This window comes from Balaenoptera acutorostrata, chromosome 15 (assembly GCF_949987535.1).
Source record: "Balaenoptera acutorostrata chromosome 15, mBalAcu1.1, whole genome shotgun sequence".
NCBI classification, from domain to species: Eukaryota; Metazoa; Chordata; class Mammalia; order Artiodactyla; family Balaenopteridae; genus Balaenoptera; species Balaenoptera acutorostrata.
In genome coordinates, this window is record NC_080078.1 from 4,671,086 (window position 1) to 4,812,151 (window position 141,066).

Here is a 141,066-nt window from a genome sequence, read left to right on the forward strand (position 1 = left end):
GCCATGTTAAAATCCAGGGGTGCTGTTCTCTCCAACCCAACCTCCAGGCTGGTAACCCCATGCCTTCCTCGTCATAGGAAGCCAAATGGGTGCTTCGATGGGAGCTTTTACAGATGGGGAAACAGGGCTTGAGAGACTCTGGCAAATCAAGGACTAGAATCTGGCGTCTCCTGACTCCTGATCCAGTGATCTTTCATCCCTTGCTACTACCTCTCTGGCCTTTCCATCCCAGCCTGGCCCAAGCTTCCAGGCAGGCCATGTTGGATTTGTCACCATCACCCTCTCCCCCTTTTCAGTCCCAGGAAAAAAGACTCCCCCTGGCCCCCTCTCTCAGGAAGTCTTCCCTGATCATTCCCCTTCCTCTCCTGACAATCCCCACCTCAAGAGAGAGCCAACTACTCACAGTCTGAGAGTATATTTAGGCATCTATCATTTCCCCCGACTTGCTTCCACATCAAATTTAGAGTGATGAACAATGAAAGAGGCAGAAAGAAAAAAAAATCTGTATCCACAGGAGCAAACTTAGCAGCTCCCCCTTCTCCAGGTATCAGGTACTGGGTTAGGGCTGACCTGCAGGGCCATGAAGGCAAAGAGTGAGAATTAGCTGCTCCCATGTGCTGAAAATGTAGGTTTTATTATTCAGACATGGTGAGGCCAACGGGTCAGGAGATGACTTCCATTAAAAAGATGGTGTGTTACTCGCAGCTCCCAAGAGGAAGGGGCACGGCACGCCATGCCACAAAGGGCCACACAGGGAAGCACCAGGACTGGGCAGGAGGCGGAGGGAGCAAGAGAAAACATGGGCAAGAGCCCTTTTCGTGTGTGTGTGTGTGAAGAAATGGGTGAGGCAGGGTAAGCCAGCTAAGCAGGTTTACGATCAACTAGTTTGAATAAGTTCAGAGGACTCTGAGGCATAAGGGCTGTCCCTAGTTGTCTGGCACCCGGCCATGGGGTGGTGAGGGCAGGGGGATAGTGGCCCGGACGGTGCGAGTCCCATAGAGGAAGGATTGGTTGGTGTGCACGGGAAAGATGCACTTGCAGACCAGTTGTGTACCATCTCTAGGGATTGGCTAGCCCTAGAGGGACAGTCCCTCCACTGTCAGCAAGGTCCCAAGATGTCGAAACATGATTAATTCTTCATGTTTCCCAGCCTGAGGGAGGAACCTCCCTCTAGACACATCTTCTCCTAGTGACAAAGGCACAGAGGAATTTATGATGTGGACCTTTGTACGAGGGGTCAAGAATAGAGTATAGAGTATAGCGTCCTCTGCGGGTGTGCACACCTTCCTTTTCTGCTCTCCTCCCCCAGCTCAGGGCTGACCAGTGGTCCACGCCGGGTCCTGAGCACTCGCACCCTCGCCAGGCGATCGCTCCCTGCTTCAAGCAGCTGGGAGCAGAGGGGCGCCGGCTGTAATGTGGGGCTGCTGGCCTGAATTTGGCTCTCCTCTGCCACGCATCCCACTTCTCGCCTGTAAAACAGGAGGACGACACAGGGACCCCGAGTGGGTCACTGCTCAGCTGACCGCACCCTCTCTCCTTGCTTCCAGGGAGCCCGGCTGACAACGCTTCCCTCAAATCGGGCGACCGGATCCTCTTCCTCAACGGACTAGACATGAGGTCAGAGGCTACTGGGGTCACCGGAGCTTGGTGGCAAACAGTCCCCAGGACTCCTGACTCTTGGGATACCCCGGCCATGGGCCTCTGACCAGTTGGTCCCCAGTTTGTCCCTCTTCTCACAGGAAGTGTTGAATCCACCCTCCCACCCTCTCCAGGATGTCAAATGGTCCTTCCAACCAGGAAACACCCCAGTTCCATGCAGGGGGCACAGAGTTGAATGGATTATGTGTGTCTTACCCTTAAGAGGGGACCCTGCCCAGGGGTGGCGTGGGCATGACCCCTTCTGTACCCAGAAGTGTCCAGCTGGCCCTGGGCCTGGAGCTTCTCCTGCAGAGGAGATTAACGAGCAGGAGCGGCAGGGCCGTGGCTTCTGGTCCTGGCCCAGCTGTGGGCTTGCTGTGTGGCCTCCACCGGCAGGACAGGGAGGTCTGGCAGGTGGCTTTGGGTGGGGCTCATCCTGGGCAGGCCCTCCTGGGCCATCTCTGCTCGGCAGGAACTGCTCCCACGACAAGGTGGTGTCCATGCTGCAGGGCAGTGGTGCAATGCCCACGCTGGTGGTGGAGGAGGGGCTCGTCCCGTTCGCCAGTGGTGAGACCCCCCACTGGCCCTTGGCCGCCTTGGCCCACATACCCTGCTGGGGTCGCCATGGGTGGGATTTACGAGTCTACAGGGGACTCTGCTTGTCCCCCATCTCTGCAGCTTCCCTCTCCAGGTGGTGCTGTAAAACCCAGTGGGGTGGCCTCAGGGGCTCTCCCTCCTCCCTCCGTGGGGTACATCCCCAGGTGTGCCTCCCAATGCATAGCGCTCACCCCAGTTCGGGAGGTCCCCTGGCCCCAGCTGCCAGGAAAACCGCGCCTGGCCTGGGGACACTGGGTCACCCAGGCCTCTCCTTCCCGTGGCCCCTGCAGACTCCGACTCGATGGATTCTCCCAACCCGTCATCGGCGCTCACCTCCCTGCAGTGGGTGGCGGAGATCCTGCCGTCCAGCATCCGGGTGCAGGGGAGGACCTTCAGCCAGCAGCTGGAGCACCTGCTCACGCCCCCCGAGCGCTATGGGGTCTGCCGGGCCCTTGAGAGCTTCTTCCAGCACAGGTGGCTGGGCCAGGGTGGTGGTGGGGACCTGCCCTGGGTAGACCCCGATTCCTGCCCGGACTCACCATCGGGGTCTCCCTGCCTGAGCTTCCTAAGCCCCCTTCTCCTGAGGGAGGCTCAAAGGACCCGAGTAGGGGTAGGGGCCATCGGGGCTGCCCTAGAACAAACCCTGACTCTGAAACCTCCTAGCCACGTGCCCTGGGCAAGTCACAGCCTTCCCTGTAAAGTGAGGCAGGCAGCGACCCCCTGCAAGGTTGTTGGCAGGACCCTCACAACACCCCGCTGTGGGCACTTGCCACCAGCCCCGCCCTGTTAGGCTTGGTTTAGCATCTTTCTTTTCGCACCTCAGCAGCAGCGGGAGTGTTTATCACACGCCTCAGCCCAGAGGGTCATTTCATGGTCCCTGCAAAGCCAATCACTTGTTCATTCCCTTTTTTTGTTTAAACAAAAATGTATATTTGTTGAAATATAATCCACATATCATACAATTCATCCATTTGAATGTACAATGCACTGGTTCTTAGTATATTCACAAATATGTGTAACCATCATCATACTCAATTTTAGAACACTTTCATCAACAAGAAAGCCCCAACCCTTTCACTATTGATTGCTCTCACCTCCTGCCACTCCTCCTTCACCTTAAATAACCACTAATCTACTTTCTGTCTCTGTAGATTTCCCTGTTCTGGACATTTCATATGATGGAATCATACAATATGGGGACTTTCACGTCTGGCTTCTTTCATTTAGCATGTTTTCAACATTCATCCAAGTTATAACACCCACAGTCGCTCCTTATATCCATGGGTTCGGCATCCATAGATTCAACCAACCACTGAACAAATATATTTGGAAAAAATTCCAGAAAGTTCCAAACAGCAGAACTTAAACTTGCCAGAGTTCCCTGTTTGTTTTATTTTTTATTTATTTTTTTATAAATTTATTTATTTTACTTATTTATTTTTGGCTGCATTGGGTCTTCGTTGTTGCACGTGGGCTTTCTCTAGTTGTGGCGAGCGGGGGCTACTCTTCATTGCGGCGTGCGGGCTTCTCATTGCAGTGGCTTCTGTTGTTGCGGAGCATGGGCTCTAGGCACGTGGGCTTCCGTAGTTGTGGCTCACGGGCTTAGTTGCTCCGCAGCATGTGGGATCTTCCTGGACCAGGGTTCGAACCTGTGTCCCTTGCATTGGCAGGCGGATTCTTAACCACTGAGCCACCAGGGAAGTTCCTCTCTGTGAGTCTTAGATACCAATTCCTTGTTGATTTTAGACATTGTAAATATCTTCTCCCATTTGTTACTCTATTGTTACTTCCATTATATCTAATATTAACAGCTCCAAGTTGTGCTTCTTTGAACAAGTATTCTTGATTTTGTATCATCACATTCAATACATTTGGGGCCTTATGCTTTGGCTTTTTTTTTTTTTTTAATATTTTATTTATTTATTTATTTATTTATGGCTGTGTTGGGTCTTCATTTCTGTGCGAGGGCTTTCTCTAGTTGTGGCAAGCGGGGGCCACTCTTCATCGCGGTGCGCGGACCTCTCACTATCGCGGCCTCTCCTGTTGCAGAGCACAGGCTCCAGACGCGCAGGCTCAGCAGTTGTGGCTCACGGGCCCAGTTGCTCCGCGGCATGCGGGATCCTCCCAGACCAGGGCTCGAACCCATGTCCCCTGCATTGGCAAGCAGATTCTCAACCACCGCGCCACCAGGGAAGCCCTATGCTTTGGCTTTTGAATTTTTGTTTAAGAAGTCCTTCCCTGCCCCTTGGTCAAAAGATATCTCCTGCGTTATCTTCTATTAATCTTATAATTATACCTTCCACACTTTGGTCTTTTATCCACCTGGAGTTCACCTTTATGTGTGGTGTTATGTGAGGATCAGTTTTATTTTTTCCATACAATGTAGCGATCAGCAAACTATTTCTAGAAAGGTCCAGATAACAAATATTTTAGGCTTTGCAGGCCATATAGTCTCCATTGAAACCATTCATCTCTTTTGTTGTAACCTGAGAACAGCCATAGACAAAATATAAACCATAGGCTTATATAAACCGTGTTCCAATAAAACTTGCTTTACAAAAACAGGTGGCAGGCCAAATTTTGGGCCTTGGGCCATCATTTGCCAGTCCCTGATATAGTGAGTCAGCTTTCCTAATACATTCTACACGTTTTAATCTTCACAACAGCTCTGTGCGGTAGATGCTTCTTTTTTTGGCCGTGCAGCACACCTTGTGGGATCTCCATTCCCCAACCAGGGATTGAACTCAGGCCACAGCAGTGAGTCCAGAATCCTAACCACTAGGCCACCAGGGAACTCCCCAGTAGATGCTATTTTTATCTCCCATTTTACAGAGGAGGAAACTGAGACAGAGAAATTAGTAGCGAGAAAGGTCACTTGGCTGGTAAGTGGCAGAGCTGGGATTTGAATCTGGGCAGCCTGTCCTCAGAGCCTACCTTCCTGCCCACTTCTCTGTCTTGGGGAGGAAGGGAAGGGCATGAGGCTGAATCCTGTGGCCTGGAAGTGCCCCCTTGTCCCCCACCCTGCCCCCTCTGTTGAGCCCCTGCGTCATGAACCCCTTGCTCCTGCACCCCACCCCCAGGAACATCGACACCCTGATCGTCGATGTCTACCCGGTGCTGGACACACCCGCCAAGCAGGTCCTCTGGCAGTTCATCTACCAGCTGCTCACTTACGAGGAGCAGGAGCTCTGCCAGGAGAAAATCGCATGCTTTCTGGGCTACACGGCCATGACAGGTAAGCAGCCCCTCCCCCTGCCCAGCCCGCCAGGTAAAGGCCAGACACCTGCTGTTCTCACCTGTGAGGTATTACAGCCAACCCAGGCTCCTCCCACACACAGATGCACCCACTTGTCCTGGAGATACACACCCAGCAAACGGAGCTGGTCCTACGCTTTGCCCCACGGATGTGCTTTCCCAACTTGACCCTTAAAGCAGCATAACCTTAGACTTTAGACACCCCACCTAACGCCTGGGGTCTCAGGTTTCTCACCCACAAAATGAGGGTGACCACAGTGGCTGTGCTTTGCACGCTGGGAAGTGTGGCACAGATCAAGACGTTCACGTGGACACTGTTTACAGACCTGGATCGTGAGCACACGGCCAGGTCACACCTGCCTAGTGGGCTCTGGAGCCCACAGACTCACACAAGGGCCTATGGGGCCCCGTGCAGCCTCAGCTCCCCGCTGCTGCCCCGTCACCGGGTGCCCCCGTGCCCACACCACGCATGCACTTCATCACTCGGCCGCGGGCATCAAAAGTGGGCTATACCCCGGGCACCTGCTGCTCGCCTGCACGTCTCCTATGTGCTGGCCCTTGTGCGCCCACTAACCCTAGTCCTGGGGACCCAGAGTTTGTTGGGGGGTTGAGGGTTTGAGCTCAGGTGCAGGCTGGGCAGCAGACGTCCCACACATCTGCCCTGACCTGGAACCTTCCATTTCACTCTGCAAGCCCCTAGGGGCAGCAGCGCCTGCGTGTTGAGACCTGGGAATCAGGGGGTGCTAGGCTCTCGGCATGAGAAGGGGCCCTGAGGGTGGGCGTGGCCACCTCCGCCCAGCCTCTGTCCTCAGGCTGGCACTACCCCCATGTACCTCCTGTGCCCAGCGCCCCGCCTCTCACCCTAGGGTTCCCAGCTGCCCTAGAGCCGAGCAGGCCCGGGCTCACAGGTGGGTGCCCTCACACTCCCTGTGTTTGGAGGCTCCTTGTCAGGCTGAGAGGACAAGGGGCCTGTCTCCCCTTTGGTCCCACAGCAGAGCCAGAGTCCACACTGGACCTGGAGCCCGAGCCCGAGCCGGAGCCGGAACCAGAGCCCGAGCCCCAGCCGCGGAGCTCCCTGAGGGCCTCCTCCGTGTGCCGCCGCAGCCTCCGGTCCCAAGGCCTGGAGGCCAGCCTCAGCTGTGGTGAGGCCCCGGACCAAAAGTCTGGAGTGGGTGAGAGGGCGCGTCAGGGCTCGGTTTTCCCACCTGCAAAATGGGCTTGGCGAGATGAGACATCCCTGGGAATGGGCTGAGCAGTGGCGCCTCTGGGCCCGCAGGGCTTGGCGGTTCTTTCTCCAGAGGCCCTCGCTGGGTCTGGGCTGGGGCCTGAGTCTTAGAGCTCAGAGGTGGTCACTAGACCCCCGTGTTGTGGACTCGGCCCCCCTGATTCCCCGGCAGGGCCCAGCGACTGCCCGGAGATGCCCCTTCCTCTGATCCCAGGCGAGCGCCAGGCGGGCGACGGCACATCCCTCCCCGAGACCCCCAACCCCAAGATGGTGAGCCCTCTCTCTGCCCTGCTGTTGGTGTCAGTGGGGAGCTGGGAATGGGTGGCCCACGGAGCTGGGGCAGACCCTGGCCTCCCACACCACCCAGGCCTGGCCTCTGAGGCCATGTTAGGGCCACGTGGGGGAGGTAAGGGCAGGCTGGACCCATCCCCCCTCCTCTCCCCGAAGATGTCGGCTGTCTACGCAGAGCTTGAGTCCCGGCTGAGCAGCAGCTTCAAAGGGAAGATGGGGACCACCTCCAGATCCCGTGCCTCCCCACCAGTGCCCAGCACGGCAGGCACGGCAGGTAGGGGCTCGCCAGCCCCGGCTCCCGAGGGCAGCTCTGGCCTCCGGCCTCCTGGCTGGCGGGCTGGGTGCTACCCCCACCTCCAGGCATGTCCCTGGACCTCCCTCTTTGCTCCATGGCTATGGGACTGAATGCTGGGGAACCCGGGCAACCTCCATAGCTAGGGGCCATCAAGGTCCGGGTTGTCCTGGCCCCTCCCATGTCCCCTCTGATCCTCACCTCCGCTATGGATCTAGAAAAGCAGAGGGCTGCCTCCATAGGAGTCCCCAAGTTCGCATGTGACTGTCGGATAGACTGTGAAGTGCACGCATTTTGCTCTGTGAGTGGCACAGCTGGGAAGATGGTTGTTCACAGACACACATGATGGTTTCTCGGCAGTTCAGAAGGCAGGACCCCCGGGTGATGTTTCTGTGAGCCAAGGGCTTGCTGGGTGCGGGAGGTGCCCCATGACCTTTGGTCTGGAGACCCCCTCACCCTTGACTTGTGTTCAGTGGGTTCCAGGTGGGACCCTGGGATCCTGTGCAAGATGAGCTGGGGTCCGCCTGTCCTGGGGCCAAGCAGCGCTCCCCCTGCCCACTCCGGCCTTTGATCACCCTAAGGGAAGCCTGGGGACACAGCGTCATCCAGGGTCTTCCTGCACTGTGTCCAGAGGGGGAAAGGAAGGCGCCCAGGGACACAGAGCCAACCCGCCCTGGGGCCCCTCCCCTCCAGCCCGCACCTGGAACCCAGGTACTGACCCAAGAGGGGTCCTCACGTTCCATCCCCCACCCTAGGGCCCAGGACCCTGTCCAGCGTCTCGTGGCCCAGCGAGCGGCTCCTGCCCTCCCCCTGCTACTACCCGCTGTGCTCAGAGGGCCTGGCCTCCCCCAGCAGCTGTGAGTCCCACCCCTACGCCAGCTTGGACAGCAGCAGGGCGCCCTCCCCACAGCTGGGCCCCGGGCCCCTCCGCTCCAGCAGCACCCCCAGCCCGGACCCCGGCCGCCCGCCCAGCCGCAGGAAGCTCTTCACCTTCGCCCGCCCTGTGCCAAGCCGGGATACTGACCGCTTCCTGGATGCACTGAGTGAGCAGCTGGGGCCCCGGGTCACCATCGTGGATGATTTCCTGAGCCCTGAGAATGACTACGAAGAGGTGAGCACGCGGGCAGACGTGCAGGGTACGGGGGCCTATACGGGGACAGCGTCCACAGGCTCCTGCGAGAGGCCTGCTGCCCTGGGGATCTCCCCCTCTCCCTGCCCCAGTCCATCCTAGAATCTGTCCCAGGACACCCCACTCCCTGGATGGAGCTATCCCACCCTTGGCTCAAGCTAGGACACTCTTTGTCCAAGGCCACCCCATATACCCTGTCTCAGGTTCCCTACACTCCGTCAGGCTGTCCCACCACAGCCTCAGGCTAACCCCCCAGACTCTCCTGTCCCATCCCCGGGCCATGCCACCCCCTGCCCCAGACTACTCCACTCTCCCTCACGTTGGCCCAGGCTCCAGTCTCCCTGGGCCCAGCCTGACCCTCCCCTTGCCTTGCTCTGTCCCCTCCAGATGAGCTTCCACGACGACCAAGGCAGCTTCGTCACCAATGAGAGGAGCAGTGCCAGCGAGTGCGTCAGCAGCAGTGAGGAGGGCAGCTCCCTGACCTACTCCTCCATCTCCGACCACATCCCCCCGCCCCCAATCAGCCCCCCGCCACCACCACCCCTGCCCTTCCATGACCCCAAGCCCAGCTCCCGCACCCCTGATGGCCCCTGGGGCCCCGCTCCGACGCTGGCCAAGCCCCTCACCCAACTCAGCCACCCAGCCCCTCCACCACCCCCGCCACCCCTGCCCCCCCCTGTGCCCTGTGCGCCCCCCATGCTGTCCCGGGGCCTGGGCCACCGCCGCAGTGAGACCAGCCACATGAGCGTCAAGCGCCTGCGGTGGGAGCAGGTGGAGAACTCAGAAGGCACCATCTGGGGACAGGTAGGCGACCTGGGGACCAGGAGTGCTCTGCACCAGGGGAGGTGGTCTGGGCAGCAGCAGTGAAGGCGAGACCCATCTCCAGGCCTCTTCCAGCATCAGCTGAACATCCTCTGGTCGTCCCCATCCTGAGCATCCTGAGCATCCTGAAGGCCCAGCCCATGAACACGCCCACCCGTGGTGGTTGACACAGGCACCGAAGCTCAATCTGCGTCCCTAAGCCAATGACCCACTGGGGACATCCAGAAATGGATGCACCACATTCACCCTTGAAACCTATCACTTGAGATTTGAATAGTTCCCTTAGGCTCTTAGAGCCAAGAGAAGGTCATCTGGTTAGAGAGTCACAGAGCTTCGAACCGTCTGCCAGTCTACGATCAGTAGTTTATTCACAGGAGCCAAGACTGAAGGATTCTTAAAAGGGCAGCTGTTCCAAACCCCTGCACACCAGCCTCCACCCTTTCACTCTGATGCTTGAATTTCCTCCCAAACAACGCTGCCAATATATGCTTGAACACCTTTAGTGATGGGGAACTCACTACCTGTCAAGGCATCCCTTTCCTCGCTGGACAGTTTTCACCATCCATCCTTGTATTGCTCTGAAATTTTGTCTCACCAAGATTCCCATGTCCTGCTTTCTGTCCTGCCCTTTGAAATCAGGCAGAGCAAGTATATTTCCTTATCCACAGACCAACCAGCCTTTCCCATGAGCAAGGCTCACCCCATCCCTGTTCTTTAGGTCATTCCCCTAGAATGTGGTTTCTAGCCCCATAGTCTGTCAAAGGGCAGGTCCCAGATGGAACTCCTAATGGGGCTTCACCAGTTCAGAGGAGAAAACAGTGCTCTCATCTCCTCTGACCTGGACATCGTACTCCTTGTAACATGGCCTGGGAACCCTCCAGCTTCTGGGGCTGCCCCATCGCCGTGCTCATTCCCACCATCATCCTCAACCCTAGTCCCTTCCTCTTCTTGGGACCAACAGCATGTCCTTCGCCACACTCCATTGGGGCATGCTTGTCATTTCTTCCCATTGCCACTTCCTGGGTCCCAGTTCTGTCTCCTGCCTTCCCAGCCAAGCTGGCATCAGCCCACACATCCAGGGAAGCTTTCCATGTTGCTGATAAGGATGCTCGGCAGGACAAAGTCACAAACTGGGACCTACTGGGTCCCCTGGAGACCTCACTCCTACCAGCCTCAGATGGTCCTTGAAGCCTTGCTCTGAAGAGTGGTCTTTCCACTGGATGCTGAAGGTGGACACAGGGACAGAGGTCATGCACATGGCCAAGTCCAAATCCACGCCAGCTGTCCCTGGCCTGCAGCCATGGCCCTTCTAGACTGTCACCTCTCACCCAGGTCATTTGTTACAACCACCTGTCCAGTTCGTAGCTCCTGGCATTTCCCTGCTTCAGTTTCCCCAGAATCGGGAACCCAGAGCAGCTCTGGTGAACTCACTCAAATCAGACCCAGACCCCTTAAGCCTCCTTGGTCGGCTCCAGCCCCTTTAGAGCCCCTCTACCCCCTGCTCCAGCGCAACTTGCTGGCTTCTGCCTGGAGAGTGCCCCAGGTGTGAGTGTTGTTGACCGCAAGAGGAGCCGGCTCACCGCCTGATAACTTGGATGATTTAGCTTCTCCTGCAGTCTCCTCCTGCCACCGGGTTTGTCCCAGGGCTTGATGGAGGCTCTCCCTCCGGGAGCTCACAAGGCAGTCCTTAGAGGGTGGGGGCGGTGGAGGGCGGCCGTTCTTCCTCGCTCTGAACCTCCCCCTCCCTCGCAGCTCGGGGAAGACTCTGACTATGATAAGCTGAGCGACATGGTGAAGTACCTCGACCTGGAGCTCCACTTTGGCACCCAGAAACCTGCTAGTGAGTGGCCTGAGGGCCCTAGGGGAACCCAGATACCAGGTCCTCTGTGGCAGCCCACCCACTACCTTCTGTGGCGTCCCAGGGCTTAGAGTCCCCAAGGTCTGCACGGACCGCCATTTATTTACTGTGTCCCTGAGTTATTGAACTTCTCAGAGCCTCAGGTTTTCTGCCTCAAAATGGAGATAATAAGAGCTGACATGTATTGCATGCTTACACAATGTCAGACACCCTTGTTTCTAAATTAATCCTGTGACAATTCTGTAAGGTAGGGACTGTGCTCGCCCCAACCTCCTGATGAGGAAGCACAAAGAGGCTAGGTAATTTGCTCAAAGTCACACAGCCACAATAAGGTAGACAGATATCCCTTCCAAGTCTCTCTCTCCCCTTACCCCTCTCAGGGTATCTCCCTGTAGTTGTTGGGTGGGGCTCCAGGCAGCCAGGGATACTGTGTGTGGAAAGTGGTCCCGGGATTGCAGAGAAAGGCTGTTGTCCGTCCAGGAAGCATCTGCAAGATCGAGAGGTGATTGGTTCTCCTTATGGGGCCAGCTCAGTCCCAAGGGCCCAGGGGAGAGAGGATGGGGGGCGGGGGGCGGACACACGCCACATCACGCACACTGTGTTAGACTGGACCCCAGAGTCCATGAGTGAGGGGAGTGTGGACACCTGGAGCTGATTCAGTCAAGTCCATGGTCGGGGGCGTCTGGGCTGTGGGGTGTGGCCACACCCCTCCTGGGCCCTCGCACAGCAGCCTCAGCCTAGCGTCCCCTCATTAAACCATCAGTTTCCCTTCCAGAGCCGGTGCCCGGGCCTGAGCCCTTCAGGAAGAAGGAGGTGGTGGAGATCCTGTCCCACAAGAAGGCCTACAACACCTGTGAGGGGCTGGGGGTGCCGGGTGGTTGTGGGGGGCAGGACGCGACCCCCCTCCGGGCCACAGAGCCTTGGATCCACCCCGGTGGATGATCGAGATTAGGCCGTGGCGGCCCCAACACCTGCCTCCCGCGCGGTGAAGACCCTCTCCCAGGTCCCACCGCCAGCCCGATCCCACCGCGCGCAGGTACCGGCCTTGGCTCCACCCCCGTCGGCCCCGCCCTCATCCTGTAATCGGCTCCCCAGTTCCGGCCCCGCCTCCAGCGGCATACCTTACTCTCCCCGTCTCAGGACCCTCCCTAGTTCCCTGGCCCCAACTCCGCAGGCCCCGCTCAATTCCAGGTCTATCTTTTCGAGAACCCCGCCCTCGCCCCTCAGTCGGTCGCGGGAAGGACCCTCCCCTCCTCTGGGCAGGCTCCTGCTCCGCCCCGGTTCCTTGTCCCCCGTCCCCCGACACACCCAGGAGCCACGGTGGATCTTGAAGCCCCGCCCACTCCCCGCCCGGGCCCCGCCCCGGCTCACCCTCGCGGCCCCGCCCGCAGCCATCCTGCTGGCGCACCTGAAGCTGAGCCCGGCCGAGCTGCGGCAGGTGCTAATGAGCATGGAGCCCCGGCGCCTGGAGCCCGCGCACCTGGCGCAACTGCTGCTCTTCGCGCCCGACGCCGACGAGGAGCAGCGCTACCAGGCCTTCCGCGAGGCGCCAGGCCGCCTCAGCGAGCCCGACCAGTTCGTCCTGCAGGTGCTGTGGCCGTGACCCCCGCCCGGGGTCAGGGGCGGCTGCCCAGCGGCCTCGGCCTCCTCTATCGCGGCTCTCGCTTTGTGCCTTTGTGCGTGCGTCTCGCTCCCCTCCCGCCACCGCGTTCACGCCTCTGAGTCCCGGTTTTACACCTGTGGCAGCCAGTTCTCACTCAGGGTCCAAGGTGGATGGGATGAGGGTGCCCCCTAGAGATTGTGCTTGTTTTCCTAAGGGAATACCGGGCAGCCCTCTGACCCCCACCCCAGGCTGCCCCGGGGCAGCGGGTCTCCCGGCGGGATGGATGAATCCTGGCCCTGCCTTCCTGTCAGATGCTGTCGGTTCCCGAGTACAAGACCCGCCTGCGCAGCCTCCACTTCCAGGCCACCCTACAGGAGAAGACAGAAGAGATCCGGGGAAGCCTGGAGTGCTTGCGCCAGGCCTCCCTCGAGCTCAAGAACAGCCGGAAGCTCGCCAAGATCCTGGAGGTCAGAACCTCCCCTTCTCAGATCACTCTACCTGCCCCTCTGTCCCCTGGGGCTTCCAGCCTGGAGGTTCATCCTGAGAGGGGCCAGGGCGTGGGGTAGGACCTGCCCACCTTTCTCTCCACAGTTTGTGTTGGCCATGGGCAACTATCTCAACGATGGACAGCCCCAAACCAACAAGACCACGGGCTTCAAGATCAACTTCCTGACGGAGGTGAGGGGGCCTGTCAGACAGTCACTGATTTGTTTGCTCTACCATTGAGGCCCTTCCCCACCCCCATCACCCCCGGAGGAAGAGCTGGCTGCCCGCAGGCCAGGATGTAACAGAAGCACAGTTTGGGGGTTGAGGGGAGGGGGGAACAAGGTGGCGTCTCCAAGCCAAGCCTCAAGATCTGGAAAAATGGAGTGGTGGGAGAGGAGAAGGGCAGGGAGGGAAGGCTCCAGGAGGAAGGGGAGAGTCCCACCTGGTGGATTCTGTGCCCTCAACACCACCACCACCATCAGGCCAGTCCTACCCCAGAAAGATCTAGGATCAGAGAAGGGACAGCTGAAATATCCAGCCTTTCCCCTGTGTTTCTGGGACTTTTCCCCATGATGCCTTTGGTTGTTTTCAAAAAAGAGGAAGAAAAACTCCCTTTATAGATAGGAATGGTTTAGGGTGTCTGAGGCTCAGATGGGCCACAGATGGTTCCAGAAAACCACAAAAGGGAAGAACTGTGAGTGATGCTCCCCGCTTTCCCTGGGGTTAGAGAATCTTGGGCTCTATCTTTTGACAAGGGCAAACTCACAAGGACAGAAAAACCCAGGGTCCTCCCCTAGCTGGGGGCTGGGGGCCTGGTTCCTGGGGGTCTCAAAGATCTGGGCCAGGAAACAGGCCTGTGGCATCCCAGCAGATGTGAGCTTCAGAGTTAAGGATTACTAGCCATCAGCTTATGACCTTTGGAGTTGGAGAGTGTCGGGGGCCGGGAACTGACGCCACAGCCCAGGGGAAGCAGGGAGGAGAGCACTTGAGCCCGTGCGATCAGGAATCTGATGGGGTCCTTGAGGAAGATATATGTTGGGGTCACTTGCAGCTGAACTCCACCAAGACGGTGGATGGGAAGTCCACCTTCCTGCACATCCTTGCCAAATCGCTGAGCCAGCACTTCCCCGAACTCCTGGGCTTTGCTCAGGACCTGCCCACCGTGCCCCTGGCTGCCAAAGGTAGGCTGGGTGGATGGGTGGGGAGGCAGAGGCACTGCTGTCCTGGGCTGGGAGGGCAGCCCCACGAGGCTCTGTTGCCTTCCCTACAGTGAACCAACGGGCCCTGACCGGTGACCTGGCTGACCTCCATGGCACTATCAGCGAGATACAGGCCGCCTGCCAGAGCGTGTCCCCCGCCAGCGAGGACAAGTTTGCCGTGGTCATGGCGGTATCCTGTCCCAGTGCCACAGTGGACCCTGGTGGGGGTGGGGTGTGGTCAGATAGAGCTGGCTGTAGCTCCAGTGGCCAGCAGAGATTCTGGGCAGAGGCTGCTGTGGGTCCAGGGGTTCTGGAAGGGGGTCCATCTTAGGTCATTTAGAATCTAAGTGCTTATGTCAAGTCTGTGTGTAACTGAGAAGGAGCTCTTTTGATTGGCTACATTGCCCCTCTGTCCTCGGGGGTGGCAGAGTCCAGGCTTAAGTCACAAGATACAGGGAGAGGCTTTTCAGACTTGTCAGGCCTGGCCAGCCAAAGGCAGTCAGGAGAGGGGAATATTCTGACTGAGCACAGACAGCGACAAATGCTATAGAAAAAGAGAGAGACAGAGAAAGGGGGCCACTCTAAGTGGATGGTTGGGGAAGAGAGGGTGGTAGCATCTGAGCAGAGCCAGGAGGGAATAGAGAGCTGCCCCACAGAGAGAGGAGCAAGTGAAAGGCCTAAGGCTGGACTGGATGTGGCAGGTGTCAGGACGAGCTTGGAGGGCAGGGGGCAAAGGGACTGGAGCCTCTGACCAGGGCATGGTGCCCAGGTGAGCAAAGGGCCTGGGGTAGACTGGAGCGGTCGCTGTTTGGGTCACTGCCCGGGGACCTGCCCCAGGGACCTGGGGCAGTTTCCTTAACAGAGGCCCATCAGTCCTTCCTGGAGACAGCCCAGCCGGTGCTGCGGGCGCTGGACGGGCTGCAGCGGGAGGCCATGGATGAGCTGGGCAAGGCGCTGGCTTTCTTCGGTGAAGATTCCAAAGCCACCACTTCCGAGGCTTTTTTCGGCATCTTTGCGGAGTTCATGAGCAAGTTCGAGGTGAGCCACGGTGGGAGGCCCTGAGGAGAGGGCAGGGCCATAGGTCCAGCGAGGGGGTTCCTCTGTGAAGCCCGGGGTGGGAAAGGGCCCCTGGCGAGTGACACGCTACCCCAGTGGGGCGGAGCCAGTAGGTCTCTGCCCCGGCGAGGGAGGGGGTGGGGGGAGAGGACGCAGGGAGGGGGGTGTCCCGGGACCACTGACCAACCCCGTCCCCACGTGCTCCTCCCTCCCCAGCGAGCGCTCGGCGACCTGCAGGCTGGGGAGGGCACGCGCGGCTCTGGGATGGTTTCGCCCCTCTCCTGGTGACGGCGGCGGCCTCGCGTCCTCGGCGGCCCGAGCGCGGAGCGGACGCCGCCGGCGTGGCTCGGAGCGGCCCGGGTACGGGAGTGGGGCCCAGCCACGCGCGCATCTCCCGCTAGCTCAGCCGTCGAGCTCCGGCCGCCCTCGAAGGTGCGGGGACCCCTTCTCGGGGCCGAGCCCGGGGCTCCGAGGGTTGGGAGCGCGGGGCCGGAGCCGGCACGCCGACTCCCCGGGACGCGTGAACCACCCGCCGCCAGGTCCCGCCGGCTTCCCGCGCCTTGTCCGCCCCCCCTTCTCCGCCCCACTCCCGCCCCCGCCCCGCTCCCGGGCCTTCCAGCAAGGGCTGGCTGTGCACGCCTTCAGGACATCGGGGTCCCGGGGAGGGGCCGCTGCCACCAGCCGGTGGATTCCGAACTGGCTGCGGCACTAGGGCGGCGTCTTGGCCAGAGGGTGCCCGGCCCCAAGGAAGGCCGTCTGAACCTCTCCTGAGCCTGCTCCGAGTGGGCCCAGGGGACGCCCTCGCGGAGCACGGACCCCGCAGACCTTAGACTGTGGAGAAGGAGGCAGACGCCCTTGAACATGCCGCACCAGTGAGCACGATAAGGCCTGGAGGTCTCTCACCCAGCCCAGGGCCTCCTGCGCTGCTTGGACGAAGGCAGGCAGGCTGGAAGGAGAGCCCCAAGTACAGGGACCTGGGGGAGGGGGGTGGGTGCACACCTAGCCTGGGTCTTGGAAGCCAGAAGAAACCTCAGCTGGCTGCAGAGGAGGCAGGCAGGAGAGAAGCTGGGCAGAGATACAGGAAAGCATTAGGAAGACTATGTCAGACTGCAGAATTGAAGTTTTCACCCAGCAGACAAACTTAAATCCAGTTTAGAAGTGGTCACTTGGAAGTGAGGAGTCTGGGAGTGAGAGGGGGGATGTCGCGGTGGGGCAGAGAGAACAGAGAGATGTTCAGGTGATGGATGAGCAGGACTTGGTGGCCGGCTGCCGGGTTTCTCACCTGGGTGGGTGGCAATGATGATGTTCCCTGGAACAGGCCATGTGAGCAGAGCAGGCTTAGAGGCAGTAACACCACCTGGGACATATTTGGGATCCCAGAGTCTGTTTTACGTGTGTGTCTGGAGCCCCCGGTGAGGACTGGGGATAGAGGAGGGAGCTACCTGGATGCTGGGAGCAGGGGGACGCTGGGGGCATCCTTTCCTTTCTTTGTTTCATCCTTTCCATTCTCCAATCGACAAATCCTGCATCAGGCAGCTTCCCGTTACCTCTTCCCTTAACTTTCTTCCAGAGAAGTCTGAAATGGGCTTTAGAAACCATCTTTTGGATTTTTTCCCCCCACTATGATTGAATAGCTGGTGTTCTCCTGGACAGTATTTGGGACCCATCCAGTTCTACCCAGTCTCCCACAGGCCCCTCGTTGAGGCCATGTATGTTCTTCCTTTGTTCCCCACTCACAGCCACCATATAAAAATATCTAAATCAAATTGTGTAATTCAGGTGGGGGAAATGAACCCAAATTTGGCTAGTGGAGGGCATTTCTCCCCAGCAGCTCAAGCTGGATAATTTCCATAACTTCCCAAAGCCTTTGTCTATGAGAAACATGTCAGAAGGTCCATTAAAATCCTGGTATGAGATCCGTAGCGACTGTAGACTCCACCAGGCTATGAATAGGCACGACCCTCCAGGCCCAGGTGTCCTGTATGGCATTTTCCCGCAAATTAGAAACACACACCCTCTCCAGGTAGATCCAGCCCCACGCCAGGGGACTCAGGTTGGCAAGCCAATCGCTAGCTGGGTTTTCTCCCTATAATGCCTTGTAACTGTTACCTGTTTCCCACACAGTGCTGTGTAACAAACTGTCCCAAAACTCAGTGACTTAAAACGGCAGCCACTACTGCTCTTGAGTCCATGGGTCCTGCTGGGCAGTTCTGATCCGAGCTGGGTTCAGTGGACTCACCTGTGTGACTATAGTCTTCTGTGGGTCAGCTGGGCAGCTTTGCTAGTCATGCAGGGCTCTTTCCATGCCTGGGGCCTTGGCTGGGACAGTTGAGATGGCTTCATGTGGTCTCTCATCCTCCAGCCAAATAGCCAGGACAGTTCACATGGTAAGGTCAGGGGCCTAAGAGAACAAGCAAAGACACAGAAGACCCCTGGAAGCCTAACCTCAGAACTGTCACACCATCCCTTCCGCAACATTATATTGTCAAAGCAAGTGACAAGTCCAGCCCAGATTCTAGGAGAGGGGAAATAGGCTCCCCTCTTGATGAGAGATGCTGCAAAACTACATGGCAGAGGGTGTGGATTCAGGGTCAGGTAGAGAGTCAGGCCATTGTTGCCATCAGTGTACCACGTACTTCCGTGGCCAGGCACCCTGGTGCATATCCCAGCCTCCTTAAAATCCTCAGTGGCCCCGGTCCTCCCTGGACCCAGCACAGCTCTGATTACTCATCTTCATGTGTCCTGCAGGTGCCATGCTTTTCATTCTCTCTTACCTAGTCACCCATGAGTTACCTGACTTCTCTCCAGATACGCTAAGTCCATGGGCAGCAGTGGTCTGTGCCTGTGCCTGCCTAGCAACCAGTCTCCCTTCTGCTGGGGAAAGCTCCCTGTTTTTCCTTTGGGAAATTATCCCTCCTCTGCTCCCAGGCCTTGGAGTGTTGCTGATTGGATTAAGGATGATCTTGTGACTCTGGTTGGGTGGCTCAGAGTCAATTCAAGACTCAAGTTTGAAGTGTTTGGAAAAGGAGGCTCCTTACTTCTGGATGAATTGTTGGGTGTAAAGAGGGTGGAATCCTGGAAGGAACTGCCAGGACTACCACGTGGAGGGCACCTGCCTGGGTGTAAAACCAATACAGAAGAAAAGGAGAGAAGACCACTCCATCCATCTCTTTGTCCCTGGATCCAACTGTGCCTGAAGCAGACATCCCAACTTTTCAGTTTCCAAGCCAACAAATTCCGCCACCACTTGTGAATTTTTTAAATTTCTTTTAATTTTTTGGCTTAGGCTGGTTTGAATGGGTTTCTGTCACTTGCAACATGAAGAGGGTTGACTAACACACTCATCAACAGATCGTTATAGATGTTCAGTCTTTTAACATTCTCAGTGCATTCTCTTCATTCATAAATGCATTCGCCAATACTATTTGACCGCCTACCATGTGCCAGGCACGGTGCTGGGTGCAGATAATCTTATGGGTCAGCCTCTCTGAGTTTGGTTTCCCAGGGTTCTATTTCATGGTGATTCTACACCCAAGTCAGTACGAAACCCTATATGTGAGCCAATATGTGCGCCATACCCTCCGCCCCCATTCCTCACCAAATGACAGGGTGTGACAAGCAGGAATGTATTTCTCTCTCAATGATACTAATAAAATAGCATAGCCCAATTACACACCGCCTTTCCTAACAATCAGTTAATGTTTACTAGGTAGTGTGCTCCTTGTTTTTACATATTTCATTTTACTTTCACAGTGACCCTCTGAGGTGGGTTTTGTTATCTCCTTTTTACAAATAAAAAGTCTAAAACTCAGGAAGGTTATGTGACTTGCTTGATAGAAAATCAAGTGTGTCTAAATCCAAAGCCCATCCTCTTAGTGGAAATATCTTCTTTGTTTTGCTTAACATGATTTTTAAAAACGTCTATCAGCATTCCAAGGGCCACAGATGCTGGTGACTTCGACATAAAGAAAGCCGTTACCTCTTTTCTCACCCCCTTCTATTCCTCCCTGTGTTAGTCTGCTTAGGCTACCATAACAAAATACCATAGACTAAGTGGCTTAAACAACAGGAATTTATCCCCTCACAGCCCTGGAGGCTGGAAGTCCAAGATCAATGTGTCAGCAGGTTGGGTTCCTCCTGAGGCTGCTCTCCTTGGCTTGCAGACGGCCGCTTCTCGCTGTGTCCTCACGTGGCCTTTTCTCTGTGCATCACTGGCGTCTCTTCTCGTAATGACACCAGTCCTAGTGGATTAGAGCCCCATCCTTATGACATCATTTAACCTTAAATACCTCCTCAAAGACCCCATCTCCAAATGCAGTCACCTTCTGAGGTACTGAGGGCTGGGACTTCTGCATATGAATTTGGGGAGGGGGACACAATTCAGCTCATACCACCTTCTTACCAGGTGCCAAGGATATAATAGTGCTAGTTCCAAGGAGGCCTCAGAGATCTCTGGATTCAGCTGATGTTCCAAAGAGAAAGGCTTCAATCAAGCAGGATTTACTCACCTTCTCCCCCACATCTGCAAACTTCTATGTACCTGCCCTCATCTTCATCCCATGATGTTCAAGCATTGCTCTCAACTGCAATTCGGAGCTAATTCTTTGTCCCATATCCCCGCCTCCCCAAGCTCCCAGGGGGGCCCCAATGCACCTGTGACCACAAATCATTTTCCACTGGCTCTTTCCCCTTCACCAATAAACATCCCTCTACCTGCAACCCTCAAAGAACAGTCTAGACCCCAGTGGCTCGTGCCATCTCTCTCCCTCCTTTAGACCAAATTTTTCAGAGCTGTTGTCTACACTTGCTGCCTCTGCATGCTCACCATCCACTCACCTCTCAGCACACAGCAGCCTGGCTTTCTCTCCTGTCACTCCCCTGAACCTGCTATCGCCCCGACAGGAAACCACAGGAAGCTCTAGTTGTCCTTATCTTCATTGACCTTTATTTAAGCAGCGCTGGGCACTGTTTGCCCTCCCTTGGCAAATTCTCACACACCCAGGCTTCAGCTAGTAGGTGTCTACTCACTGATAACCCATCCATCAGCCTGATTTCCCATTGACCCATCTGCTTCTAGCCTTTGCATACAGCAAGGTTCAATAATTGCCTATTAAATCAAACAAATAACACAAAGGTGAGGGCGACCAAGTTGCTCAAGAAAATGAATGGCTCCTTTCTATGAAACAGTTTGGCCACGTGTATCCAAAGCCCTAAGGCAAGGGTTGCAGGTGGAATGTCCACAGAGGCTGGACAAGGAATGCAGACTTATGAAGAGGGTGGTGTAAGAAAACAACTACACGGGACCAAGGATGACAGGTAACTGACATGGAGGGACAGGGAGAGACAATAGGGAGGGCTGGAGAGCGGATGCCGTGCCTGCGGGGGCCCCGCTGCACCCTCTAGTCAGTGGACCTCCATGTGAGAAGGCACACCTTGGGATGCCTGATCTTCAGGCTTTCGCAAAGGAAGCTAGAAATCCAGATTTCTATTTCAAATGTCCTAATGAAATGTCGGCAACCAATTCAAAACTTCAAGGAAGATGATCAATTATGAGCCAAAGAAAACATTTCTGTGAGCCAGATGGAGCCCAGCTGTGAGTTTGCAGCCCCTGAAATGAAACATTTCTGCCAGTTGACTCATTCAGACTACCCTGGGGTATAGTTGGGTACCCCCTAAAAGGGGACTTGATTCACTTTTAGATGTTAGCAAGGGAGCTGTGTTTGAAGCTAGTTGGCCGTTCTGGTTTCTGGATGGAAAGATGCTGATTGTGAAGATGCTCTTTGTTTTAGGAAATTCACCCAGATGATGGGCCGTTTAGTCACAGGCAGGCAGGACCCACGCAGTGTTCTGCGGGGAAACTGTGACGTCACCAGGAAACCAAGTGCTATGGCATAGACCATTGGCTTAAGGGTCTGTTGGTTGTGCAAATTAGCAAAATCTTTATCTTGATAGTGCCCTAAAAGGGAGGGAAAATATTTTCTCTAGAGAGATGTTAACTGGATTCCTGATGTCCCCAGCACTGAATAAAAGCACTGATGGTGTGTTCTTGGACCATGTGGGGTTAGTGGGGGGTTTCCGCAGAAGGAAATGGATGACCCCAAAGTCCAACATCTAGGAACTGGAAGGATTGGAGGTTGAAGAAGAGGAGAGCCCTCGAGGGAGGAGCTGGGAACTCCCCCAGTAGCGGGAGGTAAGCTGGGCCCTGCGGGGAGAGGCCCTGACGTGGGATTAGAGCGTCAACCTGGAAGCACTGCCCTCCCCCTCTGAGCTTTAGGCAGACACCACCATCAGGTGACCTTATTTGTGTTGGCAAGACTTGTATGTGTCAGGAGGGAATTGATTCAGAGAACACAAATAGCCTGGGCAGAAGTAATGAAAGCTGGGCCAAGGTGTCAGGCCGCTACCAGAACAGATTTCCAGCACATGGCCACATCCTTCAGGGATTCCCACAGAAGCTCCTTGAGGAGGGGAACCCAGGAGAAAGACCAGACTTCCTGCCACTTTGAGCCATTTCATCTGTTTGGCCGTTTCTAAGTGTCTGTTATCAGGCATTGAATCTACTTTATGAGAAAGTTATCCTCAGGTGGTCAGGGTCTTTAAGCAATCATTAATCCTGACTGGTGAAGGCATTTGCAGAAAGTTGTTCTCTTCAAATAATTTCATATTATTCAAAAGTGTATATGTGCATGTGTGTATATATACACACATAGTCCTTCTGAGAAATCATGGACTCAGACACGTAATGCACAGAAATAAATCTCAGATCTAACCTCATACCCATTCAGAGATTTACATTTTCACAACAAACTTACATGCAAAAAGAAACAAGAAGAGAAAAAGGAGTACAATTTCATGTCATTATATTATACAGCAAACTGAAATGTGTACAGAAGGTTTGGATGATGCTTACTTAGAACTGAAACTCTATCTCATAAGCTCAAGAAAAGAGTGAAAAGAAATTACAAATCTCTTAGGTATGACTATGTCATTATGAGCCAACAAGCCATGATTTTTTAACCAAAAAAAAAATAGTTCACAAAGCCTAGCCTGTGTGTACCAATAAAGATACACACATACTATACCCAAAATGAAGGGAGAGATGAAAAGAGGACAGCTTTCTCAAAGTATTTGGGTACTTCCAGTGTTTAACTTTCTACTGCTCTGATAAAAGATCGTTTTATGCATTTGTTTCTAAGAATGAAAAGTGGTCGTGTGCTCTGAATCTTTTTCACTTACGGAAGAAAAAAAGGAAGTGATGGGACCCCAGTCATTGCTAAAATACACAGGTATATGCTGTATGTAAATATTTACACAATTTGGCAACATCTCACTATACAAATCAATTTGTTTTGCGACAGTTGCCAATAAGTGGTCCCAAATATTGAGTAGTCTGATATTTTTACACTCATCAGTAGGTTGAAGTGTTTGAAATACAAAATACTTGCAGTTTTCATAAGTTACATATTAGTTACCCAAAACTATCTAAGAATCTCAAAAATAAATTGGAAGATTTACACCTGTATCAAGAATATAGAGCCATTTCTCATTTGCTCAAGAAATTCATCGCAAAAAAAATGAAATTCATCACAAAATCTTGATTAGCCTTTCCTTACACTAAGCACCAAGTGCTATTTCTGAAAAATGCTGTGTAAATGGACACTAATAATGCTGGTTCAGGAGATGAATTACTGTGTCGTAAGGGATCGCCGGTATAGGAGACATTTTTTTGTCAGTTTCTTTTCATGCTTCGTGGAAAACTCCATCCTGGGAAACAATCAGGCCCATTGTCCCCTTGCTGTAGAGCTTCTGCCTACTGAAAGGCTGGCAGCTGAGTTCTTGTGTTTCCCTGGGGCTCCCAAAGTTTCCACCCCTGCAGAATTCTTATCCTCACATCCTGAATTGTGATTCTGTCTTGCTTCTTGCACCTTCTTTTTGGGATCATTTTCATCCTTCCTCAAGTACATTTTTTACTTTAGAATTTTTTTTGTAGTGAGGGTCTGTTGGTAGTAAATTCTTTCAGTTTTTGCATCTGAAAATATCTTTGTAACTACCCACGTTCTTGAAAGGCAGTTTTAGTGAATATACAGTTCTGGGCTGACAGTTATATTTTCTCATCAATTTGAAGATGTTATTCCACTGGTTTCTGACTTCCATTTTTTATATTGAGAAGTCAGCAGTAAGTCTAATAAGCATTCTGTTGTAAAAGGTAGGTGTATTCATTTACTAGGACTGCTGTAACAAACTACCACAAACTGGGTGCCTTAAAATAACAGAAGTGTACTCTCCCACAGTTTGGAAGAGCAGAGGTCCAAACTCACATCAGCAGCATTGACTCCCTTCTAGCCTCTGGTGGTCATTAAGTTACCAGCAATCCTTGGCATTCCCTGGCTTATAGATGCCCCACTCTATCCTCCACCATCATGTAGTGTTTTCCCTGCCTGTCAGTGTCTTCACATGATAGGGTGTGTGTGTGTGTCTGCATCTCTGTGTTCTCTTATAAGAACACCAGTCATTGGATTAGGACCCACCCTAATCCAATATGACCTCACCTTAACTAATTACATCTGCAAAGATCTTATTTACAAATAATGTCACACTCTGTGGTTCCAGGTGGACAAGAATTTGCAGTAGGGGAGGGAGAATTATTTGACCCAGTACAGTAGGTTATGTCTCCACCATGAATATATCAGATACACAGAAAAATCTCTGTGCTTGATTTCAAAGCTTTCTCATTGCTCTTGACATTCTTCTGTGTCTAGAAAGATATTTCATTCTCTTTTATTTATATATTTGTTTTTAATTTAAAAATTTTTATACAGTGTTTAAAGTTTACTTTCCATTTACAGTTATTACAAAATATTGGCTATATTCCCCATGTTGTTCAATAGATCCCTGAGCCTATCTTACACCCAATAATTTGGACCTCCCACTCCCCTACCTCTATATTGTCCCTCACCTCCTCTCCCCACTGGTAACCACTAGTTTGTTCTCTATATCTGTGAGTCTGCTTCTTTTTTTGTTATATTCACTAGTTTCTTGGGGTTTTTAGATTCCATATATAAGTGATATCATACAGTATTTGTCTTTATCTGTCTGGCTTTTTTTTTTTTTTGCCATGCCACACAGTTTGTGGGATCTTAGTTCTTCGACCAGGGATTGAACCTGGACGCTGGCAGTGAAAGTGCTGAGTCCTAACCACTGGACCACCAGGGAATTCCCTGTCTGACTTATTTCACTTAGCATAATGTCCTCCAAGTCCATCCATGTTGCTGCAAATGGCAAAATTTCATTCTTTTTTATGGCTGAATAGTATTCCATTGTGTATATACGACACATCTTCTTTGTTCATTTGTTTGTTGATGGACACAGGTTGCTTCCATATCTTGGCAATTGTACATAATGCTTCTGTGAACACTGAGGTGCATGTATCTTTTGGAATTAGTGTTGTTGTTTTTTTTTCTGATATATACCCAGGAGTGGAATTGCTGGGTCATATGGTAGTTATATTTTTAGTTTCTTGAGAAACCTCCATACTGTTTTCCACAGTGGCTGCACCAATTTACATACCCACAAACAGTGTTAGAGAGTTCCCGTTTCTCCCCTTCCTCTCCAACATTTGTTATTTGTGTTTTGTTTGATGATAGCCATTCTGATATGTGTGAGGTGATATCTAACTGTGGTTTTGATTTGTATTTCCTTGATGATTAACAGTGTTGAACATCTTTTCATGTGACTGTTGGCCATCTGCATTTCCTCTTTGGGAAAATGTCTGTTCAGTTCTTCTGCCCATTTTTAAATTGGGTTGCTTCTTTGTTCATTTGTTTGTTTGTTTTTAAGATTTTTTTGACATGGACCATTTTTAAAGTCTTTATTGAATTTGTTACAGTATTGCTTCTATTTCACGTTTTTTGGGTTTTCTGGCCATGAGACATGTGGGATCTTAGCTCCCCGACCAGGGATCAAACCCACACTCCCTGCATTGGAAGGCAAAGTCTTAACCACTGGACCACCAGGGAAGTTCCTGGTTGCTTGTTTTTTTGATGTTGAGCTGTATGAGCTGTTTATGTATGTTGGATATTAATCCCTTATCAGTCATATCATTTGCAAATATTTTCTCCCATTCAGTAGGTTGTTTTCTTTGTTTTGTCAATGGTTTCCTTTGCTGTGTGAAAGATTTTAAGTTTAATTAGGTCCCACTTGCTTATTTGTTATTTATTTCCTTTACTTTTGGAGATGGATCTGGAAAAATATTGCTGTGATTTATGTCAAAGAATGTTCTGCCTATGTTTTCCTCTAGGAGTTTTATAGTAACCAGTCTTACATTTAGGTCTTTAATACATTTTGAGTTTAGTTTTGTATATGGTGTTAGAGAATGTTCTAATTTAATTCTTTCACATGTAGCTGTCCAGTTTTCCCAGCACTACTTACTGAAGAGACTGTCTTTTCTCCATTGTATATTCTTCCCTCCTTTGTCATAGATTAATTGGCCATAGGTGGTGGGTTTATTTCTGGGCTCTCTATCCTGTTCCGTTGATCTATTTTTCTATTTTTGTGCCACTACCATACTGTTTTGATTACTGTAGCTTTGTAGTATAGTGTGAAGCCAGCACAGCATCACTCTGCTTCATTCTATGGGTTAAGGTGAGTCACAGGCCCAGCCCAGACTCTGGGTAGGAGAGACTACACACACACATGCATACCAGGTGGCGTGGCTCATGGGGTTTACCACACATGGACACCATCCTTGGCAGGCTATTGTGAAGGAAAGAGGTGGAGAGCTTGTTTCTCTACCCCTTCCCCAGATTTTGCTCCTTCAATGCAACCTCAGAGCAAAATGTCTAGAACCCCAATTACAGACTCCAGTGGTCCAGCTGTCCCAGGCCCTCAACCTAGACCTTCCAACGTGATGAAGAGGCTGTTCCAGTACCAGCCAAATCCCACTCACTCTTCACATACAGGGAGTCCCCTCATGGGCTCACAGGATTTTCTGGAGCTGGGCTTCCATTGCTTCCCCTCCAGACTTCCCAGACAAGTCTATATTTACTGACACTGCAATTCAGACATTGTTCAAATCCTCCCCCATCTTGCGCCATAATCAGCAAGACTCTGCAACTCCAAATATCCCCTGGGAATTGGGGAATCATTGTGGGGAGGCCCCCCTACTCAATACCACATCTGCTCTGAGCTTCAGCTCTAGAGTTTGGACTTATGGGTGACTTCCCCCCCTTATTTTTACCTTTTTATGTTTTCAAATTTCCTATAATGAGCATGGACTCCTTTTTACTACAAAAAGGATATTAAAAAACATTTAAGAAGGGAATTCCCTGGCGGTCCACTGGTTGGGACTGCCAAGGCCATGGGTTTGGTCCCTGGTCAGGGAACTAGGATCCCACAAGCCTTGTGACACGGCCAAAAAAAAACAAAAGGAAAAATGTTTAAGAAGTACCATGGAAAGATGATGTTCAGAAAGAGTTAATGATGTGGAAGAATGGTTATAATTTTTAATTATTCAAAAACAAGGTGCAATTTTACTATATATACATATATATAGTACATTTTTAAAAATAAATTTATTTATTTTATTTATTTATTTTTGGCTGTGTTGGGTCTTCGTTGCTGCACACAAGCTTTCTCTAGTTGCATCAAGCGGGGGCTGCTCTTCATTGCGGTGGGCTTCTCATTGCGCTGGCTTCTCTTGTTGCGGAGCACGGGCTCTAGGCCCGTGGGCTTCAGTAGTTGTGGCTCGCGGGCTCTAGAGCACAGGCTCAGCAGTTGTGATGCACATACCCAGTTGCTCCGCGGCATGTGGGATCCTCCCGGACCAGGGCTCAAACCCGTGTCCCCTGCATTGGCAGGCAGATTCTTAACCACTGCACCACCAGGGAAGCCCCTAGTACATATTTTTTAAATGACAGGACAAAATACACGTTGGCAGGCTACTTACCATGAAGTGAATGAAGCTTAAGCTCCAGGGCCCCTCACTTGCACAGGCTACTTTGAAGGCCCCGGGAGAGGCTCTAACTATGCATTCCCAGGGTCATGTGTTTTTGCAAGTTTTGCAAAAGTGAGATACTTGAACCACAATTGGTTAAGATCACTGACTCCACTCTACCCGCCCCCGCACATTCTAAGTGTTCATGGAGAGACCCCAGGCATTTTTGTGGTCTGGCTAAGGGGAAGTTGCATTGGGGACATATTTGGTTTAGGTTTAGTGGGACACATTTAGAGGACCCACAATCCTGTACACATCCAGTTACGTGACTGCTAGCTGTCCCGGTGTCTGAATGGCTTCCAGGAATACCTGTGCCAATTCACCTGGGGCAGGTGTAAGGCCAGAGGTCAGATCATGACACAGACACGTCCCACAGCACGTGTCAAAGGTTGGGCTCTTTGGAGGCAGATATTGAGATAGAGCCTGTGGTGCAAGAAGTTTACTGGGGATCGAAGCCTGGGAGGGGAAGGAGTGAGAACGTGAACTTCAACACAGGCCTGACACAGCCTCAGCCGACCAGGTGGAAGCTCTGGAACAAGGTCTGTCCGCGGGGGTGTCCTCTGTGAGCTGAGGGGCAGGGCCTTTGTGCTCAGTGGCTGGGTATGGCTGCCTTGGGAAGGGCATGACCTTGGATGAAGCAGCTCCCAGTGGATGGACAGACTGAAGTTACAGATGCTGTACCCTGACCTCACTCTGCTCGGCTGACCAAGCTCTCCACAGCTACATGGGAAGTTCCTCCTCCAAGGGGATCCTGGTGGTGCATCGTTCGGTTTCATAGCCCGTGCTGTTCGTACGCACACATCTCTCTCCCTCTCTCTCATATTTTGGGGGTTCTGATCCTCCAGGATTTCAGTCGGCCTTTCTTCTTGCTTTCCTTAGAAGAGGGAAGTTAGTAGGATGAACTGTAGCCATTGTCACTGTAGGCAGCCTCAAAGCTGCGAGGGATACCCATCCTCTCCCTCCTCCATTCTAGACCCCCCTCACCTTTAGTTACTACCTCTGCTGGCTTTGATGGCTTACCTGGGGGCGTGACCCAGACCTTCATCTCCCAGGGACATGCCCTTCTCAGGCTGGGGTTGCTGTACCCATTCATTTATGGTCATAATTGTGCAAGGGGCTATAGGAGGCTCCGAGTAGATCACCCGAATTTTATGGAGTAGCAGCAGCCCTACCTCCTCTTGGTATTAGGGTCAATTTCCCTGTCAAAGTGGGGGCTCTTCTTGCCAGTTGGTCTCTGCAGATAAGAAGCCCAAAGTGCCCAGGCAGCAGCTGTTGCTTACCATCCCATTGGACTCTTTTGTGTCCTTTGGTGGAAGTGCCCCCCTCTGGGGACCAGGACTCTAGCCCTGCAGAGCCCAGAGCTGCGGCAGCAGAAGTGATGGGATATCCCTTCCAAGATCAGGTTATAAAAAGACTGTGGCTTCCGCCTTGAGCATCTTCTCTTGCTTTCTTGCCCACTTGCCCTAAGGGAAGCCAGCTGCCATGGTATAGCTGCAGTAGGGTGAGGCCCACATGGCAAAGGACAGATGTCTCCTGCCAACGGCCAGAGAGGGCCCAAGGCCTACCAACAACCACATCAGTGAGCCTGAAAGCTGATCGTCCCCAGCCATCCTCCACTCAAGCCTTGAGATGACCACAGCCCTGGTCAATGCCTTGATCACAGAGCTCCTGAACGAGAGGCCCCCAGCCAAGCTGCAACCAGATTCCTGACCCACGGAAACAGTGAGGTAATGAATGTGCACTGTTTTCAGCTGCTAAGTTTGGGGGTGATGCGTTACCCAGCAACAGATATGATACATGGGACCACCCCTGCTTCCACCCCTTGGTGTCCAGGTCCATGCATTCTTCCTCGTGAGGACACAGTGCCAGGCAGAGGTTTAGGGCACGCAGCATCCTGGGGGATGGCGCCCCATCTTGCCGAGCGCTGCCTTTGAGCTGGCATTTCAGCTGCACCTTCCACAGTCTGTGCCATCACGTCACCCCTAGATGGCAGCTTCTGGGTGGTGTGGCGTGTGATATCACCAGCGGTTCAAGGGGTCATGGGCCCACTTCCTACTTCCTTTGCTGAGGAGTGGATCCTCCGGTGGGTTGTCGTATTACGTGGGATCCCATGCTGGTAGATCAAGCACTCAGTAAGCTCTCAGCATGTGGTGTCAACAAAGCTCTGCCTGCAGGAAAGGCAGGTGTAAGCTGATTGGCGTCCTTGTTAGAGACCCATCCCTTTGGCTCCTTGGAACACCACATTTGTTTTGTTTTTTGTCTTTGGGTTTTTTGTGTGTGTTTTTTTTATTTTTGGCCGTGCCGTGCCGCGCAGCTTGTGGGATCTTAGTTTTCCAACCAGGATCTAATCACCTGCTTTCTTGGACCCCCCACCTCCAACTGTCATGGGATGGGTTCTCCAGAAGCAGATGCCACCAAGACGGTTTGGGGTACGAGATGTTTATTAGGAATCTGAACCTGTGGAGGGCAGGAGAGGAAGCAGGATTGGGAAGATGGAGAAGTCAGTGGTTACACAGGCCCAACAAAGTCACGGCCACATGATGGGGAGTTTGAGACTGAGTGTGGTCCACTAGCATGTCCCTCTTCAAAGTGAAATGGCCAGGCCTTGACACCCCATCTCACTCTCCGGCAGCAGGTATGGGCTTGGGTGAGGTGTGACCTTGGATGAGGAGGCTCTCTGTAGCTGCCAGCTGGATCCTGACCACACTTCTGCAGCTGGGGATGCATCTCTGTGTCTAGTGGGGCACAGACAGTGTGTGCAGTGTAGAGGGCCAGAAGCTAGTGTGCAAAAAGTTCTTCCAACCAGTAAGAGTGTAAAATGGTAAGTGGACGATTGGGTTCTCAGTGACGCTCCATAAAAATGGAAACTCCTGTGTCAATAGATTCAGTAACCCAGTGTATACAGTTACGGACACGTGATTCATTTTTGCGTTCATGGAAATCCAGTGAAATAGAATGATCACAGTTCCTCTGTACCTCTGTGTGAAGCACAAACCCTGGTGGAACTCAAACATCGCGTGGGTCTTTGGATGAAGTTGCATGCCTTACGTATCACTCCAGCATCGGTCTTCTGTGACTGGGTAACAAATTACCCCAAAACTTAGCATCTTAAAACAGCAAATATTCATTTTGGAATGGATATGTGTTTTGCAAGGCCAGAAATTTGGGAGTGGCTTAGCTGGGTGCTTCAGGCTCAGGAAATATCATGAGATTAGGTAAATAAAAATCTAAAAAGTTTACAATTTTCCTGGTGCCAAAAGGGAAAAACACCCTCCCCGCAACACACCTTTTTTTTCAGCATTTCTTTTAGAAAACTTGTCACCTTAACTCCTTTCTCTGTCTCTTTCAGGCACGTAAATCTTTTTAAAAGCTAAATAAGCCTCTTGCCAGTTTTGCATCCTAGGATTGTCCTTCTTGGGGGGGGTCTTGGAGCTGTCTCTTTGAAATGCAAACACCAAGTCTTCCTGTCTGTGTGGGAGTTTAGCCGCTGTGCCTAGCTCACAGTTATAACTTCTTGCTTGTTGAAAAGATAAGTTTTCTCTTTTCTTTTGGACAAAGACAATTCATATGTATGTAACGAGTTGTGTCTGCCTGGCTATGTATTAATAAAAGGGTAAGATTTCTTTCTGTCTGAAATCTCTTTAGTGGATCATCTGTGATGCACATCACAGTTTGGTTTGATCCTTATTCAGTAACAAAACTATTGTATTCTTTGTTATATTTTGAGCAGAGGTTTTACTGGGTTGGCAGGAGATTTTATTTTTAATTACATTTCCCCAATAGTTACATTTAAGACATCAGTCGAGGTTGCATTCATCCAAAGGCTTGACTGGGGCTGGGATACTGCTTCCAAGATGGTTCACTCACACGGCTGTTGGCAACGGGCCCCAGTTCCTTGCTGACTGTTTACAAGGAGACTCAGTTTCTTACCATGTGATCCTCTCCGCACGTCTGCTTGCGTGTCCTCCTGGCCTATAGCTGGCTTCTCTCAGAGTGAGTGATGAGAGAGAAAGGAGGAAGCAAGAAGAACTTTTATGACCTAGTTTCGGAAGTGATATGACATCATCTCTGTCGTATTCTATTTGTTAGAAGTGAGTCTCTAAATCCAGCTCACATTCAAGGTTGGGGGAGGGGATTAAGCTTCCCTCTTAAGGGAAGTGTCAATGAATTTGTGTATGAAAACCATGAAATACAACAAGAAGTGCCAACAAGCTAGTTAATCAGTGTCATCAATCCAAAAAGTATTATATTAGTCCTTGCACAAGAAAACTAGAAAACGCCCTGAAAACTTGGAACTTTTTTCTTTTTTAATAAATTTGTTTATTTATTTTTGGCTGCGTTGGGTCTTCCTTGCTGCGCGTGGGGTTTCTCTAGTTGTGGCGAGCAGGGGCTACTCTTCGTTGCAGTGCACGGGCTTCTCATTGCAGTGGCTTCTCTTGTTGCGGATCACAGGCTCTTGGCTCGTGGGCTTCAGTAGTTGTGGCTCACGGGCTGTAGAGCTCAGGCTCAGTAGTTGGGGCGCATGAGCTTAGTTGCTCCTGTGCATGTGGGATCTTCAGGGACCAGGGCTCGAACCTGTGTCCCCTGCATTGGCAGGCGGATTCTTAACCACTGCGCCACCAGGGAAGTCCCAAACTTGCAGCTTTTATATGAAATAACTTGATTGAGGTTTTCTGAATGTGACAACTGTCCTAATAATGTCCATGATATTACCAATAACAAGTTGAGAAGATGAAAGAAATGTTTCCAAACTATCAAAAACATTTTTCAATTAACCATGCTGGAGAAAACATAATTTTTCTATTCTCTCTATAGAAAATACTTCAGAATCATTGTTGGGGTGAGACTAGGCAAAATGGATAAAGGTGGTCAAAAGGTCAAATTTCCAGTTATAAAATAAATAAGTCCTGAAGATGTAATGTACAGCATGGTGACTATCGTTTATAATAATAGAGTCTTGTATATTTGAAAGTTGCTGAGAGAGTAGATCTTAAAAGTTCTCATCACAAGAAAAAAAATGTGTAACTATGCATGGTGATGGATGTTAACTAGATTTATTGTGGTGATCATTTGCAATATATACAAATATTGAATCATTACATCGTACACCTGAAACTAATGTTATATGTCAATTATATCTCAATAAAAAATAGAAAAAAATGGCAATGTTCTGCATTATTAAGGTTGTTAATCCCAACACACAGACATACAAAAAAATCATCGTCCTATGAAGAGGTGGCTGAAGAGTGTTCAATGAAAAAAATGTAGGAAAAATGAGCATTACAGAAGTGCGCCAGTGAAATTAATAAAAGCATGTTTCATTTTCAGGATTTAGTGTTGTTTGTGGTATCTGTTGGCAGGGCTGACTTCATGCATTTTCACAGGGACAGAAGGTCCCATAATCAAGGCATAATGCTCTACCATCATCTTCTTCAAACTCTTAATAATTTTACCTTTGGGTTTATGTTTTGCAAGTGAGGTCCCATGAGACAATGGCGCACGCAACGGAGACTTGGAGTCTTGGCTCCTGCTCCTTGCTCCCTCAGGGTGCCTGCTGCCCTGTGCCCTGGGAGCCTGGCCTCCTCTCTCTCCTGCCCAGTGACCGCTGCATCTTCTGCTTACGTGGGGGCCAGGGTGCAGGTGCAATGTGGGTCAGAGTGGGTGGGGTTGAGCTGGTGTGCCCTGCGGCTTCTCTGAGCAGGACATGGTGATGGCTGTCCCACCTTTTAGCGGCCAACCTGGCAGGGGCAAGCCTCGTGCCCACCCGTGATCCAGGTACCTCATGTGTCCTGGCACCAAGGTTGCAATACGCTTGAGTGTTGCCCTCTGCCATGGGTTGAGGTGGTAGAGGATGGTAAGGGGAGGTGCCAGGTTGCACCTTGCTGCCCCAGCAGGCTCAGCTGGAGGGCGAGGGAACCAGCAGCCATCAGGCCCATGCTGGTCCTCCAGCCAAGTCCAGGGCAGACCCTGGCTCACCGGAGCAGCGGCACTGGCCCATCCATTATCCCACGCCCCAAGATGTGCTCCTTTGGCCTCCACTGTGCCTGGGGACCCCTTTTTCCTCCTTCCGACCTTCCTGGGTCTGGCCTGTGTTCATCTCTTCTGGCCAACTCCAGGCACCCTCCATGCACAAGCCATAAAATACAAATTACACTTTCAGCGATTCCGCACCCGTGTTAAATGCTCTGATATTTGCATTCAAAACTGACATGGCTCTATATAAAGACAAACGGTAAAATTCATGATCATAGTTTAACATTTTCTTTTTTCTTTACTTAGAATGACACGAAATAGAGAACAGGAAGCAAGTCGATAGAGACTGCAAAATAAAGGGAAAAGGTTTATATTTTAGAACCTTTAGCAGCAGTTTTTTTTTTCCTGCTTTTGAACAATCAGGGAACCCACGTTTTCATTTTGCACTGGGCCCCGCAAATTATGCAGCGTATCCTGTTTGTCAGCTTCGTTTCGTTAGTAATTTCTTGTGATTTATTTTCACATCCTACAGAAATGTTCGTTTTCTACCTAATTTTGCACACTCTTTGTCAAAGAGAGTCCCCAGAATGGTAAAATCTTCAGATCCCCGCATAAGCCGCACCCTCCCCGACACCCCAATATCCACCTTATCTTGAGTGATGCAATCACATTAATTTTTTCCCCCCTCATACTTTTTCATACAGTAAGCCTATAGAGCTCTTAAGATCAGTGGGAGGGGAAAAAAAATCCCCCACAAGAGAGTGTCATTTCAGAAATTAAAGGAAATCGCTGGCACCCATGGGGAAGCCGGAAACCCGGCAGGGGGAAGTTCGCAAGCAGTCAGGGTCCTGGGGAAGGGGCCCCCAGAGCCTGCCCCCGGAGCCTGCCCTCCCTCCCGGCCTGCTCCCGGAGCGTCCCCTTTAAGGGGCGGGGCAGGGGCGGGGCCTGGCGGCCGCCCGCTCTCCCAAGCTGCCCCGCGCGCGCGCCGGCAGTTCGGCCACGTCCCTGGCCACGTCGCGCCCGCTCTCGCCATCTTCGCAGCTTCCTGTCTGTGGCCGCTGCCGCCCCCGCTGCCTGAGCCGCGGAGCCTGGGGCCGCCGCGCAGACCGCCGCCGCCATGAACATCTTCCGGCTGACCGGGGACCTGTCCCACTTGGCGGCCATCGTCATCCTGCTGCTGAAGATCTGGAAGACGCGCTCCTGCGCCGGTAAGCGGCGGGCGAGGCCCGGGAGAGACTCGGGCGTGGGGCCGGGTCTCTGGGAGGACCAGGCGACCTCGGCTGCCCCACGGCCCGCGGGCCTGCGCCGGCCCGACACACCCCCTCGGCCGGCCTCGCGGGCGGCGGGGCCCGGGGGGAGCCTGCGGCCCCTCGGGGTTGAAGCTCAGGCCGGGGCGAGGTGTCGCGGCGCTGGGCCCAGCTCTGCACTTGGTCGGCTCGAGAACTTGAGCCGTCGGGGAGGGGGAGGCGCCAACTGGACAGCGCGGGGCCTTGTTCTGTCTGAAAAGTTTGGATGGGGGGGCGGGGGTCCGGCAGGCGCGGCCTCCGCCCGCGGCTTTAGTGGGCGCTTCTCCGAACGCCTGTGCTGGGGGTCCCGAGGTGCGGGGAGCCCGCGAATCAATGGGACGCGCGGAAGGAGGATGGGCAGGACGGCGGCGGTTCGGCCTGACGTGGCAGACTACCCAGCCCGGTAGGTGGGGCTGGTGCGGGGAGAGGTCACCCTGCTCCCCACCCTGCCCCTTCGAGGACTGGCCTTTAGGTTAGGGTGTCCGGGCAGGTTTGTCCCTGTTTTGAATGCAAACCCCCTATCCTGTGGGTTTCACCCCAGCTCTCGGGTCCAGGATCATGCCTCCCACGGGAGGGGGTATGGGGAGGGCTCTAAGCGAATTTCTTGGGGCAGTTAATGCTGCTTTGAGGGACGATCTAGTTTGTCAAACTCCGAGTGCCTCCATCTAATAATGGGTTCTCTTCAACCTGCGGCGCGGCGCCGGGTACCGCCGAGGTCTAGTGTGGTCTCCTGTAATTCCTCACTCCACGTCACCAGTGAGTTGGCGGTTCGCTCCTCGGGAGTACACATTTCATGCTCACACTGCTGGGAGGCAGTGAGACAAATCTTTCCCGGCCAGTAGTTGCGGGGGTTTGCATTTCACTAACCCTAAAAGCTTAAGAATGACGAATTTTAAATGATTTTTTAAAATTACGGCGTCTTCCTTAAACATATTTTTGATGCCATGCCCTCAGTATAATAACGTTTGTTGAATTAAAGAGCTTAATTTTTGCAGAGACAGTAAAAGATGGGGTCCCAAAGGACCTGGGTGGCAGAGATTCCATTTACCTGACTGATTTCTAAATATTTTCACCTGTCAAGGAACACCACATCTTTGGCTGCTGTCTTCAGGCCTCACCTATCTCCCAGGAACATAGCTGAAATCCAGGAAGTAAGCAAAACCAAAAAAGACCTTTGAGCAATCAAAGTGGATGTTGCAAAGTCCATGTACTGAAGCTGGTGTGTTTGGCTTGGAGGTGATCTCTCAATTTATGTATAGTTCTGAGAGGTTCAGTTGTATGATTTCCAATGACAGCAAAGTAATTTCAGCGATTGTGATAGCTGACATTTAAGGGCTTGCTATGTATTAAGTAGTGAGCTAAGCACCTTATATGGCTTATCCCACGTAGTCCTTGAAATAACCTTATGAGGTGAGTGCTGTTGCCCCCATTCCGTGGACCAGGGAACGGAGGCTCAGGGAGGTGAGAAAATTAGTGCCAGGGTTGGAACACAGGTGATCAGTAACTCACAGTTAAGGATTTTAATAAATATCTATTTGGCCTGAATAATTTTGTTTTAAATTATTCAAAATTATTCAGGTGAGTAGTTTAGGTCATTTTCTGTTGCACTCAGGAAATGTTATTTTTTATCCCTGCTTTATCGAGCTGTAATTGACATATAACATTATATTAGTTTTAGGTGTACAACGTAAAAATTTGATAATGTGTATTGTGAAATGATTACCACAGTAAGTTTAGTTAACACCCATCACCACACATAGCTAACACCCATCACCACACATAGCTACATTTTTTTTTTCTTGCAATGAGAACTTTTAAGATCTACTCTCTTAGCAAATTTCAAACATACGATACAGTGTTGCTAACTACAGTTAACCACTGTATGTTACATCCCCAGGATTTACCTTCACCCATTTTGCCCATCCCCCCACCAGAAAATGTTACTGTTAATCTTTATTTTTGCTCCAAAATCTTTGTATGAATCTCTTTATCCTTCATATGTTCCTCAGAATCCCCTCCTCTGTCAAGTCATTAAATGTTGAAGCACTCGATCTCCTAAATGTGTATCTAAACTAAGATGTTGGGGAGAAGTTAGTGCAATGCTGAATATAGAATTGTTAAGGGAACCTTGAGTAATAGGAGAAAGTAAGGAGGTTTGCTATTTTGTTTGTTTTTAAATATTCATTTAGAACATTTTTAAATGTTCTCATTTGGGAGATTTAGGAGCATTTAGGAAAATATAAAATACTTCACCCAAAATAATAAGGACGGTAAATAGGTGAGTTAAGTTTGTGTGCGTTTGCCCAGTATTCCGATAGTTATTAAACTATCCTCTTTATCAGACTTAGGATCATTTTAGTTCTTATATGTGAGATTTCCTGGCCTTGTAAAAATCAAAATCACCAAGATCATTTATTCAGAATTAAATTCTGAATTTGACTAGCTGCCTTGTTTTTCCATCCTAATTTAAAGTTGTTTAGAGACTTTTGAAAGAGTAAGAATTTGATATGAGTTTCTCAACTAAAATACGAGATGTGTACATTCAGGTTGTGTTTCTCACTTTGAAAATACTGGTATTGGGGTTCATTTTAGGATTTTGGCATTTGTTTTGAACACAGCTGCAGCTGGGACTTCCCTGGTGGCGCAGTGGTTAAGAATCCGCCTGCCAATGCAGGGGACACAGGTTCGAGCCCTGGTCTAGGAAGATCCCACATGCTGCAGAGCAACTAAGCCCGTGCGCCGCAACTACTGAGCCTGTGCTCTAGAGCCTGCGTGCCACAACTACTAAGCCCGCACGCCACAACTACTGAGCCCACGTGCCATAACTACTGAAGCCCGCGCACCTAGAGCCTGTGCTCCACAACAAGAGAGGCCACTGCAGTGAGAAGCCTGCGCACCGCAACGAAGAGTAGCTCCCACTTGCCGCAACTAGAGAAAGCCCATGTGCAGCAACGAAGACCCAACACAGCCATAAATAAATAAACAAATAAACAAACAAATAAATAAATAAATAAAAACATAGCTGCAGCTATAGAACCACGGGGCTTTTTCTCCTTAGGGTAAGGCTGAGACAGGTGAGTGAGGAAGATTCTGTTTTCTTGAACAAGTGCCTTAAAGGACCTACTTTAAAGTGAGGGCAGGGGAGTTGATCTTGGTTGAGTTTGAACTGGCATTCTCCGGCGTCCGCCGTTGTCGTGACAGAGGGGCACCCAAATGAAGTGTGAGTTCCTCGTCTTCCTGAACTTTGACTGCCGCTGCAGCCGCAGGATGCTCGGGTTGTCACTTTGTTGTCTTCACCACTGACCTGGGTAGTGTTGGGAGAGCAAGCCTTGGTTTGTAGGTGAAGGAGTTCCCATCTACATTTTCCTGTAGGCTGATAGTTATTATCAGTACTGTATCTCTTGTGCTTAAAGTACTAGTGGAGTTCTTCTGAGCTCCAAGGCTCCCAGCCATTCTCCCCTAGTCCTCCCCTTCCCTCCTCCACCTATTGCTTAGATTGTTGTTAGCTGTTGTCATGTAAGTTGCAGACTTTTCGTTCTCCTGAAGATGACAGTAATGCACAGTGTCCCTGCATTTCTTGTAATTGGACAGTTTATATATATATGTGTGTGTGTGTGTGTGTGTATGTGTGTGTGTGTGTATATATATATTTATATGTATATTTGCCTTTATATTTTGAATTTATTAGGAGATAGTTTTTTTGCAATGAATGTATCTAATTTACAAAAAGCAGCCATTTTCTTGGCTCTTAAATGTGTTGAAGTTTTAGGTTTTAATATATTTCGTCTTAAATTGTCTTAAGTGGTATGCAGTGTCTGGTATTTTGATTGATTGATTTTTGTAGTTGCTTTTCCAGATGTGGGGAGTTTTTTTCCCTCTTTTTTTGTTTTTTTTTGTTTATTGAAGTGTGGTTGGTTTACGGTGTTGTGTTAGTTTCAGGTGTACAGCAAAGTGATTCAGATAAATATATATGTGTGTGTGTATGTGTATATATATATATTCTTTTTAAGAATCTTTTCCCTTATAGATTATTACAAGATATTGAGTATAGTTCCCTGGGCTATACAGTATGTCCTTGTGACAGTTTATATTTTTGAAGTACATGGAAAAGACCTCCTCTTTTATTGTCACTGAGAACTTCAGGAAGCCTTTGCCTCACAGTGCCAGCTCCCTCTTGGTAGCAGCTGTCACCTTTGTTCTTTTGAGTGGCAGCCTCGTGAGTAATCATTGCTCTCACTTACTGACCACCCACCATGTGCAAGGCACCGGGGACACCGTCCAGAGCAGCAGCTGGTTGCTGTCAAAGTTTCTGCTCTCAAGAAAGCTGCAATTTAGTTGACATAATAAGACATATATAAAAAGATAAAAACACAGGGTATCAAACCATATAGGCAGTAAATCCTATGGATGTGAAGTGGCAAGAAAGACCCTAGGGAAGGCTCCCTTAATTTCCCAACAAGGAGGGTATAAGACCTCTATGAGGAAAAGTATAAAACTTTGCTGATGGACATAGAAGGTGACCTTGAATGTATGTTCATACCAATGTCCTGGATAGGACCAGGCAGGCTGGTGAGGAAGCAAGATGATTTGTCTCCCAAATTAACTTACTAATTCAGAATATCATCAAAGTTAAAAGATAATAAACTGAGAGAAATAATCTGCAATATATCTAAGTGACAAAAGGTTAATATCCATAATAAAATACTCCTACAAATTAAAAAAACCAACCTGATAGATAAATGGGCAATGTTGGCAGTTCACAGAAGAATAACAGAAGGCCAGTTAAACATGAAAGAATGCCTTGCCTCACTAGTAGTTAGGAACTTGGATATTAAAATAGCAGTGCATGCCATCCTTTGCCGCCAGGTGGGAAAAAGTCAGAGGTTTACAAGATCTAATGTAGGCAAGGGTGTGAAGTAAGGTGTATTCTCATCTGGTGTTAAGGAATATGTAAATTGGCACAGCCTATGTAGAGGAAATTTGACAGTATTTCAAAACAAAGTGTTTATTTTATCCCAGCATTTCTAGGGAATTTGAACTACAGAAATTGTCATATATGTGAACAAACTATATATAGGTATAAAGATGTTTGTTTTACATAAATAAATACAAAACAGTGTTTATAGATACAAAGATGTTCATGCAGTATTTATAAGAACAAAAATTGTACACAACCCAAATGTCCATTAGTGGAAGGGTCACACACATGTCGGTAGCTGCACACTGTGGAGCACTGTGCAGCCATTAAGAAGAATGAGCTAGAAGTATTAACAGGAGAAGGTATATCTGAAACACTGAGTTAACAGAGCAAATTGTAAAGCAAGAGATTGTATGGCCCCATTTTAAGGGGCAAACGTGTGGGTACACATATAAATACACATATAGAAAGCGGCTTTAACAAAAAGCCTGGAACACTGCACTTAAAATGGAGGTAGGAGAGGTGTTAAAAAGGTCCTTTTGATTTTTATTCCATGTATGTTAATCCAGTTGGTATTTTTAATAAAGTAGCATGGATTTCTCTGAAAACAAGAAAAGATGGCAAAGCGATACATAGTAATAGCTGTCATTTACTGAGCATTTGCAGCGTGGCAGGTATAGTCAAAAACACTTTTTCCAGTAGTCCCACAATTTGGCATAATTTGTCCCCATTTGACAGATGCAGAAAGTGAGGTTTAGGGGGGCCAAGAATGTAATGGGCCCTGACTTACCTGGTGCATTCAAGGGCTGAGCTTGAACCCAAACCTTCTGGCTCCAAAGCCTCTCTTTCCCCAAGTCCCAAGAGCTGTGTTATGAGTCAGGTGCTGAGTGTTGGGCTGCTGGTTCCAGGGTAAGTTGATGGCCTTTAGGAGAGCATCTGGATCCTTTGAGACAGTGGGTCAGAGCATGGTACCTGGGGCCCTTGCTGAATGCTGCCATGCAGGTTATCCCGGTAGTCTGGCCTACAGTGCTTGGTTGCATCCCAGCTGTTGCCAGGACAAAAATAATCCATTGAATGCGTTTCTGTTTGGTTGAGGGCTTTGTTCTAAACAATGGGAATATGAGAAGCGCAGCTTTTAACCAGCTTAATTTAAAGTAACATACAGTGGAGTATTTAGTTGTAGGCTTTTATTAAACTTAACTTGGCCTAGTGGGAAAAGACAGGAATGGTGTTAAGTTTAATGACTGGTTTCCATTTTACAAGCTATACTCCTTACTCTGGATATTTGGTGCATTTGGTATTGGGATGGCTGTTACAGAAGCATTTAGAGTGAGTGTTCTTGAGAGCTTGTTACCGATAGCCTTCGCATGCTTTGGTCTCAACACAGAAACTGATCGTGGGAGCCCCTCTGGCTTATAGCAAGTATTCCCCCTGGAAGGAGATTCCTGCCCCTGCCTGATCTGTCTTCAGCTGGGATCCCTGCCTTCCTGGGGAGACAGAACAGTTTTTCTGTTTTAAAGGGAAAAGCTGCTACCTGCTAGTCAGGATCCCAGGCCAGGAAGAATAGGGTAAAACTGTGTAAGCATACTCAGGTTTCCAGCATGGCAGTTCCTGCATGGATTCTGCACCACGGGACAAGCTGCAGGCCACTCGCTGCCTGTCCCCTGCTCCTCTGCCCCACCCTCTGGCTGGCAGTAAATTAGGGCAGAGCCCAGAGCATGTCGCCTATTTACAGTCATAGAGACACAGTATGACTTAGAAACTCTTTGGAAGTGTTATCCCAAAATACCATAAAATGAGAGTTCACCCCCATGACATGAAAACAAAATAAATTACATTTTCTTTTTTCCATTTGTTCATTCAGCAAGTATTTTCTGGGCCCTGCTGTGCGTCAGGCCCAGTGCTCAGCACAGAGAACACAAAGCGGAGTCAGGCATGGCCCCGGCCTTCGGAGGTCTCTGTGTGTGGTGGGGGTTTGGGGGAGAGGGAGACAGGCGACCAGGTAATCACAGTGTGTTTCATAAGCACTGTAGCAGGAGCTAGGGCAGCAGCTGGCATGAAGTAGTTCCCAGGGTACACTTGCTGAATGAATAAACAGCAGTGAGGGAGGGTGTCTTCAAAGACGACTTCCCAGAGGAAGTGATGTGAATTGGGTCGCAAGGGGGAGTAGTAAAAGCAATATGATAGTCCCTCATGTTTAGTATAGGAATGCTGAAAATGAGGACAAATTTAAAATTTGCCTGGCTTCCAAAGTTCCATTAGAATAAACCCTTTACAACATAATTTGCCCATGTGTATTCCATAATTTTTTATTTAAAATATTGGAAAGAACCATATAGAAAATGAACTGGAAATTTCTCACTCAAGGCTTCAGCAGTCACCAAACCTGAACTGCGTGCTCCCTGTCCTTTTTCCCCCATCTTGTCTTCTCTCTCCCATGTTCTCTATGTCAATGGCAGCCTCATTGTTTCTCCTTTGGAACACTGATCTTTGATAAGAAAAAAAAGTTCCCTGTTACTGGAGAAAAGACTAGAAGGGGCAGGCTGACTATCTGTATCTCCACCTTTGGCCCTTGAAATTGGTTACTCCTGATGGATCCAGAAGGATAGAGTCAACTTTTTCTTCGGTTTCTATTTAGGTATTTTTGTGAATAGGTTGGAACTGCAGTTATGCATACGTAGAAAGGAACATTTTTAGATACAGGCTTTTCGCTTCAACAGGCTATAAAATTGTTTTGTAAAGTAGTGCTGTTTGTAAAATATCATTTAAAACAATGTGATTTTCACATTCTGGAAGAATATTGCTAATGATTTGGGTGCAGTGACATTTCTGCTAAATACTAACTTGCTTAAACGTCTAATGGTGTGAAGTTTGCAACGTAGGTGAGGTTGGGCCGGTTCTGACACCTAGTAAGACTCGGTTTCCTTAATGAATTCGCTCTTTCTCCAACTCTGAAACCCACAGTTCACAGTCTGTTGTCACACAAATACTTGGCCAAATCCAGATGTCGGGTACACGCCACCTGACCTACTAGACGTCCCCGGCTGTCTCCGTGTGCCACAGCGGTGCTCTGGAGGGGGGTGGCGACTGGAGGGAGAAACAGTTTCAAAATGTTAAAACAATAAAAGACTGCTGCTTTGGAAGACGAGCAGGTCCCCACCCTCTTGTTGCCATAGCATCCAGGAGCATTTGTATGTGAGTCTGAGATTGGTTGTGTGATTCATCTAAGAGAACTTTTTTTTTAAGCTTTTGACCTGTCCAAGTAAATGCTTCCCTCACAAAAGAAGTCACCTTGGGAGGCCAGTCTAGGAGGATTACTGCTCAAACTCTGCCCTGAAGCGGTGTCCCCCACATGGTTCCTTAATCCAGGTAGATTGCAGCTCCATCCTCGAAAGATTTGTCACCATGAGATATTGTTGTAAAATGGAAGGATGCTAAAGGTAACAGACAAGTTACAACACTAAGTAACAGCAGGGTTTTTGAAATAAATTTCTTCCTGCTTAGAGATATTTGAGGTGTTTTATGTTCCTTTGAACAATGCACATCCTGGTATATTGGAGCTGGCATAATTAAGTCACTTTCCTATGGTTACCCATCATAGTAAGACAGAAAAGTTGTTAGAACCTTCCCAAACGATTATGTTCAAGAATGTTAAGGGAAAGAAAAACTGAAACTGCTGTCATTTATTTAGAGTCATCCCGACCATCAGCCTTGACCCCTGGTGTCCCACTTTCCTGCGTTTCCTGCACGGTGTTGTCTACAAGAATCATAAAGCTCTTGGAGGCATTTCTAATGCTTTCCTTTTGTTTCTTTAGGTATTTCTGGGAAAAGCCAGCTTCTGTTTGCACTGGTCTTCACAACTCGTTACCTGGATCTTTTTACTTCATTTATTTCATTATATAATACGTCTATGAAGGTATGGTGTGGCATCCGATGGAATGTATTTTATCCATAATTCACAGGCCTCCAGAAACTGTTAAATTTATGTCACCTGTGCACTTGATTAAACATCTTCAAGAATAATGTCTAAATATGCTGTTCTTGACGTAAGCACTTTTAGACCACCTAGTACATATAACTAGGAACAGTTATCATTAAGCATAATTTTTTTCTATATCAAAGCAGTATCTATTTAATGAAAGTGCTTCACACTTAGAGATTTCTTAGTCTTAAGTTCCTCAACTATGATAAACTTCTAAAGCTCTTGAAAACCTTATAAGAAAGAGGGGTGACTATTATGTTTTCAAGCAGTGGGAAATTATAGACTCCCTGGGAAACGCAGCAAGTTGGTTCAGAACGAGAAACGAAAGCCGGGGCTCCTCGCCACACAGCCTTGTCCTGCTGCTCTGTGAGGGCCTGGGTCTGCCATCTGGGTGTTACTTTTTGCTGTGCTTAAGCAACTCTGCACCATAATTTACTTAATATGGATTTTAAACCTTTTAACTTGTCCTAAGTATTAGTATCCATGACACCTTTGGTGTCATATATCCCGCATGAAAACAAATGTATAACTCTCAAAATACAAAATGTTTGTATACCACCTAGCCTCTTGTGTGCCACTGGTGGTACGCGCTCCACGCTTCGGCCAGCCTCAGCTCTTTCCCACAGGCACTGACCTCACACTTGGTGAGGACCGCCAGGGCGCGGTGAGGGCGGGGCAGACAGCAAGCAGCACTCGGGTCAGGCAGCGGAGAGCAGACAGTCATAGCAGTACTGAATGGATGACTGCAGTTTGTGATTGGTGCCGTGAGGGAAGAGTATGGGGCTCCCAGCACGTGTAAAGGATGTCTGATTTCATTCGTTCATTCTTCAAATGCTTAACCGCACCTGCGGGCTGGGCACTGTGGTAGGCACTTGGTTATTGGTACCCAGGGAAGCAACGTTTAAGCTGAAGCCATGGGTATGGTATTTAAAGCAACTCCCCCCAACACTTTGTGTTCAAAAGCATTTTTATAAGCACAGGTCAAAGTAGACAAACCAATATTTGAGCCTGTGGTCTTTACTAAGAAGCAAATTTGAGTTACCTGGAATCATTCCATTCTTTATTACTAAGTGATGGGAGCCTCATTATCAGGAAATAATTAGCTTCCTTAAAAATGGCTAGGTCTGGGAATTCCCGGCAGTCCAGTGGCTAGGACTCTGCGCTTTCACCGCCAAACTGCCAGGGGCCCGGGTTCGATCCCTGCTGGGGGACTAAGGTCCCACAAGCTGCATGGCGCTGCCCAAAACAGAAAGCCTAGGTCTTTGCTTGCTGTGCAGGGAAGTTAAAACTGTAGGTACTGGAAGTGTATAAGTGAGAGTCCCCTTCCCCCAAGGACGCCTAGCTTTCAGAGGAATCCTTACTTGCTTAATTGTTGCTTCCAAACATAATGTCTTGAAAATCTGGGCAGTGAGAGACAAGTTTTATGTGCTCATAGCTTTTTACTTTAAATGCCAAGCACTGGTGAGAGGAGAAAAGCAGCTGCTTTTCCCAGTGGCTGCTAAGCCTTTATGGGTGCAGTCTGGGCTGACTGCAGGAGTGGGCCTGGGGAGGGAGCCCCGGCCACCGTGTGCCTTCACAGGATGTTCTGCGGGTGGGGGGACCCTCTGTACATAGATGTATTTTGTTTATACATGTGGATATGTTATTTTATTCATATACATATATGCATATATTTTCATGTGGAGAGAACTCCTCTAACGGTATAAGATATTGATCTTCCTTGACTTTGCAGTGGGGAGGGGAGTGTGTGGGTTACTTCTTGGTGTATGGGTATGATCAACAATTTTAATACTGATATTGTGTTGACTATTTATTTGCAAATATAACTTCATGATAAGATGCCAGGGACAGTTTAGGTCTTTGTTTTGTTTTGTTTTTAAGCGTATGTGGACTGAATGGTTGCTCCCATTTTCCTCTGAAGTTGTTTTGCCCAAATGTTTTCCTAATCAGGTTTCACAAGTTGCCTTTCCTGGAGAGAAGTAGCACCAGGCCACGCGGCTGACATCCTGGTTGTCTATGTTTATAGGCTGGAATTGCCATTTGCTTCTTGAGCCTAAAATTCTGCAGTCTGAAAATTGGTGTAATTTCAGAATATCAGACTTCTCCTTGGGTTCAGATGAATATATAGTGTTTTACCTTTTGAATGTGAAAGGTGAACATGTAGGCAGCAGTGTTTTACAAATTACCACTTAGTTTTGGTTTTGCTTTTGTTATGTTACCAGGCAAAATTTCATAGCAACAATATATAAGTTAAAACCATCATTGCAAAGTTTAACATGAGTTACACTGTTTATCTTATCTTTAGAAAAAGCACTAGCTCAGAAATATCTTCATGCTGTAAGGAAGTGCCTTGGTTTTGAACTGCATTACACTTCCCGCTCACTCTTTTTCTAAAGCTACTATCTAATAGTTTAAAATGAGATTAAAAATACATTCTTTGCAGTCTCTTATGTAAAGTTAAACTTAACACTTAACATATGATCCGGCAATCTCACTCCTAGGTATTTACCCAAGAGAAATGAAAACTTACATTCACACAAAAGCCTGTACACAAATGTTCACAGCAGCTCTACCCACCATCCCCCAAGCTGGGAACAGGCCACCTGTCCTTTAACTGCTGGGTGGATGAACAGCTGTGGCACCCAGACATGGGCTGTTGCTTTGAAATATGGGGGGACCAGTTCTTAATACACCCGACGACACATTTGGATCTCAAATCGTTATGCTAACTGAAAGAAGCTGATCTTAAAGTTGACATATGGTTATGATTCTATTTATGGAATAGAATTCTAGAAAAGGCAAAAACTGCAGGGACCAAGAACACATCAGTGATTGCCAGAGGTTAGGCTGGGGGAAAGGCTTGACTCTGCAGGGGCAGCATGAGGGAATTTGGGGTGGCGGAGGTGTTAGGACTGGTCTGTGTCTTGATTGTGGTTGTGGTTATATGACTTATAGAACTGTATATCCCAAAAAAGTATATATTTTAAATTAAAAAAAAATATGTATATATATATATACACACATAATGTGTGTGTGTGTGTATACATATGGATGATGTAGACAGCCAAGAGAGTTTGAACAATTTTAAGATATTGATGACCCAGTACTTTTTTTTCTTTGTAGCTTATCTACATTGCCTGCTCCTATGCCACGGTGTACCTGATCTACATGAAATTTAAGGCAACCTACGATGGAAATCATGATACTTTCCGAGTGGAGTTTCTGGTGGTCCCTGTGGGAGGCCTTTCGTTTCTAGTCAATCATGATTTCTCTCCTCTTGAGGTTAGTTAAGAGGCTATTTAGTAGTCCTGTCTGGTTCCCTAGGGAAATAGACCCGTTTGCAGATAATGGGATTCTGTTTTGGTTTGGGTTTTTTGGGGGGGGGGCGGGGCGGTGGGTTGGCAGACATACATGGTTTGGTGTAAATAAATTGTGGGCAGGAATTATGCACCCAGGTCAGACACTGCTTTGGGTGTCTCTGACTCTCCTTTAGAATATAAACTTGGCTTCTGTGATTCCAAGCGCAGTGCGCTGCCTGTCCGAGTGTCTGAAGCACACGGTCTTCTCCCCACTCCCACTCTTCGTGTGCGGGCTTTGCTCGTTGATGCCGTCTGCGGATCACCTAAGCAGCGGTGCTTCAGTCCTCGTCTTTAGGAAGCGCAGTCTGCGTGGTGCCCCAGCGCTCCTAAGCGCTCCGTCCACCCCTGAGCGTCCTGCGCTTGATTCAGTCACCGCACTGGTGGTGGTCATCTGATGGTGCAGGGAGCTTCTGGGTTTTGAAACACTCCAGGGACTACTCACAAGTCCTCCTTTCGTCAGCGTGAATAAAGTGCTGTGTTGGGCAGAGAGTTTGCATGATTACGACTCTGACTTGTTACCCCTTTGATTTAACCATGCTAAAAAAGCCTGAAGGATAAGAAAAATAGTGAGACGATTTAAATATTGTCTGGAAAGGAGACCCAGTTGGTGAGGAAAAACAGCAGTGAGGGAGCGGAAGGACCCAGTCATCAGTCTCGTCAGCCCTGGCAGAAAGCAGAAATTAGGGACCCTAGATTCAGAGTGGGATAAGCTGATGCAGGAGAAACAGCATATATGTAGAGTCCCAGAAAATTGAAGAATGCAACGCTGGAGAGACAGGGTGATGAAAGTCCAAAGAGGCAGAGGTGTCCGGGTTATCCAGCTTGTCACTGGGAGTGTCCATGCCTTTTATCTGTGGCTGAAGTTTCTGTGATTTATTAAATTGCAGAGCTACTCTGTCCTGGGCTCTGATGCCAGACTCCCCACTCTGTTTGTGCTACTTCACAGTAAAGCAAGAGTGTTTCCTGTGAACTCATGGCGGGCACTGGATGCTGACCAAAGCGTGCTGTTTCTCTTACAGATTTTGTGGACCTTCTCCATTTACCTTGAGTCAGTGGCTATCCTACCACAGCTCTTCATGATCAGCAAGACCGGGGAGGCCGAGACCATCACCACCCACTACCTGTTCTTCCTGGGCCTCTATCGTGCTTTGTATCTTGTCAACTGGATCTGGCGCTTCTACTTTGAGGGCTTCTTTGACCTCATCGCTGTGGTGGCCGGCGTTGTCCAGACCATCCTATACTGCGACTTCTTCTATTTGTACATTACAAAAGGTACATTAGGCTGCGTCCTGCCAGCTTTGTTCTACGGCCGTGTGTTCTTCTAGGGGCTCCCTTGCCTAGCATGCTCCTAAGCCAGAAAGCAGAACTGGCTTCAGAAAAACATTTTAATGACTGTCAAGTTAAATTCTGGGTCAGGGTTTTCAGTCTTTTTTTTTTTTTTCTTTTTCTGTAACTTTATTGTTTTCTACAATGGCACGTTTTCATTGTAAAATCAGTCAGAACTAATAATTCTGAAAACAATCACCCAGAATCCTACCACTCAGAGATAATCATTGTTAATACTTCAGTAAGTGTAATGATTTAATGATACATGATTTCAACTAAACATGTTATTCTATAATCTCTTTTTCCCAGACGTCTACATAATTTTTAATAGCAATAGAGTATTATGTGGATTACCATAATTTACTTACTCAGCCCCCTGTTCATGGGTGTTTGGGCTTAAAAATCCAGTGCTTAAATCAGCATCCTTGTATGTGTATATTTTTGTATTTGTATGAATAGAGGACATGTGAACGTCACAAAAATCTGATGAAAGCCATGGTCCTTGCTGAGAAAAAAATGCACAGTTAGACATATTCACACAAATGTATGCGTATAGTTTTAGGGAACTCAGGAGCTTCTGAAACCCAACCACAGATCCCAGGCTAAGAATCCTGGCTATACAATAAAATTCCTAATGGTGGAATTGCTGGGTAAGGGAGGGCATACATAAGGGCATATGTATCTTATCTCCTTTTTTAACATCCAAAATATCATAACAGTTATATTTCAGTACATGTTAATTAGGGAAGAAAGTCATGATAAAAAACTGCTATGAATTCAGTGACAATTTCAATTGAATTACTATTTTCAAATTCAATTGCTGTGGCATCCAGATACATGGAGAAAATTCCAGTCTGTGTGTGCATGACATTTTTATAGTTCAGAGGGCTTTGTTTATTGACACCAAAATCAGATGCCTGTTGGTTGTCAGAAGCTTATTTCCTTGTACCTTACTATGTAGTATCTTGTATGACAGACTTCTGGGAATGGGAAGGAGGAAACTGTAAGCTTGTCAGGATCAGTAACCTTTTGTTTTTTCTCCCTCTCTTGAAAATTCTAGTACTCAAGGGAAAGAAGCTCAGTCTGCCAGCGTAAGTGCCAAAGACCATGACCAGCATCTGTCCTTCAGGGTGCTCGGACAGAATTCTTATCACAGCAAAGGCACAAGATGCTTCATATGGAAAATCAGAAACTTAACTCTTTTGTTGCAGATAGTCATCTATGGCTCTGTAAGAACCCAGAGGGAAAGAACCAGAAGGTTTCTGTTCAATGCATCTTGCCTTATCTTTTTTTATTACTATGTACAAAGATTTTTTTACACAAAGAAACTTAATGCTGTATTAATAAAGTCAGTGTGTAGCTTCAATTGGGGTAGTTGCAAAAGTGAAGATTTTGTGAGGAATAAGTGCAAACTTTTTTTTAAATTCTTTGAAATTGTTGATTCTTTGTGTCTGCAATGAAATCGTATTCCTTGACAGTTGGTAGATTATATATTCCTCCATCTATCAAACTTGCATTCCACTATATTTATTTTTTTGCCAAAAGATGAGTTACCTTTGTTTGAAATCTGAGACACTGTGTCCAGTTTGGTACATCTGTTCAAATCACTTCCCACCTGATGTGGAAATCCTTCCTTGGACGTCACAACACTACAGTTAAGGCTGGTAAGGGTGACTTGCAAGTCTTAAGGTTTTCATTACCAAAATTTTAAGATTCTGAATGTCGATGGAGTCTCATTTAAGAGTCACCAAAGGTGCCTGCCCTCCTCCCCTGCTAAGAAGTGTCAGTTTGAGACTGTCCCAAGGCTGTCAAAGAACTCGGTGGGCAGGGGCTGTGGGCTGCCTGCCGTCTGAGCGTGAGGTGCAAGAAGCATTTGTGATTATTTTGGATCTAGGACTCCTCTGGGAAATGGAACACAAGTAGTTGCCTATCACTTTAATTTATAGTTGCAGAAGATTACTACAACCATGTCTATGCTCAGATTCAACCGATTTTTGATATCACTTTTGGATAGCAAAATGATTTACTTTTTTTTTTTAACTGGCAGCACCAATTGCCATTCCTTTTACACTTACTTTTTTTTGTTTTTTGTTTTCTTTTTACTGAGCTCTTGCATGATTTATCTTGTGTTACCATCCTAAATAAACATTTTACTAAGCATAGAATAAATTGTCTTTTTTCTGAATTAGGCTTTTGGAACATCCTATGTCAGGATGGGTTTTTTTGTTTTTCGATTGGCAACAAAAGCTCTACATAGGGCTGCAAACATTTGTTCTCCACTTAATAATCTAAAACCCTCTGTATTTTTTAGAAAATTTGGAATTTTCCTCCTGATTTTGCCATTGTATTGGTTTGCTGTGTTTTTTTTGATTTATGCAAAAGCATTTGACTTTGTTTTTATGTGATGCACCATAAATGTTAAAGTGTTGAATACTAACAGTGCTTACTACAAGAAGGATGTAGTCTCGCTTGCTGCATTAAAATATCTTGTGGAGGAAGGGAGCTGGATGGGTTTTACTTTTATCTAGTGTGTCTCGTAACATCTTTCTAAATAAGCAGCGTAACTGCATCGTTTAACCTCCTGTCTTTCTCTCTCTCATTCCCACCCCCGACCCCCCGACCCCCCGCATGTCTTTGCTTTTGTGTATCAGAGTTTCTTTCTTTTTCGCATCCTAGTTTTGTTTCTGTTTTCATCCTCCTTGGAAGATTCTGACAGTGTGGAGGAAGGGTGGGAAATCGTGTCCTAAGTGGAGCAGACTCCTTGCGGCCCAAGCTGGGGATGGGTGGGGGGGTCTCACACTTGTTTTTGTGCATGTAAATCAAACACAGGCTGGGATCATTCGCTGGAGAGCACAATGCATAGAGCGAGGATCTGGGACTTCAGCAAGCCACCTGATTCATGAAGTGTCAGTGCCTCCTTCAGTCGTTCTGCCCACGTAACTGTAAAGCTGGCTAAGATGCTGCCGCCATCTTGTGGCCCAACAGGATGACATCTTAACAGGTGCCTTAGGGGAGCGCAGGACAGGACTGGGCAGCACCCGTGCACACGCTGGGAACAAAGGCGTTGTCTGACGCACCTCACGAAGCACTGTTTCAGAATTACTCTCACTTCCTGAATAAAGGTTATCAGGTAATTCATACTTTTTATCGAGCTGTTTTATTTGTGTGAATTTCTTTTTAATGTAAACATACAGAGAAATAAAGCAAAGTTAACAAATTTGCCCACTAAGTAACTCTGAAAAGCTGCTGGCTGTTGGCTGCTTACAGACAGCAGTCCATTCCCTGTCCAGTTCAATCACAGGGTTTGAAGAACGTTTCCCAGGGAGTTCCCTGGCGGTCCAGTGGTTAGGACTCGGTGCTTCACTTGTGGTGGCCCGGGTTCAGTCCCTGGCTGGGGAACCAAGATCCTGAAAGCTGCTCAGCATGGCCAAAAAAAAGAAGAAGAAGAAGAGGAAGGTTTCCTGCTTCCTTATGTAGTCTGGTCAAAGAGAGAAATGGCTGGAGAAAAAAAAGTTGCAGGTGGAAGGCCTTGCTAGGGAAGATCCAGCCTAGCCTTTCCAAAGATACCAATTGGTTGGACAGTTTCCTGGGAAGATCAAGCAAAGATTTCATTTCAATAGAAATCATAAGTGATTTGTGGGAACGCTAGGAAAAGCACAAGCTTTGGGGTCAGACTTGTGTTGAGTCTTGGCTCCCCACACTCTAGCTCTGACCTTGGATTTAACATGAGCCTTGTTCCCGCTCAGTTACCAGCAGAGACTCCTGCCACAGGATTTCTGTGAGGTGTAGATGAGCCCATGTCCTGAAGCTCACAACACAGCTTGGGGTACATCAAGTGCTCAGGACCTCAGGGGCCCTCTTTCCCCTCCCCTTCTTTGTGCTTAACTTGGGACAGCTGCCTTGAAAGCTGGCTGGAACCAGTTCAGCCAGAGTTCCTTTGACCCATTTGACGACTTTAGTAGTTTTGCCCTTGTTAGAGAGCTTGCATCTTCAGAAACTGACTCCCAGTTACCTTGCAAAACTTGCTGTCAGTGAGGTCTGATGAGGGCTGATTGGATTCGGGCTCCATGTGGGTTTTTCTCCTATGTGCTTCACCATCTAGTGGCTGAATGTAGAATCTCCAAGGACCCTGCACTCTGCCCAGTAACCACCGCTCCCTCCCCTGCCAACTGATCTGGGTTAGCCTTTGCAGTGTGGAGTCTTGTGCAGGTGCTGGCTGGGTCATTCTCTTCCAGTTCTGAAACAATTCCCTCTTTTGTCCCTGCAATTTAAAAGCAAGTTGCAGCATAATATAGCACTAGTCCTTTTAAACAATGACAAGGATACTTTTTTATACTACCAGAACATAATACTCCAGATTTCCAACCTAGGGTGACCTTGGGTGCTTAAAAAGTGAGTCTTCAGGCAAACACTATATACTGACTCCATTACCAAAACGGAATGGAAACACAGAACCTATTTACTCATAAGTTTTCTAAGACAATAAATAGTTCTGTAATAGGAAAACTGGTGTGCCCTAAAGCTAAGTGACGTGTTTACTTCAAGTTCTGAGAACTGAAGATCTCAGGACTTTAAAGAATGCTCAGAGAAACTGTCCAACTGACGGAAAGATCACCTGGCTGAAACCCCCCATCCCAACCCCCATCTGACACAGACAATAGCAGCAAACATTAAATCCAAGGATATTAATCCTATTCAGAACATAGGGATTTACTCAAAGAAAATCCAGTCCTAAAGGGAGAAATAGAGGAAGATGTGAATCAGTTTGAAACACAGAATAAAGATTAGTTTCTTCAAGTTAATATGAAGATAAAATGAAATGCCAAGAAATCGCTGAAGAATACCTGCTGTTATTTGCAACTACATAGTGAAATTAACCTGAAAGAACAAGCAGGGAAGGATATCAAAGATCTCCCCCCACCACCACCACCAAATTCAAGATGAAGCAAATATGGCAGGATGTTATCCCTTGTTAAATCGGATGGTGGGTCCTTAGGTATCAGACATCTCTGTATTTGAAAATTTTCATCATTTAGAAGTCAATGATGGGTCATTCACCTTTTCAAGAGCTATGCTTTGACTTGGATATCTCATTTTGGAAGTAAAGTTATTTTTTTATTTTTTTAAACTTTTAAACTAGCTATTTTTAATAGAAAATTGAAAAAAACCTGTGTAAAATAAGGGGCTGCCTATGCTTTGTATGACATACCCACATGATAGCACAGTATATTGTCTTAAAATAGCTCCAATTCGGGACTTCCCTGGTGGCACAGTGGATAAGACTCCACGCTCCTGATGCAGGGGGCCTGGGTTCGATCCCTGGTCAGGGAACTAGATCCCACGTGCATGCCGCAACTAAGAGTTCACATGCCACAACTAAGGAGCCCACGTGCCGCAACTGAGGAGCCTGCCTTCCGCAACTAAGACCTGGTGCAACCAAATAAAACAAATATTAAAAAATAAATAAATAAAATACAATAGCTCTGGGACTTCCCTGGTGGCACAGTGGTTAAGAATCCGCCTGCCAGCCTGTGCTCAGCAACAGGAGAGGCCGCGACAGTGAGAGGCCCCCGCTCGTCGCAACTAGAGAACGCCCTTGCACAGAAACGAAGACCCAACACAGCCAAAAATAAATATAAATAAATAAATAAATTTATTTAAAAAAAAATGTAGGTTTCTTTTCTGTTAAAAAAAAAAAAAAAGAATCCACCTGCCAATGCAGGGGACACGGGTTCAAGCCCTGGTCCGGGAAGATCCCACATGCCACGGAGCAACTAAGCTCGTGCACCACAACTACTGAAGCCTGCACACCTAGAGCCCATGCTCTGCAACAAGAGAAGCCACCGCAATGAGAAGCCCACGCACCGCAACGAAGAGTAGCCCCGCTCACCGCAGCTAGAGAAAAGCCCGCAGACAACAACGAAGACCCAACGCAGCCAAAAATAAAATATAAATAAATAAATTTACAAAAAAAATACAATAGCTCTAATTCAATCGATGGAATACTGTTACATGGAAATGGCAGAATATACCTGCAGTGATTAGAACTATACAAAATACAGGGAATTCCCTGGCGGCGCAGTGGTTAAGAATCCACCTGCCAATGCAAGGGACACGGGTTCGAGCCTTGGTCCAGGAAGATCCCACGTGCCACAGAGCAACTAAGCCCGTGCGCCACAACTACTGAGCCCGCGCTCTAGAGCCCACGAGCCACAACAACTGAGCCTGCGTGCTGCAACTACTTTTTTTAAATTAATTAATTTAAAAAAAGAGTAAACAAATTTTTCTAAGGTAAATGTATTTTTTGTTTTTTAAATTAATTAATTTTTGGCTGCGTTGGGTCTTCGTTGCTGTGTGCGGGCTTTCTCTAGTTGCAGCGAGAGGGGGCTACTCTTCATTGCAGTGCATGGGCTTCTCATTGCAGTGGCTTGTCTTGTGGCAGAGCACGGGCTCTAGGCTTGTGGGCTTCAGTAGTTGCAGCACGCGGGCTCAGTAGTTGTGGCACACGGCCTCAGTAGTTGTGGCTCATGGGCTCTAGAGAGCAGGCTCAGTAGTTGTGGCACACGGGCTTAGTTGCTCCGCAGCATGTGGGATCTTCCCAGCCCAGGACTCGAACCCGTGTCCCCTACATTGGCGGGCGGATTCTTAACCACTGGGCCACCAGGGAAGCCTTGTTTACTATCTTTTTGAAGTTATATAGTTTCATGGTTTGTTGTTAACATTTGTAACATTAAGTTCACAGTATCTCCTTTACCTTTACTAACAAAAGTTTATGTGGAAGCATTATCTGATTGCTAAACCTTACAAATCCTGTCTTCAAAAGGAAACTGTTACATTTAAGAAAATATGGGGCTTCCCTGGTGGCGCAGTGGTTGAGAATCTGCCTGCCAATGCAGGGGACACGGGTTAGTGCCCCGGTCCAGGAAGATTCCACATGCCGCGGAGCAACTGGGCCCGTGAGCCACAACTACTGAGCCTGCGCGTCTGGAGCCTGTGCTCCGCAACAAGAGAGGCCGCGATAGTGAGAGGCCCGCGCACCGCGATGAAGAGTGGCCCCCACTTGCCACAACTAGAGAAAGCCCTCACACGGAAACGAAGACCCAACACAGCCATAAATAAAAATAAAAATTAAAAAAAAAAAAGAAAATATGTGTCAGTCCTTCCTTCCTTCCTGCTGCGCCTGCACGCTAAAGAGGTATGTGGCAGAAACTCTGGCCCTCCAGCACCACCTGAGGATCCCAGAACCCGCCCCCGCCATGGAAAAGGACCAGGAGCTGGAGAGAAAAATATCTGGATTGAAGACCCCAATGGCTGAAGACGAGAGGAAGACAGCCCTGGAAATGGTCCAGGCACCTGGGACAGATAGACACTGTGTGACATTTGTATTGCATGAGGAGGACCATACCCTAGGGAATTCTCTTCGTTACATGATCATGAAGAACCCGGAAGTGGAATTTTGTGGTTACGCTACAACCCATCCTTCAGAGAAATTAGCAAAATTAATTTGCACATACAGACTCGAGGTACCCTTCCAGCTGTTGAGCCCTTTCAGAGAGGCCTGACTGAGCTCATGAATAGACATCTGCCAACATGTGCTTGACACGTTTGAAGCCAGCATAAAGGAAAATAAGGATCAAAAAGCCAGCAGAAATGAAGCCACATTCTAGTCCTGTATGCACTATACAGGGAGGACTGACCTCTAGAATATTCTATTCATGTTCTTGCAAAACCCAGAAGTAAACATTTGTGGTTACAACATGACCTGTCCTGCAGAAAGGCTTCCTTCTAGCTTTTAACCCATTTCTGCTGTTGGAGTCCCTGCAAGAAACTGTATTCTTCTAATAAATTTCCTCTTTTATTTAAACTGGAAAAAAAAATGTATGTGATCACAGGCACAATGTTCTAACTTCTGAATCACCCTTTTTCACCTTAATTGCTACTCTTCCTCCAGATCTCATTTTAATATCTTCTTCAGGGAAGTCTTCCCTGACCTCTCTGATTAAGTCACTTCTGGCCACACCAAGTGCCCAATAAATATTTATTTTATGAATGATTGAATGATTCTCTTTTTCTATAAAAATCTCATAACTTCCTTGTTTACAATTCCCTGTATCATTTTCACAACCGTCAATACAGTTTCATTATTATTTTTAACTATGAAATTCTGCCCTTTAGAAGACCCCTGAAGGTTCTTCAGACTTGGAAAAATTTGACATTTAATGTTTGTTCATTAATGAAGTATTTAATAAGTGCATTTAATGTGCGCTATTATGTGCATTGCAGTGAACAAGATGGACAAGGTTTCCAAGCTCAGGCAACTTACACACTCAAGGTGGGAGGAGAGAGGTAACACATGTGATACAATGTCAGGGAATGATTAAGTGCTGTGAAGGAAACTAAAGCTGGGCAAAGGAACGGGAACCGATGGGTGGGCTGTTTTAGATAAAGTGGCCAGGGAAGGCTCTTGAGGCAGTGACGCTGGAGCTGAGGGCTGAATGAAGTGAGAGAGTGACAGGGAAATACCTGCAGGAGGAGCGTCCCTGGCAGAGGACACGGAGACTTTGAAAACCTTGGGGCAAGAAAAAGCTTGATGTATTTCAGGGGGAAAAAAAGTGGCAGGCAGTGGAGTGAAGGAGGGAGAAAGTAGTAACCCTAACCCGGGAAGGCAGATAATCACGCATTTACAGACTTGTGCTGTGTGACTACCAGGGAAAAGCTTCTCTAAGGGTTTGGAGTGCAGCCTTGCAAGATCCTAAGCTGATGGGCCTGGTTTGACGGTTCAACAAGGTCACCCCAGCTGCTGTAGGGAGAATGCACCGTAGGTGGGGTGGCAGAGTGGGAGAGAGCAGTGGGAAGACCGGGTTAGGTACATGATGAAGAGGGCTCGGGCCAGGGTGGAGGGGAGTGGAGGGGCTGAGAAGTGGTCAGAACCTATGACCTGCTCGGGAGGAAGGAGGGCAGATCAGGCTATTCCCCACTCCCCAGCACAAAGCTGCCGTGTGGCTTCAGGCCCTGAACCAGGGAATGGTCCTAAAGAGGCACTCCTGACCCCAGGATAGGGCGGGGCTGGTGGCAACTTCGTCACAGGCTTGTAGCCCCACAGACCTGGGTATGAACTCCAGATCCGCCACTGACTGCTGGGGGTCTCTGGGCTAGCTAACCCTTCGGGTCAGGAAGAGTCCTTATCTACAAAAAGAAAATAGCAGAACAGACTTCACACCTGCGAAGACCCTAGGAGACCCACCTGTGTCTTCCGGGTCAGCGCATCTGCGCAGGCGCAGAGGCCCAGCGGCCGCTGCGTGGGGTCCAGTGCGCGTGCGCCGGTCTCGGTCTCTCACTCTCTCTCCCCACCCCCTCCCCCCCACACACACCCCCGCCCCCGCGTGCGCCTGCGCAGAGTCGCGGTTCGGCGGTGGAGACCGGAGGGCGCTGGGCTCCGGGTGGCAGCTCGCTCGCGGCGAGCCGGCCCGAGCCCGGGCGGCGGGTTCTTCGCCATGCCGGGGATGGTGCTCTTCGGCCGGCGGTGGGCCATCGCCAGCGACGACTTGGTCTTCCCGGGGGTCTTCGAGCTGTTCGTGCGAGTGCTGTGGTGAGGGCGGGCTCTGCGGGCAGCGGGCGGCCGGGGCGGAGGAGGGAGCGGGGCCGAGGCGGAGGAGGGAGTGGGGCCGAGGCGGCCGAGGGCAGGGACGGTGTCGCCTGCCTTGCGTTCTCGTACCTGGTCCTCTCCACCGCCCGAGGAGGTGGGTGCCGCTGCTCTCCCCATTTACAGACGGCACACGGCGGTCTAGAGCGGGTGCGCCGTGCCCGGCGTCATGGGGTGGGCCCGCCGGCGGGACGTCGGCGCTGCAGGGCACGGGCACCCCTCCGGGGCGCCGAGACCCGGGCCTGGGAGCCGCCGGGACTGCGCTGCCGCCCAAAGCCGTGGCCTCGGGACCTCCTGCCTCGAGCCGGGAACAGCCATCAGCATCACTCCAGCGTTCTGCATGGAAATGCACTGCATCTTGTCTACCAAACGCAGGAATGGCAACAATACTGTTCGTGCCGTTCCTGAGCCGGTTGTGGCTGAATCCCTTGACGAGCACACACGACTGGCATTTTCTCTCTAGTCTTTCAAAATGTAGAATCCGTGGGAAGTGGAATTGGGTGCCTGAAAGTCAGTCCCAGAGGGTCTGAGCGAAGAGTAATATCATCGTTATTAAAAAGTAGATTCTTAAGGGGAGAGGAATTTAAGAACATGAAATTATGAGCTGCTTCTTAGTTGTTTCATAGTTTCTAGAGCCAGTCTTTCTGAGATCATTTCACGTTATTATTTCTAGACAAGAATTTAATATCACAAAACTGATAAAAGCATAAAAAGTTATCTAGTCCAGTTCCTCTTCTGGCCTTGTATCTCTAATACCGCGTTCTTGCCAAATGGTTCCCTTCCGGATTCTGAAATAACTAGTGAAGAATCACTATCACGTTGCATTGTTTGGTGCTGCCTTTCATTGTTGTGTCCTGAATTACAAAATATACTTATGAGTCCGCAATCCTTGTCCTTTCAAGTTGATCAGTGTTCACCACAGAACATCTTTCCATAGCTTGCTTTCCATCCCCTTGTTTTTGTACTACACCCAGCAGATTACCATGTGTGTTTGTCAGTTTCTTGTTAATCCACAGAAGTAAAAATTCTCTTGCTGATGATTGAACAAGCATATACTTTGTTTACCAGGTGCATATCTTGGAGTCACGATGGGGCTGCTTTCCAGCAGTTCACATTATATTTGCTTGCTTATGGCTTTAAGTGTATTACAGCAGGCACAGAATAAAAACAATGGATGTAAGCATAGAAAGTATAAAACTCATTAAAAATAAAAAAGAAAGCCATACTCTTTAGTTGACTTAGTAAATATTTTATTGAGGAAGATTCAATTCCAAAGTGAACCTCGCCTTGTTTTGGAAAGTATTAACTCCATTCACTTCCTTCCATTGTGTTTTTCAAAGCGGCTCCTTGGATTCCATTTCTGACGCTGCCTGTGTCTCGGCAGGTGGATCGGCATCCTGACGCTCTACCTCGTGCACAGAGGGAAGCTGGACTGTCCTGGTGGCGTCCTGCTCAGCAGTTACCTGATCGTGCTCATCATTCTCCTGGCAGTTATCATAGGCACCGTGTCAGCCATCGTGTGTGTCAGCATGAAAGGTAAACACCAGTCTTTTCTGTTTGACACCTCTTCTTCTTCTTCTTCTTTTTTTTGGCTGCGCAGCCTGCGGGATCTTAGTTCCCAGACCAGGGATGGAACCCGGGCCCCCTGTAGTGGGGGAGTCCTAACCACTGGACCACCAGGGAATTCCCAACACCTCTTTTTTTTTAATAGCTTTTTTGAGATATAATTCACGTACCATACAATTCATCCATTTAAGTGAATTGTAATTCAGTGATTTTTTTCGTATATTCAGAGAGTCGTGCCACCCTCCCCGCAATCAATTTCAGAACATTTCATCACCCCAGAAAGAATTCCTGTACCCACTAGCAATTACTCCTCATTTCTCCCCAACTCCCTCAGCCCTAGGCGTCCACTACTCTACTTCCTGTCTGTAGGTTTGCCTGTTCTGGACATCGTATAGGTGGACTCATCCACAATGTGCCCTTTCGGTCTGGCTTCTTAAACTTGGGGTAACGTTTTCTAGGTTCATCCGTGTTAGAGCACGTATCAGCCTTCATTCCTTTTTATGACTGCATAGTATTGCACTGAACGTATATACCACAGTTTACTTATCCATTCGTCAGTTGGTGGACATTTGGGTTGTTTCCACTTTTTGGCTGTTACAGATAATGCTGCTTTCAACATTTGCATACATGTTTTACATACCCTTATGTTTTTATTTCTCTTGGATACGTTCCTAGGGGTGGTAGTGCTAGATCACCTGGTAAATCTGTTTAACTTCCTGAGGAACTGCCAGACTGTTTTCCAAGCAGTTGCACCATTTTTCTTTCCCACCAGCACTTTATAAGGCTTCCAGTTTCTCCACATCCTCACCAACACGTATTATCTGACTTTTTGATCATAGCCATCCTGGTAGATATGAAATGCTATCTCATTGTGGTTTTGATATGCATTTTCTTGACGACTAATGATATTGAGCATCTTTTTATATGCTCAGTGGCCATTTTTATATTATTTTTAAAGAAATATCTATTCAGATTCTTTGCCCAATTTTAAATTGGGTTCTTTGTCCTTTATTAATGAGTTGTAAGAGTTATATCTCTTCTTGATAATTTTTTTCTATATGTTACCATTTTCTGCAGACAGTCGCTTAGCTGAGAATGTCTGAAAATGTTGGAAACCTTCCCTGTCGATTCCTGTGGTTTGTAGGTTGAGCTGAGCACTCTTGTGGCTGATACAGAAATGCATCAGTAAATGAAAACTCATCCGTCAAAGGCAGGGCTGCATGGCATGCTACCATCCAACGTGTTTTATCACTGCTTGAATCGGGATGTAGGAGGGAGGCTTACACACTGTAGGTGATGATGATAAAACTGGGAGAGAGTAAGTAGCTGATACCCTGGGTGATGGAATCAAGATCTCGACAGGGTGGAACGATAGACTGAAACTTAATAGATGGTAGTTCGTGGGGAGAAATACAGAGAGAAATGTTAGTGGCAAAGTGTTTCATGAGAAAAAGACCTTAGGGTTTGGATGACCAAGAAGCATGGCACATGCCCACCTACTGCAGTAACGTAGAACATAGAGCTCTGGATATTCAAGTTTACCTCTGAAAACATGAATGCATGGGGTCTGGATCAAAGACGGTCCCAGTTCTGTGGTCTTTGTCGGATCCCAAGTCTGGAGTGTCATTGGTGCTGATGCTGAAGGAAAGGAAGGAGCTGAAATGTGTACGATGAGCATTTAGCACTGTGAGGCTCTTACTGAGCTCAGATTTTCTGAAAGATGGTGTCATTTCAGGTACAGGGTATCTAGTTTCCCTGTCTGTTCACATCACATGCTGTTTAGCACACCAGGTTTACAACTGTAATAGTGGGTTAAGTATAAGCCTTTTTTTCCTTAAATGTTTTTCTTCAGATATTTTTGGTGGTGTCAGGGCACAGTCACACCCCTGCGGTGGATGGATGGCCGCGTGCCTCAGGCTTCTCCTCGCACGCACCGTCACACGTCAGAGTTCGGCAAACATCTCTCGGTTTTGCGGGGTGTTCTGGGCGGGTCGCTTCTGCAGCAGCCTCCTCCAGACAGGACTTCCCCCGACCCCTCACATAGCAAGTGGATGTGTCAGAAACCGACCCTCTGCCCGGCGCAGGATGGGTGGTTGGTTCAGGACTGGACATGTGCCCTGATTCGGGCCAGTGAAATTCAGGGAGTTTCCTGGGAAGTCCCAGGGAAGTCCTTCCCTGCTCCTCTGGGAAAGATCCAGAAGCAGCATATGGTTTTCCTTCTGGATGGCACTGTGCATGAGTGAGCTGCTGAATTCCTGCTGAGTCTCCCCCCCTCACAGCCCAGGAGGAGCTGAATACAGAGGAGGGCAGGGCCGAGAAGCAGAGGACACCCTGGTGCCAGTCCTGGCCCTGCGTTTCCAGTCCCTTGAGTCAAGACAGATCCTGCTTGTTTTTATTTTTTTTAATTTATTTATTTTATTTACTTATTTTTGGCTGTGTTGGGTCTTCGTTGCTGCGTGCGGGCTTTCTCTAGTTGCGGCGAGTGGGGGCTACTCTTGGCTTCTCATTGTTGTGGCTTCTGTTGTTGCGGAGCACAGGCTCTAGGCACATGGGCTTCAGTAGTTGAGGCGCATGGGCTCAGTAGTTGTGGCTTGCGGGCTCTGGAGCGCAGGCTCAGTAGTTGTGGTGCACGGGCTTAGTTGCTCCGCGGCATGTGGGATCTTCCTGGACCAGGGCTCGAACCCATGTCCTCTGCATTGGCAGGCGGATTCTTAACCACTGCACCACCAGGGAAGCACCCTGTTTGTTTTTAAACCAGTTTGAGTTTGAGAAAGATACCACAACTGAAGTGAAGACAGTATTTTATAAAAACATGTTAGTTTAATTGCCAATTTGTTACAAATCAATAACATCATATGCTTTATTTTAAATATTATGTAAATTTCAGTGAAGAATACCATAAAGTTAAAAAAAAAAGACAGATGATGGTTAGGGTCAAATAAGAAGAGGAGTAACCATCAAGCCAACAGTAGATGATGACTGAAGATTATCAGTTAAGTAATACCTTTGGATGAAGTCAGAATTTCTCTTAACAACCTAGGGGTATAATTTCAAAGCAGTACTGGGGATACAGCTCATTACCTTAGTAGAAGCCATAAGGTCGTTTTCATTTTCTTCTGATGAAAATTAACCTCTACTACTAAAATAAATAATAGAATCTATAATAAATGTCAGAATTGACATATTGGTGGATTTAATCCACATTTTAGCAGTAATTGATCATTGCTTAACAGTGTCACATTTGTGCATCAATTCAGGTTTGAAATGAAACTGCTGTTACAACCAGCCTTTGCTGTAGCATGCATACCACTGAACCTGTTTGAAATAAAGTTTTTCTCTTATTTTTTCAAAGAAAAAAAAAGGCAAATGGGAAAAAATATTGTAACAGATGAGACTTAGAGCCAATCTCCTTAATATAGAAGGGCTCTATGATAAATAAGAAAAAGACCAATAGGCAGCGCAAAAATGGGCAAATATGGTGAACAATAAAATAAGTAAAAGAGATTTTTACGTATATAAAAAAAATTCAGCCTCAATCACAATAAGGAAAATTCATCAAGATGATACACTGGGTTGGTGAATCTGTGCAGTTGTGAGACTGTTGCTTCTGGGTCTTTCCTGGAGCCGGGAACGCCTTCCCCAGAACCTCCCTTCTGCTCAGGCAGCTCATTTTGTTGGTGAGCATGTAGATTTGCTGAATCTCTTGGAAGCCTAATTTGGCTGTGTGTGTTGTGTACATATGGGTATCAGTCGGTTTTTTCCCTGTATATTTGCATGTGTGCAAAATACTTGAAGTTTGCCACAGTGTTGCTTGTAGGCACAGTGCCTGTCAATAGGCCGCCAGTTTAAGTGTCGCTCGTTCATATGATAGTCTCCTGTGCACCTGTTAAAAAGAATGTGAAATGCTTTGTGAATGGACAAGGAGTGATTTCCAATATGCTAAGGTACAGGACACTGTATGTAGTTTGTTACTTTTTTGTAAAGGGATAAACTTACCTGTTTGGTTTATGTGTGGACTCTCTTGGGGGGTACACGAGTGACTAGTTTACTTTGAGGGAAGGTGACTGAGGGCTGGGATTCAGTGGTGGGAAGGAGGCTTAACATTTACTTTATACCTACTTGAGCACTTTGAACTTTTCACCCTTTACCTGCATTGCCTGCACAGAATCAGAGTTTTTTTACAAGTTATAAACCTTAGGTACATCTTTTAATAACCGTGAACCCCTTGGTAAACTTTATTACTGATACATGGATAACTCCCATCACCCCTTCTGTTTCGTAAGTCATCTTGATAATTAATCTGTCATTTGAACGGAAAGGCCCTGTTTATGGAGCTTTTGGCTGATACACCTCTAAACGAAACAGCACACATTGTAAGGGTGCATTTGGAACAAAGAGAGTTCAGTCATCTTTATCCAGAAAACTGATGCTTGTGTATTTACCTCTTTTTTGGTCTTCACTGTAGAATCTTGATATCGTGGTAGTTTCTAGTTTTGATTTGAGAACCTCCCTGATGAAATCCTACTGTTTTGACCATGTGGGAGGTTTAATTAGGGAAGATCCACCCTCGTGACTATCGTGTTTTGAGAGAACGCCCTCAACTTCCAAGGTCTGCCCTTCGCTGTGTTTGGTTGGATTCTGGGACATCTTGCATCGCCTCGGCGTTTGTGTCTCAAGAGCTCCTCTCGTGCCGGAGAGAATCACTGCAGTGGCTAGAGGTGTCAAGTCCCAAGATTCTGTGACACAGGCCTTCCTTGTGTGGCTCTCATGTCAGTGGCTCAGCCACGTGAAGGGCAACGGGGTTACTTCCTGAGACGGCGTCAGGGATATTACGGTCGGGGACGTAGCCGTGCTCATTCATTCTGGGGCGTCAGCTTTGTGATGCTCGCTGCAGCTCTTTACCTCGAGGAGAAAATAAAGGTCTGAGTAAAATAAAAACGCTTTTCTAGGCAAGCATGAACATAAAAAGGAGACTTTTTCAGTATCTCATGTCTTTTCTGGACCCTTCACCAGAACTCCGTCTCCTGCTTGCTTCCCTCTGAATTTGCTTCATCTGGGCAGCGTCCCTGCTGCGGCAGCCTCTTTGGAATCCTAGCCCTCCAGGAGGTGGGGGTGAGCAGGTGCTGTTTCCTGTTTCTCTCTGCTGGTTGCCTATTGTTACATAATAGTACACTCCAGATACAGGACTGATTTTTACTACCTGCACTCATTGTCCCTGGGAGAGAGAGAGAGTGCTGTTTCGGTTATCTTAGAACATTTTGTCTTTGTGCCAAAAATAAGGCCTGATAGTGTCTAATGTTTTAAAATGTGACTCTAAGTAATTCATTCTAATGGAAGGTAGCTTTTGGAATTTAAAAGCTATTTCCTTATCAAATTATTTTTTAGATCTTAGATTTTTTTTCAGTCACTGTTTTTGTTTTAATCATGTGGCATTTTTTTTTTTTTTAAATCTCCTCTTCTTATTTATTTATTTATTTATGGCTGTGTTGGGTCTTCGTTTCTGTGCGAGGGCTTCCTCCAGTTGCGGCAAGCAGGGGCCACTCTTCATCGCGGTGCGCAGGCCTCTCACTATCGCGGCCTCTCTTGTTGCGGAGCACAGGCTCCAGACGCGCAAGCTCAGTAATTGTGGCTCACGGGCCTAGTTGCTCCACGGCATGCGGGATCCTCCCGGACCAGGGCTCGAACCCGTGTCCTCTGCATTGGCAGGCAGATTCTCAACCACTGCGCCACCAGGGAAGCCCCTCATGTGGCATTTTTATGTTGCTTAAATTGGTGTTTATCACAACTTTTTCCCAAAGGGAGAGAGTTGATTTACATCAAGAATTAAAGTACACAGGCCTCTAATGATACTTGGATTTGTTTTACAGTTTTATTTATTTTTATAAATTTATTTGTTTGTTTTTATATTTGGCTGCATTGGGTCTTCGTTGCTGTGCGTGGACTTTCTCTAGTTGCGGTGAGCGGGGGCTACTCTTGGTTGCGGTGCTCAGGCTTCTCATTGTCGTGGCTTCTCTTGTTGCAGAGCACGGGCTCTAGGTGCTCGGGCTTCAGTAGTTGTGGCACGTGGGCTCAGTAGTTGTGGCGCACGGGCTTAGTTACTCCGTGGCATGTGGGATCTTCCCGGGCCAGGGCTCGAACCCATGTCCCCTGTATTGGCAGGCGGATTCTTAACCACTGCGCCACTAGGGAAGCCGCAAACTCAGTTTTAAATGTTGTGTCTAAATGGTGGGCTTCTGCAAGTGGTCTCACACATCAGAATTGTTCGCTTCCCAAAAGTGAGGACCACGGAGCATTGGTGAGGCAGAGAGCCTGTGGCATGCGAATCTGGATTATGGTTTGGAAAGTGGTTACTAAGCTCTCTGAGCCTCAGCTTCCTCATCTGTAAAATGGGATGATGACTGTGTCACAGTCACTGGGAGGATTGAAGAAGAACGGGCCCATGCTGTTTCAGGTGGTGCCTGGATTTTCCTGGCTGTGAGAACCCGGGTGACTGTATACCTCTGTTGTGACAGTTCTGTTTTATGTTGGTTGTCCCAGCATTATTAATAGAGCCTCCCTTTGCTCTCAGAAGTATCCCAATTTGGACAATGATTTTATTGTCACTCTAGTTAGAACCCAGAAGTGTTTTTAAACGCTGGTAAGTCTAAGAAATGAAACTGAGGCTTTTTGTCATGTTTCCCATCCCTCGCTTTGTCTGTTGCTCTCAAACTTAGGCATTGATGCCCAGTTACAGGCAGAAAAGTCAGATGGCGGCTGTGCCTATGGGACACATATGTGTGCTGTGACAGCTGTTGTTTTGTGGAAGGGCAACTACTCATCTCTGAGGGGGCAAGTGACCAGTTTGAACATTTTCTGTGTTTCAGGGACCATTTGTAATCCTGGACCACGGAAATCCATGTCTAAGCTGCTCTACGTGCGCCTGGCACTCTTTCTGCCAGAGGTGGTCTGGGCGTCCCTGGGGGCCGCCTGGATAGAGGACGGTGTTCAGTGTGACAGGACGGTGGGGAATGGCATCATTGCGACTGTCGCAGTCAGGTGAGGTCTGCAGTCTTCTGCAATTTCTTGTCCAAAATGCACTCGAGATGGAGGTAAACAAATACCTTCTGAGTAACTGAGGTGGCCCAGTGTCATGCAGGCTTCCTAATATAGTTAGAAAGGGATCTTTTTGAGTAAATCATAAAAATGCAGAGGGACTTGTTCATACATGAGGAATAGTTCATCTCCCATTATGCATTTATTGATGTAGTTTCCTTTCTTACCGGTTCTCATTTTTCTGTATTCCCTCCCTTCCCTTACAAGAAGGAAGAGACCTGAAGACCAAAATAGGGCAAAAACTAAAAGTAGGACGTGAAGAAATATAGTGTCTGGAATTGCTACAGGAAATAATCTGCTGGAATAAGGTTTATGCCCTTTCCAGACTAAAAATCTTACAGGTGATCTAGTCACGTCCCCTCACGCTGTAAATAAGGGGATGGAGACCCCGCCGCCCTGCTGAGCCTCTCGGTAGAGGCCGTGGCGGCCCTTCCTGGGCCACCTTCCAGGAGCACACGTGCTCATGGACCCAGGGCGCCTTGCGCATGGTGGACAACCTAGAAATATTGAAACGTAATGAATGAAAGACCTGTGAGGGTATCCCGTGGCACAGGAAGCCTCCTTTGGTTTTACTGAGGGGAACCCCGAGACCCTGGGGAGTAGGCCTGGGTCAAGGTCAGGGACTTCCATGCCCAGGCCGAGGCTCTGCCCACCAGACAGTTCCCTTTTCCTTTTGTGGCTTTTGGGGCTCTGATCTTTGCCGGGCCTGGGTTGGCCATGGGCTCAGAAGGAACTTTCTAGAAGAAACAAGTTGCCCGCCTCTGCCAGGTTCTGGGACATCCCCATCTTCCCTAGTAACAAGAAGCGCAAGCTGTACAGATGCAGAGAGTGACCCCATGGGTCACCTCAGGACTGCAGCCCCCAAGCCTTCTCCTCTCTCTGTGTCGCAGCTGGATCATCGTCGCCTCCACCGCGGTCATCATTGTCATCGTCTTTGACCCGCTGGGGGGGAAGATGGCTCCGTATCCCCCTGCGGGCCCCCATCACCTGGATAGTCATGAGTCCAGCCAGTTACTTAATGGCCTCAAGACGGCAGCTACAAGCGTGTGGGAAACGAGAATCAAGTTCCTGTGCTGCTGCATCGGCAAAGACGACCGTACTCGAGTTGCTTTTTCGAGTACGGCAGAGCTTTTCTCAACCTACTTTTCAGTAAGCCGACGGGGTCTGCTCTGGTCTCTTTCTTCTGTTTAAGTAAACACTTCTTTTGGGAAGATGAGTTCTCTGCATTTTGAACCCGTCTCCCTGTTGACATAAAACACCTCCTGAGAGTGAGTCCTCTGTGGGTGCGGCGGGTGGAGGTGTGCCCTGGGGTGAGCGCCCGAGAGCTCCAGGGAGCAGGGACCCGGGGCCCTGTGCTCACAGACCCCACGCCCTGGTCGGCGCATCCTTGTGTTGACGCCCATCTGTTACACAGTTAAGATTTTGAAATAGTTCTTAAGGAACTAAGTAGTGGAACCTGTACATTTTGAGAATCATTTGCCAGTCTTTTCCTACATTCTTTGTCCAGCTGGTTCTCAGCAGATGCCAGGTCCCGGCAGTGTCATGCCTCCGAGGTAGTATCAGACACTGGTTTCTTACAACTTTATGGCATGATAGAAATGATAGATGATTCTCTTTTTAAAGACAGTTGCAATGCAGAAGGGTGTCATGGTTCTAGAGCAGTTTCTTCAGTGATTTGGAAACATTTGTTTTTCTTTCACATCCAATTTCTCTTATAATGATCTCTGATAAACTGCCATTATGTTCAGTACTGCAACCAACTAAGAGAGAGGAGTTCTCTTGACGTCGTGCACGCCTGCCAGCCTTTTTCTCACCTCTCTGTGGTGTCCAGGCCTGCCCTGCTCAAGGCTGGCTCCGTAACCAGCAGCCTCCGCATAGGGATGAGAGAAGTGTGTCCCCCTAAATAATTTCAAAGAAGCACTTCAGCCTGGTCTTAAGATTGTTGAAAGAAGGAGGAAGAGAATCTGGCTATTCTTAGAGGATGTCTTAACCTGCATCGTGGGCAGAACCGATGGCTCAAGTGGCCGAGTGGCCAGTACCTGGTTTCTTGTGGACTCCCATCTGCTCCGTGTCCCTCGTGAAGGAGAGGGTCAGGTCAGGCTCTGGACACTCACTCTGTTGTTTTCCTAGTTTGAGGGTCTTTCTGAGGCTCGTTCTGCCCAATGAGTGTAAGTCCAGTCTCATACATCTCTGCCATGTACTCTTTCAACAAAACCTTCTCAGCATCTAGAGCAGTGAGAGTGTAAACCTGGGCCAAAATCAGACGTTACTCCAAAGAGGGCAAATTTACCCATTTACTCACCCACTTTACAGGCGATGTGAAGTACCTGAAAAATAGCTGACTCACTTGACGTGAAATCTGAGAACAGAGATCAGTAAAATATTTATGTTCTCGAGCAGGTTTGTGTGAGGGCAGGATAGTAAGAGACACGAAGCTCACATGCAGGAGTCCTGAAAGGAAAATATTTTTAAAAACACCTTTTCACACGTAACTGTATGTGTGTGCATGTGTGTGCATGTGAACTGCGTAAAACTGGACCCTCGGGAGCTCGTGGGCCGTTCCCGCTGGGTTTATGATAAGCTGCTGTGGTTTCCCACCCAGGACACGGACCTGGTGCCCAGTGACATTGCAGCAGGGCTCGCTCTTCTCCATCAGCAACAGGACAACATCAGGAACAACCAGGAGCCTGACGAGGTGGTCAGCCATTCCCCAGGGTCCTCCCAGGTAAGCCCATGTCTCTATTGGGTTGTACAGTTTTGACATTCACACCTACTTGTAAATTAAAAAAAAAAAAAAAGCAACAGTTTCAGGAGCAGTTGATTGGAATCAGATTTGTGGCTTTTGCTAGTTGTGGTTTGTCACCTGTCAGGTGAGGCATCTCCTCATCACCTGGAGTGCAGGTAAAGGGAGCCCATTCCTGGCCCGTTCACCACCCACTGTATTTATTTTTATTTCTTTTCCTGAGATTCTCTTTTAGGAAGTTGGCTGTTGTCTGCATATCGAAAATTCCCTCTGGGGTGGGACCTGGCTCTCCCAGAGTGTGTTTGCTCTCTTCTCTGGGGAACAGATACAGTTCAACTTTGCTTGATGATTGCTTTCCTGCCACAACTTCTGTGCTTTTGAAAGAGAAAATTGCATGTAGATTGTGTGTCTATCCCTGCACCTAGTTCCCAGCAGCCCATTTGTTGCAGTGGCGTCTGCACCTGCGTCCAGCAGGAAGTCATGGGCTTATTTCGCCAGGAGTCAGAAAAGTCATTAGGGATTTTTGCTGCTAACTTCTGCATTCTCCTAAAATGAGGGGTTCATCTGTCTGTATTTAAGGACCAGTTTTCCCAGTGGAAGTCCTCCGAGAGGTCTATTCCCTGAAGAAAGAAAGGGAAGAATCAGGAATTTGAGTTCAGGTTTAAGATCATAGTCTGTTCTACTATTTATCAAATAGATAATCCACAAGGACCTACTTTGTAGCACAGGGAACTCAATGTCTTGTAATAACCTATATGGGAAAAGAATCTGAAAAGGAATAGATATAGGTATATGTATAACTGAATCACTTTGCTGTACACCTGAAACTAACACAACATTGTAAACCAACTATACGCCAATATAAAATGAAAATTAAATTTAAAAAAAAAAAAAGGGCTTCCCTGGTGGCGCAGTGGTTGAGAGTCTGCCTGCCAGTGCAGGGGACACGGGTTCGGGCCCTGGTCTGGGAAGATCCCACATGCCGCGGAGCAGCTAGGCCTGTGTGCCACAACTACCGAGCCTGCGCGTCTGGAGCCTGTGCTCTGCAATGAGAGGCTGCGACGGTGAGAGGCCTGTGCACCGCAATGAAGAGTGGCCCCCGCTCGCCGCAGCTAGAGAAAGCCCTCTCGCAGAGGCGAAGACCCAACACAGCCATAAATAAATAAATAAATAAAACCAGGAGACTCGGGGATAATCTGAAGAAACACAGAACTCCTAATCGATAGAGACTCTAAAGGGCTACAATCTAAGCATTTAAAAAAAAAAAAAAAAAAAAGATCATAGTGTGTTGATCCTCTCCTTAATGGGTTCCCCTAAACAAAAAGCTTTTTTTCTTCTCTTACAGGAAGCTGATTTGGATGCAGAATTAGAAAACTGCCATCACTACATGCAGTTTGCAGCAGCTGCCTATGGGTGGCCTCTCTATATTTACAGAAACCCTTTTACAGGGCTGTGCAGGATTGGTGGCGACTGGTAGGTGGGCACCGTCTGAGGCCTCCATCCTCATTCCGCTCCGGATGTTGCTTGCTATGGTGTCCGTACTTTATTTTCTAAAAATAGTCACGTTTCCCTGTTTAAAAAAACTTCCTATTTTGAAATAGTTCAAAAACCGCAAGAGCAGTGCTAAGAACGCCCATGTCCTTTATCTAGAATGACCAGCTGTGACTCAGTTTGGTCACATGTGCTGTATCGCTCTCTCCGTAAATACGTGTTTTTCCCCCCAGAGCCATTGGAGATACAGTTGCGGGCATCATGCATTAGAGGTAAAGACCTCTAATTACTTCAGCTTGTATTTCTTAAGAACAAGGTCTTTCTTTGCCATAAATTACAGTACAGTTATAAAATTCAGGAAGTTTCTCATTAATCATTAGCTATTCAAATTTTTCCAATTGTTCCAGTAATACCCCTTGTCGCACATTTTCTTCCAGTCAGGAGCGTGGATTGCATTTAGCTGTCAGGTCTCCTTAGTCTCCTCCAGTTTGGAACAGTTCCTCAGTCTTTTTTTTTTTTTTTTTTTTTTTTTTAATCTTTCACGATATTGACATTTTGAAAAGGACGGTCTGGGTATCTTGTAGGCTGGCCCTCACTTTGCATTTGTCTGGTGACTTCTTCACGATTAGGTTCAAGTTACACGTCTTTGGCAGGAATGCCCCATGCGGAGCGTGCATCCTTCTTAGGACATCACATCAGGAGATACCTGATGCCGGCTTGTCCCAGTCCTGGTGATTTTAGGGTCTCTCCCATCCTTGTTGGTTTATTTTTTGAATATGTAGAGCATTAATAAAGAAGTCAGACTGTAGTAAGATGTGTACACAGAAGTGTCATTTAAAGGCCACTGTAGGTTCCCAGACTGAGCTGTGCAGGCTGTCAGTGGGCGCCCTCAGGTTTGCTGGGAAACGGGACGGCAGGGTGGGGTCTTGCTCTGTACGTGGCTCTGGTTGGCGCAGTAACGCCTCTGCCCCCGTTTTAGTTGCAGAAGCCGGACAACTGATTATGACTTGGTTGGAGGTGATCAGCTCACCTGTCACTTTGGCTCCATCCTGCAGACGACGGGGCTGCAGTACCGGGATTTCATTCACGTCAGCTTTCACGACAAGGTAGAGTGAGCAGTGCTTCCTAACTTCTTCTGGGTCTTGGAGTCCTTCGAGATTCTGGTGGAAGTTATAAACTATTCCCCCGGAAAAATGTGCGGGGACACGTACACAGACACATACTCACCCCAAGTTTAGCGCACTATCTTGGGGTTCACAAACGCCCTCGAAGCCCCCCCCAGGTTTAACATAAGATGGGGCAGAAAGTCTTCATCAGAGAGACTATGCTGTGTTTCACCTGAGCCCATTTTTAGTGAAGAACAATGAGTTGCACTTGGCATTAATCCCACACCGGTGTCCGGGGTTGATCAATCCTGGTCTCTGGATCTGAGCTCCGTCCTGTTAGTGCAGTGCAATGGGTCTCACACTCGGGAGGGTCCCGGAATCGCAGGGCTGGTTAGTGAAGCTGCAGAAGCCAGTCCGTCTGGCGTCAGGGACCCGTCCTGCATTGCTTCGTGGCTCCCCCCACGGTCCTCACAGGCACCGGAAGCCCAGAACCTGCAGCCAAGCACAGCGGCTCTCACATCTGCCGTCTACTGGGATCTCCTGGGGAGCTTCTACAACTCAGAAGCCCAGGCCAGACCCCAGATGAATGAAGTCAGAGTCCGTGGCGATGGGACCCCAGCTCAGGAGCCCCCCACAGTTCCAGCACACAGACGGTTCAGGGAACCACTGGTGTCCTGTTCTTGAGCCCCCTGGCTCCCAAACTCCTGCATTTTAGACTCACCTGGGAGGTGTAAAAGTCACCCCCCATCCCACTGTGATCAGAACGTCCAGGATCTTGTTTTCATGTCCGCAGTGAATCTGGTGCCCAGCAGAGCGCAGGAGCCCGTGAGCCCTGTGCTGCCCTGTCACTGAGTGGTGGTGACAGAAAGGGCGGGTGGGGTTTAAAGGAGGTGATTTTCCACAGAAGGCTCGTGACTGCTCTGTGGCCTCTTTCAAGGAGCCCCCCACAAGGTCATCAGTAGAAGTCCCTCTCCTGCGGAAACCAGGGCGGTGAAGTCGGCAGTCTGTCCTCTCCTGCTGGCTCCAAATGCACGACCGTTCACCACGCACAGGTGGCCGTACCCGTGGTGTCACACCACCCGGAGGACAGCACACCATGCTGTCCTCCTTAAAGATGAGGAAATGGGGTCGAAGAGAACTTCAGATGTTTGCTTGGGGTCCCACGGCAGGAATGGGGCGGAGCAGAGTTCCTGAGGCAGGTCTGCCTAACCCAGACCCTCTCGCTGCTCCTTCAGGGGCCTCTGCAGGTGCGAAGGCAGGAGCCTAGGGTTACTGCTGGACCTGCGGTCGGTTCTGATGCAAGTGGGTGCTTACAGGGCCCAGAGCCTCTCACCCGCTGCTTGCACTGACCCAGAGTGGAGGCTCTGGTCTTGCCCACTGAGATGGCTCTATCCCCTGCCCCCGAGGGTAAAAGGGTCTTGGGTTTAGAGAGCCTTTCATCACTGAGAATCAGAAGTCACACTGTCTGCTGAGGACGAGCAGAGGTGGGGATCAGTGCACCCCTCCGCGCTGTGCTCGGAAGCGCCGTTTGTCAGCCGCTCTGGGCTGGCCCAGCCGTGTCCACAGGCACCTGTGCTAGTGCTCGTTCCTCTCTCCCAGGTGTACGAGCTCCCCTTCTTAGTGGCTCTGGACCACAGGAAGGAGTCGGTGGTGGTGGCTGTGAGGGGAACCATGTCTCTCCAGGTACGGAGCCTGGCGCGCTGGCCCAGGGGACCGGGGGCGGGCGGTCAGCAGCTCAGATGCCAGGAGACCCAGCTTTCCTGGAACTGAGGGGAAACCTTCGTAAGTGACAGCATCAGACACAGGGAAACACCGGGCGTGGAAAACAGGGAGGCGAGTCCAGGGCTGTCAAATATTCCCTTTGAAAAAGCAGATAAAGCCATTTCCTTTAACCAAGAAATATTGGAAACTTAGACGCTGGCAGGGCTGGGCTCCCCTACTCCCGGGCGGGTGCCCGCTTGATTCCCTGGGCCCCCAACCCGGGTGACCCTCCCCTTGAAGTTTCTGCACCCAAAGCCAGAAAGAACAGTAGGTTAAGTCATGCAGTCCAAAGTCAGCCCACTCTTAGGTACCCCGCACCCCCCCTCCCCAGTTCCCGTTCGGGGTCTCAGCCGGCCCCACGCGCCTGCCCCCCGCTCCCCCAGTGCCGTGGGAGCCAGCACTGTCCAGCCCCACCCAGCGGTCCCCTCCCATCCTGCTCGGTCTCTGCCCCACGAAGACACCTGGTGACTTTCTTCTCTCCTGTGTTGTGCTTTTTGGTCTCCTCTTGGCTGTTCCTCAGTCTCATTTCCTAGTTCTCTCTTTTCTCCTGACCCAGGAAATGAAACGAGACTCCACCCTCTTCTGCTTTCCCCCCGACCTTGCACGGGCAGCCTTGCCCCTGCCTCGCCAGGAGCCATCTGGGTCTGCCCGGGCCCCCGCTCCCGGGTCTGCTCTCCCGTCAGGGCACCGCCCGCCCCAGTAACCATGCGGCGCCCCCTTGCCCCCCAAGAAGCCGCAGAGCTGAAGTTGTCTCCGGCTCTCTCCTCGCTTCCTGCCCAGTCTGTCGCGCGTGGTCCTGCCCGGCCGCTCTCTGGCCCGTCTCCTCCAGTCCCAGCACCGCAGCCCTGGTTCTGGTCCCAGGCCTCTCTTTCCTGGGCCGGCGACAGGTTCCCTACCCGGTCCCTGTCTCTCGTCTCGCATCTTCCCAGTCTGTCCTTTGTACCATCCAGAGGACTCTTTCTAGAACACGGTCAGACCTGCCACTGCTCGCAAACCTCCGGCAGTTCCCACTGCGTTTTATACACGGTTCCTGGTTCTTGTTGAGGCTCTGTCGGCACTGGGGGGCACAGTTCTCAGCCCTGGCAGCCCCAGAGCCACTTCGGGGCCCCTCCCCCCGCAGGTGGGCCTCCCTGGGTCCCGGGGACACACCAGCCTCCCAGGCTCTGCCCGCGGCCCCTCGATGCATCCAGAGTCGCGTGCCCGTGAGCCCAGCCCACCGCCCGCTTCCCGTGCTCAGATGCCTCTGCCCTGGGTCCTGCTGCTCCCCTGGGTGGGGATGCCGGCCTCTGTTCTCTCCTCTGCTTCCTGAAAACCAGCTTTTCCGTGAGGCTCTGGCTCAGGCCACCTCCTCCAGGAAGCACCCCCATGCCCTGCAGCACTCACCCCTCTGCTCTGTGTGACGTGTCTCTTACCCTCCCTTAGGTTTCAGCCAGCCGTTGACTGGGCCCCTGGAGGACGGGAACCATGCTTTGCTCAACACCCTGGCCCAGGGCTCTGTGCTTCGTGGGTGCTTAGATGCTGTGTGCAGGGAGTGGGGGCAGAGGGTGCGTCTTAGACGTGTCCCCTCCCCAGTCTTCATGTCTGATTGCGCCGTGGGTCCCTCAGGAGCTTCCTGGCCACCTGGCATCTCTCCCGAGTTCAGGCACCTGGGGTCCAATTCTCAACAGCCTGACCCGGGGGACTGTCCCACGCAGCCACCCTCAGCTAGCCCAGCCCAGCTGACGGCCTCTTCCCACGCACTGTTTCCAGGACATCCTTACGGACCTGTCAGCAGAGAGCGAGCCGCTCGACCTCGAGTGTGAGGTGCAGGACTGCTGGGCACACAAGGTAGGAGCCGAGGCTGTGTGGTCTGGAATGTTCTGTCAAGGGGAACCTTGAAGGCGCTGGAGTATTTTCAGCTCGGGGTCTCCCGCGTTAACGCTGTTGTGAGCCAGGTGCTGTCCAGCACGTCTTCTCACCACAGCCCTGAGAGGTTACTTTCGTTTTTAAGAGAAAGAAGCAGGTTCATAGCGATTGCGTCACTTGCCAGTAGCTACACGGTTACTGGAACAAGTGTCAGAGTCGGCATTTGAATGCTTTTCTTCCCGTGTAATTAAAGTAGTACTTCCTCATGGTGCAAAAAAGCTTTAGTGCAACACAGTGCAGGCAGACCCTCCCTGAGATGCAGACGCTCAGCGCTTTTCTGCATGTCGTTGCATTCTCTGCATATGTCACAATACCCAGTTCCTGTTTCACTGTTACCGTGCTGGCAGGGGGCCCGGGGTGCATGAGCTCCTCCTGAAGGGATGACGGGAGGAGCACGGCCTGCTCAGAGCAGAGTTATTTCCCTCCGCCAGCCTCCGGGAACCACCGTTTTACTGTCTGTGAATTTGCTTATTTTACGTTCCTCATATAAGTGGAATTATACAGTATTTGTCCTTTCATTACTGGCTTATTTCACTGAGCACATGTCCTCAGGCTTCATCCGTGTTGCAGCGTGTGTCAGAACTTCCTTTGGCTGCTGTAAAATTGCCATGAGCATGGGTGTGCAGGTAACTGCTGGAGTCCCTGCTTTCAGTTCTGGGGGCAATATGCCCAGACATGGGATTGCTGGGTCTTTTGTTATTTCTCTGTTTAACTTTTTGAGGAACCAGCAAACTGTTTTCCAACACAGCTGCACCATTTTACGTTCCCACCAGCAAAGAACGCGGGTTTCCATTTCTTTGCATCCTCATCACTTTTCTTTCTTTTTTTTTTTTGAATATAGCCATTCTAGTGGCTGTGCAGTGGGAATCTCACTGTGGTTTTGATTTGCATTTTCCTGATGACTAACGAGGTTGTAGAGCTGAGCGTTTTAACACTTGAGGGAAAGTCTGGGATGATTCCTTCCCTAAAGGTTACAGCGGCTGCTTCTGGGGAGAAGGATGTCGGGGGTGGAGGGCAGTGGTCTTCCACTGTTTTTATACACTTTGTGTGGTTTTTAACCAAAACATGTATTACTTCTGTAGTAATAGTTTTTTAAATAGAATGCTTAATTTTTATAAAAGCACGTGTTATTGCCAGAGTGCGGTGCTGGTAATTGAACCCCAGTGTCCTGTCTGGACAACTTTTTTTCCTTCCAGGTTTTTTTGTTACTGTTGTTTTTTGGGTTTTTGTTTTTTTCTGTGCCTGGACACTTCAGGGAAGAGCCAGAGTGGAAGCTTTTGGCTTTTGTTCTGCCTCCAGTTAAGAGCTTGACAGTCCTGGGAATGTGAACTTTTTTCCTTTATCCCTTAGCTGTCTTTTCATACCTCAATTCACTGACAAGTCCAGTTTAACTATTACTGGGTGTGCATGAAGAAAAACAAATAAGAAATTTAATACTTAATATAGAGACGCATCAACTAGACAAGCACAGAATACCCTCAGAGCCCTGTGGGCTCGGCTGTGGCTCTGGTCTTAGAAGAATTTGGGCCGCAGACCGAGGCTTTGTGCCTCCACACGCTGCGACCCTGCAGGCCTGGCCGGCTCTCAGCGGAGGCCTCCTCCAGCACCGTTTGGTTCAGTGACAGCTCTTGCCCTCCCGCCGGGAAGACAGCTGCTCAGGGCCTAAGGGCACGAACTGTTCTCTGCTCTTGGCCTTGGTACCGAGTTTTGGCTCTGATGCTGTCCACGATGGTTGGAGTTCAAAGCTGTGCAGCTGAAAACGGTCTTGGCATTTCACCTGTAACACTTGTGCCAGGGAGACTCACAACCGGCCGAGTTGTGGTCCAAATGCCGAGTGGCTCTGGCTGTCCAGAACCAGATACGCGGTAGGTGCCTAATGAATGTTGGCGGAAGTCGACAGCATCGCGTGGTAGGAGGGGGAGGAAAGGGAGATCTGGCGGTTTGTCCAGAAGTGCCGTCAGACTGTGCACAGCATGTTAACCCTTCAGACCTCCTGGTTTCTCATACGCGAGGCCAGGTTCTGCATTCTGCTCACAGGGTTATAGGGCTATTGAATCAGGAATTTGCAGCAGCTTTAGAGAGGAGCAAAACAGTCTCCCATCTTATGTGGAATTTCTCCCATTTCATCCTGTTGGAGGTTAGGCTGCAGGGGCCGGTGGCCAGGCCTGTCCTGTGTTGTCATGCAGGAAGCACTCTGAAAATGTTTTTGGTTGACAGGGTTGTCTCTCCTCGATGGGAACTACTTAATTTTCAAGAAGTCTGTTTCGTGAGATAGCTGTATTTGTTAGGAAGTTTTACATTCTGTTTTTTGAAATTAAACCAAAGCCTGGCCTCCCTAGGACTCACTTCCGATGGTTTTAGTTCTGCTTTTGCAGGAACAGTGGCTACTTAGTCACTGTCACTGATTCAGAACTTTACATTTTAACATACTTGTAAAAGATCAGCCATTTATAATCTAAATGTGACGGACCATGGGGACTTGGCTAAAGTAAATTGTGGGACGTCCATGCAGCAAAATACTCTGTAGCTACAGAAGAAGCCTTAGAAATATCCATTGACATGGAAGGATGTTCCTGACGTCACCTATTCGCTCATGGAAATATTTTTTGAGCCCCTGCTTCGTGCCAAGCTCTGTGCCAGGTGCCAGGTGCCAGGAACACAGCAGTGAGCGGTAGATGTGCTCGCTGATCCCAGGACGGCTTCCCTGCCTGGGGGGACAGAGTCGCCACTAGGAGACCCCGTGGAGGCCTGGCCTGTCTGACAGTCACCAGCCGCCTCTGTGTCTGCACTTTCAGGGGATTTGTCAAGCTGCCAGATACGTTTACCGACGACTCATCAACGACGGGATTTTGAGCCAGGCGTTCAGCATTGCACCTGTGAGATTTTAACTCTTCTTTTCTTTCGTTTTCTCTGCCATTAGCTATTTGTTTTCTTAACCTTTACTCATTCTGCATTTGCCCCCTAGGAATACCGGCTGGTCATCGTGGGGCACAGCCTGGGGGCAGGCGCCGCGGCCCTGTTGACCATCATGCTCAGAAACCCATACCCACAAGTCAGGTGTTACGCCTTTTCCCCGCCCAGGGGGCTGCTGAGGTACTTCTTTGTTTTCTTTCCTGTAAGGAGGTGCTACTCACAAGTTATATGGTCAAAACTGGTCTCTTATCTGCAAGTTAGTTAACAATTTCTCATCCTCAGGAGAAGTTTGTTTCAAAGCCCTGTTTGGTTGAAAAAAGACTGGATAGCTTTTCATAGGTCTCTCTAACCATAGCTTTGATTTTATTTTATTTTTTTAAACAGGTATAATTATATTAGTTTCAGATGTACAACAGAACGATTCGATATTTGTATATGCTGTGAAATGATCACAATAAGTCTAGTTAACAGATAGTTACAGAATCATTTTTCCTTGTGAGGAGAACTTTTTTTTTTTAAATGAAAGCTTCTTCATTTATTTATTTATTTTTGGCTGTGTTGGGTCTTCGTTTCTGTGCGAGGGCTTTCTCTAGTTGCGGCGAGCAGGGGCCACTCGTCATCGCGGTGCGCGGGCCTCTCACTGTCGCGGCCTCTCTTGTTGCGGAGCACAGGCTCCAGACGCGCAGGCTCAGTAGCTGTGGCGCACGGGCTTAGTTGCTCCGCGGCATGTGGGATCTTCCCGGACCAGGGCTCGAACCCGTGTCCCCTGCATTGGCAGGCAGACTCTCAACCACTGCACCACCAGGGAAGCCCAGGAGAACTTTTAAGATTTACTTTCTTAGCAGCTTTCACGTACGCAGCACAGCATTATTAACTGCAGTCGCCATGCTGTACATTACATCCCAATAACTTATTTATTTTATAACTGGAAGCTTGTACCTTTCGACTCCTTTCACCCATTTCACTGCCTCCCCTCCCACCCCCCGCCCCTGGCAGCCCCCAGTCTGTTCTCTGTATCTGTGAGCTTGGTTTGTTTTTTCAGTTTTCACATGTAAGTGAGATCACGTGGTATTTGCCTTTCTGTTCTCTCACTTAGCATCATGAGCTTAAGGTCCGTCCAGGCTGTTGTCCCTCCACAAACGGCAAGATTTCATTACCTCTTATGGCTGAATAATATTCCATTACACACACACACACACACACACACGTCTTTATCCATTCATCCGTTAGTGGACACTTAGGTATTTTCCATGTCTTGGCTATTGTAAATAATGCTGCAGTGAACATGGGGGTGCAGGTGTCTTTCAAGTCAGTGTCTTCGTTTTCTTTGGATAAACACCTAGAAGTGGAATTGCTGGATCATACGGTAGTTCTATTTTTAATTTTTTGAGGACCCTCCATACTGTTTTTTCGTAGTGGCTGCACCAGTTTACATCCCCACCAACAATGCACAAGCATTCCCTCTCCTCCACATCTGGCCAGTGCTTGGTATTTCATGTCTCTCTTTTTTGGATAATAGCCATTCTGACAGGTGCGAGGTGCCATCTCGAGCTTCGCACTTTCACGTGATGTGCATCTCCCTCACGATTAGGGATGCCGAGCATCTTTTCACCTACCTGTTGGCCATCTGTATGTCTTCTTTGGAAAAGTGTCTATTTAGATCGTCTGCCCTTTTCTTTTGGACACGCAGCATGTGGGATCCTAGTTCCCGGACCAGGGATTGAACCCTGCAGGGGTCACGCCCCCTGCAGTGGAAGCTCGGCGTTTCAACCACTGGACCGCCAGGGAAGTCCCCGTCGGCCCATTTTTTAATCAGATTGTCTTATTGCTATTGAGTTGTATGAATTCTTTATATATTTTGGTTCTAACCTCTTATCAGGTATATGATTTGCAAATACCTTCTTCCATTCAGTAAGTTGCCTTTTCATTTTGTCAGTGGTCTCCTTTGCTGTGCAAAAGCTTTTTAGCTGGATGTAGTCCCATTTGATTGGGCTTTTGTTGCCTTTGTTCTTGGTGTCAAATCCAAAAAATCATCACCAAGACCAATGTCAAGGAGCTTACTGCCTATGTCTTCTTCTAGGGGTATTCTGATTTCAGGTCTTATATTCAAGTCTTTAACCCATTTTGAATTAACTTTTGTGTATGGTGAGATAGTGGTCCAGTTTTCCCAACATCATTTATTGAAGAGACTGTCTTCTCCCCACTGTGTATTCTCAGCTCCCTTCTTAATTAATTCACTGTAAGTGCATGGGCTTATTTCTGGGCTCCCTGTTCTGTTCCATTGATCTATGTGTCTGTATTTATACTAATCATCATACTCTTCTGATTACTCTAGCTTTGCATTATATTATGAAATCAAGGATCACGATATCTCCAGCTTTGTTTTTCTTTCTCAAGATTGCTTAGGGCTATTTGGGGTCTTTTGTGCTTCCATATGAATTTTAGTGTTGTTTGTTCTATTTCTGTGAAAAATGCCATTGGAATTTTGATTAGGATTACATTGAATCTGTAGATTTCTTTGGGTAATATGGACATTTTAGTAATAATTCTTTTAATTCATGAGCACAGAATACCTTTCCATTTGTGTCTTCTTCAGTTTCTTTCTTCAGTGGCTTCTAGTTTTCACTGTGCAGGTCTTTCACCTCCTTGGTTAAATTTATTCCTAGGTACTTTATTCCTTTTTTTTTTTTCAATATTTGTTTGTTTGCATCGGGTCTGAGTTGTGGCACACGGCATCTTCGTTGTGACGCGTGGGCTTCTCTCTAGTTGTGGTGCATGGGCTCTAGAGCACATGGGCTCAGTAGTTGCAGTGCGGGCTTAGTTGCCCCGCGGCATGTGGGATCTTAGTTCCCTGACCAGGGATCAACTCACGTCCCCTGCATTGGAAAGCAGATTCTTAACCACTGGACCACCAAGGAAGTCATATTCTTTTTGATGTAATTATAAATGGGATTGTTTTCTTAATTTCTCTGATAGTTCATTATTAGTATATAGAAATGCAAGTTTCTGTATATTAATTTTGTATCCTGCAACTTTACTGAATTTGGTTACTAATTCATTTTTTGAGTTTGAAAATTACATTTTTCTTTTCTGATTCAACATACTTAATCCTGTATAATCTTTGGCCTGATGATAGAAGAAATCTGTACGACCATTAAAAAAAAAGAAATAAAAAATGAAAGGGGTAAAAATTAAATTTGTATCCATCATAGAATTTTTTTTTTTTTTTATAGCTACTTTATTTATTTATTTCTTTATTTTTGGCTGTGTTGGGTCTTCGGTTCGTGCGAGGGCTTTCTCTAGTTACGGCAAGTGGGGGCCACTCTTCATCGCGGTGCAGGGACCGCTCTTCATCGCGGTGCGCGGGCCTCTCACTATCGCGGCCCCTCCCGTTGCGGGGCACAGGCTCCAGACGCGCAGGCTCAGTAGTTGTGGCTCACGGGCCCAGCCGCTCCGTGGCATGTGGGATCCTCCCAGACCAGGGCTCGAACCCGCGTCCCCTGCATTAGCAGGCAGACTCCCAACCACTGCGCCACCAGGGAAGGCCCATCATAGAATTTTTGAAAAATATAAGTAAGTAGAGAGATCAAGATCTACCCAGAAATCATCATTGTAACTATTTAGGTTTGCTTTCTTCCAGCTTTGTGTGTGTGTGTGTGTGTGTGTGTGTGTGTGTGTGTGTGTGTGTTTATATGTGTTTTTCTAATATTCTATATACATTATATCCTTAACTATTCTTTGAGAACATGTTTTTAAATTAACTACTTAGTTTTCTATCATCTGGTTACACCACTTTTATTTATTCCCATACTGATATTTACATTCTTTTCATTTTTTCATTATTATAAATCTATCAATATCTTTATACATAAATGTTTGTGTACCTTTAAAATTTTTAAAAGCTCTTTTAGGGCTTCCCTGGTGGCGCAGTGGTTAAGAATCCGCCTGCCAATGCAGGGGACATGGGTTCGAGCCCTGGTCTGGGAAGATCCCACATGCCACAGAGCAACTGGGCCCGTGAGCCACAATTACTGAGCCTGCGCGTCTGGAGCCTGTGCTCCGCAACAAGAGAGGCCGCGACAGTGAGAGGCCAGCGCACCGCGATGAAGAGTGGCCCCCGCTTGCCACAACTAGAGAGAGCCCTCCCACAGAAATGAAGACCCAACACAGCCATAAATAAATAAATTAAAAAAAAAAAAGCTCTTTTAATATTAAAACACATATTTATACATATAATAAGACACGAAAGTGACTTTTTAAAATAACTGATTGTTTTTATTCAGTGAAACAAAGATAAAACATGTTTTTGAGAGTAATAAGCAAACATCCATACAACTTGGATGCATTTTGCTGTGTGAAAGAAACCTGATACAAGAGACCTTCTGTGTGATTTCACTTAATATGACATTTAAAAAAAAAATTTTTTTTAATGAATTTATTTATTTTTGGCTGCATTGGGTCTTCGTTGCTGTGTGCGGGCTTTCTCTAGCTGTGGTGTACGGGCTTCTCATTGCGGTGGCTTCTCTTGTTGCAGAGTGTGGCCTCTAGGTGCGCGGGCTCAGTAGTTGTGGCTCGCGGGCTCTAGAGCGCAGGCTCAGTAGTTGTGGCGCACGGGCTTAGTTGCTCTGTGGTATGTGGGATCTTCCCGGACCAGGGCTTGAACCTGTGTCCTCTGCATTGGCAGGCAGATTCTTAACCACTGCACCACCAGGGAAGTCCCTATACGACATTTTAGAAAAGACAAAACTATAACAACAGAAAGCAGATCAGTGGTTGCCTGTGGTTGGGGGTGGGATATTGCAGAAGGACACAGGGAGCCCGGGGGTGATGGAAATGCTCTACGTCTTGATTGAGGTGGTTGCTAAACAATTATATACATTTGTCAAGAGTCATCAAATTATACACTTAAAATGGGTGTGATTTTACTGTTGTAAATTACACCTCAATAAAGCTGATTTAAAAATAGTCACATACCTCTGCACCCACCCAAGTGGAGAAATGAACGTTGCCAGTGCCTTAAAGAGTCTCTGTGTGTCCTCTCCTTTCCTGTTCACAGGGAATCACTGTCCTGATCTTTGTGAAAATTCTTCCCTTCCTTTTTTTTTTTTTTAATTAAAAAAAAATTGTTTTTTAATTTTTGGCCGCACCATGCGGCCTGCAGGATCTTAGTTCCCCAACCAGGGATCGAGCCCATGCCCCCTGCAGTGGAAGCTTGGAGTGTTAACCACTGGACCGCCAGGGAAGTCCCTTCCCTTGCTTTAAAAACTAGTTTTACCACCTGTTTACATGTCTCTACATAGTTTGGATTTGCATGATTCTGAAATTTAGAGGAAGGGAATTATACTTTTTTTCTGTTATTTTTTTTTCCCCACATTGTTTGATGTCTGAAATGTTATTGTGTAAATTCTCATTATGTTTCATCACATATCACAAATTATCTGCTCTGCTGGTGACGGACATCGGGCTGTCACAGACGTGCTGGGTCATGGAGTGTGCACGTGCTCGCGCTTCGCGTGTTGTGGCTGCACCCATGCACACCTCTCACATTCTCACTAACACTTAGTAGTGTCCAACTTGAACATTTTTGCCAATCTGATGGGTGCGCAGTGATGTTTCATTGTTTAATTTGCATTTCCATGATGAAGTTGAGTCTCTTCATATTTTTATTGAGTTTCCACTCATGAAGTTCCTTTTGCCCATTTTCCTATTGTATTGTCTATTTTTTTTCTCGCTGGTTTGTATATATATTCAGTACATCAGTTCTTTCTTGGTTCTAAGTATGTGTTGTAAATATACTCACTCCTTGATGTGTCTTTTTGAGTCAAGTCTTTATCAGTTCTTAATTTTAACATTGACTAATTTGTCATTATCTTTGGCTGCGTTGGGTCTTCGTTGCCGCGCGCAGGCTTTCTCTAGTTGCAGTGAGCGGGGGCTACTCTTCATTGCGGTGCGTGGGCTTCTCACTGCAGTGGCTTCTCTTGTTGTGGAGCACAGGCTTCAGTAGTTGTGGCACATGGGCTCAGTAGTTGTGGCTCGCGAGCCCTAGAGCACAGGCTCAGTAGTCATGGCGCACAGGCTTAGTTGCTCTGTGGCATGTGGGATCTTCCCAGACCAGGATCGAACCCGTGTCCCCTGCATTGGCAGGTGGATTCTTAACCACTGCACTACCAGGGAAGTCCCAGGTCTTCGTTTTAATAAATCTTTCTCTGTCCCAAGGATGTGGATCTAGTCTCCTATTGTATCTTTTAAAAGCCTTTTAGTCTGACCTTTCACCTTTACCTAGGTCTTTAATCTATGTTTAATTCGGGGTTTTTTTGTGTACAGCATGAGGTAGAGATTCAGTTTCATCTTCCCGCTCACACCTTGAGTGCTTTATCTTAGCACTGTTTATTAAAAGCCCATCCTTCCCCTACTGCTGACCTGCAGTACCACTCCTGCCCTGTGGGAGGCATCCATGCTCACTCTTCCCCTGGCTTCGTCTGACTGTGCTGATGCCACACTGGGTTAAGTACCTTAGTTGCCTACCCAGTGCTGACATCTAGTAACGTAAATCCCCATGCCTTTTACTTTTTCAAGAGAATCTGGCCAGTGAGTTGCTCTACCTGGAATCTCTTATTTCTCTTCCCCTTTAGAGGGTGGAGAATAGAGTGGAGTTCTGTGAACACTGACCTCTTCTTAACTTGGTACAGTTACTTGCTTTCTCTTAGAAGCCTTCTGGGGGCAATGTAATCACCTTTTTTTTTATTTCAGCAAATCCCTTTGTGAATACTCTAAGACCTTCATCGTGTCACTTGTTCTGGGCAAGGATGTGATTCCCAGGTGAGTCTGCTGGCTGCCCCGTCTGGGCTTGGGCTGGCGGGAAAGGCGAGTACTGAGCCTCAGTCTGGTCTTTTGCACAACAGGTTAAGTTTGACCAACTTGGAAGATTTGAAGAGGAGAATCTTGCGAGTGATTGCTCACTGCAACAAGCCCAAGGTAACTCGGGGGGGCCCCGAAAGAGGACCTGCAGGGGTTAGGGCCTCCCCACCAGGCTGTTTGTGGCTCGAGAGGACGTTTCTAAATTCAGAGCCTCATAGCGCAGGGCACTGATGCTGCTAGAAGCTCTTCCACCCCCGGCACAGACTGCTGGCTGCTGTTCTGCAGAGGACACCTGAGAAGCAAACGGCTAAACCAAGCGCAGGGAAGCTGCAACTAGAACGTACTATACTAGAGCCATCCCTGTTTGGTTGAGTGATTTGTTTTTGTCATACTTCTTAGTCCTGTCATGACTAACAGCGTTCTGATGGTTTTGGTCACAAGGCTGCCAGACACAGAATTTAGGAGGCGCTGGTATTGCTGGGCTGTGGAACATTACCGTCGTTACAAATATAAATGCATTTGTATTTACCGGTAGAGAAAAACATCCATGATGTTTTGAAGAGTTTTTTTTAAAAACGTCAGGATTAAAAATGCTTCTTAGAATATAATCCAAGGCAGGGGTAGGTGACGAGGTATATATAGCTTTCACCAAAAAAATACACCAAAATGTGGTTTTATTTAGATAATGGGATTAGAGATGATTTTTCACTTAACATCTTTGTTTTGACATTTTTTGTGTTTTTGTTGCTAATTAGAAAAAAATTTTTAATTTAAAAATAGACTTCCTCCTTATCAGCTAACACTCCCCCCAAATTAAAAAAAAAAAAATTTCGTATCTAATGTCTTTAAGGGTAAAGGGTGAAACTGGTTTACAGAGTTGCCTAAAAAGAATTAAGGGTAATTTTTCCTCAAAATCTGCCTGAATTTGGTTTTTAAATATTGCTTCAAGTACGATGGCGTCACTGCCCCGTCACTGCCCCCAGAGAAACCTGAGTTTGGGCCCCTGACCTCCACACTCCTAAGATCCACGTTGAAAAACAAAGCAGCCAGGCTTCTGTGCTGTGGGGTTGCCGCTGCCAGCTCACGGGTCCCAGGAGGTCTCCGGGGACCGTGAAAGCCTCCTGGAGTCACACGCGCACCACCTTCTCGGTCTCGCCCTCAGTACAAGATCCTGCTGCGCGGGTGCTGGTACGAGCTCTTTGGAGGGCACCCCGAGGACCTGCCGACGGAGCTGGATGGGGGCGACCTGACGCAGCCTCTCCTCGGGGAGCGGAGCCTGCTGGCGCACGGGTCCCCAACTTACAGCTTCTCCAGCGACTCCCCGCTCGAGTCCCCCAGCAAGTACCCCCCTCTCTACCCCCCTGGCAGGATCATCCACCTGGAGGAAGTGGGCACTTCAGGGAGGTGAGTGCGGCGGGCCTGACGTGGTCAGTCACCCACCAGCGGTGAAGGGAGACTCACGGGGGTGAGACTTGAAGAGATGGTCGGCTTTTCCTCTTTCAGGTTTTCCTGCTATCCTGCTGCTCGGTATAGCGTGAAGTGGTCACATGAGTCGGAATTCAGCAAAATACTCATCGGCCCAAAGATGCTAACAGACCACATGCCAGACATCCTGATGAGAGCCCTGGACAGCGCGGTGTCCGACAGAGCCGCCTGTGTTTCCTGTCCGACCCAGGGAGGCTCCAGCGTGGACGTGGCGTAACCAGGGCAACTGGGAGCTGCTCGGGCCGTGGACACTGCTCTTGTTCCGACAGTGACTTAACATCTGAGTGATTCCCACGATGCCCATACCTGGATTTCCATCGATCGGATTTCAGTGGTCTCCTAAATGACTGAGTAATTTGAGAAATACCTCTGACCACAATATTCACACAATCAGGAGCCAGCAGAGCACTGAGGTGACGGCCCCCCGAGACTGAGCGGGCGTGACGCCCTTTCCTGTAGGCCTGCTGATTCCCGGGAGTCCCACAGCCAGGTTTAAGGCCCTAACGGATCTGTAGGCACCCGCCCCTCAGGCCACCTTTTCAGTGACAGGGTCCTGCCTTACGAGTTGGCACACAGGTGTGCAGTGTATTCTGCAAACCGGACTTTCCTGCCTGCACAAACTCAGTGTCAGTTGCGAGGGTGCAGACTGGGGTTCTGTCCTGGGTGGGACCAAGCGAGGGTCAGCCCTGGGCTCCGACGAAACCAGGTCGGGGAAGCGAGCAGACTGCTGCGCCTGCCCTCCGAGTGCCCCGCTGCCTGGTCACAGCGCTTGTTTCACCAGCCTCGGGGTGCTGGCCCGGTTCCCGTGGGATATTCGCGGAGGTCGGCCAGTGGATGCAGAGCGAGTTGAAAAAAAAAAAAAAAAAAAAAAAGCACTTACATATCATGAGTGCCTGCACAGCCATGAACTCTTCCAGTGGGTGTTTCTGGGCAGGTCTATTTTACTGGGTAGTTTTACAACAGTCCTGTTTTAAACATCTTTTTTCTGTCCACTGTAAACAACAAAATGGAGTCTTAAGTTTTCCTGGAGCTCTGGCTAAAGACCGAAGGTTGCCCAGGCGTCTGACTGCACTCCACCCCCGATCCAAACCCTGTAAGATGACAGTGATGGGATTCCTTTAGAAAGCATAAACCCACAAGGACGGGGGGAAGAAGAGACAGGAACAGGGAGATGGCCAGAGGTAAGCGGACTCCTGGGTGAAGTGGGGAAGGAAAGACAAGAATAAATCCAGTCTACAAACCAGATGCCCAGGCACCTCGGACCCACGCGTGACGCAGACAGCGGGGGACCGGCCAGAGTGGCGGCTGGAAGAAATCTGGCTCCTCGCTTGCTTCAGGGTAGAGGGGGCGCTGGGCACCAGCGCAGTAGAACAACTCCTCCCACTTGGCTCCCAGAACCTTCAAGAAGATGCTCCAAGGAAATCAGACCTATAGGGATACCTGCCCCCTCAGGGCCTAGTAGCTGTCACAGCCATACCACCTCAGCTTTTGAAAACCTGCAAAGGTCTCTGACTGAAATGTCGCGGTAACGTCCAACTGCTACAAGTTTCGTTTCTAAACATAATTCCTGTACGTTCCTAGCAGCAGAAAGGAAAGCGATCTCCAGCACGTTGACCCACACTGCCCTGGCGTGACCCACCTACGTGCTCAGTGTCCGGTCTGCTTTTTAGTTTTCAGTGTTCAAGCACGAGCCAGGGATTGCCAGACGCTTGGGGAACAAAGGACCAAAAGAAACAGACACGGGAGAAGCTTCAAACCCTCCCAGCTACATACAGCTTGGGAACAGAAGGAGTGCTGCAACCACAAAACTGATCCACAAGGCTGAAAAATAGTATTTAGGGAAAAAAAGAACTCCTGGACATGAAAAGTATAAAAAACGAAATCAAAAGCAGCTGGGAAAGGGATACCTGAATAATGGGAGACAAGCTTCCAGACAGAACAAGCCCACCAAGCACAGGGTACGGGAGACAAAGATCCACCCAGGACATGAAGACACAGGGCAGACCCCACAAGACGTGGAGATAAACGTACCGCCCCCTGCAGTGCAAACGGCCAAGACGACGGGAGAGCTGCCTTCAAGAAGCCAAACAGAAGTTGTTTCCAGCCTGGAATTACAGACCCAGCCAAAAAGTGTCAGGTTAGAATGAAGTTATTTTCAAAGATACAAGCGCTCAAAAACATAGATCACCCACATACTGCTCAGGAAGCTCTTGGAGAATCTGTCCATCAAGGTGAGAAAGTAAATTAGAAAACAAGGAGTTAAGATGTAGAAAATAAAAGATCAACACGTAAGAGAAGTGGTGGTCAGAGGGCTCTGTGCCTTTAGGGAAATGAAAACTGATGAAACACATGATACGTCCGCATGTCCTGAGATTTAGACAACAGATGGAAAAGTCACAGTTAAGTTAATCAAGTACACAGAAAACAACCTAGTACTCCAAAAGAAACCAAAGTTGTGCAGGAAAGGCAGATCCTGTTACTACGTGGCTCAGCCCTGAGCGTTTACGTGGCAGCGGTAACGCAGACGCTGAATATCAGCGCCAACCCGAACAACTGTACTGAAGGGGTGGGAAAGGTGTGTTGAGGCTGGGGTTACGGCTGGTTAAGAGCTACTGCGTCCCCACCGGGGAGGGGACGTCGTCGGTGGTGGCTGGAACTGAAAATCCAATGGAGCACACAGCTTAGCCTGAGCCCCGGGGAGGGGAGGGGCTGACAGCTCAATCAGTCACCAATGGCCAGTGACTGAATTGAAGCCTCCAGAAAATTCGAAGGGACCTGGTTTGGAGAGCTTCCAGGTTGGTGAACACGTGGAGATGTGGGGAGAGCCGTGCACCCAGGGAAGCGCCCAGCCCTTCCTCCATACCTTGCCCTCTACATCTCTTCCGTCTGGCTGTTCCTGAGTCACATCCTTTTATGATAAACCAGTGATCTGGTAAGTAAAAGAGACAAAAGCAAGCATATGCTTTAGACATGTGAAGACAAGTATGAAGAATTACCTAAGAGAACTCAAAATAGGTGCCTCTGGGGAGGGTGCGAAGGGGGAAGACTGCTGTTTTTGTGGCAAACCTTTAGATTTGGTCTTTAAACTGCATTATTTATCTTTGGTTAAAAAAAAAATAACTCTTCCAAGCAATAAAAAAGAAAATTTTTAAAACTGCTTCTAACATGAACTGTTAATAGTATAAGTTTAGGCTCCAGAAAGGATCTTAAAGTCATATCGTCAGTCTCCACCTTACCAGGCTGCCAGCTCGGGTTCCAACATCTGCATCTTCGGCCCAGAGCTCTGGCCCGAGATGCTGACACACGTCCCTGCGTGGACATCACATGAGTCTCGCCAACATTCGCCAGGTCTCAAACCGAACGTCACTCAATGCCCCCTCTGTTTGCTGGCTCCTCCATCTTCTCCCCGTAGAGGGACCGCTCCGTCCCCCCCACCACGAAAACATGCGTTGGAAATGAACATCCAACGACCCAGGGTTTTACAGGGAGGCAAACAAACGCATACCCCAGCAGGTGGTTCCCCAAGCTCTCAAGAAGTCCAGTATTACCAATCATGATTCAAGGATTTATTAAGTCATACATGCAAAACATACTGCTAATCGCATTAGCAAAAGATCAATGTAAAAACACTCCACAATTCTGCAACTGTCAATTTAAAAAATTTTGTTCTAGTGGTTGAAAGGTCCAAGCTCGTATTCTTGCCAGTGGGTAAGTTGTACAGAACTTCGTTAGCACGAGCACGGGGTTGACAGAACCTCACAGACCCCAAGGGACATCGTTAGGGCAAGGACAGGAAGCGTGTGCACGCTGTGAGGCAAGAGGGGGCAGTGTTGTTAGTCCAGGTGCAGTGTCGGTCATCCGGCAGGGTTTACAGTTTAAGAATATCTAAGTATTTTAAAAACTGTAAAGCTGCAACATAGGATTTTTACACCTAGTTACTAGAAAACCAAGGAAAGCACTTACTAGCTTTGGATAAGGTAACATGAAAACAGGAATGCACTTTTACTAATCTACAAAAAAATTTTTCTAATGCATATTCAGAACGATTTTATAATACAAGGAGGCATATTGCTCATTAAGAAGGGGTTCTATAAGAAAAGCACTTACTAAGTTAGCAACTATGAAAATGATGAGGTCAAAGATGGATTAAATGCCCACTTTCAGGAGGGATGGGCACGTTTAAGGAAAAGGAAAAGCTTAAGAAAACACTGATAATACCGACCTTTCTTCATCATCTACTGCATTTGACAGAAATTAACCTTTTAAAACGTTTACCCGTGACACTTTTAATAGTTTAATTATTACGTATACAATGTAGTGTAAATTAATCTCCATATTTTGTTAAAATACTGTCTTCATCCTCTGATCACAAGTGCTCCACACACGCCACCCAGCGCACCCACGGCCAGAGCAGAACGCTTCATGGGAGGGAGCACGGGAGTAAGAGCTCTGTTCCAAATCTCACAAAAGCTAATACACTAATTTGTTTTAAAAATCTCACTACGAAATCAAAAAGATTGATCCAAAGAGCTGAGCTGTTACACTCGTTCGTTATGATGTACAGTGTTAGGTAGGGAACGTGGGCTGGCCAATCAGGATGCATTAAATGGCAACGTTTCAGGAAGGAGGCTGTACTGCTCTTCGTCTGAAACTCATTAGCGAGCGTCTGCATCTCCTGCCTCAGCAGCTAGTCTCTTCCAGACAAAGGTCTTCGAACAGTTTAGTGCTTAGTGTTCTTAGCCCAACAATGCAACTTAGTTCACAAGGTATTTTGGCAACTCTTAATCTGAGCAAGAATAGGGGCTTTGAAAAATAAGGCTTTAAGGAAGCTTGTCATTTTAGGGCTAAACTTTAATAGAATGTGAAAGTTTGAACTCTTACACTTTAAACAAACAAAACCTAGAAATTACTGATTGGTTCAAAACGGTTTTATGGAAAAACTGATCTGTAACAAAAACTTGGCATTGAGTGCGAAGGCTCCACCGTTTGAGCAAAGCGTACAAAGGGTCCTGGGGGACGGGACAGGCGGGAGGGGCCCGGACATTCACAACAGCAGGCATTTTCTCTTCCTCTTCTTGACGGGGGGCGGGCAGAGAACCGCCCGGATAGCTTCATCAAACACCGTCTTGAGACCTCGCTGCGTGAGCGCCGAGCACTCCAGGTATTTGACGGCACCTGTGGGAAACACAGCCTCACCCTCAGGTCAGAACGGGGGCGCCCCCCGCCCTGACATGGCACCGAGGGCCCTGCTCTGCGGGGTCCCGAAAGGCAAGCCAGACCCCGAGTCCACTTCCCCAGGCGGGACTGCAGCCTCCATCACGAAAATAAAAACGTGGGCAAAGCAGACATGACAATGGGGGTTCCATACCGATCTCCTTGGCCATGGCCAAGCCCTGCGGGTAGGTGATGGGCGTCAGCTTCTTCTCCTTCAGTTTCTCAATCGTGTCTTTATCATCCCTCAGGTCAAGTTTCGTCCCCACCAGGATGATAGGAGTGTTGGGACAGTGGTGTCGCACTTCAGGGTACCACTAGGCACCAGCAGAGGAGGCAGTCAGCCTCTCCTTGGGAACCGCCCTCGCCTGAACTGCATCCACACAGGGGCCCAACTGCGGCGACCACCCACTTGGTCTCCGCGCCCCTCGCCTAGCTCACACCCTCCAGAACCACTGACCGGCTGCGGGGTGTGCCCAGCCCGCCTGGAGCCTGGGACTCACGCCCCTACTGACAGCTCTACTGGTCTGTGAGAGAGGAGATAGGAGGGACGACCCCCACCCTCCCGCCCCCCGCAAACTACTTTGTTTTTGGCAAAACAGGCCAGGTTCTCAGGTCATCTCAAAATCCCTTACGTATTCAAGGATGAGAATAAAACTATCTGGACCCAGGTCTCAGCTCTACCGCCATTACCCCCACCAGACACGTCCCCGATCCCAACTGAAGGGCCTCTCACCCGTCATTTTCACTACGTTCATGAAAGATGCCAGAGTAGAAAGTATGGTCATTATTTTTATTAGACCGACTCCGAAGTGCTTCATTATTTTAACCAGGAACACGGCACTTCTGAATCAGACCTTGAGACTTTAGAACTCTGCATACTCAAGTCATGTACCTAAAAAACTGATTACTTATGTAAAAAAATTACCTAAGTAGTAGAATTACTAAAATCAACTTAAATAACTGAAAGTTTCTGTCAGTAAATGGTATTTTATTTTTTAATGTTTCTTCCTGAGAGTGACATTATGTAACAAAATATTTTCCTAAAAAATCCCACTTACCTTTGCACGAACATTTTCAAATGATGCAGGACTCACAAGAGAAAAGCAAATCAAGAATACATCCTATAAAAAGAAAACACAGGGAGGTGTTCAGAAAATGGTCTTACAGTGAGGAATGCACTTTGCTTCCTGAGTGCTGCTGGGAGGGAAGCATGGGACCAGGGCATACGCTGCGCACCAGCAACCGTGGCGCAAGCCTTCTCCCCGACACCCCTGCAGTGTGGTCAGACACTCCCAGACCAGAACCAGCACGTGAAGCACCAGTTACCAGTGAGAAGGGGAGTGGAGGACGAAATATGCTACAAGTTACTCGAGGCTACAGAGAGACATCAAATTTAGACCCCTGGGAGGCCTCTTTTCCATCCTTCCCAACTCCCACTGGGAACTAACTTAATGCTCTGTCACTACACGGGGACAAGAATGAGTGTCAGGTCCTATGGCAATATTTCTATAAAACTTGGTTTCTGTCCGTCAAAAGCAGATTCAAATTAAAAACTGTTATCCTCAAATGGTATGCTTTTCATTACGCTCCCATCACAATCTTAAGTACAAACATTTTTAGATGGTCACTGGGTTCCAATTAAACTGCTTCTTAAAGAACTGCCGTCAGAGTCCCAGGCACAAAGCCGGGTCTCAAGAATTCACTAAACAGGCACGTCCCTCTGGGAGGGAGGACAATCTGGTATGTAAGTGGCGTCTTGCCAGCTGTCAGAGCTTCTCAGACCCAAGCAGGGCCTCCGGAAAACTTGCACCGTACTGTGTAAAAAGTGAAATTTGGGACTTCCCTGGCAGTCCAGTGGTTAGGACTCCACGCTTCCACTGCAGGGTGGGAAAGGTCTGATCCCTGGTCCAGGGAACGAAGATCCCGTATGCCACGAGGCGTGGCCAAAAAAGAAAAAGGGAAATTTAAATATTTACCCATATTAAAAAATGCCTAAGAGTTTCTAAAATGCTAGATTTATGAAACACTTTCCTGGAAAAAGGCAATTAGGCTACTCTGTGAAATGCACACAATTCCCAAGTTAACACTTTCGATCATCCAGCTGATATCTTGTACCTGAAAGGGAAGAAACATCCCACACAATAGCTTTTCGTAAATGACACTGAAAATGCTAGCACATGCACAAGCTTGTCCAAGAATCACCACAGCATCTCGGCACCTGGGCTGATCACAACATCTCAAAGCAGGGGTGGGTTAGCTCACCAGCGCTGTGCAGCCTCGCCCAACAGGCCCTGCACCGGACACCAAAGCAAGAGGAAGGAGGGCCCGCAGCGTGGTTAGTCCCGCTCCCGCCAAGCACTCGGGTCACGTGAGCTGCAAGGTAGAGCCCCGCACTCCTTCCCCAACCAGCCTGGACAGGGGCCCTTTCACGACAGCTGCTCCTGTCCCCTGGGAGGGGGAGGAAAGCAGTTCACACACTGCTCTGATTCAAGCCAGTAGGTAAAACTGTCAGGCAAAACCCCAACCTTGAGTGCGTTAAATATAAAACACTCAAGGAACGTGAGGCTCAATAGGAAATCCTAGGAAAACTAAGTGAAATCAGAGAACAGATAAAGCTTGAAACTGAAGTTGATTGAAAGTTTTACATACGGCAATAGGCTTGTCTTTGCCCCTGGAGGGTATATCCTTACCATACGTTTCTCCAACCTAGTAATGCATGAGAACTTTGTTTGAGTTTAGTAAAAGGTGAGAAGAAAAATCAATATAACCAGTTACCTATTCTTCATCTGAATTTTGTCTCAACCCTCCCAAGGGATCTAAAAGCAGATGATGATCTAGCGGGTCTATAACGCCAGGCGCTGCTGAATCGCTCCGTCACCCAGTGAAGGTCAGAGACGGTGGAGACCGAGACGCGCCTTCAACCTGTGGTGGCACAGGGAGGTTCCTTCCCCAGCATGAAGCCCATGGCTTCCGCTCAGCAAGGACGTGCCAGAGGCGTGTCCCACCCTCAGCGAGGGCGTCCATCAGCAACGACACACCTCTCAAAGCTCTCCGGCCAAGTTCTCAGACAGGAGCCCAGCTGGAGCCAACAGGAGACGCGGCCGTCTGCACAGCAGGCCTCTCGGCCGAGACGCTGTCCAGGGAGGCGGCCGGGTGTGAGGGCTGTGACCTCACGGGAGCGCGGCTCAGATTCAGGGACCCGCTCTACTGAAAGGACAGCGCTGCTCCCGCCCCCCGTGTGCATGCAGGGGCCGCCCAGAAGTGACCGCACTTCCAGCGTGTATCACTGTGCTTTCAATTCACTCCTCTGTTCCAGTAAGAACTGAAGACTTGCTCTTCAGCAACAGAGAACCTGGAATTCTAGAATCAAGAGAAAGACAGGCCAGACAACTATTTTAATTTCATCTTACTCAAGCTTCTCCGATTTACAATTTACAGCGAATGTTGAAGTTTCTCTAACTACCCTGATTTAATCTATGGGTTATTTTTGAAGCCTGGTCCTCCCAAGACCTTGTAGTGATGCCAAAGCTTCGTTGTGATAGAGGGACTCATGGGGATCGGCCACAAAAACTCAGCTTCAGAACAGCCTTTAACCACATCTGTTCTACCCTTTTCCATCTTTCAGAACATCTTTCTGATGGAGAAGAAACCTGCTTTCCGTCCTACGTTAATGTGACACCACCTGCCTGTTCCTTCCTCTTCCTTCTGCCCCAGCCCAATCGCAGCTTGAAGAAAACGCCTCTGGCGCTTCTGACGACTAACGTCAAGTGCCCGGTCCCTCCCACCTCTGCTCTCCGACCCGACGCCCCACACGGCGTTCGCGCTGTCCTTCTGCCCTCAGCCCTCCTCACAGGGTCACTCCCGTGCCCTGGAGCGGCGTCATTCCTCCTGAGCTGCTGTCTTGGGTCTCAGGCCCATCTCCCTTTGGGTTTGAAGGCTACTCTCCCTCTGTGGTGGCCTGCCCTCCCCACACCGGACGCCGCTGGGCCTCCACCGACCTCGACTCCCGTGCCGCAGCCCGATCTCCCTCACAGGCCCCAAAATGACAGCAGCCCTTGGCGCTCTGGCCCGCCCGCCCGCCTGCCAGTGGAGCCGCCTGCAAACGGACCAGCCTCTCCCAGGAGAATGAGGGGGCTGGACCTCACCGCTCCGAATGATGACCCCGTGCCCACCACCTTTTGGAGAACCAAGTGGAAACTAATGGTTTAAACAGTTTTAACTCAGCTACACAGAGGATGCCAGGATTAAATGACCACAGGAAACACATGTCTCTTTGTAGGTCACGAAGACCTAGAGAGTGGGGAGATCTTGGTATGAAACCATCCAGCTGGCCCTTCAGGAGTGGGTCAGGGCAGAATCATGGATGAGCCACAGAAACAGGCCTGCAAACCAGAGACTGGGTTTCATTTAGTACAAAGTTCAGAGGTTTCTCTTTGCCATGAAGAAATCCAGGTGCCAGCCTGTCACTTCCAGGGTCTGCTCCTCCTGGCAGGACAGCATGGCCCAGGAAGGAGACCCTCCAGGCCCCAGCATCTCAGCACTCGGGGCGACCTTCAGTAGCCAAGATAACCCTCTCGTCTCCAAAGGAGTCCAAGCAGGCACAGCTTTAACTGCTAGTTGGGTGCCCGCCCCTCTCTGCTCCTAAGCTGGCGAGGGGTGGGTCAGGTCCACTGCCTTCCCCAGATGGGATGTGAAAAGTTCAAGTCCTGGCCCCGAAAGGACAACACCCACTTGAATTTCAGGCCTCACACACTACAGCCTGATTCAATGTGTCACTTATCTAGGTGTTCTTCAGCATGCAAAGTGCGGATCCTGCCAAGTCACCTTGGACTTACTGCGAGTGACCACCTCAGAGGAAGAAGCCGCACCCTGCCCTGGACCCCCTGAGTCACAGCAGATGGTTCTCATTTCTCAGTAGTGACACGCCGCCCTCCCAGATGTATCCAGTTGACTGGTGACTCCTACTCTACCACTCAATGCAGATGCCTTTGAAACCTGGACTCAGCAAGCACCCACTGGGGATAGAACAGTTTCCTAAACTATTCTACTGAAAAATACTGAAGAATTCAAACCATTTGGTGACTATGGGCTGATTGTTAATACGTAATCACAGTTAACTTTTACCTGGAGATTAACTGAGAAGCCAGCCAATTCAAGCCTCCCATTTTATGGTTTTGGTCTTTGTTTAGCACTCTTCCCAGAATTCAGCTAAAGGACAATCAGCAAAAATCCACAGCTCAAAGAAACTGTGCTTGGACTTCCCTGGCAGTCCAGTGGTTAAGACTCCACACTTGCAATGCAGGGTGTGTGGGTTCAACCCCTGGTCGGGGAACTAAGATCCCATATGCCGCGGACCAAAAAAAGAAAGAAAGAAAGAAACTTGGCAATTCCTCTAGCAGAAAGCAAATGGAAAAGACAGTAAGTTTTGCTTGGAAAAAGCCGTATTTCAAAAACAAAAAACAAGATTTGGGTAGACTAGGACTAATTAACTCTTCACTCACACTCCCCCCCAGAACAAAGTGATAATTAAATCAGTGCAAGGGCAGAGGCCTGCCTTCTCCGGGATGTTTCCCTGACCCCAACCCCTCTGGCTGCCCGGCTCGCTGCGAGCAGGTCCGGCATCTTCCTCTCCTCTGGATGCAGCTCGGAACCGAGGGCCTCCCCACATCTACCAGCACAGCTACACAAACACAAGGCGGAGTCCCAACAGCAGCGACTCGCCCGGGGCTGTTCTGCGTGCTCTACGCTCTACATCTCTCCTCATCCAGCCCTGCGAGGAAACGGGGCAGGACTAGAGGTGAAGAAACCTGCCCGGTCACACGGCGAGGAAGGGAGGGCGGAATTTGAACCCAAGGAATTCGCTCAGCTGCCTCTGTGCAAACTGCCCTGGTCAGTTAGTCACTAACTCTCCAGAGCTGTTTTAAAAAGCACTTTTAAAACAAAGAACAGACATGTTACAAGAAGCAAATGATACAAGTAAGACAACTGCTTATTGAGAGAAAAGTGGCTTCTGACCATGTCTCCACCAGCTACAGCTCCGTATAATTAGCTCTGGTAACGAGACAAGCTAATAGCAGATACGCAAGCAAACCCAATCTAACAGTTTTCTGACTGGACACAGTGGACACATGTTTATAAAGCTAAAACCTCAATCTACATTGAGAAGATTTAGGTACTAAAGCTGCAAAAAAACGAACATGTATTTTATAGAAAAACAGTATTAAACCTGTAAGATTAGTTACTAACTTGATCTAAAGAAACCTTAATCTTCACTGCTTAATTTGATTCTGTGGTACAAAACTGTCACAAAGCAAACTAATCTGGAAACTAATTGCTCTTACAACTATTTAGCCAAAACAAAACAGTACCTATTTCACACGGCTGTCCTAAAACTACACGGAAGAATGTAAAACGCACAGCGCCATAGTTGATAACTGGTAATGCTCAAAAAATAAAAACAAACAAAACCCTGGTTTGCATCTAGGCGGATATATTCACTATTGAACTAATTTAACGTTATTATTACTCGATATACCCAGAAGACGGCAATATAAGCAAATCCAGAGGTGATATGAATTAAATAATCAGGAATTGCGAAGGACAAACTACACATCAGTTGTGCTCCTTACCGTCTGCGGATAGGAGAGGGGGCGCAATCGGTCATAATCTTCTTGTCCAGCCGTATCCCACAAGCCCAGATTCACCGGTTTTCCATCCACCATAACATTGGCAGAATAGTTGTCAAAGCTGTGGGACAGAGCGAAAATGGTTAGTCTCTAGCCGTGCAGCACAAGGCACAGACCTGGGAGCTGAGTGGTGCCCAGGCTGGGGTTGCAGGCGCAGAGAGCTGAGGAGGCCGAGGCAGGCCCAGAGGCGGCCAGGCCAGCAGATGCCCAGCCCCGCCTGCAGGTGCGCGGCGAGGCCTCCCGAGAGCTGAGAAGCAGAGGGAAAACGGGAACTGGAGTGTAAGGGAAACAAAGGCAGCACTTGAGAAAAACACCCGAGAAACAGGAACAAGCTACTAAATTTAACCAAAACAAGTTGCTGTCAGCAATAAAGACCTGCTTGCCTTTAATAAAGAAAACATTAAGGTTTTTCTCCCCAGGAAGAAATAAAGTATAAAATTAATCCCTCTTTCAAACCCCACGTGTTGACTTTTCCATGTCCACGTGTGAGTCATTCTCAGGGGGCACGCCAGGGCGGCTGCACTGGCACTGTTTCCAGAACCCCCCCCCCCCCCACACACAAGCTGAGCCCTGGTCATCCACCCTGTGACCAAAGTGCAGGGTAACGCAAAGCAAACTGGATCTGAGAAGCTATTGTGTAATGTTTTCAAAGTGAGTTCACACAGGTATTTAAATTAATTTGAGGCTGCTACACACAAATTAGTTTAACTATAAGAGGAGGAAGCCTAGAAGGCCTACAGGCTGACAGGGGGAAAATAAGGTTGACATTAAAAAATTACGGCGAGTACCATGGAGTAGCTCATTAAAATCTGGCATCACAAGGTAAACCAGGGCAAGTGCCAAGCAGAATACAACACATCAGCCTTTAAAATAGAATTCTAGAATTAATTTTTGCATACTTAAGACTAAAACTTAGGATCTTACTACACTGTGACAGCAAAGTCATGGTCTGAGTAAGTTCCACTATGATTTATAAAAGTTAATGACCAAACCAGCTTTCATAAAGAAAAGGTCTCATATGCTGTATTTCTGCTTCAGCGGGAAGATGATAGATTATTCAAAACAGTACTGGGACTTTTTTTTTTTCAACCTGTGAAGAAGAATCAGGCTCCTGCCTCATACCATACCAAAAAATAAACTCTAAATGAATGAAAAATAAAAACTTCAGCTACAAAAATCCTACAGAACCTTTTTAATAAGACATTAAACTCAGGGAAAAGGCAGAATGGCATGTTTACATAAAAAAGCAGAGGACACCATAACAAAGTTCAAAGACAAATGAGAGACAGAGGGATAAATATTTCTCATATACACAAGTTCCATCAGTAAGAAGAATTTTCAGTGGAAAAACAAGCAAGGGATTTCAAAAGGCAATTCACAGAACACTAGTATACACGGACAGTAAACATTCAAAAGATTTTAACCTCACCGGTGACCAGAAATGCAAATGATGAGGTCACTTTTTTCAACTCATGTTAACCACAGTATGTGTGAAGGGGGTGTTTCCGTCACAGCTTCTCAAAGTGACAGCCTTCGGGACAGCAGCTGTGTAGCATCTATCACAGTGTAAAGTGTCCGTTCCTTTGCTTTGCCACAGTTCCTCTAATTATCCATCACATGTGCACAAAGACACGTGCAATGACGTTGAGCCAGCCCTGTTCGCAATGCCAAGTGACCAGTGGTTAAGTCCGCTACAGCACTTCAGTCAGTAACAGCTGTTAATGATTTAGCTCTAGCTACATGTGGAGATTAAGAAAGTCCCCACCATAAATTCAGGACAGTGTGATCCCACTTAGATTAAAACACACACAGGACACCGAGATGTACCTGTTGTGTCTGAGGGGGTGAGCACAGTGGGAAGTGAGGCGTTTCCTCTCCACCAGCACCGCAGCCATGAGGACAGAGCTCCCGGCCGCAGGGCGGTGCGTGTCGAGGCTCCCTGGTAACCCCATCATCAGAAAAGCACTCTTCCACCCCCGCCCAGTTCTGCTGCCAACAGGGAATAAGCAGCTCAGTAGCTGATTCTGTCCTCCCATCCGTCCCCCCACTCTACACTCCACCACGCACACACACCCTGGTTTCAATTCCAAAGCCCAATAACTCAACAGTGACATGTAACCGTTGGATTACTCGCCAGAAAAGGCCAATTAAACCATAATGGAGTATTTTGTTCCAGTTCCTTGACCCTTCACACAAAGAGCCCAGAAAGCCAAACTTATCCAAAACTCTTATATTATCCAGTCTCTGTACTTCACAGTTGGTTTAACCTTCACTTCCTGAATATCTAAAAACCAATTAGGAAAGCTGTGTGCTTCATCACTGTGCAGAAACTTTACATTAGATTAAGTATTTTTTAAAAGTCCAAATACCTTATAATGAGACTTCAGTGATTGAGAGGAAAATTAATCACATCTATTTGCATAAGGATTAAGAAAGGCAGAGCAGAACAAAGGTCAACAGAATCCAAAGCAACATAGCACAGACAAGTTCATTTCCAGTTTAACTCAAGATACTTACACAGTGGGGATATACTCTCCAGGAAAGGCATTGGTCGTGTAACTGATCAGGAGGCAAGTTTTACCTACAGCTCTGAAGAGAGAAAAAAATGGTGTAAGTTGCTTAGTCAACATGAATGCAGTCTTAGATTTCATTATTCGGTGAAAATAACTTATAGAAAAATCAAGAAGTACACATCAAGTACTTAGCCCTAAACAGTTTCTATAACCTTTTATTTAACACTACACATAGTTTTATCCTGAAATTTAAAGTAAACAAACTAGAACTACTCAGGAAGGCAGAGTCCAGAGGCTTCACACACTGTTTTGGCTTTAGGTATTAGCACTAGTAGTCAAGAAATACTTGTTGGGACTTCCCTGGTGGCGCAGTGGTTGAGAATCCGCCTGCCAATGCAGGGGACACGGGTTTGAGCCCTGATCCCGGAAGATCCCACATGCCGCGGAGCAACTAAGCCCGTGCGCCACAACTACTGAGCCTGCGCTCTAGAGCCCACGAGCCACAACTACTGAGCCTGCGTGCCACAACTACTGAAGCCCGTGCGCCTAGAGCCCGTGCTCCGCAACAAGAGAAGCCACCGCAATGAGAAGCCCACTCACCGCAACAAAGACCCAACGCAGCCCAAATTAAATAAATAAATTTATAAAAAAAAAAAAAAAAAAAAAAGAAATACTTGTTAATAAGCACAAGGTGGAACAGGAACAGTATTTTAAATTGATTGATTGATGGCTGTGTTGGGTCTTCGTTGCTGCGCACGGGCTTTCTCTAGTTGCGGCGAGTGGGGGCTACTCTTCGTTGCAGTGCACGAGCATTTTGGTGACTTCTCTTGTTGCGGAGCACGGGCTCCAGGTGTGTGGGCTTCAGTTGTTGTGGCATACAGGCTCAGTAGCTGTGGCTCGCGGGCTCTAGAGCGCAGCCTCAGTAGCTGTGGCGCACGGGCTTAGTTGCTCCGCAGCATGTGGGATCTTCCCAGACCAGGGATGGAACCCATGTCCCCTGCATGGGCAGGTGGATTCTTAACCACTGCACCACGAGGGATGTCCCCGGGAAAAGTATTTTTAAACTGAAAGTCTCTTCTGTGAAGATCTCTAGAAGGCTTTCATCCAAGAATCTGCAAATCTATTCTCAAATTATTTTGATGAATACTAATATGCAAACATAGCTTTCCTCTCCAGCTTCCATTTTGTTGCTAAGTAATATATTTTGCTGCCTCCGAGTGGCAGCTCAAATCCCACCACCTTCCTAAAGCCTTCCCTCTGGCCATCAGTGACAACTGTTCTCTAAGGAGAGTGCTTAGTCACCAACCACCACACACAACTGCTCTCACTTTAATTCATCTGCATTCACGTGCCACCTTGCCACATCCTCACATCCCCCATAAACTTTTAGAGCAGCTAACACATTACGTCCCAGACATATTAATTAATGGCTCAGGGACGCTGGAGTAAACTTCCCAAACAGCTGCAAAGAGGAGAAGTAACAGAGAAGAGTGTAGAAATACTCCCAAGACAGGAGGGCCTCCCGCACAACTGGAAGCAGATACAGTGTGCCAGGGCGGTGATGAAAGTCTCCCAACCACCTGAAAATTTTTTCAAGGGGATATCACCTAAAAATTAAGACGATCACTGCACCAGTAGCCAACACACGTTCTCCAAATTTGACAACATTCACAGGGTGGCTTCAGGGGCTTCTCAGAGTCCCTGGTCTCCCAAGGGCTCACCAAATAAATGCTCCTTACATGGGCCCATCTCCCTGCTGTCCCCTGTTGGCTCACCAAGGTCACGAGATACACTGGAGTTCTGAGTCGAAAGATTTTGTTGTTCAATCTCAATTACTACTATAAATTAGGACTCACCATAAAGAAGTTAAGTGCTTTTCTATTTTCCCTGCACTCTTAGCAAAAACCTCTCAACAAGAGCAGATTACAGGCCCAGGCAGTCTTGCCAATACTTGCTGCACTCAAAACATTATCAAGGTTTAACAAAAGCTGGAACTCCCTCACCCCAAAGACCTCATAGTCAAACATGACATCATCAGGAGCTAGCGTCCAACTCCTAGCCTTCTAAACAGAAATGACTCAATAGCCATACATTTTGTTAAAAGCTTAGAATGTTAAAAAAAAAAAAAAAAAAACCTGAATGAGTAGGAGTCTGAGATATCTGAAGTCATTGCCCCGGATGTGCAACCCATAGCCAACTCTACCACTTACTGGCTGGAACTGTTTAAGTTTCAACTTCCTTATGCCTCAGTTTTCTCAACTGTAAGATGGATGCAAAACTACCAACTCCATCACCAAACCACTGTGAGCATTAATGCAATTTCAATCAATACCAGCAAATTGGGTGCTATGCCAGAAGTACACTAGGTGCTAAAGATACTGCAATGAACAAGATCTCATGGAACTTATGCAGTTATTAAACTAAAAAATGAAAAATGCAGTCATTACATAAAATTATAGGTGTGGTAAGTGTTACTAAAGATGCTCTGGAAATTTACAGCAAAGGGATCTAACCTAGTCTTGGAGGCAGAAGAGGCAGCAATGTCATTGAGACTGATGAGTGGGGACACAGCAAGGAGGAACATTCTAGGCAAACGCAACAGCACATGGGGAGGCCCAGACTACAAGAAGCCCAGTAAAACTGAAGGACGAAATAAGAAGGGGGAAGTGGCAGAGGGAAATCTGAAGAAGTTGTCCTCTCTTCTCGTTAAGGGCCTGGAACTTGATCCTACTTGGGAAGTAACAGAGGATTTTAGTTGCCGAGAAACCATTAGATTTGCATTTTTAGAAGAAGCCTCTGATGACAGTGTGGAAAGAGGACCAAAGAAGCTGAAACTGGAGGCTGAAAACAAGGAAGCAGCTGCCACTGTGTTCCAGGAACCAGCCCTGGTGGCCTGGACCGTGGAGGGGGTTTCAGGGTGCAGAGAAGTGGGCCACTCCAAGAGCTACCGAGACGTGGGGAAGAACAAGCGTGGCTTGGCAAGGGGCTGGATGTGGTAGCTGAGGAAGAGAGTGGACTCTAAGGCCATGATAAGTGAATCTCTTTGCAAAATTACAAATGTTGCTGTGTAAAAATGTTAATAGTTATTGCCTCTTAATGTCAAAGACAAGAAGCTCTAAAAGTTTTAACTGTTATGTTAAAATATCAGTTTCACTTCAAGACCCTGTCCTAAGTTTCTCCTATATGTATGAGGAACAAAGCCATCACTATAAATACCAGCAACTGTGTTTTAAATGCTCCAAAATTTCTTTTCCTGAAACTCCACCTTCAGCTGAGGTTTCATCTTTTGAAAGGTTTAACTGTAAAGAATTCTACTGGCATCACCTAATAATAAATGAAATTTTATTACCAATCATCATTTGCTAAAAAGCTGTATTCTATAAGAAAATTAGTAAAGTATAAAATTCTGACTTTTTAAATAAGTACATGTCCAACCTTTGATTTAAATGTTTACTTAATTTTAAAAAACAGATAAAAAGCAAAAGTTATTTACCTCCCATTAGTGTATTTACTCACCGCTTTTAAACACATTCCATAAATAAATGGTAGAGGCCAAAGTCAACATCGGCTCAGACAAAGTCACAGCTTTTCCCCACAGAAAGAATGGAAGCAGTTATTTGGTCAGTCTTGACTGATGCTGCTGCATAATTTCTGGAAGTTACTATTTGCTTTGGAATTTCCAATTTTATATATTTAACTACTCGGTTAGGTCTCTTTTTAATCTTTGAAAGATGCTGTAACTCTAGAAAGTGAACATGAGTCTACTAGAAGAACATTCACATAAACACATTTTTTTTTTTCCTTAAGAAGTATCTTATTTGTGATAAATAATCGCAACTGTTACTAGCTCTTTTACGGGTTACAAAGTTGACAATGTAGATAGAAAATATTTATTTAAGTGACAGTGAGTCATCACACAACATTTTAATCTAACGGCAATTGAGCACATTTTTTTAACCTATCTGTGCTTCTGCTCTATCTTGTAGAAATAATCAAGACCAAAGCCGGTAAATTATGTTCCTGCTATGTCCTTTATTTTTCCATTAGGAGAACCTCAAGGAAAACCTTTCCTTAAAAAATTTTCGGTAAACTTCAGTGTTACTTCCTGAAACCTATAAACCAAAACTTAAAAGCACATAAAAATCGATAAATCTAAAAACACTGGCAATTTCCTCATGTTAAAAAAATAAGGGATGGGGCTTCCCTGGTGGTGCAGTGGTTAAGAATGTGCCTGACAACGCAGGGGACACGGGTTTGAGCCCCGGTGCAGGAAGATCTCACATGCCGCGGAGCAATAAAGCCTGTGAGCCACAACTACTGAGCCCATGTGCCACAACTACTGAAGCCCATGCGCCTAGAGCCCTTGCTCTGCAACAAGAAGCCACTGCAATGAGAAGCCCTCGCACGGCAACGAAGAGCAGCCCCCGCTCGCCGCAACCAGAGAAAAGACCGCGTGCACAGCAACGAAGACCCAATGCAGCCAAAAATAAAATAAATTTTTTAAAAAAAGTAAGGGATGGACTTCCCTGGCGGTCCAGGGGTTAAGACTCTGTGCTTCCACTGCAGGGAGCATGGGTTCGAGCCCCGATGGGGGAACTAATAAGATGCGACACACCACCCGGAGCAGACAAAAAAAAAAAAGAAAGAAAGAAAGAAAAGAAAAAAGTAAGGGATCCAGGAAACTCAAAAAGAAGAAGATTCTGCATTGCCTTAAAAAAATAAAAAAGATAAATTGATCTTAGTAGGACAGAAAAACCAGATTTCTCCAATGACTACTGTAAACCAAAATAAGGAGCCTGTATTACTGTCTAAAAGTACCTAGATCATTTTTCCCCAGTTTTATAGCAGTATATTTTACATACAGCACTATATAAGTTTAAGGCGTTTAACAATGATTCAACTTATATACATCATGAAATGATTACCACAATAGGTTTAGTGAACATCTATCATCTCTTAAAGGTACAACATTAAAGAAATAGAAAAAAAATTTTTTTCCTTGTGATGAGAACTCTTAGGATTTATTCTCTTAACAACTTTCATCTATAACATACAGCAGTGTTAATTACCTTTATCATGTTGTACATTACATCCCTAGTACTTATTTATAACTGGAATTTTGTCCCTTCTGACTCCCTTCTAATTCCCCCTCCCCTAACCCCTAAAAGTACCTAGGATCTTAAGAACAAATTAATAGAATGTAGTGGAATGTGAATTATAAGTATCAAATATATATTTACACTTATTGCATTAATGAAAGACCCTGAATGAAAGTCCTCAATTTATGCCAAGAAATGGGTTTTGGGACTTCAGTTATACATTTACTGAAGACACCAGGCCTTCAGTAAATGTATAACTACGCAGAGAGTAAGTTCAGAAAATTTATGGATTAATAGAGCAATTCAGTGCTACAAAAACACAAAACCCTAACTGAAATTCTGATGTTCTGCCACCAACAGGGGACATTCCAACCAACTTACAGAAAGCCAGTCATTATCAGCATTGGAGGCTTCAAAAAGTTCAGATTCTCAACACTGAAGTTACTAGAACACTCAAGGCTGAAGATGCCACCTATGATAGAGTTCAAATCTGAAGCAGCCGTTACTCCAGACTGTCCTTCTAGAACCACCAAGCCTAACCCTGGGATAGCTGATTATATGGGTCAGCTAAAGATGCAGAGTTCAAAACCAAGAATTTATATGTGTGTCACCCCCATTCTCCTTCCAAAATCAACTTCTGTATCATATCCTCTTAAACTACTGCCCCCAAATGGGAACATGTTCCCATGTGATAAAGCAAATAGAGCAAACTGTTGATTACAGAATCTAGGTGGTGGGTATATGAGTGTTCACTGCACAATTCTTCCAACTTTTCCATGTTTGACATTTTTCACATTAAGATGCTGCAAGAAAAAATTCCGTCTGGTGACATGTGGTAACTGCCCTGGTAGCAGGATCCCTGGTAAAACATCTCCTTTCTAGGAAGACTACAATTCTAAGTTAGAGCTACCTGATGATACAGAGGTGAAAAAGTAGTAAGTACGAAGACATTAACTGATTAATGCAAAAGACAGATTATAAAGGGCGGCTTTAAGGTTTATAAAAATGGACTCCTGATACTCCTTCACTGAACCCAACCCCAAACTTTTAGCTGGAATTATCACCTGAAATTAAAACAACAACAACAACAAAAAACACATTACACAGAATTTTACCAACCAAGATCAGATTCAAATACTAAACAAATTTGGAAGGCAATGCAGAAACTTAAACTCATGGATCACGCCATTACTGCTTGTTCAGTGGAAGTAGGCAGGAGCTGGTGTACATTCCTATCAAGATGACATCATGGAAGGCATTTATCATGCTCAACTAAAAAAATTCCTGGACAGCAATGTCTAAATCGGACACTGGGCTGGAGAGACCACTAGCGCCACCTGGAGTGAAATGGGGGGCGGGGGCTCAAGTCACTCACCCGCAGCCTCCCAGTCAAGCAAAGCCGAAACAACGCACAATTAAAAGTGGCTGTTCAGGACCTCCCTGGCGGTCCAGTGGTTAGGACTCTGCGCTTCCACTGCAGAGGGCACGGGTTCGAGCCCTGGTCCGGGAAGATCCCACATGCCGCGGAGCAGCTAAGCCCGTGCGCCACAACTACTGAGCCCGCACTCTAGAGCCGGCAAGCCACAACTACTGAGCCCGCGTGCTGCAACTACTGAAGGTCGCGCGCCTAGAGCCCGTGCTCCGCAGCAAGAGAAGCCACCGCAATGAGAAGCCCGTGCACCGCAACGAAGAGTAGCCCCCGCGCGCTGCAACTAGAGAAAGCCCGTGCATGGCAACGAAGACCCAATGCAGCCAAAAATTAATTAATTAATTTAAAAAAAACCAATGTCAGAGGCAGAAGCTAATTTCTAAAAAAAGAAGAAGAATAAGAATATAGGCTAATTGGTGCTAATTATAATAGTTATGACAGAGCCTTTAACCAGAATTCCCAAGAATATTTTTAAAATAAGGAAGCCTCCAATTTGTGGAATCTCAACCAGTTTGCCTTCCCTGCTTAAACTGCCCCTAACTGCCTGAAATTCCACAACATGAAGCAACTTTCACGCCACAAAATTTGGACCCGCACTTACAGCTTTAACAATTTTTTAATAAAACATTCCCACCAGGAATATAGTTTATTCAGATAAAAGCAGAAAAATATTTTTGATGGAAAAAGTATATACCTAGATTTTTCACTTAAGCCTTGTCTGCTACATGTTAGTCCTGATTTAAAGTAATACAGCTCAATTTTTTTCGTAAAGGTACATTTCACTTATAATGTCAACATCAATGTCAAATATAGTACTAAAAAACTGAAAGAAAAACTCCAGGTCACCGTGTTTTACGCCTAACACTCCTTCCACAGAGCCTAGCAGTGCCTCAGAGTAATAAAAACAGCAATAATAATAAAAATACTGGCAGCTGGCACTCACTAAGCACTCAGTAGGGACCAGGCACCTGTGAGGCACTTAATATCCAGCATCTTGTTTAATCCTCACAATCTCCCCTTGAGGCACCTCTCTTGGGGGACGAGTGATACGCTCAGCGTTTCCCCATAAGTGGTGAGGTGGGGATATGAAGGAAGGATCCAGATCCCACAGTAGGCATTCAACAAGTATATGACTAGATAAACAAGCCAAGGCAAACAGTAGAGGTCCATAGTCTGTAAGTATAATTAAGTAAACTGAATATGTCTGCTGTGCTTATGTTTTTAAAATTTTCAAATAAGAATATTACATTCTAGGATTAGATAATGGATTATCAGCAATGTGACTTAAAGAAAACTAGTATGTATTACTGATTCCGCATTCTTAATTTTTAAAGGAAATTCAGATAATTTAAAATGTTCCTAAGACAGTGACATATGCTCAGTTAATTCAGTAGCAAAAGGATCAAAACTTCATTTAAATGAATTTAGTGATTTCACTGTTAAACCAATTAACTGAACATTTCCCCCCAAATTAAAGCTTTCTTTTAAAGGATTAAAAAAACCACAAAACTACTATACATATTCCTAAATAGAAACTTACAATTTTTAATTATATAGACAGAACTATGAAGTGTCAATAATCTTTCACATTTGTGAGCCTGACAAATCATACAGAGGGCATCTTTTTAAAAAAATCAGTTGTCTGATTGTCCTTCATGGATCTGAATTAGTTATAGAAACAAGTCAAATGCCTAATTTACAATTATCTAAAGAAACCGAGAACTCATAAATTCATCGAGAGGCATAAAAGCAAACCAGCCCTTATAACAAGTTTAGGGTACAGGGATGCCAGAACTCTTCGTTCGACTTTACAAGACTCCAAATAGGTACCAGTTGCATTCTGACTTTGCTGCAACTGGTAGTAATTCTTGGAGCTTCCTTGTTAACACTCCTGTACTCGAGCCACGCTGAGACGCACGATTTTGCTCGCATTACACTGAGATTCTTGTTTCCAGGGGAGGAAAAAACTGCCTAAGACAAGTCTTCCTTTAGGGCCGGGAACCACCACAGACAGTAGTGAAAAGAACTGCCTTGAGTCACAGGGCGGCCCGGCTCAGCGAGGCTGTTCTGCTACATCCCAAACCTTAACGCATGAAGCGAAGGCCAGCTTTTTCTTCTTTTTATTTTTCTTTCCTTTTTTTTTTTTAATGTATGACCACACCACGTTCCGAGAAAGGAACCGTCTTAAGCACACCCAGCTCCTCGCAGCTAGAAATCCTAAAAGTTTCCCCACCTTAATAGCAAACAGAGTGTCCCTTAAAAAACCAGAAAAGTGGCTTAAGTACAAGCGGAAGGCACCCCCTGGCGAATCAGTTTAGGATCCACCCCCAACCAGCCCGAGCACATATTCCTCCCCTACGACCGAGCTGGGACCGCCGGGACCCACGAAAAGTCTCAATGAAACTCGAGAGGTTAATGGGAAAATCAAGAGGGGGTCCTTTTTTAAGAACGGCAACTCCCTAAACCCACCCCAACTACAGGCAAACGAGGGAGGGTGGCGGCCCGAGGCGAGTTCTGCCGGGCGGTCAGCGGGCCGCGGAGAAAGCGGGAGGGTGGAGTTCACTTTCCCTCCGGCCGCCGATCGCCGACCCCTCCCTCCTCCCCACCCACCAAAAAAAAAAGCCGGAACCAGGCCCGCGCCGCCCGGTCCCGGGGAGGGTGGCGGCCCACGCCCCCCGCCCGGGAGAGGCCAGGTCAGGCCCCACGCCAGCCCGCGGCGCCCGCCCGCCCGCCAGGCCCCTAGCCCCGGCCCCCGGCCCCTGACCCCCGGGCCGGCCCGCGCACTCACCCGTCTCCCACCACCACACACTTGATGGCCTGCATCTGGGCCGCTCTCTGGGCCGCGGCGGCGGCGGCCGGGCGCTGAGGCGAGGAGCGGAGAGCTCGGGGCACGGCGGGCGGGCGGGCGCGCGGCTGCGGGCGGCGGGGCGCGGGGTGCCGGGGCCGCTGTCCACGCCGCCTTGCCCTCCGCCGATGGGAAGCCGGAGCCCAGCAGCAGCCACCACCCAAAGCTGGGGAAAACTGCAGAGAAACAGGAAATGGCCGCTCCACTCACATCCGGCCTCCCCTCCCCCGCCCCGGCGCCGCCGCTCCCAGGCTCCGGGGCGGGGCCGCTCCCGCCCGCGCGGCTCCCGGGGTTCCTCTAGGCTTCGGGGACGCTCGGGAGCGCTCGGGAGCGCTCGGGAACGCTCGGCTCCGGCCTCCGGGAGCCGGGCGCGGGGAGGGCCGCCAGCCATCTTTGTGCGCTCCGGCCGCGGTCCTGGCCCCGCCTCGCCCGCCCAGGTCGGCCTCGAGCGGGACCCCGGCTTCCAGGTGCCGGCTCCCCGCGCCCGCGGCGAACTCCTGTCGGGGGCCGCCCAAGGGGTGGACATCTGTTCTTTGTGATCCCCATAACTTAGGTTATGACAAGGCCCTTCTAGAAAATTCGCAACCTAGAACTATAAAGAAAAGACCATACACGGTACCATTAATCAGAGATAACTAATGTTCATTCAGACAAAAATAGGTTGAACTTTCCTCCTTTGCATATGCATTTTCTAGTTATTCTTAATTATTTTTATTTTTAAAATTTATTTATTTTTGGCTGCGTTGGGTCTTCGTTGCTGCACGCGGGCTTTCTCTAGTTGCGGTGAGCAGGGGCTACTCTTCGTTGCGGTGCGCTGGCTTCTCATTGCGGTGGCTTCTCATTGCGGTGGCTTCTCTTGTTACGGAGCACGGGCTCTAGAGCACAGCCTCAGTAGTTTTGGCTCGCGGGCTCAGTAGTTGTGGCTTGCCGGCTCTAGAGTGCAGGCTCAGTAGTTGTGGCACACGGGCTTAGTTGCTCCGCGGCATGTGGGATCTTCCTGGACCAGGGCTCGAACCCGTGTCCCCTGCACTGGCAGGCGGATTCTTAACCACTGCGCCACCAGGGAAGTCCCCTTAATTATTTTTAATGTGTTGAGTATTTACTATGTCCTACTGATTCACACCAAGTTCTGGAGATAATGTCCTCTTAGCAGACCATTAACGTGAGAATATTTTGGTATATCTCCTCCTAGTTACATCTGTATGTATATAATGAACATGTTTTTAAACAAAATCGGGAAATCATGCTGAATCATTGTTAGAACATTTTTCATGACTGCTTACTTTTCATTCCATTATGCGCATGTGCCTTAATTTAACCAATTTCTCTATTATCAGGCAGCTGATATTTCCCTATTTGAGAAAGAATGCTGGGATGAACATGTATGTACAAGAATCTTTGTAGCTTTATTTCTTTAGACTGCATTCCCCCAAAATGGAGTTACTGGGTTAAAAGAGGTGAATGTTTTTTAAAGCTTTGATACATGTTGCTGCCATGCCCGTCTGCAAGGTGATAACCAGCTCACACTCCCCTTACCCTGTTAAAGAGTGGATTGTCCAGAGGAGTTATTTCCAATAATATTTTCATCTTGTAGGTCTTCTCTTCCTGTAACTCATTCAGTTGTTCAGTATTATAACAATTTTTCTGAAATCAGACCTTTTCTATACAATTTTATTTTAAGCATTTTTGTCTTGCAATTATTTCAAAATAAACGTTTCCAGAGCAAAGGGCATCTCTTCTTTGTTCATTCAGATCCCCCTTGAAGGCCTCTCTCACCTTCCGAGATGGCCCACACACTGTGTGTGGAGTGTGTATCTCCCTGAATAAACCTTCCTTCACCTTACTGTGGCTCGCTCTTGAATTCTTTCCTGCACAAAGCCAAGAACCCACACTTGGCGGCCGCCCCAGGGACTCGCCTGAGACCTGGGACGTGACCATCCTCTCGCGCCGCACTCTCTTTCCTGCAACATCTTTTCTGGTGCCCAACGTGGGAACTCAAAGGGCATAATCTCGATCCGCCTATTGGGCTACAGCTTCCCCTCTGAAGGGTGGCTGGGACTTCTCCTGAGCTGTGTAGATTCAAGGAGGCCCTTAGGTGGTGACCGACACTGCCTGCAAGATCTGGCAGAGACAAGTTCTCTGGCCGTGAAGGAGCCCTCAGAGGCCAAGGCTTTTCTCCTCTCGATCTTTCTCATTATCCTATCGCTCTATCTCTTTGGACTCGAGAAGATCCACCCAGACGACCACCGGACATCCAAATTAAGACTGCGCGTGGCAAGTCATTGACAACTTGGCTGGGAACTAAGGCCCCCAGCCAGGTGGAGGATGGCAACTTCAGGCTGAGCACAAGATTCCTGGAGCACTGCCCTGTTACCTCACAGCCAACCAATCAGAGGAAGGCCACGCACCCTGCAGCCCTCACCCCAAATTTTGCCTATAAAAACTTTTCCCCCAAAACCATCAGGGAGTTCGGGGTTTGTGAGCACGCACCACTGCCCGTTCTCTTTGCTTGACCCTGCAATAAACCTTTCTCTGCTCAAAAAAAAAAAAAGCTCCCCCTACAAGGTATTGGAGGTGTGGAGACGCTGGTTAGGAGGAGATAATATTAGTCCAAGGAAGAGGGGTGTTACGGGCTGAACTGTGTCTCTCCCAGATTCATATGTTGAATTTCTAACCCTCAATGCCTCAGCATGTGAGTATTTCAAGATAGGATTTTTAAAGGTGTAATTAAGGTTAAATGAGGTCATATGGGTGGGCCCTAATCTAACATGACTGGTGTCCTTTTAAGAAGAGGAGATTAGGACACAGACAACACATAGACTGAGGGGAGACCACGTGAGGTCCCAGTGAGGTGGTAGCCATCTGCAACCCAAGGAGAGAGGCCTCAGAAGCCAAACTTGTTGACACCTTGATCTTGGACTTCTAGTCATAGTTTCTCTAGACTTTTGAGAAAATAAATTTCTGTTGTTCAAAAAAAAAAAAAAAACAGATCCCCCTTAAAGAGGAGTTGAGATTTCAAGGGCTGTAGAGCAACTGTGGTCCCTTTGCTGATAGAAATGTCTAGCGAATCTATGAAAAACCTCAACTACTAAGTGTAATTACCTTCCTATCTTTAGACCGGGAGCAAGTAAAAGGGTGGGGCCTCAAGTCAACAATTTAACTGAACAAATATTTCAGTGCTGTTGTTGCATAATGGACTGATAGGAAATGAACCAGACAAGGACACAGTTGCCAGGATTTCAGGCCTTCTGTGCTCAGTGCTGGAAGTGTTGCTGAAACTCAGCCTAATAGAAACATGGAGACTCAGTCTTAGGTGAAGTGGAAAAGAGTAGCTCTTATTGCTTTGCCAGGCACAAGGGCCCACAGCAGGATAATGCCCTCGAGACTGTGTGTCCTTCCCTGGAGGGGGTGGTGAGGGGTCTTACGGTGTTCAAGGAACAGGGCGTGATCAGCTCACGGACATTCTTCTGATTGGTTGGTGGTGAGGTAACGGGGACTCAACATCATCAGCCTTCTGGTTCCAACTGGTCTGGGGTCTACGTGCTTGTGGGCAGCATGCAGTTAACTTCTTCCACCTGCTGGGGGTTTCAGTCTCTGCAAAACAGCTCAAAGGACATGGCTCAGAACAGTATCTACAGCCCTTGAGGAAGAACTAAAGGTCCTTGACTTTGTTTAATGGCTAAAGTATTATTATTTTGTGTTGTTTGACTGTTTTCCTTTCTTTCTGCATTTTCTCGCTTGTCTGATTAAATTTATTCTTTGACTAAAGTTTTTCTACAGACAAAAGGCGGCAGAGGACATGGGTGGGGGGGTCTATTCTGGGAAAGCCTCATAGGGTCCTGCTCGGTTACAGAAGTGGGGTACAATATGGTGCTTATCAGGAGGCAAAAAACTATAGTTATGCTAATGAGATGAGAGTTGAAAGATGGTCTGGGTAGAATGGGTCTTGATGGAATAAGAAGAAAAGAGTTGGACTTCCCTGGTGGCTCATTGGTTAAGAATCCGCCTGCCAATGCAGGGGACACGGATTCGAGCCCTGGTCCAGGAAGATCCCACGTGCCGCGGAGCAACTAAGCCCGTGAGCCGCAACTACCGAGACTGCACTCTAGAGCCCACGAGGCACAACAGCTGAGCCCACGTGCTGCAACTACTGAAGCCCGCGCGCCTAGAGCTCATGCTCTGCAACAAGAGAAGTCACCGCAACGAGAAGCCCGCGCAACGCAACAAAGAGTAGCTCCCGCTTGCCGCAACCAGAGAAAGCCCGCGTGCAGCAACGAAGACCCAAAGCAGCCAAAAGTAAATAAACAAATAATTTTTTAAAATTAAAAACAAAAAAGAAGAAGAAAAGAGTTTTCCACGGAAAGAACAAAGTCCAGGAATTTAGAGGCCCACGGCCATCTTCAGTCCTGACGCAGCGGCACTTGTGCTGCTGCAGGTCTAGAATCCTGGAGGTAACTGCAGGCTGAGTTACAGACTGGGTGTGGACTTTATTCTGATAAGACAGGAGTTTTTGAGCAAACATGTGACTTGACCACATTGAGATCATTATTTCTCTAGATTGATAAAGTGAAATTCCATCGTATGAGAAGTTTGACCAGGAATATAAAAGAATAATATATATAAAATAATAAAGTTAATGTACACGCCACATATGAAAATCAGCTTTAAATGAAAACTGAGTTAGTTTAAAACTTAATTTAAAACTTCTCCAAGTTTGGCCTTGAGTGGCCATTTGCAATGTTCCACATGGCAACCAATGGTCCAAAAAAGTTAAAAATTAAAACTAAATAAAAAGAATCTGAAAAAGAATATGTGTGTGTGTGTGTGTGTGTGTGTGTATCTGAATCACTTTGCTGTACACCTGAAACTAACACAACATTGTAAATCAACTATACTTCAATTAAAAAAAAATTCAGTAAGCAAATATTAGACCATGTGTGTTTCTGAATGTGCTACATAGTTATTTCTCAAGTGCCTGTTATGTATGCAACCATATATCCTACTTAGGTCCTTCATTCAAGCTCAGTCATTTATTTTGCTTCAGTCACTATCCAGATGTTGAAAGTGTGAAATGAACAAAACGAATCCCTGCCGTCAGGGAACCTACTGTCTGTTGGGGAAGATGCTTAACAGGCAAATGAACAGACAGTATCCATGTCCAGGTTGACATGATTAGTTGCAAGTACTGTATCTAATGTCCCTTCTATCCAAAATTCCACTAGAATTTCAGAAGAGGAATTTCAAAAAAAAAGACACGTCATTCTAGAACAGAAAGTATGGAGAAGACAAGAGATAGTGGAAGGTGGAATGAGGGGGCAGACTGGTTTAACCACCTAGACCAGCAGTGGGAAAAGCTGATCAACAGCAGATCGAGAGCAGAGACTCGTCAAAGGGTTGGGAACTGGCGGCCCCAGGCACCTCTGGGACTGGGGGTGTTGGGCGCGTACAGTAAGGAAGATGGTTTGAGAGCTGAGAAGCAGGAGTGGGCAGCCTGGGTGGCTCTCTGTCATGCATCAGGCAGGGTGACTGCCTTCCCCTACAAAGGACTGGAGGTCCCTCTCTAGAGAGGGTAAACCAGAGGGTATGGGGGGCAGGAGTGGGTAACTCCAGGCATAGGGCCTGGAAAACAAAACAAAGACCAGAGGATTGAGTAGCCTAGGCTGAATCTTGGGCCTCCCTAACCCCCTCCTTCTCGCCTCCTGCTGGAAGGTTACTTCAGAGTAGGAGGGTGGAGGGTGGGAGCTCTTCTCTGGGGAAACTGTCCAGTCTAGGAGGAAAGACCAAACAGGGGAGGGTCTCCAGGAAGCCTCCCACTCCTTTAGACCTTCCCATTACCCCCTGGTTTCCCACCTCTGATCAGCAATGGAACCATGGGTTAAAAGACATGATGAAAACCTCCAGAATGGCAGGTAGAAATCAAAATAATCAAAATAAGTAAATTTGGAGAAAACAAAAACAGAGCAGTGAGAAGGAAACTTAAAAAAAAAAAAAACTGTCAATAACTCAAGATAATATAATTCATCCATGAATAAGAAGGGAGTGCTTTTATTTATTTTTAGAAAAAGGAACGTTCAGATGATTAAAACAAACAACGACAAAAAACCCTCAGAAATTAAAAACAAGCCAGCTGGAAAAACTCAGCAGAAAGGCTGCAACAGCAAGTTGAGGAAATCTCTCAGAAGACCCAAAAACATGGAGTGAGAGAAAATAGGAAATGGTGAGAACATCAGGGAACCAGCCCAGGAGGTCCAACCATCCTAATAATATCCTGTAATAGAAAAAAAAAAAAAAAAAAAAGAACAAAGAAAAAGCAAAGAAGGAAAACATCCATGAAAAAATTGAAGGAAATTTCCCAGATCTGAAGGACAGGCGTTTACAGAGGGAAAGCACCAGCCCAGCAAACAAAAATACCCCACCCCAGAGCACAATGTTGAGAAACTTCAGAACAATGCGAACAGATAAGATCCCACAAGCTTCCAAAGAGAAAACACAAGTCATAAGGAAACAGGAAATAAAACGGCTTCAGGTTTCCCAACAGTTACACTGGTGGAGTCACACCTTCAAGATTCTGAAGGAAAATGATCTTCCACCAAGAATTCTACTCACTGCTAAACTATGGATCCAGTGGGCGGGTAAAATAGGAACATTCCCACACATCATGTCTCAGGAAGCTACCGGCATATGTGTTCCTCCAGTAGAAGGAAATAAACCACCAGAGGCAGAAATGGGAGATCCAACACAGCAGAGTGGAGGGCAATCTCCCCAACCCCCCAACCCCCCAACCCCGGGCATAGTGACTGTTGTATGATCAGCCAACTTCAGAGCAGGGAAACTTCGTGGCCAGAAACCGCACACAGTCCTATTCTTGGCCACTTCCCTCAGGGTGAACAGCTGGAGATAGTGAAAGACAAACAGTACTGCAGTTGTGTTGACCAGCTCAGCTCTGATGCAGGGCAAGGATGTGATACCAGTGAGTCGGTAACAATGAAACAAAAGAAAAGTACTTACTTCTGGATATGAAGTATACTCCCACCCATACTTCTCTTTTTTTCTTTTTCCCCCACCCATATTTTATTGTAAAGATTTTCAAACGCACAGAAAAGTTGAAAGGCATATGCAGTGAACACCCATATATCCGTCAAAATTCTAGTTAACATTTTTCTATACTTGCTTTTTTGCTATCTGACCATTTATCCATTCAACAATTCATGTAATGTTATGCATTTCAAAACAAGTTACAGAAATCAGGACATTCCACCCTTAAACAATTCAGCATGCATATCATTAATTACAGTTGCTTATAGTTTGCTTTTTTTAAAGTAAAAATTACATACAATGAAATACACAAATCTTAAGTTTGCCATTTACCAAGTTTGGACAGGTATATATACCTGTGTAATGCAAAAACCCTCTGTATGTAAAACATTTCCATCACCCCAGGCAATTTCTTCATGCCCTTGCCCAGTCGATCTCTGCCGCAACTCTCAAAGGCAACTTCTGTTGAGATCTTTTTCACAGGTGAAATGAGATCGTTTGGCCTGTTCTAGAAAGTCCTCTAAAAGGAATCATACAGTATATACTCTTTTGCATCTGAATTCTACCCTCAGTATCATGCTTTTGAGATTCATTCATGTTGTATATCATGGTTTATGGATTTCCTGTTGATGGACACCTAGGGTGTTTCCAGTGTGGGCCGTTATGAATAAAGCTGCTAAGAATATTCTTGTGCAAATCTTTTTAGACATGTATTGTCACATATCATGGGTAAGTACCTAGGAGTGGAATTGCCGGGTCATAGGATAGGTGTGTTTTGTTTGATAAGAAACTGTGAGAGGTTGGTAAACACATGGAGGTGCTGGGAGGGTGATACACCCGGAAAGGGCATGGAAGCTCCGTGCCCCTGCCCACGTACCTTGCCCTACACATCTCTTCCATCTGGATGCTCACCTCTATCCTTTATCATACCCTTTTTTTAAAAAAAAATAGATTTTATTTTTAGTGCAGTTTTTTTTTTTTTTTAATATTTATTTATTTGGCTGCGCCGGGTCTTAGCTGCGGCACACAGGATCTTCGCTGCAGCATGTGGGGTCTTTAGTTGTGGCATGCATGTGGGATCTAGTTCCCTGACCAGGGATCGAACCCGGAGCCCCTGCATAGGGAGCACAGAGTCTTAGCCACTGGACCACCAGGGAAGTCCCTATCATATCCTTTTACAATAAACTGGTAAACAAAAAGAACACATCTTCCCTCCCATTTCATTCCAAAAGAACCCTAATCAGTGCGTTCAAAGCTTCTCCAACAACAGCGGGGGATTTCAGATACTGGGCACAGTCTGACCCTATTGCAGGATTGGGAGAGAGAGGAAACTCCATCCTCTTGTTTCAGCAGCAAAGGAGAAGTGAGTTGGTTGAGGATGGCCTGGTTCAGAAGCTCCAGAACCAAAACAAAATCAAACTGGAAAGGATCCTTGAGATGCAGCTGAGACCGAATCTGGCCCAAGTGGAGAAGGCAATGGATGTCAGAAGAACTGGATCTCACTGTCCATCCCCCCAATGGAGGCACCAGAAGCTTCACTTGGCGTCTGCGAGTCAGTTCGATGGAAATACTTGGTCCAGGACTTCCCTGGTGATCCAAGTGGCTAAGAATCCACCTTCCGATGCAGGGGACTCAGGTTCAATCCCTGGTCAGGGAACTAAAATCCCACATGCCGCGGGGCAACTAAGCCCATGCGCTGCAACTACTGAGCACGTGTGCCGCAACTACAGAACCCATGCGATGCCCTCGAGCCGCAACAAAAGATTCTGTGTGCCGCAATTAAGACCCAACACAACCAGAAATAAATAAATAAATAAATAAATAAATAAATATTTTTTTAAAAAAAAAAGATATACTTGGTCCCTACAAATTATCACAGCACACTGGACTTCACCCTAACCAGGTTGACTAGACATGAACATTAGATGAGTCATAAGAATAATAGTAATGAAAATAATAACCCCCAAGTGGGAAAGTCCACAAAAGGATGCTCAGTTCTGCATTATGTGTGGCCCAAACCCTAGAAAGAGGGCTTTACGTGCTTTCCCTAGGCCATCTCCAGGACGGTGGTCTCTAGCCACTCACATCGGGGCCAACTTCTGGACTTGAAACAAGCTTTACAGAAACACGCTTTACACTCTGTTCAGCTTGGGAAGGTGAGAGAGAGAAGAGGACAATTTGCATCATCTCAAGCTAGAAGTAAGGCACTGCCCCCACTGCTCCTCACCACCGCGGGCAGTTGCTGAATCAAACCCAGCTTGCACTAACAGGGGTGGCTGAAGGGAAATAAATTAGTTTTGTGTTCAAAATAAAAAGAAACTGTGGGGCTTCCCTGGTGGCGCAGTGGTTGAGAATCTGCCTACCAATGCAGGAGACACGGGTTCGAGCCCTGGTCTGGGAAGATCCCACATGCCGTGGAGAAACTAGGCCCGTGAGCCACAACTACTGAGCCTGCGTGTCTGGAGCCCGTGCTCCGCAACAAGAGAGGCCGCGACAGTGAGAGGTCCGCGCACCGCGATGAAGAGTGGCCCCCGCTCGCCACAACTAGAGGAGGCCCTCGCACAGAAACGAAGACCCAACACAGCCAAAAATAAATAAATAAATAAATAAAAATTTAAAAAAAGGAGATCAAAAGTTCATTTAAAAAAAAAAAAAAAAGAAACTGTGACATTTTTTTCCAAAGCAATTGTTCCATTTCACATTCCCATCAACAATGTATCCCCACCAACACTTGGTGTTATTGACTTTTTTTTTTAATCAGTCTTTTTCATTTTAGTCATTCTGCTGGATTTCTAGCAGCATCTCATTAATTTGCCTTTTCCTAGTGGAAATGCAAATGATGTTGAACACTTTGGTGTGTTTGATTATCATCATGCCTCTCTTTTAACTAATAACTCAGCAAGAGTCTTCTGATTTTTGTGGACAGCAATGCAGAAAAAAAATTCACAATTCTGCCTCAATAAGAAAAATTCTATTATATAGACATGGTTATTGACGTGTAGACTCTCTCTGGAAGGAGACGCAAGAAGCTGGTGACAGTACTGGCTTTGAGGAGGGGTCTCAGTACCTGGGGGAAGGGTTGTGAAGGAGACTTTTCACTGTTTACCCTTTTGCTCCTTTCAGATTTTATCCTATGTGCATGGAATACCACCTCAAAATCAGAATAAAAATTAAACTTGCTGTAAGAGATTGCAAGAAGGAAATCAAAAAGATCTCAAGGGTGTGCATGTACTTTGCTATCTTGATGGAAAGAAGCAAAACCCCAGGATATGATCCAGATTCCTTCAATAAGGGGCACCCATGGCCCAAAGAAATGGCTGCCTTGTCTTAATCATGTCAGACTTGCTGACATTTGATGCTGAAAGCCGGGCACAGTGGAAGGAAGGCTGGAGTAGGAGCCCGAGAATGCCCAGCTTCGCCACTAATGGGCTCTGTGGCTTTGCTGAGTCACCAAACCTTTTTGCTCGTCCACACAATGACAATGAACCTTGCACTCTCCATTCTACGGGTCCACAATTCCAACAAGGGCTGTAATCATGAGGAGGAGGAACAAGCTGTACCCATCACTCATTACGTTACGGGAATTTTTTGGTAAATAAAGACACATGCACATCGTTAAAACAGCAACTAGTACAACAAAGCTTATACTAAAGACCACGGTGCTCAGCCCAACTTCTCTTTGGATCTCCTACCCCCAAGTCTGCCCCCAAGGGGCCAACCACTTTTTTTTTTTTAACTGTGAAATATAACAAATGAAAGAAAAAGGCATTAAACCTAAATGTACATTTTTAGTTTTATCAGTTTTCCTGCAGTGATTTCCCCAATCTCTAAATAACAAGCCAATACCACGATTTCTTGCTTGATCAACTGTCAACCTTATATCTTGGCTTTGTGCTGTGATAAACAGAGATTAAGCTCACTGCTATCACCATTCCCCCCTTTGTTGTATATATCACTATTTCAGTTCTTCTCTTGGTTACCAGTAAAACTTTAAGTAACATACTGTCCCTCTCTTTTTTGCTTTACTCACTATCATCTCTGGATTCTCCTGGGTAAGATGAGGATAAATCTTCAGACTCACCCAGGCCAGCAGGTGCTGAGCCTGGACAGAGAGTGACCAAGGCAGCATCAGCCAACCTGCTTGGGCCTCTGCCCCAAGGGCAGGCTGTTTGCTTGGGCCCCAGCTTCCTTGGAGGGTTCACTGATTTTGTCCCTGACATCTGGACAGGTAGAGGCCTGAAGGTGAAAGTCCTGTCCAGAATTCAGGTGTGAGAGATGTTAGGATCTTCTCCCACCCCTCCAGACCCCAAGCCAGCTGCCGCTTGCTCCTTTGTTTCCTAAGGTTTCTAGGTGTGGTGTGTCATGCTGGCTTATCTCTCTGGAAATGCTTTAAAAATGCATTAAGGGACTTCCTGGTGGCACAGTGGTTAAGAATCCGCCTGCCAATGCAGGGGACATGGGTTAGATCCCTGGTCTAGGAAGATCCCACATGCCGCAGAGCAGCAAAGTCCGTGCACCACAGCTACTGAGCCTCCTCTCTAGAGCCTGCGAACCACAACTACTGAGCCCACACGCCACAACTACTGAAGCCCGCATGCCTATAGCCCGTGAGCCACAACTACTGAAGCCTATGCGCCTAGAGCCCATGCTCCCCAACAAGAGAAGCCACCAGAATGAAGCCTGCGCACTGCAACGAAGAGTAGCCCCAGCTCGCGGCAACTAGAGAAAGCCCACATGCAGCAACGAAGACCCAACACAGCCAAAATAAATAAATAAATAAAAAATAAAAATGCATTAAAAAGAGCAAAAGGAAACAAATTCAACTATTTTTTTTTCAACTAATTTTTTTTTAAACCACTTTATGGAGGTATGATTTACATACAAAAGCTGTATACATTTAATATATATCACTTAATGAGTTTAGAATAATGCAATTCATTTTAACATGTTTTGTTTAACTCAATAGAGTGAAAATATTATCATTTCCACAGGTAATCAATACAAAAAATTATCGAGATATTTTATACTCTTTGGTACTAAGTCTTTGAAATCTGGTGTATATTTTACACTTGTGTCACATTTCAAATCAGACGCTAAATGTTCATCAGAAATATTTGATCTGTATTTAGATTTTTTAAATTTATTGTTGAAGTGGATTCCTATACTCAAAGGGTTCTAAACATACTTAAAGGGAAGTCCCTGGCGGTCCAGTGGTTAGGACTCAGCATTTTCACTGGCAAGGGCCGGGTTCAAGCCCTGGTCAGGGAACTAATATCCCGCAAGCCACGCAGCACGGCCAAAAAATAAAATAAGTTTTTCAATGACTGAATTGAATATCAGCTTTTAAATTTAAACTGAAATAAATTTCAAAAGCTCAGCAGCCCATGTGGCTGGTGTACTGGGCAGCATGGGTTAGAGGACAAGGCTGGTGCTGCAGACAGGCCCCTGCCTGGTGGGACCATCACAAATGCCCCTAGGAAAGTTCCTTCTTTTTTTTTTTTGAAAGTTCCTTCTGTTTGGTTGTCTCGATCATGAGGATGTTATTGACCATTTGCCCTCTACATCACCATCATGAGGATCACCTGGTCTTGGTAAAAGTGAAAGCTGTGCTTCTCCTGAAATATATATTATATATTGTATTTGTTTTTATATATAATTTCAGATACACTGATAAGTGCTTTGAATTAAAATGCAGTCCTGGGACTTCCCTGGTGGCCCAGTGATTAAGAACCCGCCTGCCAATGCAGGGGACACAGGTTTGAACCCTGGTCTGGGAAGATGCCACATGGCGCGGAGCAACTAAGCCCGTGTGCCACAACTACTGAGGAGGGGGAACAAGCTGTACCTGCACTCTAGAGCCCATGCGCCACAACTACTGAAACCCTCAAGCCACAACTACTGAAGCCCGTGCGCCTACAGCCCGTGCTCTGCCACGAGAGAAGCCACCACAACGAGAAGCCCATGCACCGCAACAAAGTGTAGCCCTGCTCGCTGCAACTAGAGAAAGCCAGCGCACAGCAACAAAGACCCAACACAGCCAAAAATAAATAAATAAATAAATTTATTTTTAAAAATGCAGTACTGTTTATTGTCTTAGGGTTCTTCAAAGAGAACCAATAGGAAAAATATGGAGAGACAGAGAGAGAAAGAAAGAGGCTGAGATTTATTATGAGGAATTGGCTCATACAATTATGGAGGCTGAGAAGTGCCCGAGTCTGCCATCTGCTGTGAGCTGGAAACTCAGGAGAGCTGGTAGTTCTAGTCTAAGTCCAAAGGCCAAAGGACCAGGAGAGTTGATGGCGTAAGTTGCAGTCTGAGTGCAGGAAACCATGTCTCAGCTTGAAAACAGTCAGCAGATTCTCCTTTACCCCACCTTTTCTACTCAAGCCTACAGTGGATTCTGCTTTATTCAATCTACTCATTCAAATGTTAATCTCATCCAGAAACACTCTCACAGACACACCCAGAATAATGTTTAACCAAATATCTGGGCAACCTATGGCCTAGTGAAGTTGACACATAAAATTAACCTTCACATTTACTATTATGGGTACTGAGGCGGATGCGTTATTATCATCATTAATAATAATAAGTGCTCATTAGTAACAAGAACAAAACCCAACTAATCATTGAACACATACTATTTACCAAGCACTGCGTATACTATACTTTTTTTTTTTTTTGCATATACTTTTATTGTGTTCTTTCTAAGTCTCAAAACAGCTTGTGGATGAGACAGTACTATTATACCCATTTCACAGATGAGGAAATTGAGGCATATTGACAGTAACTTGTACAAGATTAGGTCTCTTGCAAATGGCACTTGGAACCAAAGTAGTTTGATGCCAGTGCCTTCTGTCTTAGTCACTACACTAAGCTACTTCATTTATTCATTCTTTCATTATAAATTCTTAAAGGTCTGGTCCCTGCCCTCAAGAAGCTTCCAGGATAGCAAGGCCATGAATACTCTCACAAAAAGAAACCATTTGTGGTTTGGAAGATAGACGTGACGCCAGGGAGGTGCATCAGACGTGTCCACAGGAAAACGTGGCCTGGATCTAAAAGGACAGGTGTCCATAGGGTCTCCATACTTGTGGCAGGTTATATATTCCAAGTTGGCCACGGAAGATCTCCTATCCTACAGGCCCCGCTTACAAAGTGATATTGACACATCTCCCACTGAGAGATGAGATCTACAGTCCCCACCCCTGAGGCTGGGCAGGATTATGTCTCTGGCAGAAGTGGCTCTGCTGGTCTGCCTGGGATCTCTTGCTCTTGGAACCCAGTTGCCACAGTGTGAGGAAGCCTAGGACACGGGAAAAGGCCACAGACAGGTGCTCAGAATGACAGCTTCAACTTGTCCAGCCAATAGCTGGCATCAGCTGCCGGATTCGTGAGCAGGAAGTGTGGTATAACAAAAAATATACCTGGTCTTTGTCCCCAGTTCCTGGCCCGGAGTTCCTAACACCTTTGGAATTTCCTGAGCGATAGGAGTGTCTTTTGTTACTCATAAGGAGACCTTTTCCACCATACTGGAGTTTATGCTAATGAGGTGACTCAGACCTGGGCCCCTGGATGTGTTCAGGGTGGAGGTGAGCACCAGAAAAACCTCCCACGTGAGTAGAGGGTTGGAACCTTCAGCACCATCCCCAACCTCCACAGGTAGGACAGGGACAAGAGATTGGGTTCAAGAGTGTGATTTAATCAGTTGTGCCTGTGTGATACAAACCTGAGACCATGAGGCTGGAGGAGCTTTGGGTTGGTGAACACACCTTCATGCCGGGAGGGCGGCGTGTCTAGATTCTATGAGGAGAGGGCATGGAAACTCTGTGCCTCCCCCCACCTTGGAGCTCGTCCTATTCAACTTTTTTAATTTTATTTATTATTATTATTATTATTATTATTATTATTATTATTATTGGCCACGCAGCACAGCATGCAGGATCTTAGTTCCCTGACCAGGGATGGAACCCATGCCCCCTGCGGTGGAAACAGGGAGTCTTACCACTGGACCACGAGGGAAGTCCCTTTTCTTTTTTTTTTTTTTTTTAAAGTGAGTTTTTATTTATTTTATTTATGGCTGTGTTGCGTCTTCGTTTTTCTGCGAGGGCTTTCTCTAGTTGTGGCAAGCGGGGGCCACTCTTCATCGCAGTGCACGGGCCTCTCACTCTCGCGGCCTCTCTTGTTGCGGAGCACAGGCTCCAGACGCGCAGGCTCAGTAGTTGTGGCTCACGGGTCCAGTTGCTCCACAGCATGTGGGATCTTCCCAGACCAGGGCTCGAACCCGTGTCCCCTGCACTGGCAGGCAGATTCTCAACCACTGCGCCACCAGGGAAGCCCCCCTCTTTCTTTTTCTTAACCATTTCATTGAAGTATGATTGATGTACAAAAAGCTAGACATATTTAGTGTATGTAACTTGATGAGCTTGGAGATAAATATACATCTGTGAAATTATCACCCCATCTATGCCCTAACCATATGCATCACCCCCAAAGTTTTTCCTGCCTTCTTTACTTACTATTATTATTTGTTATAAGAACACTTAAGACCTGCACTCTTAGCAAGTTTTTACACGTATAATACAGTGTTGTTAATTCCAGGCACTATGCTATGTACTTAGCTCTCTAGGACTTGTTCATCTTGTATAACTGAAACTTTGCACCCTTTGACTAACACCTCCCCGTTTCCCTCTTCCCCCATCCCCTGGCAACCACCATTCTATTCTCTGCTTTTATAAGTTTGACTGTTTTATTATTTTTATTTATTTATTTATTTATTTATTTATTTATTTATTTATGGCTGCATTGGGTCTTCCTTGGTGCGCGCAGGCTTCTCTAGTTGCAGTGAGCGGGGGCTACTCTTCATTGCAGTGTGTGTGCTTCTCATTGCAGTGGCTTCTCTTGTTGCAGAGCATGGGCTCTAGGGGCGCGGGCTTCAGTAGTTGTGGCACACGGGCTCAGTAGTTATGGCTCACAGGTTCTAGAGTGCAGGCTCAGCAGCTGTGTGTGTGTGTGTGTGTGTGTGTGTGTGTGTCTCACATCTTCTTTATCTACTCAACTGGAGTTTGACTATTTTAGGTTCCTCCATATAAGTGGTATCATGTAGTAATTGTCCTTCTGCGTCTGACTTATCTCACTCAGCATAATGTCCTCCAGGTTCATCCATGTTGTCACAAATGGCAGGATTTCCTTCCTTTTTAAGGCTGAATAATATTCCATTGTATCCTATTGGACTCATCATCTGGCTATTCATTTGTATCCTTTATAATAAACCAATAATCATAAGTAATAGTAGTATCTTGAGTTCTATGAATCATTTCAGTGAGTTATCAAACCTGAATAGGAGTGGTGGAAACCCCCAAATTTACAGCCGACCTGTCAGAATTACGAGCGGCCCCCAGGACTTGTGGCTGGAGTCCAAAGTGAAGGCTATCTTGTGGGACTGAGCCTTTACACCTGTGGAGTCTAGTGTCAGAATGGAGTTGAATTATTGGACACCCAGTTGGCCTCAAGGAATTGCTCAGTTGGAAAATACAGGAAGCTTTCAAGACAACTGCAGTTCTTGCTACCATCTGACTGCAAAAACATAAGAGACCCCAAGTGAGAACCACTCAGCAGAGCCCACTCAACCCTAGAACTGTGAGAGATGGTAACAGAATGGTTGTGGTTGTTTTAAGCCGCTTAGGGGGCTATTAGTTATGGAACAACAGTGACTGTGGAGTATCAGGTATTCCAGGGAGAGACCTTGGCACCGTCAGAGGTGGAAGAAAGAGAAGCAAAGGGCATGTGGGAGAACATCAGCAGCTGTGGCTCTTGGGTTGCAAGTAACCGAAAGCTACTCTTTTTTTTTTAAATATTTATTTATTTGGTTGCACTGGGTCTTAGTTGTGGCTTGCTGGCTCCTTAGTTATGGCATGGGAACTCTTAGTTGCGGCATGCGTGTGGGATCTAGTTCCCTGACCAGGAATCGAACCTGGGCCCCCTGCATTGGGAGCGCAGAGTCTTAACCACTGTGCCACCAGGGAAGTCCCCCAAAACCTACTCTGAATTAAGAAAAAGAGAAAAGATTAATAGGAAAAATACTCAGGGAGCTCAGAGAATCAAAGGAAATGATAAGTAACCAGGACTCAGAAAGGACATGATTCAGGACCACTCTGGGGTCCTCAAGGATCTTCTTTTGGGGGCAGACATCACAATAACTTAGACCTACCTGCCTGAGGAGGGTGCTACTCCACCCAGGTTGCCCTTCCTGGTGGAGGGGAGGGGGGATTCTGGTGGCTGGTCTGGTTACCTGACTGCCTGTTGGGGAAAAGGGAGGGACCCAGTGACTCACAGCCCACCAGAACCACAAGGAATGAGGTAGAGGAAGTCCTCCCCCCCACACCAAAACAACGGGCAGTCGTGGCTATGCGGGCAAAGCCAAAAAACATCTGTAGGAGGAGGTTTCGTGCCAGTGACAGAGACCTAAAGTGACAACGGCTTAAATAAGATCAAAGTTGACTCCTCCTGTGTGTGTCAAAACCCAGAGGTAAGTAGTTCAGGCTGGTATATCCCTCTTATCTGTGAAGCCTCAGGGCCCAGCTCCTTCCTCACATACCAAGACGGAGCTCTAGCCAGCAAGTCTAAGTTCCGAGTACAGGATGGAGAAACAGAGCAGAAAGGGAGCAGAGTGTGTGTCCACACGATCCTGGGAAAACGTCACGGTTCTCCTTGCATCCCATTGGCCAGAATTTTGTCACACGACCACACCAAGCTGCAGTGCAGGCTGGGAAATATCGTCCCTGCTAAAAATTCTTTTGCCCCTAAGGAAGAAAAGCCTGGATCCAGGGCTGTGACCAGGTCCTACCGTAGCCACCATCTGGCTGCCCAGTACTCACACGCATACATCGTTCTCCACATTTAATATTTTTAAATGTTCCCACCTATCACAATGCAACCACCATCATCTCCCACTCAGCCAAGAGCACACTTCCCGTCTTCAGGTCCAGGTGCTGCAAGAGCACCAAGTCCAGCACCTCTGGGGAGTGTCCTCTTTCCTCCATCCCTTCTCAGTGTTTTGAAACTTGTGGACCAAACAGAAGTTTAGCTGGCGCCAACTCACCTTATATATAATAATGAGGAAAAGGAGGAGGAAAGAGATGTAAACTTTTAAAACTAACAATAATATGACACAGAATGCAAGGAAATGCAGGTAGGCACTATCCACAGTCCCCGTTCCACAGTCATAATACTGTAGCTGACATTTATCACTTCCCTTTTCACTACCCTTTCTGAGATCCCCTTGCCTTTGGCCAGAATGAAAGTTCATTAGTTAGTGAGTTAATTTCCTCAAAACTTCATTCCTAAGAGGTCTAAGCCCTTGGTGGTCCATCCCATGTAGGGATTCTGGCAACTTTTAAAACCTTTACCCTTGACAGGGTTCGAGCCCTGGTCTGGGAAGATCCCACATGCCGTGGAGCGACTGGGCCCGTGAGCCACAACTACTGAGCCTGCACGTCTGGAGCCTGTGCTCCCAACAAGAGAGGCCGCGATAGTGAGAGGCCCGTGCACCGTGATGAAGTGGCCCCCGCTCGCCGCAACTGGGGAGGGCCCTCGCACAGAAACGAAGACCCAACACAGCCAAAAATAAATAAATAAATAAATTTATAAAACCTTTACCCTTGATGTATCAGTCATCTATTGCTGGGTAATTAACGACTCCCAAACTTAAAGGCTTAAAAGAACAATAAACAGCAAGCAGGGTTTTGTAGAATGACTGTGACCACTTCGACGTCATCCTGTGGAGCTGGGGACGCCCCAGGAGTACACACTCACAATACTAGAGTGGGAGAGTCCTAAATTATCAAGCAGAGAGAAACACTAACAGGCTATTCAGTGTCTCCTTTTTTTTTTTTTTTTTTTTTGTCTTCAAGCAGCACTCCTTAAAAAAGACATCACAGGGGTTTCCCTGGTCGCGCAGTGGTTAAAAATCCTCCTGCCAATGAAGGGGACACGGGTTCGAGACCTGGGCTGGGAAGATCCCACATGCCGCAGAGCAACTAAGCCCATGCGCCACAACTACTGAACCTGCGCTCTAGAGCCCGCAAGCCACAACTACTGAGCCCGTGCGCCACAACTACTGAAGCTGGGGCGCCTAGATCCCGTGCTCCGCAACAAGAGAAGCAACCGCAATGAGAAGCCCGTGCACCGCAACGAAGCGTAGCCCCCGCTCGCCGCAACTAGAGAAAGCCCGCGCACAGCAACGAAGACCCAATGCAGCCCCCCCGCAAAAATAAAAAAGGCATCACAGGTGCCAACTATCATATATAGAGTGGATAAAAAACAAGATCCTACTGTACAGCACAGGGAACTATATTCAATATCCTGTGATAAACCAAAATGGAAAAGAATATGAAAAAGAATGTATACATATGTATAGCTGACTCACTTTGCTGTGCAGCAGAAATTAACACAACATTGTAAATCAACTATACTTCAATAAAACAAAATTTTTAAAAAGGCATCACAGGGACACTTATTTTGGTCAAAAATTTTTTTTGAAATGAGACAATAGAGGATCACCATATCAATTCCTAAAAATCAATCTATAATTTGCAATACTCTTAGCTTTTTGTCAAGCTGTATAAAACTTTAAGCATTTCATGGATTACTCATGGATAATTGGATTTTGCAATTTATTTCATGACAGTTAACATCAAAGAGAATAATCTGAGTTTACCTAGATGACCCTGACTTTCGGAATGTCATGCATTTTATTCTGACACATTCTTGGAGTGATTATTCAGTCAAAAAATATCTGTTTTCCATCTGCTACATCATGAACATTATTGTTAATTGATATTGGTAACAACAAAAAACAATTTACAGCTAAGGAAAACTTTTGATACCTTGTGGCTTAACAGAAACATTTTATTTATTGTCTTTGGGTTTTATTTTATTTTGTTTTTTGGCCACTCCATGAGGCATGTGGGATCTTAGTTTCGAACCCGCCCCCCCTGCATTCGAAGCGCAGCGTCTTAACCACTGGACCACCAGGGAAGTCACTGGGTTTTATTTTTATTTAAACTCTTAACTAAAGATATTTTCAAATATACAGAAAAATAGAAGAGTGTAACAAACTCTTACTTACCTATTACCCAACTTCAATCATTATCAATATAAGGCCAGTCTTGTTTCATCTATCTCCCCACTGTCAACACCAGAGTACTTTAAAGCAAACTCCCTTCATCATACAATTTTGTTCATAATTACTTTAGCATGAATCTCTAAGATAAAAACAATAAAATAGCTATAATTACATTAGCACACCTAACACAATAGTTCTTTAATATCAGAAATATTATACCTAATTCATGGCCAAATTTCTCTATCTCAAAAATAACTTTTTTAAACTTTTTTTTAATTATGGAAAATTTCAAATGTATGTAAAAGCAGCAGAATAGTAGAGGGAATCTCCGTGTATATGCATCACCCGATTTTTTTTTAAGTCTTTTACTGAATTTGTTACAATATTGCTTCTGCTTTATGCCTTGGTTTTTTGGCCAAGAGGCATGTGGAATCCTAGCTCCCTGACTAGGGATTGAATCCACACCCCCTGCCTTGGAAGGTGAAGTCTCAACCACCGGACCACCAGGGAAGTCCCCGCATCACCCGATTTAAGAGTTATCAATTTATGGGTCTTTTTGGGTCATCTCTATCCACTCTCCTCCACACTCATTATTTGGAAGCAAATTCCTTGTATCATACGTTACATCTGTAAATATTTCAACAAGTATTTCTAAAGGATAAACTCCTTAAAAATAATAATAATTCCTAAGATCATCAAAATTTCCCTATTGCCCCCTCCCTTTCTTACAGTTGACTTTTTTTGAAATAAAGTCCATACATCAGATTTGGTAGCTAAATCTCTCAAGCATCTTTTAATCTATCACCTCCCCACCACTCTTTCTCTTTCCTTTTTAAAGTATCTTTTTAAAAATGTCACAGTCTTGATTTTGCTGACCACATCATTGTAGACATTTAATATGTTCCTCTGGTAATTAGATCTAGATCTAGATTTAGGTCACATATTTTCCCAATAATATTTCATCAGGAGTCATATGTAGTTTTATCTTTTTGTGTTTTGTTTTTGTTTTTGTTTTGTTTTTGCTTTTTGGCTGTAGCGAGCAGCACGCAGGATCTTAGTTCCCTGACTAGGGATTGAACCTGTTCACCCTGCAGTGGAAGCGTGGAGTCCTAACCACTGGACCGCCAGGGAATTCCCAGTTTTTCCTTTTTGTGATGTTAGCAGTCATCAGCGATCACTGCTTAGATTCATTCATTCATTAAATTCTGCAAAATGGTGATGTTCTAATTCTAGCATTCCTGTTTTACTTATTAGCTGGACCCATATATAGAAAGTGACCTTATCAACTACTTGCTTATCCTGAAGTACAGTATATACAGGTAAAGTAAGATAAATGCTTCATTTCTTCCCTTTACTTACTAGTTTATAAAAAAAGTTTGTCTCCAAGCATATTCCTAAGGTGACCAGTGAGGTTGTTTCTATTTCTTTTTGTTTTGTTATTGAGTACTGTATTGGGTTAAATAATGTCCCCCAAACTTCATATCCACCCAGAACCTAAGAATGTGACCTTGTTTGGAAATGGGGTCTTTGTAGACATAGTTGAGATGAGGTCTTACTGGAGTAGGGAGGGCCCTAAACCCAATGACTGGTGGTGTCCTTCTAAGAAGAGGAGAGACACACACAGGCAAGTTGGCAGTGTGAAGACAGAGGCAGAGATTGGAGCTACATAGCTACAAACCAAGGGAGACAAGGATTCCTAACAACTTCTAGAAGCTGCAAAAGGCAAGGAATGATTCTTCCCTAGAGCCTTCGAGGGAATGTGGCTCTGACAACACCTTGATTTTAGACTCATAGCCTCCAGAACTGAGAATAAACTTCTGTTGTTTTAAGCTGGCTTGTATTACAGCAGCCTTAGGAGACTTATACAAATACCATAATGAACTCAGGGATTTGCCCATACTTGGTGTGTTTCATTTCATCATAGTTCTTATCCTTATTGGTGCTCAAACTGTCCCATTTTGGCCAGTGAGATCCTCTTTAAGTTGTCTCCTGAGTCTTTTTGACACAACCCTAGCATCTATGAGAACTTCCCTGCTGTCTGGTGTGACAGGAAGTTCTAGGCTCATCTTGTACATTGTCTGTCCCAGATCAGGTATCTGCCTTTGAGTAGGAAGTAGTATTTAGAGACTCTAACCTGGGCACTAGGGGTGCTCCTTGCTACTAGATTGGTCACTACTCCTAGGCTTTTTTGGTGAATAGAGCTAGGAAACATACGTACATTACTGAACCAAACTTGGGTCAGTTTGCCCTTGCGCCGTAAACCCAATCTCCTGACACAAGGCTGTGGTGAAGGAAAGTGCAGCATGTATTGCAAGGCCAAGCCAGGATACAGGCAGCTAATGCTCAAAGGACCTGAACTCCCCAGTGGATTTCAGGGAAGGGTTTTTAGAGACAGGGCGAGGGAGAGGGTAAAGGGGTGTGTGATCAGCTCGTGGACATTCTTCTGATTGGTTGGTGGTGAGGTAATCAGGAGTTGGCATCATCAGGTGGGTTTCAGTCTCTGCAAAACAGCTCAAAGATAAGACTCAAGATATTATCTACAGCCCTTGAAGAGGAACCAAAGGTCCTTGACTTTGTTCTATGGCTAAACTATTATTTTGTCTTGCTTGACTGTTTTCCTTTGCTTCTGCATTTTCTTACTTCTCGGATTAAATTTGCTCTTTGGAACTCAGGGAAGGCCTAGGAGGCTAAAGTTTTTCTACAGACAAGAGGCAGGCAGAGGACATGGTCAGAGGTCTGTCCTGGGAAGGCCCCATAAGGTCCTACTCAGATAAACACACACTCATCTTTTTAAGATAAATATATATGAATTCACAGCATACCTGCAATTCAAATTCAGAATTACAGTATTTTATTTAAACTCATCCAGTTTATATGGGCAACTCTTTTCTCCCATGCCAAAATTCCTTGTTCTCAGAAACACCAACATAATTACTCATTACAATACCTACATACGGGGACTCCTCTGGTGGTGCAGTGGTTAGGAATCTGCCTGCCAATGCAGGGGACACAGGTTCGAGCCCTGGTCCGGGAAGATCCCACATGCTGCGGAGCAAATAAGCCCATGCGCCACAGCTACTGAGCCTGCACTCTAGACCCTGTGAGCCACAACTACTGAAGCCCATGTGCCTAGAGCCCGTGCTCCGCAACAAGAGAAGCCACCGCAATGAGAAGCCCGCACACAGCAACGAAGAGTAGCCCCTGTTTGCCACAACTAGAGAAAGCCCGCATGCAGCAACGAAGACCCAACGCAACCAATAAATAAATAAATAAATAAAAATTTTAAAAAAAAGCATACATACGAGTTTCAGAGCAACAATACCGAAGGCTCTACCCACAATACAATTAGTGAAAACAGTTTAGGAGTTTATCTTGGTTTTTTATTTTTTTTATACAGTGAAATTACAGTTGTGATGTTTCTGGGAACAGCTGCTCGCTCTGTGTTATGCCACCAATTGGATACACAGGTTCATTTGTTTCATTTTGCTTTCTGTCTTAAGGGTTTTAAATTTAAAAAAAATTTTTTTTAATAATTGTGTAAAATATTTACATGGTTCCAAACTCAAATTCTAGAAAAGAAGGTATATTCAGAGAAGAATAGCTTTTATCTCTGTAGCCTTGACTCTATTCCCTCCCTCTCACTATAGGTAAACATTTTATTTATTTATTTAAAATTAATTTTAAAAATTGAAGTCTGGTTGATTTACAACGTTTCAGGTATACAGCAAAGTGATTCAGTTATATATATATATATATTCTTTTCAGTTATATACAAGATATTGAATATAGCTCCCTGTGCTATACAGTAGGTCCTTGTTGTTTATCTATTTTATATATAGCAGTGTGTATCTGTTAAACCCAAGTTACTAATTTATTGTTCTTCTGCCCTTTCCCCTTTGGTAACCATAAGTTTTTTTTCCTGTCTGTGAGACTATTTCTGATACTTAACCATTTTAAAAGAAATTTATGGTTTATCGTTTTACTTAGAGAATAAACAAACAGGGCTTCCCTGGTGGCGCAGTGGTTGAGAGTCTGCCTGCCAATGCAGGGAACACGGATTCGAGCCCTGGTCTGGGAGGATCCCACATGCCGCAGAGCAACTAGGCCCGTGAGCCACAATTACTGAGCCTGCGTGTCTGGAGCCTGTGCTCCGCAACAAGAGAGGCCGTGATAGTGAGAGGCCCGCGCACCGCGATGAAGAGTGGCCCCTGCTTGCCGCAACTAGAGAAAGCAAGCCCTCGCACAGAAACGAAGACCCAACACAGCCAAAATAAATAAATAAATAAATAATTTTTAAAAAAAGTTAAGGATGTACCTCATATATCTTAAGAAAAAAAAAGAATAAACAAACAAAAGACCCTTCTCAAACCCTATAAATATGTATTTTAAAATATGTGTAGGGCTTCCCTGGTGGCGCAGTGGTTGAGAATCTGCCTGCTAATGCAGGGGACACGGGTTCGAGCCCTGGTCTGGGAAGATCCCACATGCCACGGAGCAGCTGGGCCCGTGAGCCACAATTGCTGAGCCTGCGCGTCTGGAGCCTGTGCCCCGCGACGGGAGGGGCCGCGATAGAGAAAGGCCCGCGCACCGCGATGAAGAGCGGTCCCCGCACCGCGATGAAGAGTGGCCCCCGCTTGCCGCAACTGGAGAAAGCCCTCGCACGAACCGAAGACCCAACACAGCCAAAAATAAATAAATAAATTAAAAAAAAAAAAAAAAAAAATGTGTATATTTAGATGTATATATACGTGTGTGTATATATGTATGCATTCTTCTCCTTTTCTTAGCTAAACAGTTGCATTCTATGAATACTTTTTCACTTAAGAATGCTCCATACTAGTACTGACTCAGCAACTCATGTTGACTTTGATCTGTTGAAGTAATAAGTCAGGTGCCTGAAAAGAACCCCTTAGCAGGAGACTGGAAACTTGCATTTTCTCAGAATGACAGTTAAGGTAGTGTGCTGAAATCTGCCCCACCTTTCCAAGTCTCCATGGGAATGAGCACAAGAATTTGAATTACTTCTGACCCACATTTTGGATCGTTTGTGTCCATCTTCTCTTCGGGGTGTTTGTGATCCATCGTTAAACATTACTAATTATAATGATTATAATCCACTGAACTTGCATTCTAAGGACCCAAGGGCTCTGAGTATGAACATAGCTACTACTTTTTGGGTGCCCTCTATCTGCCTAGGATATGCCAGGTGCTGTGCATCCCTGATCTCACTTATTTCTCACAAATATGCTGTAGGATGTCTTTCCTTTTCCTCATTTTACAGAACCAGCTCCCAGGGCATCGAGCAGTTGCTGAACCTGGAACCCGGCTTCTCTGTGCTTTTCTCACCGGGTCATGCTGAAAAGAAAAAAAAGGTTTTACTATTTTCCTCACCTGAGATGCTGCTCTGATGGCAGGAGGGAAGATTACAGGCAAATCACCTGGATCTTGTTGATCAACAATCCGGATTGTTAATAAAATTATTTTCCTCTTTGCCTCTGCCTCTTTTCTCCTCTTTCCTCTCATAATCCATTGTACGTCTATGAAAATACTTTTCACACTGACATAATTAGTTCTGTTTGTTTCTCAAATTATAATTAGCAGACTGTCTTTCCCAGAGATGTCAGAAGATTGGGGCTGAGTTAAATGTTAAGTCATGAGGCTAAACTGATTTACCCGCCTGCTTTGTAGCAAGGAACTAGTTAACCTTGGTATATAGTAAACTTCAAATCTTATTAGTGTTCCCATGTCTTCTCTTTGACTTCTCATTACATCTAATTACAACACGCTTCTTACCTTGCTCAGTTAAGCTTTATGGTAATTTTGTTTGCCATTGTTTATGGCAAAAGAAGAGCTTGTTAAAAATGCCTCATTGCCTCAATGGCATTTGGAGACAAAGAATGAGTAACCAGGGAGGAGATATATATATATCTCTCACATCTCCGAAGCCCATCTGGTTCTTCAACATAGTTCTAATAAACAGGACTGCCAATTCTCCACCCATGAAAATCTTTATAGGCCCAAGAATAAATTTAGCTGATCTCCAAACCTGTTTGCACATTGTCAGACTGGTTTTGTGTCTTTTGGCAAATTTTCCATGGAAGACCCTAGCCTTTAACATTTAGTCTCCTAAAAACTGTATAAAGAATAGTTCATTTTGCTTTTGGGAGGGGATGGTTTGAAAAACAATGATAATTCAGCAGCATGTGTTCTGTCGTCCTCAAAGATAGCATCCACTATGCACCGAAAGGAAAACATGGCTCACAAAAAAAGCGAAGTGAGCTTTTTAAAGTCAGCGATAAATGTGGCAAATGCAATGCTGCAAAAATAAGGGAAATTAAAGGTTTGTGCAAATCCTTTGAAAAAATATTATTTTCATAATAACAAAACTAGCCAGAAGCGGGCTTCCCTGGTGGCACAGTGGTTAAGAATTCGCCTGCCAATGCAGGGGACACAGGTTCAAGCCCTGGTCCCGGAAGATCCCACATGCTGCAGAGCAACTAAGCCTGTGACTACTGAGCCTGCGCGCCCGCGCACCTAGAGCCTGTGCTCCACAACAAGAAAAGCCACCGCAATGAGAAGCACGCCCACTGCAACGGAGAGTAGCCCCCGCTCGCCACAACTGGAGAAAGCCCACGCACAGTAACGAAGACCCAACGCAGCCAAAAATAAATAAATAAAATAAATAAATTTATATATATTAAAAAACTAGCCAAAAGCTAAAAACCCTCAAATATCTATTTCTTGGCCCAAAACACTGAACATCAAAAAGTACAATTCTTTTTAAACAGTAGACATATAAAGAAAAATGATAATCTAAATAATAGTTACAATGACAATACTAGAAATGCCCTATGTAGTTTATAATCTTGCCCTTTGCATTACAGTGGGGAAAAAAAGCATGTTTAAAAAAGATTCTGAATATGAATTCATTTTGTGGTAGAGAATTTTTAAATGATTTTTTTTTTTTTTTTGGCAGCACCGGGAGGCTTGCGGGATCTTAGTTCCCCTACCAGGGATCGAACCCGCTCCCGTTGCAGTGGAAGCATGGAGTCCTAACCACTGGACCGCAAGGGAATTCTCTTAAATGATTTTTAAATTTTTTATTTTACTTTTTATTTATTTATTTTTTGGCTGCGTTTGGTCTTCGTTGCTGCACGCGGGCTTTCTCTAGTTGTGGCGAGCGGGGGCTACTCTTCGTTGCCGTGAGCGTGCTTCTCATTGCGGTGACTTCTCTTGTTGCGGAGCACGGTCTCTAGGTGCGCGGGCTTCAGTAGTTGTGGCTCACGGGCTCTAGGCGTGCAGGCTCAGTAGTTGTGGCACACGGGCTTAGTTGCTCCGCAGCATGTGGGATCTTCCCGGACCAGGGCTCGAACCCGTGTCCTCTTCATTGGCAGGCGGATTCTCAACCACTGCGCCACGAGGGAAGCTCCTTAAATGATTTTTTAAAAATAATTTTAAAAAAACTTATTTATTTATTTTTATTTTTGGCTGCCTTGGGTCTTTGTTGCTGCGCATGGACTCTTTAGTTGCAACGAGCGGGGGCTACTCTTCGTTGCGGTTCGAGGGCTTCTTATTGCGGTGGCTTCTCTTGTTGCGGAGCACAGGCTCTAGGTGCGCGGGCTTCAGTAGTTGTGGCATGTGGACTCAGTGGTTGTGGCTCGTGGGCTCTAGAGCTTAGGCCCAGTAGTTGTGGCGCACTGGCTTAGTTACTCTGCAGCACGTGAGATGTTCCCGGACCAGGGCTCGAACCCGTGTCCCCTGCACTGGCAGGCGGATTCTTAACCACTGCGCCACCAGGGAAGTCCCTTAAATGATTTTTAAAAACAATTATTATCACAAATCCATTTGGGACCAAAGGATTTTTAAATTTAAATACATTTAAATCCATCTTACACTGTTGCTTTCTATTGTCTCTTTCTTAAAAGACTTGACTTGTTTTTCATTTAACCAATGAAACTTTTTTCCCACTTGAAATAAATTCCCAGACTTTCTCTTGGGTGGGCTTAAGTAATGACATGAAATACTGTGTCTGAAACGAGAAACACAAACACGGCCCACAAATCTTTAATAGAAATCTATATGCTTAAGCAGGAATGTAAAAACTCACTGTAAAAAAAATCCCCTTAAAACCACAGAACACTAGAAGTTTTGAAAGTTCTAATATTTTTACTTTTTACATCAGAGACTTTATAATTAATATCATAATTATTAAAAGATTAAACTATATGTAAGTTGACACTGTAATCTACACGAGGAGTAAGTTCTACCTGTTGGCCCCAAGCTTTCCTTTTTTTCTTTTTTTAATTGTGGTAAGACACATAACACAAATTATATTCTAATAATTTTAAAGTTCAGCAGCATCAAATACATTCACGTCGTTGTGCCACCCTAAACCCACTGTTCAGCTCCTCAGCTCCTCCACTAGGGGGCGGAAGAACACAGCGCATCAGCCGGCCTCTTCGCACCACCTAGTCTACGCATGCGCTTCTCACCTGGGTAAGGTAAGCGGGGGCGGGGCCTGGGCGGAGCCTCGGGGCGGGGCCGGGGCACGCAGGCGCGGCGCGCGCATTGTGACGTCAGGTTGCGCGGCCGGGCTGGGACCTGGCCCCGGCTCGCTGAGGAGCTTCACCGAGCGTGACGCGCTGACTCCCCTCCCCGCGGACTCCCTTCCCCGCGGCCCGCCCGCCCGCCTCACCGCCGCCTCCTTCGCTCCTTCAGAGCGGGCCAGCGGCCGGGGCGGAGGCCCGGAGGCGTCGCGGCGCCGAGAGGGCGGGCGGGCGGGCTTCGGAGCGCCGGGAGGGCCGGGTCCGCGGCCGGTCGGTGCGCGGCGGGCGGGCGGCGGGCGCCGGTCTATATGGCGGCGGCTCTGTCGGGCCTGGCTGTCCGGCTGTCGCGCTCGGCCGCCGCCCGCTCCTATGGGGTCTTCTGCAAGGGGCTGACCCGCACGCTGCTCATTTTTTTCGACCTGGCCTGGCGCTTGCGCATCAACTTCCCCTACCTCTACATCGTGGCTTCCATGATGCTCAACGTCCGCCTGCAGGTGGGTGAGCCGCGCCCTCCCGGCCCCTGTCCCCCAACCCTCCCCGAGCGCCGGTCCGCCCAGCGCGGCCCGGCCCACCTCGCCCAGGACGATGAAGATGCCATCGGGAGCTGCCAAGCTGGATGCTGAATGTATGCCAAACGCCGTGCATTTCTCCCGCAACCCCACGGGGGAAAAACCCGCTGAGGTTATTGTTATCCCTGTTCCGCAAACGAGGCGGGGTGGGGACGTGGAGCGGCCTGCCTCGGGTAAGGGCCTGCGGCTGGGGCGTGGGGTCCGCGGCCAGGCAGGTGGATGCTGCCACGGGCGCCAAAGGCCCTGGTCCTGAAGAGAAAATTTTGCCCAGAAAATTGCAAATTCTGGGGCGCGGGGGTCGGGGGTGCGTTTATGGTTGACTTTTCTAGTTCCCAAACTTTACGAAGCTTTGAAAAGAATTAAAACTTAAGAGAGATGAATTAGTGTTAACCAGTGTTCCGCTGGAGGTATCTCATTTATCCTGGCGGGGGCGGGTGGTGGTGAAAGGAGTGGGAGTGATGAGAGAAAACGAGGTGGAAGGAGGTAGGCAAAGGTTCAGAGGCTCGAAACAGTTCAGGTGTGAAATAGTACACACACACACACACCACACACACCTAGCACCTTAGAGATCATCTTTGCTATAAATGATTGACATTTCTACATCCCTCAAATTCCAGATGCCTTTTTCTAGTGGAATGGAAAGTCATCAAATTGAGAATTATTCCTTTCCGAGTGTGTCATAGATGGCCGAGTGCTGAGCGTGTCTTGGATTCCGTTTTCACGTGGTGGAGTGTCTGCTGTGTGCCGGGCACGGGCTCTGCGATGGAGGGATGGGTCCCTGGCCGTCGAGAGCTTCCAGTCTGGCAGTACTGGGGTTACTCCCTGGTGTGCAAACTGAGGAAGCCTGAGCCGTAGGACTGCGCGGTATCGACATGGGCGGGGCAGGTGTTTTCCTTTTTCCCTTTGGTTTAGTTGTATCAGAATATAATTGTCTCTAAGCTTGAACTGTCAGGTTTTGGGTGCCTCTCCCTGGTGCTGGCAGGCCACATAAAACTTAAAACCCACTGTTGATCAAAATTGTGTTCAGGTGAGTTGGGATGAACCTGTCTCTCTATTTCAGGGTCCAAACTGAGATACTTTTATGTGAGCAGGGACTTGCAGCATCCTTAAGTGGTGCCTGATGAAAGGAGTAGAAAACTCGGATACCTTTGCGC

General features: G+C 47.4%; 6 protein-coding genes, 1 long non-coding RNA gene and 1 pseudogene across 16 annotated transcripts in view; 6 read left to right on the forward strand and 2 right to left on the reverse strand.

The window, feature by feature from the left end:
• The window catches only part of GRID2IP (Grid2 interacting protein), a 39,806-nt gene extending 23,836 nt beyond the window's left edge, over window positions 1-15,970 (forward strand). The window contains exons 7-24 of one of the 2 annotated variants that reach the window (XM_057528336.1): window positions 1,548-1,617; window positions 2,111-2,205; window positions 2,526-2,709; window positions 5,316-5,470; window positions 6,483-6,632; window positions 6,888-6,985; window positions 7,163-7,280; window positions 8,054-8,409; window positions 8,815-9,231; window positions 11,002-11,089; window positions 11,883-11,960; window positions 12,499-12,695; window positions 13,022-13,177; window positions 13,302-13,388; window positions 14,248-14,377; window positions 14,467-14,585; window positions 15,269-15,433; window positions 15,668-15,970. In XM_057528336.1, the coding sequence (XP_057384319.1) occupies window positions 1,548-1,617; window positions 2,111-2,205; window positions 2,526-2,709; window positions 5,316-5,470; window positions 6,483-6,632; window positions 6,888-6,985; window positions 7,163-7,280; window positions 8,054-8,409; window positions 8,815-9,231; window positions 11,002-11,089; window positions 11,883-11,960; window positions 12,499-12,695; window positions 13,022-13,177; window positions 13,302-13,388; window positions 14,248-14,377; window positions 14,467-14,585; window positions 15,269-15,433; window positions 15,668-15,739 (2,735 nt within the window). In that variant the 3' untranslated portion in view covers window positions 15,740-15,970. The remainder of the gene's footprint in view (window positions 1-1,547; window positions 1,618-2,110; window positions 2,206-2,525; window positions 2,710-5,315; window positions 5,471-6,482; window positions 6,633-6,887; window positions 6,986-7,162; window positions 7,281-8,053; window positions 8,410-8,814; window positions 9,232-11,001; window positions 11,090-11,882; window positions 11,961-12,498; window positions 12,696-13,021; window positions 13,178-13,301; window positions 13,389-14,247; window positions 14,378-14,466; window positions 14,586-15,268; window positions 15,434-15,667) is intronic. The other variant, XM_057528337.1, reaches the window with a different exon arrangement.
• An 18,420-nt stretch (window positions 15,971-34,390) lies between these two features.
• On the forward strand, window positions 34,391-49,653 carry KDELR2 (KDEL endoplasmic reticulum protein retention receptor 2). Its single transcript, XM_057529109.1, has 5 exons — window positions 34,391-34,624; window positions 43,436-43,536; window positions 46,726-46,884; window positions 47,981-48,233; window positions 49,348-49,653. Exons 1-5 carry the CDS (start codon window positions 34,534-34,536, stop codon window positions 49,380-49,382), a joined length of 639 nt encoding a protein of 212 aa, XP_057385092.1. The 5' UTR covers window positions 34,391-34,533; the 3' UTR covers window positions 49,383-49,653.
• Window positions 49,654-51,437: 1,784 nt separating this feature from the next.
• Window positions 51,438-57,597, reverse strand: LOC114238443 (uncharacterized). The gene is made up of 3 exons (XR_003623803.2): window positions 57,532-57,597; window positions 52,300-52,548; window positions 51,438-51,873 (listed from the first exon to the last, which is right to left on the reverse strand). It is a non-coding gene; the product is annotated as an uncharacterized LOC114238443 (long non-coding RNA).
• LOC103009154 (DNA-directed RNA polymerases I and III subunit RPAC2-like) lies at window positions 55,200-56,088 on the forward strand (annotated as a pseudogene).
• An 85-nt stretch (window positions 57,598-57,682) lies between the features above and the next one.
• On the forward strand, window positions 57,683-90,007 carry DAGLB (diacylglycerol lipase beta). 5 transcript variants are annotated; one of them, XM_007186741.2, is made up of 15 exons: window positions 57,683-57,876; window positions 59,315-59,466; window positions 66,360-66,531; window positions 67,479-67,737; window positions 69,191-69,313; window positions 70,677-70,804; window positions 71,802-71,928; window positions 73,528-73,611; window positions 75,439-75,516; window positions 78,390-78,470; window positions 78,560-78,687; window positions 85,258-85,326; window positions 85,410-85,482; window positions 86,528-86,769; window positions 86,869-90,007. In XM_007186741.2, exons 1-15 carry the CDS (start codon window positions 57,782-57,784, stop codon window positions 87,065-87,067), a joined length of 2,010 nt encoding a protein of 669 aa, XP_007186803.2. In that variant the 5' UTR covers window positions 57,683-57,781; the 3' UTR covers window positions 87,068-90,007. The 5 variants fall into 5 exon arrangements, with proteins under 5 accessions (XP_007186803.2, XP_007186804.2, XP_007186805.2 ...); XM_007186742.2 differs by lacking the exon at window positions 78,390-78,470; XM_007186743.2 differs by lacking the exon at window positions 73,528-73,611.
• A 394-nt stretch (window positions 90,008-90,401) lies between these two features.
• Window positions 90,402-110,855, reverse strand: RAC1 (Rac family small GTPase 1). The gene is made up of 6 exons (XM_057530031.1): window positions 110,580-110,855; window positions 101,268-101,339; window positions 98,694-98,811; window positions 93,123-93,185; window positions 92,219-92,378; window positions 90,402-92,025 (listed from the first exon to the last, which is right to left on the reverse strand). The coding sequence occupies exons 1-6, from the start codon at window positions 110,612-110,614 to the stop codon at window positions 91,895-91,897; spliced, it is 579 nt and encodes a 192-aa protein (XP_057386014.1). The 5' UTR covers window positions 110,615-110,855; the 3' UTR covers window positions 90,402-91,894.
• Window positions 110,856-139,403: 28,548 nt separating this feature from the next.
• LOC103007501 (small integral membrane protein 10-like protein 2A) overlaps window positions 139,404-141,066 on the forward strand; it is a 54,515-nt gene continuing 52,852 nt past the window's right edge. For all 4 annotated transcript variants that reach the window (XM_057529976.1, XM_057529978.1, XM_057529977.1 and 1 more), the window contains exon 1: window positions 139,404-139,837. In XM_057529976.1, coding sequence (XP_057385959.1) covers window positions 139,652-139,837 — 186 coding nt within the window. In that variant the 5' untranslated portion in view covers window positions 139,404-139,651. The remainder of the gene's footprint in view (window positions 139,838-141,066) is intronic.
• Window positions 139,699-141,066, forward strand: part of FAM220A (family with sequence similarity 220 member A) — a 17,964-nt gene continuing 16,596 nt past the window's right edge. Inside the window, exon 1 of one of the 2 annotated variants that reach the window (XM_007186738.2) lies at window positions 139,699-139,837. The gene's annotated coding sequence lies outside the window, so the exon portion shown is untranslated. Of the gene's footprint in view, window positions 139,838-140,063; window positions 140,086-141,066 lie in introns of those variants that run through there. The other variant, XM_057529975.1, reaches the window with a different exon arrangement.

Coding starts and splice junctions, on each gene's coding strand:
- RAC1 (XM_057530031.1), bottom strand. CDS start 110,614: ATGCAGGCCATCAAGTGTGTGGTGGTGGGAGACGG. Junction 101,340..110,579: donor TGTGTGGTGGTGGGAGACGG/GTGAGTGCGCGG, acceptor TTCTCTCTTCAG/AGCTGTAGGTAAAACTTGCC. Junction 98,812..101,267: donor GGAGAGTATATCCCCACTGT/GTAAGTATCTTG, acceptor TCTGTCCCACAG/CTTTGACAACTATTCTGCCA.
- DAGLB (XM_007186741.2), top strand. CDS start 57,782: ATGCCGGGGATGGTGCTCTTCGGCCGGCGGTGGGCCATCGCCAGCGAC. Junction 85,327..85,409: donor GGCAAGGATGTGATTCCCAG/GTGAGTCTGCTG, acceptor TTTGCACAACAG/GTTAAGTTTGACCAACTTGG. Junction 85,483..86,527: donor CTCACTGCAACAAGCCCAAG/GTAACTCGGGGG, acceptor TCTCGCCCTCAG/TACAAGATCCTGCTGCGCGG.
- KDELR2 (XM_057529109.1), top strand. CDS start 34,534: ATGAACATCTTCCGGCTGACCGGGGACCTGTCCCACTTGGCGGCCATC. Junction 46,885..47,980: donor ATGATTTCTCTCCTCTTGAG/GTTAGTTAAGAG, acceptor TTTCTCTTACAG/ATTTTGTGGACCTTCTCCAT. Junction 48,234..49,347: donor CTATTTGTACATTACAAAAG/GTACATTAGGCT, acceptor TGAAAATTCTAG/TACTCAAGGGAAAGAAGCTC.